Source organism: Seriola lalandi, unplaced genomic scaffold (assembly GCF_002814215.2).
Source record: "Seriola lalandi dorsalis isolate HSWRI2012SDOR001 ecotype SW California unplaced genomic scaffold, Sedor1 jcf7180002054630, whole genome shotgun sequence".
Taxonomy (NCBI): domain Eukaryota; kingdom Metazoa; phylum Chordata; class Actinopteri; order Carangiformes; family Carangidae; genus Seriola; species Seriola lalandi.
Window position 1 is genome coordinate 3,053,190 of NW_019525183.1, and position 144,179 is coordinate 3,197,368.

At 41.4% G+C, this 144,179-nt stretch overlaps 5 protein-coding genes across 9 annotated transcripts; 4 read left to right on the top strand and 1 right to left on the bottom strand.

The window, feature by feature from the left end:
- The first annotated feature begins 19,391 nt into the window (after positions 1-19,391).
- ccdc28a (coiled-coil domain containing 28A) lies at positions 19,392-22,867 on the top strand. The gene is made up of 6 exons (XM_023420343.2): positions 19,392-19,661; positions 19,908-20,092; positions 20,194-20,375; positions 20,566-20,720; positions 21,171-21,193; positions 21,375-22,867. Exons 2-6 carry the CDS (start codon positions 19,929-19,931, stop codon positions 21,427-21,429), a joined length of 579 nt encoding a protein of 192 aa, XP_023276111.1. The 5' UTR covers positions 19,392-19,661; positions 19,908-19,928; the 3' UTR covers positions 21,430-22,867.
- A 511-nt stretch (positions 22,868-23,378) lies between these two features.
- On the top strand, positions 23,379-33,283 carry ect2l (epithelial cell transforming 2 like). The gene is made up of 21 exons (XM_023420367.2): positions 23,379-23,731; positions 25,279-25,391; positions 25,569-25,731; positions 25,812-26,067; positions 26,166-26,352; positions 26,805-26,940; positions 27,134-27,299; positions 27,756-27,884; positions 28,019-28,111; positions 28,605-28,814; positions 28,939-29,042; positions 29,161-29,319; positions 29,396-29,482; positions 29,951-30,060; positions 30,174-30,321; positions 30,612-30,685; positions 30,787-30,943; positions 31,329-31,394; positions 31,496-31,584; positions 31,840-32,012; positions 32,166-33,283. The coding sequence occupies exons 1-21, from the start codon at positions 23,582-23,584 to the stop codon at positions 32,297-32,299; spliced, it is 2,904 nt and encodes a 967-aa protein (XP_023276135.1). The 5' UTR covers positions 23,379-23,581; the 3' UTR covers positions 32,300-33,283.
- Positions 33,284-33,443: 160 nt separating this feature from the next.
- On the bottom strand, positions 33,444-97,226 carry filip1l (filamin A interacting protein 1-like). Of its 2 annotated transcripts, none has more exons than XM_023420302.2 (6): positions 96,847-97,226; positions 74,566-74,887; positions 73,589-73,762; positions 73,306-73,484; positions 39,764-42,599; positions 33,444-34,425 (listed from the first exon to the last, which is right to left on the bottom strand). In XM_023420302.2, the coding sequence occupies exons 2-6, from the start codon at positions 74,875-74,877 to the stop codon at positions 34,210-34,212; spliced, it is 3,717 nt and encodes a 1,238-aa protein (XP_023276070.1). In that variant the 5' UTR covers positions 74,878-74,887; positions 96,847-97,226; the 3' UTR covers positions 33,444-34,209. The 2 variants fall into 2 exon arrangements, with proteins under 2 accessions (XP_023276070.1, XP_023276068.1); XM_023420300.2 differs by lacking the exon at positions 96,847-97,226 and adding an exon at positions 84,283-84,447.
- A 5,551-nt stretch (positions 97,227-102,777) lies between these two features.
- LOC111665264 (uncharacterized) lies at positions 102,778-106,394 on the top strand. Its single transcript, XM_023420195.2, has 8 exons — positions 102,778-103,432; positions 103,523-103,595; positions 103,843-103,967; positions 104,116-104,214; positions 104,854-105,038; positions 105,556-105,613; positions 105,702-105,764; positions 105,882-106,394. Exons 1-8 carry the CDS (start codon positions 103,268-103,270, stop codon positions 106,068-106,070), a joined length of 957 nt encoding a protein of 318 aa, XP_023275963.1. The 5' UTR covers positions 102,778-103,267; the 3' UTR covers positions 106,071-106,394.
- A 16,022-nt stretch (positions 106,395-122,416) lies between these two features.
- col8a1b (collagen, type VIII, alpha 1b) lies at positions 122,417-138,582 on the top strand. Of its 4 annotated transcripts, XM_023420319.2 has the most exons (4): positions 122,417-122,535; positions 133,544-133,701; positions 134,965-135,236; positions 135,649-138,582. In XM_023420319.2, the coding sequence occupies exons 3-4, from the start codon at positions 134,969-134,971 to the stop codon at positions 137,595-137,597; spliced, it is 2,217 nt and encodes a 738-aa protein (XP_023276087.1). In that variant the 5' UTR covers positions 122,417-122,535; positions 133,544-133,701; positions 134,965-134,968; the 3' UTR covers positions 137,598-138,582. The 4 variants fall into 4 exon arrangements, with proteins under 4 accessions (XP_023276087.1, XP_023276086.1, XP_087033840.1 ...); XM_023420318.2 differs by lacking the exon at positions 133,544-133,701 and having other exon boundaries at positions 122,425-122,535; XM_087177714.1 differs by lacking the exon at positions 122,417-122,535 and having other exon boundaries at positions 133,544-133,714.
- Positions 138,583-144,179: the final 5,597 nt, after the last annotated feature.

Sequence of the window (144,179 nt, forward strand, 5' to 3'; positions counted from 1 at the left end):
ATGTTTGTGTGTGTTTGCAAGGGGACGAGAAGTGCAATGTGAGGCCATGCAGGTAATCCTCATTACGATGGTGTGTGTGTGTGTGTGTGTGTGTGTGTGTGTGTGTGTGTGTGTGTGTGTGTGTGTGCGTGTTGATATGTGTGAGGTGAGGTGAGTATTTAAGAGAGCGCTAATTTCTCTCCGTACATCTGCCCGGCCTTGCACGCATTACACACTAAGATGCACTCGCTTAGGTTCTTGGAAACACACACACACATTTCTAAACACATGCTCGCTGGCATTTTGCATGAATTCACAGCTCATGCTTGCATTCCACTTAGAGAAATTAAACTCCTGTTTGCCTTAATCTTTGAACAGCACAAACTCATGCCAACAAACAGATATATATATATATAGAGAGAGATATATATATATATGCATATGCATATGCATATAAGTGGATGGATTTGATAGAAACTACCTTTATCATGCCCACATATTATATTTGATAATGGGGAAGTGCCTTCCCTTTACTTGTATTTCCTTCCATTCATTGTCGTTTGCTGAGAACAACCCCATAATCCAAAGATGAGCTTCTGCTCTATTCATATTCATATTTGTAATCTGAATTGAACTGATGTTGAAGTTTCCATAGAGAATGGTTGTAATGTTTTAAAATGAGCGGTTAGTGTGAGTCAGGTTAAATGTCAAATCGTTCAGCAGCTCTTTCTGTGTGAAGGGAAATCAGCACCATGGACAGATCCATAGGAGGGATGGAACAAATGACTAATTTTCAAAGAAGTCACAGGGAAGGATTTTAGCATCTTTCAGCTCATTGTTTTGTTTTTGCGACCAGCAACATTACGGTGTTGGTCCTCTCTCACCATGTCTTCAGCCTTTTCTCCAGCCACAGCAGGCAGCTGTTTTCAGAGAAAAAAAGGCTCTGATGAATCTACTGAACGCTACCTGCCCAGCACCAAACAGCAGACAGCCAAAGTCAGCGGCTAGCTGGTGAAGACTGGTTGCCAGAAACCCAACTCCAAATGAATGCTAATGTTTGTTAGTATCTGCTGGATATGTAAATTGGCAATTGTTTCTACAGCTTTTGCACTGTCCTCCAGTGTTCAAAAATAATTATTGCTGCTTTGACATTATAATCCGGACAACCAGATAGCTGAGTGTTTTGGTTGCATACGACATGGATGTAAATGCCCTGAGCAGCAAGTCCCTGGTTTGATTACCTACTGGCTGGACCATTTGCTGCATGTCATTCCCCTAATATGTTTACCCATATTTCCTCTCGCTATTAAATAAGCTTAAAAAAAGGAATCATATCACCTCTGTCAATAAAACCTGATTTAGATCCATCTTCAGGCTCCTATCCTATCAGAGTTACAGTCTACACATGTACTTAAGAGAGCATCGGTCTGTATATTTCAAATAAAGATATATTAGCCCAACAGCAGGACTCAAACACAAAACCTTGCCATGCCATGAGGGAGTTACCAGTTTCTGATATTTGTAAAAAAAAAAAAAAAAAAAAAAAAAAAAAAACCCTGAAAATGGAAACAAGAATGCTTCACGATAGCCAAAGTCTGTTGTTCCACTTATTTAAAGCTCATTTAAATCATGATGCACAGCATTTTTTAATATGTGACACAACCACCTCTGCGTTCATACAACTGTAATCACACATGACACCAACTTGACATTTTTCCCACCTGAACAAATAGTTCATGTCAATGTCATTGGTGGGTGCCAATAAATTATTAACATTTTGGGGCCTTGGTTTGATTTGAGCTCATTAAATACATTGTTGGTAACTAATTTGTAGTTGAGATTGAACAAAAACACTTGATTTGAGGCATTGACCAACAACACAACTGTTTTACCTTTTTCATGAGGGAACATGAGTGTAGCTGTTTGTCTTTAAGAACACAACAATAGAGGGCAATTGTTGCTACAGTAGTCCCAGTGAGACAAAATATGAAACAGAGGCAAATCAATGGCAAATAATGTCATCTTAGAAGGTCATACCTGGACCTTTTGGCTTTGTCAATACAACACACACACATGTGCACACACACTATAATTACAACAGCATCGTAAAATGCACACAAGCCCTCTGACATCTTTATAACATTTCTAATGACAAAAAGACACACACACACACACACACACACACACACCCACACACTAAATCTGCAATAATAAACTTACACACACTTGCACTTTGTCTCTCCGTGCCTCCCTCACGTGTAAACTCTGCAGGCTACTAAGCGGTATTAAACCTCCCTGCCTGGCCACGCTGTGATTTCCCTGACGCAAAGTGTCCCTCTCTCCTCCCTGCCCGGGGCGAGTGAAGGAGAAAATAAACAACTAAAGAGACAAACAGCGAGAGCCACTTAGAGCCACTTAAAGCCAAGGCTCCTTCCCACAGCGAAGCACTTCCCTAGGGCTACTGATCTGCCTGCCACGGTGGGAGATGAAGGGTAGAGAGAGAGAGAACTGGAGTCAGAGAAAGTTAAGTCAAGTCAAATTTTATTTATAAAGCACATTTAAAAACAACATCTGACCAAAGTTCTGTACAATCAAAATAGCAAAACCCATAAAACATCACAATAAGAACGAATGAAAGAAGAAGGAAGTGAGAGAGAGAGAGAGAGAGGAACGTGGAGAAGAGGTATTGAAATGTGAAGAAAAAGTTTCAGAGCAAGAGGAGACACAGGCAGGGATAGAGGGCTCAAAGAGGCAATCTGCCACGTTTGTTCTCCTCTGAACATTACCACACTGAGCCTCCCATAAGGAGAGCAGAGTCAGCCTCATGAGCAGTGGCAGTTACACGCGGAGAGGAGACATCGATCTGAATATAGCCCCACTGATGAGTTAAGACACATACTGCTCCCTGCTGTGGGCAGATGGCACAAGTGATGCGCCAAACCTTTTGTTTTATAGTCATCTCGAAGAATTTGATTTAAAAAAACAAACCCAAAGTAAATCAGCTTTTGGCTTTAAGCTGAAATATCCATTTTGAAGGTTTAATTTTATCTCAGCACAGGACCCAGCAGGCTCATCGATCCTGTGCCCATGAGTTATAAGTGTTTACTTACTTACTACTTTGGTTTTTTATGTCAATTTGCGACATCAAATTTAATTAAATACTACAGTACCGACAGACTTCCTTGGTTGTAGCAATCAAGAAGATGCCAGCCGGAGCAGTAAAATCCACATCACTGAGAACGGGAAGATGCATGTTGCTACATTACATGTGAACCAAAAGTTAGTTAAAAATCCCAGTTTTTAAGGTGATCAGTGAAGTTATCTTTAGCGTTTCTCACTAAAACGCATTGGTTGGATCCTTGAGATTTAACAAATATGTTGAATGAGTTTTCTTCTTTACAAAACATTTGCAAAGCTGATGTTTTAAATATATTAAATAATACTGTAAATTGTTCATCGATGTGAACTTGCACGCAAAACAGCCGCAAACCAACTGCTGATTGTGCACTATACAAACAAAACAGGTGCCACTTTTAAAGACTTAGATTAATAGTTTCGCCAGTGATCAAACACTACACTGGGTACCTTTAAGTACCTTTAATGTCACTATATTTGAAACCCATCTGGCTAGCATCAGGATGTAGTCAAAACCAAAACATATAGTACGATATTTGAGGAGATTTAGGAAATTTGTCTTGAATTATAGGTGTATTTATTGCACTCAACCCACCCATAAAGTGAATTTACAGAATGTGTCTAACTTGTTACTTCAAAATGCCATAAAAAAGGAAAATAAACAAGCTCGTGAGACATTTAGGGCGTTGAGTCACAGATATAATGTGACCCTTTCAATCAAAGGGTGTTTTACGTTGCTTCTCTTAACATCTCAGGATCTTAATGTGCTTTATTAGTCTCCTAACTGCTAGTAACCAGGGTTATTTTCTCCATCTTGGTCCCTTATCTCCTCTTTCCATGCCTCTTTCACTATCCTCTTGTTTTGTGCCTTTTCCTTCCTCCCCTCTCTCTGCACTCAACCTTGTTCCCTGCACTCAGCCTCCCCCCTGCTCCTTCTCTCTCCCTCTCCTTTTTGTCCCCCTGACTGCGAACCCAAAGGTCACCTCTCCCCTGAGAGCCCTGTTTACCTGAACCGCTCCCCTCTTTTTGACATTCACCTACTTGGAGATGGAAGGAGCACAAGTACAACCAAATTTAGCTTCACTTGGCTTGGAGGTCAGTTGCACTGCAAAACATTTACAAGCACAGAAAAATGAAATGTCAGTATTCTGCAGAAAGATTGGATCGGCCGCAAATGACAATTGCACAATGGGTCTTTAAAACCGTCCCATAATTGCTACTTCTTTTTTTTTTCTTCAGTAAACCACTATGTTTAAATATTAGCTGAAATGCAACAACTTCATCAAATTGTTGTCAAACAGCAGTCAGGAAATGCAAGAAACTGAGTGACATTTTTTTTTCCTTCAACTAATGAACTATGTGGACCCAAAACCAATGAGAAACGTGAAACACATTAAGACAACAAAAAGACCTTTATGCTTTGGGGAAAAAAATGAGTTAGTGTTTCAAATGCATTCACCACTGAATTGGTGCTGTATTTGCACATAAGGAATTACATTATGTGAGATATTGTTGCATGTGACGCTTTTAGCTCCTTGAAAGCCCTTTGCTCTGTTCACATCCAAAGAGCTTTGTGGTTTTAAGAGGCATGCCATGAAACACCAAGTGGCCACTTTAAAAAGGGTCGCCATGAACAAGAGCATACAGAGATACCTACTAGAATGACTTGTGTGTACACTATGTAGCTGCTCCTGTGTCCGCCACCATTTTATAAATGAAATGACACTTTAAAGATCTAACAAGAAGTGCTTTTTAGACAGGAAGGGGCTGGAAAAGTGGTTTTTATCCCTTTTTCTTTAAATACATAGCAGATGTACACACACATGTGCACAAGTTGATGCATTGAGCGTATGAAAAAGACCATATGATGTACTGTGACATAGATGTTGCGCTGCTCGTAAACATCATCATCACAAAACCATTCCTCTGTAATCATCTTTGAAGCTATTGTAACCTTGCAGTGTGTGTGATGTTAGCCTGTGTGCCTTCGCCATCACTTACACAGCTAACAGTGTGTGTTTATGTTGAGTGTTATGCATGCTGATGGTGACCCAGACCCCCACAGGGCCTCCCACCCCTCAGGCCCTCCCCTCCCAGGGTGACGGCAGCAGGATGGGGTCAAACAGACAAATCTACCCCCCTGCTCCATGGAGGCCTGCCCGTGGCCATTAGTATCCATTACCAGGAGGCATGGATACACCACAGCCTGTGGTGCCTGGTTTTCACGCACACACATACACACATACACACATACACCCACACACCCCCACACACACACACACACACACTCTTGGATGATCAGACTTGCAGAAAAGACTGAAGTTTACACACACAGTCCATAAAAGATTAGACTTTCAAGCATAAAAAGACATTAAAGCTCAAATGTATATAATTACAAGTGTGGCTACATAAGGTATGCAGGTAGTTAACCACTCGAACATTCATAAATATAGAAAACACATGCACACACATGTATGCATGGGTATGTAAAAATCCAAACACAGTCAAACACAGCTGACAGTGAATCAGGCCTCCAGCAGCTCGCGACAGAGGTCCTTACTTCAAATAGACATTCCCAGAGGGGATGACCTTCTGGGAGTCTGTGGGGTGTGTGCATGTGTGTGTGTCTATGGGGGTGTGTGGACATGAGGGCGATGAAGGTTTGAGTTCAGCACAGTACAGTGAGCTCCTCGTGACACGTCTCAGTCACGTACCAATGATGTACACACACCTCTCTACCAAACAGGTGTGAGCTAAATGGTTATGAATGGGCTGCTGGATGATCCAACACAAGCTTTTACGGCTGGTAATGTCATTTTAATAGAAACATCAGGAGCAGCAGGCCGACCCATCTGTCTGAGAGAGACATAGAAGAGATAGAGACAGAAAAAAAATGTGAAAGGGATCAAATGCCAGAAAAGAAATAGGAAAGGAATAAAGAAAGAGTCAGAGGGAAGAAGATTGAGTTATCACTGTCTCCTCGGTTGCTCTCCGTTCAGTTCTTGGCTCTTACAAACTGTGTGTGTGTGTGTGTGTGTGTGTGTGTGTGTGTGTGTGGTGTGTGTGTGTGTGTGTGTGTGTGTGTCTGTGTGTGTCTGTGTCTGTGTGTGTCTGTGTCTGTGTCTGTGTCTGGCATGTCAGCTGTGGCTGGCTAACAAGCTGCACCCTCAACAGCCTATTATCTAGAGCATGGCAACTGGCCCATACCTGCAAGGTGTGTGTGTGTGTGTGTGTGTGTGTGTGTGTTGGTGTGTGAGTGATTCAGAGCGTGGCAGCTGTGTCATACCTGCGAGCGTCTTCGGGGCGCTCTCCTCGTCTGTAATGGAGCAGAAGAGGGGGATTGTGGGAGAGATGAAGGACAAAACTGATATCTTCTGCCTCCCCCTCGTCTCTTTCTCCCCCTGTCTCCTTCCACCACGTGAGGAAGGGCGGCGTGGACGTTTTCTCTCTCCTCCTTGGAGGACAGAGAGGAGACAGGGTGCCAGAGGCCATATACCCACATTCAACACACCGCCACACATGCACCTGGACAACACACGTTCGGTTGCATGCAGATATGTTTGCATGAATTAATCCACCTGTGAAAGATGTTATCACCCACACCATCCTAACAAACTCTTGATGCTTTATCAAATAACATAAGCAAAACAATCAGTCGCCACTATGATTGGTGATATAGTCTACTGTATTCTGTAAACCTTATACTGTGAACTGAACAGATAGACACAACAACAAGCCGGTGAACATCCAATGAAATCTTAATGCTGTCTCCTTCACAGCCTTTTGAAATGATGCTTATATAATGTAGTTTTTACAGTTACGGGCACTACACTTACTCACGTAAGCCAACCAAGACTAAAATCTTAAGGTTTATAACTTAAAGTTAGAGAAAGATTCTGGTTGTACGTGGTAAATTAATTATTCTGATGGTATGGTAGTTCAGAATGGTTTAAGCAAAAAAAAGCCCAACAAACTCTGATATCATTTGTCCTTATTTCTAAGCAGACCCAATGACACAAGCATTACACTACAAACTACCAACATCGTGCCACATGTAGGTTCAAAGAACCTTGGAGTAAAGAAATTAGAGAAAGCAGTGATATAAAATTGTGACTCATTTGTGAAGCACTCGCACAAACATCGAGTCATTGAACCAGACATACTGTTGAAAAGAATCAAAGTATACAGCATCAAATAGGTTAGATCTGCTGCTGCTGCTGCTGCTGCTGCTGCTGCTGCTGCTGCTGCTGCTGGCAAAACAACTACCAAAGCATTCAGGTGCTGCTGCTGATGACAATGTGTGTAAATAGTAATTACAGTGGTGATTTTCAGAATAAAAACACCCAGGTAAAGACAGGTAGAGCCTCTCGCTGTTCAGCTGTGTTGGATTCATCTGCTCTTTCTCTGTCTCCATCCCTCCTTTTGCTTCCTCTCTTTTTTTTCTTCCCCTCTTCTCTCACCGTGACCAGAAGAAGTTCTTCTGCACTGGTGCCCCTCCATCCAACCTTCCAAGCAGAAAACCTGCACACACACACACACACACATACAGACGGACACTTCTCCCACCTACCCGCACACACCTCCAACACACGCACACACACACACACACACGCACACACACACACACACACACACCTACCTCCCTCCCCCACCACATGCATACACACTCACCACCGGCCACACCAGCAGAGGCCTTAGGGCTCAGCCATCTGCTGCCCACCCAGCCCATCTCCCCCCTCTGTAGTGCCCACCTTCCCAACATATGCAGCCCTTGCCCTGGGTAAGGTGGCAGGGGCACTGGCCCTGGCCCTGGCCAGGAGATAGGGGTGAAGGAGCACATATGTAGCCCAGACGGTGTGTGCGACAGAGAGGAGGGGGAGAAAAGGCACAGAGACAAATTAAGGATTAGATCACTCCCTCCTTGAATCGCTACATCTTTTTCTCGCACTGTCTCACCCATATGGCTTGTTTCTTACATGTTCACACCAGCTCAGTGACCACCAAGGTCGCACCCCGCAAAGGGCTACTGAGGCCTCAAGCAAGGCAGTGGAGAACAGAGCAAAGGGAGGGAGACATGGAGGGAATGAGAGGGGGAGGTGATGATGGTGGAGTTGGCATCATCACTGAGACACCTCCTATTTTTCGCATCCTTTTTTTCTATCCTTCACTTCCTCTCTCTATCTCTTCCCTCTGTTAAATCTTGCCTCAGGGCATTCTCTGCAACAAAAGGCAGGGAAAAAAACGAGTGTGGCACTTTCATCCTCCCATCATCCTTTCCATCCATCTACCCGACCCTCTGTCTCTTCTGGATAAGAGGTGTGTGTGTATGTGTGTGTGCGAAACAAGTAATATGACAGCAGCGGTGGACATTTTGTTTCAACGCTTACATTAATTTCATTGACTATTCCACAGTCTTCCATATTTCATGAGTGTTCTTTTGCATGCACAGGCGATGCACCACTCTCCAATTCTGTTTAGTCTTCCTATGCCTCTTTACACGTTCCAGGAAACCTGGCGTTCATGTCAGTATCAGGTTAGGTTAGAAAGCCAACAGGGAATTGGGCCAAGAACACTGGAAAGTTCACAAAATACAGTTGTGGTAACAGTTGTAGGTACTGGCAGTTTGTGCAGTTGTCCAACTAAGTTCGCAGGAAAAGTGCAGGAAAGACATTACTGGTGGCAGTGTTAATAGGAAAAACTGACTTATCTGACTTATTAGCACATGGAGGGCTGCCAAGCAAAAAAATTCCCTCATTATACCTTCGCCAAAACAAATTCAAATTCAAACTTGATGACAATTCCCATAATCCCCATATCACAGTAAATACAGGAGTGTGACTAATGCTGATAAAGTGTTTAAGGGCCTTCTTTCAAAACAGAAATCCTAATCTAATTTGAATTTATAGTATCGTATAGTATACGTATAGTATTATAGTAAAAGCTACCACTTGTATGTAACCTATAATACTATAATAATATCTACACAGTCTGAACACTGATTCATTGGAGGCAAAAAAATTATGCACTTTCTACCTCTGATGTAAATGTGTGAAGGACACAGGAGTTCTATGAGCTAAATACTAACATCAGCATGCCTTACAAAGTTTAATTTCTATGTCAGGTTGTATTCTCGTTATTGAATGACTAAAATCTATATTCTCTTTCTGTATGAGACGCTTTGTGTTTCTTTCATCTTCTATTTTTTTATCTGGCAGAAGATTAAGCTGTTTGGCATGTGTGTGTGTGTGTGTGTGTGTGTGTGTGTGTGTGTGTGTGTGTGTGTGTGAGGGAAAAAAAGTAAGCAGGAGATAATAAGTGTGTGTATGTGAGAGGGAATTTGTGTTTGTGTTTGTGTGTGTGTGTGTGTGTGTGTGTGTGTGTGTGTGTGCGTGCGTGCTGCGTCTGATGGATCAGTGATTAAATAAATCATGGTAACCTTTCCTGTAACCTTTCCCCCCCTCCCCAGCCCCCCGTCTGACCTTACAAGACCCACGTACATTAAAGACTCCTCTTTTCTCCTTCATCTCTCCCCTCTTCCTCACTCCCCTCTCCTTTTTCTTCATCTCTTTTACATAACTGTAATTCTCTCTCTCCTCCCTTTTCTTTTTTACTTCCTCCAACAGTGGCCAGTTATCATATTGCCTAACTCTATATTCCTTTCTCAGTAAAACTGGGGGGTTTTCAGTAATACTTGTCATACCACTTACAGCTAAAATTATGAGTCAAGAGGTGGCTAGACGGGTGAAAGTATTATTGCTACTCAACAAAATACTTCCTTGAGTCAATATATGACAGTAGCTACTGTACAAACCACTGGAGGAGTAACTTTAGTTTTTGTCACTAAAAATCTTCACCATTTTTCTTAGCATGCTATGTAGGAAGATCCCCTAAGTATTCATTGGTCAACCATTTCTCCACCTGGCGGGAAACAGCTGATTCAGAGGGCAGAAACAAGGCTAGGACCTCACATCCACGCCGACTTCTAAAGTTGAGCTGTACAGTTTATGCCTGACTTTGGAAATCTGCACTTGACAAAACACTTTCAACTCAAGGTCCTCTTACTGTCCTACATGTTCTCACTTCCTTGTTCCCTGGTTGCGTTTGTGTCAGACCAGAGAGAAGTCCCTGCTTTCCTTCCATCAGGCTGCCCTCTGAACCCCCTGAGCCTAAAAAAGGTTTGGCTGTTCCCTTCTTTTAGCATTAATCTGTGTGTGTGGTTGTCAATGTGTGCGTGTGATCTTTAAGATCCACAGGTTCAAACGACTACTCCCACCATGCCTTGCCACTGAACTCACCGAGAGGTCGCTGAGACACCACAATGTGCGCAAATGTGTGTGTACAGGCATGAGTGTATTTGTATGCGTGTGTGTGTGTGTGTGTGTGTGTGTGTGTGTGTGTGTGTGTGTGTGTGTGTGTGTGTGTGTGTGTGTGTGAGCTGACTCCCTGATCTCCCGCTCTAATACCCTGAGGACCTTTGGTTCCTTAACGATAGGTGGTCCTAAGCAACCAACCCACACACCCACATGCAAACACGTACACAGTACACACATGCACACACACATCTTCAGAGGATATCAAAGATTAGACTTCAATCATTCTCACCTCTTGAAGTCTTGAGGAACGAGCACCTCATGTGAAAGGTCAGCGCGCGCCTGGAGAGCGACGCCAAAATCAATATGCAATGATGAAGGTGATGACGTGGCTGAATAGCAGAGGGTAGAGGATGATGAAAACAAAGAGGCAGAGAATAACGATCAAAAAAGTAATAATAAGGAAACAAAAAGAGAACGAGTAATTTAACTTCCAAAACAGACTTTTGTCAAGAAATTGGTATCAAGTAAAAATGACCTCTAGTGGCAACAAGGAGGAACTGCAACAGTACATTCCCATCGCTTCAGTCCGTTTGCTTCTGGTGGCCGTAACCAACACAAAGTTAAAGTAACATGTTTACAGCATAGAAAAGTACTTAACTATTGTAGAGATCCATCTGAACATCTTTTAACATGTAAGATATCACGACAAAGAAATAGCTTTCAGTTGGGTGTGTGTCTCAAATTTGGGAGCAAAGACGTAGGCCAGGTTCAGTTCGGTTCAGTTTTAGGCCTGTTCTGAACTTTTTACACTTGAAGACATTTTGTTCTACAAGACAATACAAATCGTTCTTATTGTCTCGGTTTTCCTCAAGGCCGTGATAACTTTTTAATGTGCAGATGCAAGAATGAGTGATTTCTCTTCTGCTGGTTCGGTGCAGTTCAGTTGTGCTGAACTTTGCTTGGCCCGGAGTGCTGAGTAACTGATTGAGATAGGAACAGGGAGGCTTATCTCTGAACGCTTGGTGTTTGGATACGTATGATGTCAGACCAGTTCTCATAATGCTTTCTAGGCTGCGTGTACAGATAAGCTTTGGGATCTGGAGAAGGTAGAGACATATGCAGGTAGCAAACAAGACACAATTGAAATTGGAGCAAGAGAAAGGGCCTGTTTCTGTTTGTTTGTTCAAGTGTGCGTTAGTGTTCGTGCATGTGTGTGTGTGTGTGTGTGTGGTGTTCTTCTCTGCCGAGCTTACTTTAGCTCACCGTACTCCCTGAGCAGTGACCGGAGCAGTAAGCCCCCGTCCAAGCACTTGGAATCTGGAACGAGGCGTGAAGGAAGAAGAGGATGGATGGGAAAGAAAGAGAGCGATGCGATGGGGGAGAAAAAGGATGGAGCGCAAAGAAAGGGAGGACAGGAGAAGAGCGGAGGCAGAGACAGGCAGACAGAGCAGCAGCACATGGAACGGCACAAAACGGAAAGAACTGACGAACGAATGGAACCAAACGAAAGGAGGAGAAGTGTTGGATTGAGGGATGAGAGGGAAGGCGAGGCCACCTCTTCTTCTCCCTCTCCTCCTCTCGTCCCTCCTCTTCCCCCCGTGAGAATGCCGCGCATGTGTGTGTGTATGTGTGTGTGTGTATTTTCTTCCTCGTCAGATCTGCCGTGCTTTCATTCGCACACAAAGACGGGACGTAGACGTACCTGGCACAGGGGGACGTGAAGGAGCTGGCAGAGGTGTGTGTGTGTGAGTGTGTGTGTATGTGTGAGAGAGAGACGGATAAAAAGACACTGGCTCACCTGCCTGGCAGACAAGGATGGCCTATCTGTCTGAGATTTCCCACTTAACACTGACTAATGCACTTAACCCACTCGTAAGCAGCGTGCGCTCACCGTCTTCTTTCTTCCTCTCTCTTTCCCAGCCTCTTTCACACACTCATACATTATATACACACTGCTTGACATTGTTCTGTGAGTGTGGATATTTAATATTTCGATATTTCATGTAAGAATTATTGCATTTGAAAGATGAAGTGTAACTTCAAACCAACTTTGACCAACCATACTTGCTGCACTTGTGCACAAACAGTTTTCCTGTTTATTACTGAAATATGGGCGCTCAGTTTTGGTTTCATCATCCTTTAATCCTGTCAACCTGTAATGTAAAGAGTTTTATGGATTGTTATGTCAGTCCACCAAAAACTATTGGATGGATTGGTAAGACTTTTTTTTTTCTCATCTCATCTCAAGAGACTGAAGCTTACTGGCTGGTTTTTGACAATGAGTGCTTGTGCCTGTAGAGTTGCTGCAGTATTTTGAAGTGTTCTTCTTTAATAGTTCATTTGACTAGAAAAGGCACAAACATCACTATGGAGCGAATGATTGCAGCACATAGAGGGACAGTACTTTTTTCGTATTCGATTAAAAAAAACAGCAAAAAGTAAATGGATCATTTTTACTGGTTGAAATTTTTGTAATACAATTCATGTGTAGTTAATTTCCTTTCCTTTTTTTGTTGAGCAGTAGAGTTTAGCTTTGAAAAAATAAATTGGCTGAAAAGTCAAATTGCTGCCCAACAGCTGCAGCAGAATGAGTTTTGACGCCGGTGTGAAAATGTGTCCATGCTAAAGAAATTGGAGGGGTCTGCAATGCGACACAAACAAACAATAAACAAGGAAGCAAACAAATTGACACACACATGAATAAACACACACACACACACACACACACACACACACATACATACACACACACACACAGCAATCCTCTATGCTGCAATTAGCTTGTTTTAAAGGAAACAAATAACAGTAATTTCAACAGAACAGCATCCATAACAATTCACCCCTGGAGGGGATCAGCTATTTGAACATGCACGTACACACACACACACACACACACGCACGCACAGAAAGCAAAAAAGGAATACACAATACAAACGTGCCAAACATGCACACTCTCAAACATACACACTCAGATCGTTGGGTATGTGGAGGTAGTCATATTCAAATACAACAGACGGACTGACACAAAGGTGTACATACATACTAGTAACACACACACACACACACACACACACACACACACACCTCCATTAAGTGTACTTGAGAGCAGCAGAGAGGGTCAGCTCAGTGTCTGAGTTATTACGCTACTTTGTTCTGCCTCAGTGGGAAGGCTGCACCCTGCACACACACACACACACACACACACGCACACATACAAAAATTATTATTACCCATCAACACTCAAGGTGCAAATATAAAAGGGTCGGTTTGATAATGGATTAGGAGAGATGAATAAAAGAATAGGTAAAAAGATAGACGGATAAATGGAGAGAGAAAACGTCTGGTTTCTTTGCATGCGTGTACAAGTTTGCAGCTGACTGTGAGAACCAACCTCTGTCTCTCCCTCTTTATATCTCCCCACCTCTCCGTCCATCTATCCATCCCTTCCTCTCTGTCTGGGAGCACAACAATGGCATGAAACATCTGCGGCTACCAGGTAATTATGGCGGAGCCAAAACAGCGGGCAGTGCCGCACCGATGAGCTCCGGCACCCCGCAATTAGCCCTGCATCTCCATCTTCCCTCGCCCTGTTGCTCCCCCGATGACCAGCGTATTATCTCTCTGAAGAGACCCGGGAGACAGAGGAGAGTGCAGAGGGAAAATAGACAGATGAGTGATCTCAAAGGGAGATGAGTGGTGGGAGCTGAGGACATTGCCAAAACTGCCCATCTCAATATTTCATGATCTCTTTTTTTCAAGTCCTCATTTTGAATTTCTTTGAATAGTTTTTAACAGTAATTACATGGAAATTCATCTTTATTTTTACCACTCTCCAACCAACTTCACTCACAGATAAATACCTGAACGTCCTCTGGTGCACAGGAAGGGATGTTTTAGGTTTGTGCAGCAGGAACAGCGATGGCAATAATGCCTGGGCAGTGTCACATACAGAAACTCCCCTTTCAATTTAGGGGGGTGGAAATGTTATTTCACCTATTTGAAAGAAATGTTTCTAATCACGCAGTTGTTCCTGAGTAGAAACGGTTGTTTTTATTCAGCAGAGACCCTCAAAGTCCCCAAGGAAAGATCATATTCTTATAAGAACTCATCGAAAAAAAATATATTTGAGAGACAGTTTATTGTGCACTATAATTAAATCTGCTTTAATGAGCACAGCATTGAGAGACTTCTCTAATTATTGTATGAATTTAAATATTCAATTCTTTCAAAAGCATGGGGAGAACTTCAGATGGATTGTGTACATTTGTGCAGTTCGACCCTTCTTATTCTATTCTCTAGTCTTATTTGTAAGGAAAATTTAACTATTACATCTTTACCCTAAGCTCCATCTTTATACTAAGTACTCACACTCTTCTGACTGAAAGTAAAGTTTGGGGCTATAAAAAATAAAACAGATTTCATTTTTGACAAGTCAGACGCAGATCTCTGTCTCGTTGTATTTGATTGTATCATCTAAATTTATTCTTGTATCAGTTCCATATGAGATATCACTATCAGCATAAGAAGCTGTGGTAAATAAAGTTGTGATAGTAAGGAGGACAGGGAGTGAAGCAAGCTGGGCATTTTGAAGCTCAATAGTTTAGCAATTCAAATTCAAATCCCAGTTAATTTACTGTTTTCCAAACTTTTCCATGGGGGCAGCTTCCCTCGCCTTCTCACATTTACCATCCACTGTGTCTTCATTACGCGTGTTTGATTGGTAGGTGCATGACTGTTTGTGCGCACACACATTTACATGTGTCAGTGTGTGTCTGTGTTAGCTCTTCTCTGTTTGTGCAATTGTTTGCTTATGCATGTGCACCCCGAGAGCGTATGTGTGTTTCTGACTGTGGGTGCAATTTATGATGTGTACTTTTTTTCTCTTCCTAGTCCAGGAGTCCCCGTCAGGACCCCTAGGCGTCCCTGTGCCTGCCTGCCAAAAACGTCTGCATCTCCTGGACCCCCTCGAGGCAGGGGACAGCCAAATGTCACTTGGACCCTCTACAGAGTGGTGAGAGGAGGACAGGAAGAGGCGAATGGGAGAGGGGTGGTGGTGTTGGAGGAGGAAGGAGGAGAGGAGGGGGAGACGGGGAATTGAATGAGAGGGACACGAAAGTTAAAGAGGAGATACAAGGATATGTAGAGTGGTAGAGGAGTTTGAGACGACAGGTGGATAGAATGGGTGAGAAACTGAATCATATAGCAAATGTAGCATAATGTAACCCTAACTAATAACAGTGACTCAGTGATTACTTGGCAATAGCTAAGATACCTGTTACAACATACCTCACTCTTTGGCCCAAGCCTTGGAGCATAAGTTTACAGTGTTTATTTTAGTATTTTATTACAGTATTATTCATCCTCAACTCTTGAAACTTTCCTAGACCTTCTGGGTGGATCTTTGTTCCAGTATATTTACTCCTGCACAAGTAGAATTGGATAAAAGTGTTTGTTGACAATTTTCAAGAATCATATTGGTTGTCATTTTGGTGAACACATATATCTTTTACACTGCTGATGAGGAGTTTCCACAAGTTCTTAGATTGATTTCATTCCTCCCAGGCAACCAGCGGCTTTGGCAGCCTGTTACAGGCAAATACAGAATGAAAATGTAGAGACCTCAAAATTGTATGATACATTAATCATTATTGTTTGCAGCTCTTATTTTTTGCCAAAATAATATTATTGTTGCATAATTGCTAAGAAGGGGCAGCTTCTGAAGCCCTTTAGTCACTGTGCTCAAGGAAAGTCTAACATCTAAAGTAAAATGTGATAATTGGCTCCTAAACTAAATCAAGTAATATAATGGAATAAGCTACAAAATGAATGTGATTATCTTTATTTATTGCTTGTGTTCAGGCTTGATTTTCAGGCATTTCGAACATCAGAGTTTCCACGCACAGGTGAGAAATGTAAAGTTGAGTTTGTAGTGTTTTTTGATTAGGCAATATTGAAAATTGATCAGTAGTAATTCAAATAAGAATTTAGGATTTAGGCCCTTTTGCACTTTCTCACACTGATTGTTGTAGCTCTTAGCGGATGGTTTCCTTCATTTGTTCTTATTTGTTTCTTGTGTAAGGGAATTAAATGTTAAATGCGGTGTAACATTACATGCAGTAAACACTTTGCATTTAAATTACTTTCAGTAATGTTTCTATGGAAATCATCAACCATACAAAATAGAAAAACTGCCCTCTCACGTTGTTATAAATGTCTCTTTTCTTTTTTTTTTACCAATTACTTTCTGTTTCCATTTTTCTTTTGTTCACCTCCCCCATTCATCTCTGCCAGTCCCACCGTGTGTATAACCGTGCTGTATGTGAATGTGTGTGTATGTCCCTTGCTCCTTGTCCTTGCATGGAGGACAAAATGAAGACAAGGGCAAGACAAATAGAGCATTTATTCATACAGCAGATGAGAAAGATATATATCTAATCATTTTAATAGGAAACACTCAGTTCAAGTGTGTGTATGTTTGTGTGTAATGGGTACATGTGGTAGATGAAGGAACATGAAGGGATAAAAACATGTCTTATTCTGGGTCACAGCTGCTGAAATGAAAACACACACACACTTGTAACCTTCTGCTTAACCCTAATTCCCAATAGACCCGCACACACACACCCAGGGTCTGCTTTACAAGTCCCCCGAGTGTCCTGTCACACTGGGGGACACACAGTATCGAACAGGGATGTATGAATAGAGCGTCCTTCATATTTTATTCCTGATTGATACAAAATGAACATTTCTGCACTTATGGGTCAAGTCCACAGAGAGAGTGAAATAATAAGGTTATTTATTACGGAGAAAACATCAGCTTTTATTTATCTAAATTGAATTGTAAGGAGAGCTTTCTCATCAAATGCAGGCAAACCATTTTTATGTTTCTGTTTTATTTATTTAAATCACATTTAGTCCCAGATTGCAGTGTCTTCAGTCACTAAAGTATGTCTGTTAAAATGCTGGAATAATGCCACATTAGAAAGGCAGGTAACTTAGAATTAGCAGTAGGATGGGGTGTGTAATTAGACGAGTTGTCATTCGTTTACAGTCCAATGTATAATTCAGGCAGCCGTGCAGAGAAAAGAATGAACTGGCTTTAACTAGTAGCTAGCTCTCCAAACAGCACCTACACTGCAATTATGGATGAGAGATAGGTGTGTGTGTGTGTGTGTGTGTGTGTGTGTGTGTGTGTGTGTGTGTGTGTGTGTGTGTCTCTACGTACATCCACTAAGTTAATGGCTGTGTGGACGTGACAGTCTAAATGTGTTCATTTGTAACATTTTATCCTGGTTCACCTCACTCAGCCACTGTCATGCAGCAAACACACACACACACACACACACACACACACACACACACACACACACACACAAGCTCACAAAGCAGGAAAGAGGAGGTAGGAGAGATAAGACAAAGCAACATAGAGAGAAGTGAGAGAGCGAAAGTCAAAATTATCTGCCAGCATGAGTCCATTTTCCACAGCAGGTTGTTTCCCCAAAACTCTGGAACTTTTTCAAGAAATCAGAGATTTTTTTATCACCTTTTTGATTGTTCGTTGGTCACAGTCCTATTCTAAAAATAAAAATGAATGCCCTGTTTGAGCGGATGTTTGAGCTATTGCTGTGGAGCTGGAAGGACTGAGCCATGCTGAATGATAAAGATATAGATAAGTATTGGTAACCAGTTGTTTGAACCAAGTGATGGACTGATGAGTACCTTTTAATTATAATACAACAGTGATAAGCACTGATCCATTGAGCTGCATGACCTGAACCACCACGTTTTAAATTCTAACTTAACAGTAGTTCGTCTGTATGTGATGTTTTTTTTTTTATTGTCCTGTGTTGATAGAGAACTGATGGTCATTATTGAGAACTGTGTGGTTGGTGAGGATGTGTGTGATTTTGATTTGAATTTGAATTTGTTTGAGTTTGATCAGTTGGTTCATAGGTTTGGTATTTTTAAAAGGCAGTGCATTGAAATTGTAAAGAAGTGACATCAGGTTGGATTTCTGTATCAAATGTGGAGAAGTGTTTAGTGTTTTGCAATGAGCTTATAGTTGTGCAGATCTGGGCTGAGATTTTGAAACCTGAATCTCACAATCTGTCACAAACTGTGACGGGATCATCATTAGATGTTCGCTTATCTCCCCCTTGTGGTTATTTGCTGCCACTACATCTAAGTCATAGTTCAGTTTGGTTGATGTCAAAGAGAAATTTCCTCTGAAAAGTGTTACTCACGTCCAACATTTTTGAACAACAAATATCTACAGAGACAGTTGTCTCCAAAAAGCGGGAAAGTAGGAGTTGTAGAAATGCTGATGATGGCCTCAGTTGAATATTGTAGTAGATAGGTCATTGACACTGAATTAAGAGCTGACCCTGTATTTGTTTGAGATACTCTAGCCATTCATTTCTGTGTGCCAATAAAATCACAATTGGGTGCTTCACAAGAAAGAATTTCTTTCTGGAGGTAAAGAAAATACTTCGTAATAATATTTTGTACAACTAAAAACATAGAGCAATCAACAAATCTGATTATCCTTATAAGTAAAATAAGTATATATTAACATTTTATGATAATGAATTAAAAGTAAATATAAAAAATCATGAAAATCTTTGTTTTTTTTAAACCAAAACATTAGAAATAACGTGTCCTGTAAAAATGTGAGAAACGGAATCACTTAAAATGCTTTTAAGTATCATTTTTAAATGCTTCAAATGCCGAGGAAAATTCCTAAATATTAATCTTTGTTCAAAGTTATATTGTCTACAAGATATTAAGCCTTTTCGTCCTGGATAGATTCATAAAAACAGTAGGGTATGTAACGCAACCAGAACCAGGCATAGTTCCATTTCGTGTTGGTGAGACCTCAGGAGGACACTACGCAGAGCAGGTGAGAAACTTTCATTACGTAGCGGTAGACTTCAAGTATAGAATAAATACTCTATCTGCTATTCCAAGACTCGAAATTGTAGTAATGTAATTACGGTGTACAGTGATAAGACATACTGTATTGTAGTGTAGTTTAGAGGTGGATCTTTCGAAATTTGGAATTTGGCCCTGATCGGGTCAGTTGCGTCCCATCAAAACAGGAAGTTTTTAGAGTTTGCAGGCTATTTAGCTAGCTTGCGAGGTACATAAGGAAATCGTGATGGTTTAGCAAACGTTTTAATTGTGTGGACAACCTGTCAGTGTCACTGGAAGCAAAGGACCTACCCTGCTGCAATTGTGAGTAAATATGTTCATCGGCTTATGTTTTTGGTTCGTAACTTTTACGGGCACCTCTGAAATCTGAAGAGTAGCCGACCAGCTAGCCGCTGAGCTAACGTTAGCTTGGTCACGAAGGACATTAGCTAATTTCTGTCAGGATATTGTTTCTGCCGGATTAGCTACGGGGTTTGCCTCAGAGTTACATTGCTGACTGTTGTGCTTGGTGTCCGCCTTTCGTATTTCACTGTCTAACTTGCTAACCAGAGAGCACCGTAACATGAAGTTATGGAGGAGCGAAAGTTAAAGAGAAAGAGTCCCAGGACTTCCACCAACACAGCGGCTCCGACCGGGGGCTCTGGCCGAAAGAACAGTGCTTCCTCCGGGGGACGGCACGTCGGCCACAGTTACAATATGGGGACTCACTCCAGCCAAAAGAGCAAGAACAGGCGGTAGGAACTGTACAATCACGATTATTTCACTTATAATAGCTTTACAACATCATGTGCAATGTAATCGCTCATTTCTGTTTATGTTGTTTGTCTTTTATCAGAGGAATAAAGGATAAATCCAAGTATCAGGTGGGTCTGGGTGGTAAGGCGAATCAGAACCAGAGCCAGGCAGCACCTATCATCCAGCACTCCTTTTTGACCGATGTTTCAGATGTACAAGAGATGGAGAATGGCCTGCTTAGTCTCCTCAACGACTTCCACTCAGGGAAACTACAAGCATTTGGTAAAAAAATATATATGTTAACTGAGCCTGTAACATTTGATATATATGCCTATTAATGTCTGATTTTTAAACTAATCAATTTTTTGAAACATGTAGAAAAGATCGAGGTTGAGTGTAAAGACAAAAGAAAGGAAAAAATTGTAGGAAGTATAGAAGATGAAGCCAATTCTACATGTTCTCTTTGTGTCAGGCAATGAGTGCTCCATTGGCCAGATGGAGCATGTGAGAGAGATGCAGGAGAAGCTGGCCCGTTTGCACTTTGACCTCTATGGTGAGGTGGATGAAATGCCTGAGGACCAGAGGAAAATGGCCTGTGACACCAACATGGACAAGTTACTTCTTAATGTAAGACAGCAGTAGTATTTGTAAAATGCTCTGACTTTATCCATGTTGTATATTTACTGATGTTTGCGTAGTAGCAGTATTTCAAGATAACCAAATCTCATAGTGTATGGTATTTTATCAGTCAGGACCAGAAGTTTGCTGAATAACCCTACAGAACTACAGATCTGGAACAGTTAAGCTACAGAAATGTTTGTCGTACATCACATCAAGCTCAATACGTTGTATTATCCTGGATAAAGCTGTTCATCGATGGAGTGTAACTACTCAGGGTCTCAGCAAAGATTTACCTGCTGATTTCACTCACAAGTATTAAACTCTTTAAGAGTTTAGTTGGCTACTTGTTGCATATCTAACAGGATAAAGTCTAAAAACATCCTTTCAAGTGATCTAAGATTGCCACATAAAGTGCTAACATGTATAATAAGATCAAAATATTCTTTTTCTTCACAGCTTGAGGAGCTCAGTTCTTCTATGTATCCTTTGATATTTAACATTCGCCAGTCCCCAGGCTTCCTATCAGGCCTTAATTGCTTTTTAAAAACTTGAAAGTGCAAGTAAAACTTTTTTTCTTAAAGTTTCCTGTATGTCCATGGCTTATCTTGTTAAAAAACCTAAGATTTCTGCCTATGTTTTGCCTTGACTCTGCTTTTCCAGTCAGAAACTGAATCTAGCTGACACCCAAGAGATCCCGAGGACTGCCAGCATGTGATTTTCTCTTCGCTTTTTTTCTGAACCTCATCTGACCCACTATTTGTTTTATACAACCTCGAGAGGCCGCAACAGATAAGCTGGAGATTAAGAAAGCTCGTAAGCACTATTTCTCTTAAGTATTATGGCAGAAATGGCAACAAAGCTGTTCACCAGCGTTCCCTGTCTGTACAGGGGGATGGATGTATTGTAAAATCCCCTAATAAGGATGCGTCAACAGCCTTATTTTTCACTGCTCACAGTAAACCAGCAGCGAGTACTAAATTCAGTGGCTAATATGAAGTAGAAAATAGCTATAATCGTATCTTACTAAACAGAGAGATGAAAATAATCAAATTACTGAGCTATGATTGAATTTCACCACCTCCTCTATTAATTTAGATACAGTGTATTATATTTTCGCTTGTTGTCAGAGTTATATAGAGAGAGGTTTAAGATCTATGAGATCGTTAGCTACTGTCTTACCAACATTACAGTATATTTTACATATTGGCATTGGTACATCCCTATCATGGCCTGTTTAAAGTCAAGTTGTAGTCAGTTAAATCATTTTTCAAACAATCTAGATTTGTAATACATAACTATATAGACATATAGAACTTACCTGTAGTCCAACAGATGATGAATTCACAGGTCCTTGAAAGAATATCTTCAGTGTTTGTTTATGAACTGACTACAAACTTGCTCCTTTAGAAAGATTTATATAAACTCACTGTGTTGCACTTTTTCGTATCTATTGTCACAGGTCAATCAGTGTCCCAGAGCTAGACATATCAGAATATAGATACAGAAATATGTTTATACTTGTTTTTCAACGTAGAACTTTAAACACAAGCTTAGATCTTACCTGTGAGATGATAAAAACCTAAAAAGTATTTCCTGGTTTTATTGAATTATGGTTAAATTCATTAAATCAGCCAGAAATAACATTAAACACACAGTAGATTCTGACCATAGAAACTGAAATTAAAAAAAGAAGTAAGCAGCGACTCCAGTTTGTGATTTTGCATTTGATTTCTTGCTACATGTGAGTGGCCTGATATCACCTCCAACACATTGTTCAGTGTTGAATATATTTGCACATATCCATGCAACATGCAAAACACACTCATGATCACTGGTGTGTTGGTTTGACGCTGGAAAATATGGAATAACCCAAATGTTGACATCACAGCCATGCCTTAATTTTTAATTTAATCCTTTTTGGCCTTATTGTTTCTAACCTTTTCAGTGACTTTCATAGAACGCGTTGATTATATGTTGGGATTCTGTGTTTAAGATAATATAGTCATCTGATGTTGCTTTGGTTGTAAATCCTACTTTATTTTGTCACTTATTTTAACCAGTGTTGCTGGGGGATGTGGGATTATTTTGTGTTTTACTGTTTTAACTTTGGTGATTTTATTTTTATTGACTTGGTAATAAATGTGTTGTCTGACTCTGTTGACTACATTTTTATTATTTTTAAGAAAGGAAGAGTTATGTCTAAATATTGAAATTACCGTGAGAAAGTGTAGGAGAATATATATATTGTGTGTGTGTGTGTGTGTGTGTGTGTGTGTGTGTGTGTGTGTGTGCCCGTGTGTGTGTGACTTAGGTTTTTCTCCACCGGATGTGAAGTGATTGTGGGGGGTAGGGCTTAGGATTGGCTGACACTCCCACAAAAAATGTTATCCTGTATATGATCAATGTATCATTTAAAAATATGTATTAATTCATTAACTTCAATTAATTAATTAATTATTGACAGATGATTAACATTTGGCTGCTGAAGCGCTTGTCACATTCCATTATGGTCATGCTCATGTAAGTTATCCTTACCCATTACGTATTACAAATCAATATATTATAATTATAAAGTGAATTGACAAAAAGCATTAAAAGGGGCAGGGTAACATTTTGGACAACATAACTTGACAATATAATTGACTTGTTTATGATGACAACCTGCTGTTTGTTTAAACCATGTGAAGGAATGTGCTCATCCTTTTGTTGATGCGTCTCCAGGGTTACTGGAAGCAGAGCAGAGAGCAGAGCAGCACAGTGGCAGCCTGTCAGTAGGTATTTCCTTAGCAGAGCTCAATCTGGCATTAAATGATTTGAACAGAACTCTAGTCGTTATCTCGAAGTGAGTTTTCACCCCCTGTGAGCACATGGGGACGAACCTGAATTCAACTCCTCATTCGGTGAAGCAATGGCAGCTCAGCGGGACAGACTATGGGCCGCAGCAGGGTCACAGCCTGCGTTCCGAAACCCGCTTCAGCACCTGGACTCCGCTGAACAACAAGCAGAGCAACCTGCAGGTTAGAGGAACAAATGAAGTGGTGGGGGGACAGAGTAAACCTCGAGTTGTATTAGATTACTTTTTATTTATAGCCACCAGATGGCAGGAATGGCCAAATTATAACAGTAAGCCTCACACAGGAGAACACTTGTACTATATGTAAAGCCTAATAATATGCTGTGTTCGTGTTACAAATATCTCTAAAATGACATTATTGATGTTTGGTTAATTGGCTAATTTGGAACAGGTGCGCAAACTGGCTTAAAGTAGCTACCCCTTCTGCTTCCTGTCGAACTTAAGCCATTAGAGATACACCATAAGGTAAATGAATTAAATCAATTAAATATTTTATCACTTAAACAATATTGTACCATATAGGATCAAAAGAGAAAAGTTAACTAGCTCATGTTCAGGCTAAACAGTTGGAGTTGGAGCGATACAATATGGAGCTTATATATTGTTGGGTTGTCCTACTTCGTTTTTGGATGTCTCTGTCAATTTACCATTGGTCCCAAAGTTTAAGGAAAGGGACCCTGACATGTTCTTTTTTTTGTTTGGGCGTTTAGCAGAGCCAAGAAATGGGTCCGATGCTGAACACGCCCTTCTGCTTCAGTGTGCGGTTGCTGGCAAGGCCCAGGAGTTGTTTTCAGCCTCGAGTGTCGCTGATAGTGGTGGCTACCAGTTGGTTAAAGCTGCTGTACTTAAGGCGTATGAGTTGGTACCTGACGCATATTGTCAGAGGTTCAGATCTCTGAGGAAAGAGAAGCAATCCCACACTGAATTTGCTTACGATTTAGCCATTCATTTTAGCCGCTGGTGCGCTGCATCCCAGGTAAAAGACCTTGGAGGACCTGCAGGAACTTATCTTTCTGGAACAGTTTAAAAATACTTGCCCGGCCATGTTGTTACTTGCATAAATTAACAGAAATTAAGCAATGTTTCAGATGCTGCCAAATTAGCAGATGAGTTTTTCCTGACTCATGAGGTTTTTCTTTAGTGAGAACCATGGTCTTGGTGATGCTGGCTGTAGAGTGTTTTTTCGGGACTCACTCCAGTAAAGGTTTGACAGAACGGACAGAAAAGTCTTCAGTTAAAGCGGTCAGCGGTTTTCGTGGAAAATTGGACCCCAATCATGTGTGCAGCTACTGTTTTGCTAAGGAGCACTGGAGAAATGAGTGTCTGCTATTGAGGAAAAAAGACTGGGTGTTTACCACCAAAACCATCAGGGGCTGCTGCATCACTGCATGCAGAAGAGCCAGTGTCATTGCTGTGGTGCAGGCACACACACAAAACCTGCATCACAGTCCATAAGTAAAGTTCCTGTTGTGGAGACATAAACCTTACTAATGGCCCCATCAGACAAACATTTTTCAGCCATTATCACACCATTAGCCTTACGTTTTTGTTCTGGCGTTTTGCCATTCCCATGGTCTTCATCAGTGTTTTGGAAGCCAGTTTGTAGCTTTTGGCAAAGCAGGCAGACTCTTATGCAATGAGGTACAGCTTCCATATGTTGTTGACTGATCGTCTGAAGTTTGTTGGTGTCATGTTTCCATTTACTCCCAGTTATTTGAGGAGAGGATGAACCTGGTGCTCCACTGGTTTGATCTGTGGACTGACAAGCAGAGAAAACATCTGCTGCACTCTCTGCTCACACGCTGCACCGAGTCCCAGCTCAAGTAAGTGCAATCATACCCACTTTAATTTATGTGTGTTTATGATCATTACATGTTATTAATCTCCTACCACCCCTCAAACCTCTTTTTGTTGAGAATTTTCTCAGCTTGAAACAAAAGTTATTTAATTGAATTAGATTTACAGGCTTTAAAATGAAACTCCTCGGACAATCTGAACAGGTACTGTAGGGATTTGCTGATCGTGGCGGTTCCTGTGACTCAAGTGGACTTCACGGTGGTGCTGCCTCGGTTTCTGTCCCTGTATGTGATGTCATTCCTGTCCCCTCGTGATCTCTGCTCCGCTGCCCAAGTCAGTTGGCACTGGAGGGTCCTGGCCGAACAGGTGAGAAACCCACAAAAAGAGATATCTGAATTGATCAGGTCTTGATTAAAAGAATGAAACCCTCTTCTCCTTCTCTTCAGGACTGTATCTGGGCAGACCGATGTATTCGAAGAGGCTGGTTCCTTCCCTACACCCCTGGAGAAAACGAGTTTGGAGCGTGGAAGAACCACTATGTCTCCTGCGTCTCCACACTGGACTGGCTCACTCCCCGGGAGGCAGCAGAGCAGTACGGGACCCTCAACCACCAAAGTACAGGGATGACAGAAGAGGAGGAAGAGAAGAGGAAGGAGAGGAGGATCAGGCAGATGATCAGAGACAAACTTCAGGAGGAGAAGAGTAAGAGCGAAAGAAAAAAAATTTAAATAAAACAATAGCGTCTGCTCTCCCCATAGTGGCAAATAAGCTGAAGTAACTTACATCTGTGATATTTGTAGGACTATCTATGAGAACCAGGAGAGCATGGGGCTCCTGCATAAAGCAAGAACGAGTCAGAGGAGGAAGTAGCCAGACTGGGAGACCTAGATCTGTGACAACTGGGTCTTTCAGCCTTGGAAGTCTTAGCCTGGACGGGTGGAGCGCAGCTCAGAGCCTGGAGGGAGTCCGGGCCTCCAGTTCATTCAGGTGATCATCTACAACTGGTAGAGTGTTTTCAGATGCCATGATCTACCACTGTATAAGATTTTACAGTCTGTTTGAAACATCCTTTACTACAGTGCAGAAGCTCTCAGAATTATGTCAGAGGTCAAGAGCAAAATTGCCATTTAACCAGACATTTGCCGGAAGAAACGGGGCATTTTCAAACATGCATGATACTGTAAACCAATGACATCTGCTGTTTTATGGATCTTGAATGAGTTAAAAGAAGCAGACAGTCAAAACATATTGAAAGCATATGGTATAAGCCTGTATTTCCACTGCCTCTGTAAAATGTTGACCCCACCACTGAACAGCGACGGCCCATGCTTGAACTTATTTGCTCACCCTTGCTATAAACTTGGTCTGCGCGTCTCTGGGAAATGTCAAGCTCCACAAAACGTATTGTTGAAATCAAACTACGTATCCTCTTTTTTTAGTGAAAGAATGAACAAAGCCAGTGGAGCATTGTCCTGCTTCACCCACAGACCTGCTCCACAGCACGCAGTCTCACCCATCCGTCGCACCACTCCTGCCCTCTTATTGCTGATCTCTAACAGAGTTCCTGCTTATGAGGTAAGAGGAAAATATAGAAGTTCCATCAGTCAGTCCATTCCTCACACTCTTTTGTATGAGCTAGAAGTCAATAGAGAGGAAGGAAAGGGATGTAGAAAACGCTAAAAAAAAAAAAAAAAAAAAAAGCATTGGAAAGATAAAGAAATATTCCTCCCTGTCTGCTCCTTTCTCGTTCTCCCTATGCTCAATCCAGTTGGTGTTGGGCGGCGTGAAGGCAGGAGTGATTGTGGTTGTGTATGACCACAGAGGGACCCTCCCAGCTCTATTAACCCAGGTGGAGAGTGCTATTTCAGGGCAGGGAGCTCTGAGGCTGGGCTTGTTAGCTCCAGGAGGAACGGAGGAGATCCATCTGCTTCACAGTGAGAATTGATAATCCCGTGTATCTAAATGTGTGGAAACATTGCCAGGGTTAGTTCCAGTCCAACTGGAGCCTTCAGTGCTACAAGTTTATCTCTCAGGATACTGTGAAACACATCTGCTAAAACCATTTCATGGTTTATTGTTATTATGATACAACCTTTTTTTTAAGTCCATGGCTGTCCATGTCTTTTGTGTCCATGTTTACTGGAAATGAAGTACATTTGTTGTGTTGACATCAGCTCAACTGCTAACTAATAACAGGAAAACACACAAAACTGGTTATCTGTGGTCCGGGAAAATGCTTTGATCCCTTGGTTCAGGACATCCCATTCAAACGCGATTGGTTAAAGTTGAAAATACAGGCTCTTTCTGCAAAGTAGACCTTTTAGTGAACCTTATGTTCAGATTTTTTTTTCAGTTTACTAATCCTCTTCGTTTTACTTTTGACCCTTCAGGTAGCATCCTGTCAAATAGGACTTTACTGACCCCTGACCATAGAGAATTCTGGGAAAAACTGTGTGGCTGGGTGGCACCAACTGAGGATGACGGAGGGATTGACATCTTCTCCCCACTGGCTGCATCTGGTTGGTAGATGCTGAGACCCATACTTCTCTGTCGTCTGTATTTCTGTCACAGTTTCTGCTTCCGTGTCAGTAACTTCCATTCCCTGTCTCTCTATCCTTTCCTTGCTCTCTCTCACTTGCTCTCTCTCCCTTAGCGTCAGGAGTGGCTCTCATCCAGACTCTCTCTACTCTGACTGGTCTGGAGGTCTGGGCGCCGATGGGTCTTGTTACCGGAAGTTTTCAGAACAGTGAGTCTCCCTTGCACAAGACTTTAACTCAGATGTTAAACTTCAAATGAAAAATGTTTGTGAAGCTTAGTAATACGCTCTTTGTGACCTCAAAACTACCACTAACGCCTCCAAAAAATATCTAAACCAGCCGCCGCCTGATTCTTGGACCAGTGGGTTGTCTTCACTTTCTTGAAAATTTTATGGTCAGCATTTTTCTGTGAATCTTTAATGTATTTGCCGTCAGTAATTCCTTCTCTATGGTATAGTAATAGTATAATATTATAGTTATCAAAAATGTGCACACGAAACAAGAAAAATTTAATTTTTATTTATTTATTCTTTTGACAAAGCAGTTTTTCAACCCCTTAGCTGTTGTATTACATGGCCCTTGCTGTCACTATGGTAACCACTAGTGTTTCCAAATCATCCAGGCCTGTGTGGTTAAAGCCTCAAGAAACATGTTTTTGTTTTGTCTTTTTTTCCTTCTACACACCCTTTTGCCCTGTTCCAGTCCTGAGCGAGTGGTCTCACAGCAGTGTGTGTGGCAGCAGGCTATCAAACCAGCCTCCAGCAGGCCCAGCATTCCAGTATGTGTGTGAGAGTGTACTGAGGGGCTGGTGCAGAGAGGCCAAGTGGATGGAGGAGGCTCTGGGGGAGCTGAGGGGGTGCCCGGGGCCGCAGCTACAGCAGGCCAGCCTCCAGGCTAGGGGTCGAGCTCTGGGTGAGTCTCAGACACACGTAGATTGAAATACATGCACACACAGCTGGACCAATAGCAAGTTAAAACACGTGTGCATACTCTGTGTCCCGTAAACTTTCTGAAGAATCTGTGAATGTATTTATAGGTAATTTTCTGTGGGAGAAAATCTGCCTTGAGGAGCTTTCTCTGTCTAAAGATCTAAGTGAGGCTCTGACTGAGGGACTCACTGCTCTCACCAGACAGGAAGAGGTGGGAATGTCTGTAAAGGAGTTCTGTAATGCATACTTACCATAAAACCATAGCAAAAAACATTAACCTTAGATAGCAGCCTGTCAAGGTTTCTCATTCCTATTTTCTGCTTCGTTAGACCAGACCTTTGGAGTTTCTTTCTGTCTTCCTTACAAGATGGAGTGAAGAGAAGGAGGGAGAAGAGAATATAGGAGAGGACAAGTTGCTAACCAAAGGAGCAGATGATTTCTCGTTGGCACCACATAGCTCCAAGAGATTACTACCTGAGCCACCACAAGTGTGTGCACAAATCTGTCCATCTAGAGAAGGGTAAAGCAGCACACTTCATGTTTATAGCTTTGTTTTGTCTTTAGATGGTGTTAGACTGGAGAGGTGTAGTTGCCAGAGAGCTGCACCACAGCGAGTGTCTGTATCTGGGGAGACTGGGCGCTGTGCTGAAGGTATACCTCCCATTCTTTAAACTCGATCATTCATAAAACAAAAAGATGATTAAAGTTCCTTTCAATTTGGAAATGTAGTTGCTGAGAGGCCGTCATTTCAGGGACAGTCACACTTGACATGAAGTTTAATCAGACTTAGAGACAAGCTGAATGAGTATTAGGTAATGCTGTCCAGTCAAGCCCAGAAAACATGCTAATAATTGATAGAACTCACCAAACTATGGGGACTTCATTTCATACCTATTTAAACTAGGTGTCTTAAATATTGAATAAATCATGGTTGTGCAACTGCATGACCTGTTTTCTGCCCTCCCTTAATATTACAATCTGATTTGGGCAGGATAAGGTATCTTACAAAGCAATCACCCGCCCAGAAAGTGCTGTTTGTCCATTTTCCAGGTGGAGGTGTGAGAAGAAGAGAACAGTCAGTATTGGTTCATTGATACATGTCACTGCTCTGTGCTGCAGGTGTACCAGGAGCCACTCACAGCAGCTCTGAACTCCAACAGAGCCATTCTCAGCTATGCTGACACCCAGATTATCCTCAGCCCTGTCGCACAAATACTGGAGCTCAACAGGTACACACACACACACACACACACACACACACACAGATATGCGTATGGTACTGTCTTGTTTGCGTCCCTCTGTGTGGAATGACATGATTAGTGTATATGTGTGTTTCTTGCAGGGTGTTTCAGATCGATTTATGGGCAAGGCTGCAGCAGTGGGGTGCCGAGCAGTGCGTTGGAGAGGTGTTTGTAAAACTGTGCTCAAGTCTCAGAGTCTACACCAACTACTTTAACAACTACACCACTGCCCTGTGCACCATCGACAAGGTAAAGCAATGTGTTTGTTGCCATCGATTCATACCAGAGGCACCTCGAGCTAACTAGTTAAACTAGAACTAACAGATTTTGTTCAGCCCTTTGAAAGAGTCTCTGTCAGATCTCTGCACTGCTTTAATACTCAATCTGAATGATTGTTTATTATGATTTCATGAAAAGCCAGATTTTATTTAGACAGTTTCGTTTCGTATTGGATTTAAACAAATGATGGTGTGTGTGTGTGTGTGTGTGTGTGTGTGTGTGTGTGTGTGTGTGTGTGTGTGTGTGTGTGTGTGTCTCAGTGCAGGGAGACGAAACCTGCATTTCGGGCTTTCCTGAAGAGAGCAGACAGAACTCTTGCAACACACATGCTGAGGTAACAACACATATGTATATATGTTGTATAAGTTTCCTAAAAACACCATGTATTGATCAAACCACAGTGTAAAACACATCTGTATACATGTGTCTGTGAAGCCTACAGGAGCTGCTGCTGTGCCCAGTGTGGAGAATAGAGGAGTATGTGACTCTGCTTCAGGCTCTTTCTTTACACACAGATCCCGGGCACCCTGACCACACACACCTCTCCTCTGCCCTTACCACCATGCTACGCTACAGAGAATTCATACTAAAGGTATGACACCTGCACCTGTTATACAGATAGTGTACATGCTACTGTAGCAATAATTTCAAAATCCATCTGGGTCATTTTTAAAACAATAATGTTTTATCCGTATATCATTCTTTCAAATCATTCACTAAACTATGAAGCTATTAAAGCAAATATTTAAAATGTGGAGAAATAAAACTTCCACTGTCATTAAACAAAATCAAAAAGTTGTTATATCGTATTGTGTTTATACTCTGTAGAAGCCATGAGATTCTCTATTTGTGTTATGTCACAAACAAACATTACATAGCCGAGTTATTACTCTTATGTGTACACTGTAGTTTGTATTAAGTGTGCAAAACTATGCTCAGTGCAATAACTACACAGATATTTATTTTTTCTGTTTCAGTTGAAGCGTAACTCTGAGAGAGACAGACTGATGGAGGAAACACAGCAGATGATCCAAGGCTGTCCAGTAAAAACACAGCTCTCTATTTTATTTTCTTACACTCTCTCTTAAAACTCATACTATAAAACTAAAGTTGTATTATTTTGCTTTGACTGTGTCGTGTGTAGAACCTCAGTGAAGGAAACAGACAGCTGGTCATAACTCAGGATGTTGCTTTGCTCGGGAGTCCTGACGAACAGATTCCAGATTCTCTCAGGTAACAGCGCAAATTATTCCTGTGTTCCTGTTGATATTTCACTTAAATGTGTAATAAATCATTATTAATGAATATTTACCAACCTGTCTGACCACCCATCTGTACTTATAGTCACATGTCAAACTTGTGTTTTGCACTAAACTAAATAAAGTTTTTCTCATTTACTTAAGACTTAAAGAATAGTATCATTGCATTAGAAATTATTTCATTACATTCATCCTACGTTGACCCTGTTTGTTTGTGTGTGTGATTTAGGACCTATGAGCATGTATCTGATGTGGGCCTCTTCCTGTTTAATGACGCTTTGGTGCTGACACGGCGAAATGTGCATCACACACCTTTCACATTGGCTCACCGGAGCACACACACTTTCCTGGCCTCTGTGGCCCTCACCAGCCTGGCTGTCAGAGAGATCACACACACACGCTGTAAGTTTGGTCCCATTGAAAGATAACGATATAAAGATATCATGAATATTGCTACAATTTTGGTATTTTTCAGTAATTACCTGTATATGATCATATACCCTTCTTTGATGAATCAGGAAAGTCACAGTAATATTAATGTCTCTGTCTCCATAGATGTGTGTCATGCCTTTGTCCTGGAGGGTCCTTGTCGTTCCTGGGTCTGTGCCACAGAGAGAGGTGAGGAGAGAGATTACTTCCTGTCTGTGCTGCGCTCAGCCATCACCTCTGCTCTGACGGGACATCAGTGACGGGACATCAGTGACGGGACATCAGTGACGGCACGGTGACGATACACCAGCAAGACACCAGGAGGTTTGGACACCACTGTTAGTGTTTTCTTTAAGATTACAAAGATCAGGAAACCTCAAAAGACAATCTTTCCCATGCAGTGATATGATCTAAAGTCGTAGCACTCCTGCCACTGTTTAAATTCTCACTTTCACCTTTAAAGGATTTCCAGACATAATCCTCTAAGCAGAATAATTACTTTCATGAGTTAACAAAAGGGATAAAATATTTTTCGCGATATTTAAAAGTATTTGGAAATTCATACTACCCAATCCCACGTTTGTTTTTTGTTTTTTTAAGTCAAAGTATTGCAGTATGTGTCAACCAGTATTTTGGTAATCTATGAGTTTGGACACATGCATCTTCAGTTTCCTGATAGTGAATGTCTCACTAACTTAAAAACAGTGTTGACTTGCCGTCGGCTGAGCGCCCCGTCCACGGATGTAAAAAAAAACATTTTTATACAGTATATTTAGATTTAAACATAACACCTGAACAAAAAACTCTTGAGAAAACAGCAAAACAAACATTACAATACTTGGACAGTGGATAGTAGAAAGTAGTTTGTGTTGGCCAATCCTGTTTTGGCCTGTCTTGTCTTTTGTGTAAATTACCCGTGTTCTAAACACTCTTTGCATATCTGCTCTTCAATAGAATATTGTGGGTTTTTCTTCTGTTGTAATTTCCCCCCGTTAAAACCTGGTGCATTGTGGTCTGCGTTCATTCATTTGACATTGAACCAGTAACACTAGCTAGACAATCCTTGCATCACAAGTAGCATTTCTCTTTCACAATCATGCCTTTAAATGACAGCTCTATCATGTCACCTTCCAGAAACATAGTCTGAGACCTTTTGTTATTGTGTCTCATTGCACCACTTTTATTTCCAAAAATATGGACATATATTTCTAGTTGCCAGTGTTAATAAAGATAAACATAAGAGATATTTCTTGTCAACCTATATTTTAACTTGGCTTTCACTAAGTATGTATGTTTTTCTCATATATGCGGCTTCGTACAATATCTATGATCCATTGTGGTTTGTCACTTTGTCTGTTGCTCTGTTGTCAATAGTTCTCCATAATGAGTTCAGAGACATTTCCCTTTCTGAAGGTATAAAAAGTCTTTATTGATAACCAAAAATAACACAACAGTCACATTTGAGTTATTATCACTATCAAGGAGCTGCATTACAACACATCAGTTATACACGTATGTACATTATTGCCACTTATTTTAGAAATATTTTCATCTCCCATCCCTAGAAATGGATAAATGGCTGTTTCATTATCTGTATGTCACAACAGATAAAGTCATCAAAGATGAACACAAATACTCACAATACAAATAAAAATTCATTTTCTTTCAACAACATGACAATATTACTTAGTGTCCTAATATTACTCTTGAGTTTCATTTGTTTTTATCACAGTGACATCCTCACACAAAGCTGTGACTGTAAATAATTTACTCTCATTTGTTCAATGAATCTCCATTGGAACTACTTTCTAAACCTTTTTTGTTTTGTTTTTTTATAGCGTGTACACATTGAACATAATATTGACACAAAGAGATGCATTTTGCAGTTTTCAGAGCACCATGGACGAGGATCAGATGATAACGAAACAGTTTTTATCTTAAGATTAAAAAGAATAAAGCAGCACTGAGAATTTTAATTTTACGTTTTATTTTTCTTTCGCAGCTTTATGCAAAACAACACACTGAAAAAATCACTCATTGCAGATTTTTAGCAAACATGAGGATGTTTTTAGTGTAGGTGAAACATACTGTAAGCCAAAAGTAACCCAAAAGATAAAAAAAAAAATATCTTTTGACCAAAAGATAAAAAAAATGATAAGTATCACTGAAGTCACAGTCTGCGGTTTGCTAGATTTGGGTTGTTGTTGTGTGCTGCTGGCATGTGTGTGTGCTGCTCTTTCCCAGTGGGTACATGAGTCTGTGGCGGCTGACCCTTGTTCTGCTGTCCCGGGTTTGCTGCCGTGCTGTTTGTCCCTTTCTGGGAGCTGTAGCTTTTCGGTTTGGGGATTCTCGTAGGTCCCGGTCGTCGGAATGCTTCTAGAGGTATCTGTGAAAAACGCAGACAAACAATGAAGTTGACAAAGAGTAGTATTACTGTAGGTTTAGACACTGCACTGTGTCTTATGAGTTTTCAAAATAAAACAAAGAAAACAAAGAAGTGGGGAGAAAATGGGATGTACGGTCTGCAGGAGAAGGTTATATGCACTAAAGGAGGTTTGCAGTTCGGACCAGGTGATGATGATGGTTTTGACTTGCTCCACCAGCTGAATTGATTCCAGTTGCTCAGTGGAGATCTGATGCAGTACTGATTATGACCACTAGATGATATCAAATCATATTTTATGGACGACCACTGTGCCAGACTTTTGCTACATGACTGCTGCACTTTGGCTTTGTCCCTAAAAGAACTCTTTGTTAGAATAAAAAAAGATCTCATAATAACAAGATATGAAACAGTATAACTGTCTATATACAGTATTTTTCTTGCAAGTCTGTAATTGCCCTGTGAAATATTAAGATTGGATCTAATGTTCCCAGTGAATAGGGGGCTGTGGAAATGCATAACATCCATTCAAGAACGTTGCATATTATTACATGTTCAGTGTAATATGAAATACATTGTTAGGGTTTCAGTTCATGTGTCTTTTGTGCATCATTCAGTATGTGTGCTTTTCCTGAAGAAAAACTCAAATAAGTTGAAACGTGTAAAGCTGGAATAATTAACCAATGAGAAAACAATTGATCTGAAACTATTTTCGTGATCAACCAATCATAGAGGGAAAATATATATTTATATATTGTATAGTTTTGTTTCATTGTTCCCCTAATATAGCCCCATTGCATCCCAGTATTAAAAACAGTGTGACTATGTTGCTTAGAAACCAATGTTTGGCTCTTTTTGCAGCATAATACTACAAACAAGAAAAGGAATTATCTTGGGAAACATCACATTTCTCAGATTCTCAAACAACTCACTGCTCCGCTTACTGTGCAATCAGGTTTTAATCAGCGTGTTTACATGCACAGCAGCGTGCCAGCATACTGAGGTACATCACTTTTGGATTGGTGCTTGTACAGGAGAAAACATATCCTGTTTACAATTTCTCTGATAAGATGTTTCCACAGGTTTGAGAAACTCAATCAACATCTGGCACACCGAGCCATATACACTCCTCAGTCATTTGTAGTACATTTTGTTTACTCGCAAATTCATGAGCAAGATACAGTGAATTTTATAAACACCTCATACATTTACTTATACAAGCAATGTAAACCACATTTGCTGTCAGCATCTTCATCTTCTGGGATGTTGACCTTTCTAGAAAATGTTCTTCTGATTTCATGTTTTTAGATTGCATATGTGTCTCGATATGTCTAAATTAGCTTCATCAATCACACATTTAAGAATTTTAAGAATCTTCTGAGCATCCAGGCAAATGAGCAATCAGTGTCTGAGTCTCTCTGTGTGCTCCAGAGACTAAATGACTCTGACAATAGTCACCAGGCAGTTCATTTCTTCAAAGTTGTCAAAATATTTGGCACATTGTAACATTTTAATTTACATCTTCACTGCTTGGGTGTTCATTTTTCTCAGTGTTGACTTTTGGAAAAGGTCATTTCATTTTGCAAAATGAGCTGACAAGATGCCCTTGTACACTCCCCCAAATAATCAATTTGGATTATTTTCACTGCAGCATTTTAGAATTGGTGTTCATTAGAATCTCTCTCTTTGACAAAATGTGTCATTGATCTGGTCTAGATCTCTGCAGCTGAGTAAGTTCTGCGCATTTCCATATGTTTCATTACTTCACACCATTGACTTTATTCCCAAGCAACACACTGAGCACCAAACCTCTCGCTCTAACTTGAGAAAAGCACTTGGATATGTTCATGTGTGGCTTGAGGTTTTTGAGAATTAACAAAAATCTGCAGTGAACTATGTCCTTAAATATTCATACAGGGTATAAATTTCAGAATAAGTGGGGCCTATGCTTCAACAGAACTAATGGTCCAGAAAATCTGTACAGGCTCCACGTCATGGGAGTGTTGTTGATTTTACATGGAAAGACCTTAATGTGCGGCTTTGTTCTCTCATATATCAGCGGTGCAGCAGGAGTTCAACTAAGTACTTCCTCTGCCCAGCACTCTGCATTACCGGCGCGGCTGTTGCCAAGGCAACCAAACACGAAGTTTGTTTTGGTGCTTGTGCTGCAGTGGGAGAGAGGCTACTTTCACAGTGTCTACGCTCTCACACGCAGCACGAAGCCTTTTGTTTAGAGAATGTCCCCATACCACTGCTTATTCTCCTTCCCAGGTTTTATTGTGCCTGTCGGTCAAGGTGAGCGAATTCCTCTCTGATTATTATCATTGTGGGCTAAAATTGAGGAAATCCGCTTTCGCCTGCAGTGTGATACACACCTTGTCTTTCTGGCACTCAGTGTTGTAATTAGGCTTTCTTGGCTGCATTCAGATTCAGATCAGTTGCTGATTGTATAAAATTACATGAGTATGTTTATTGTTTTTTGATGGCTTATTTTCACCCCAATAATCTTGCTGCTAATCAGAAGTATCACGGCGTGTTTAGTGTGATTACAGCCTCAATGTCAGCCAACAAAAGCAAGCATCACTGCGGACTTTTGTATGAAAAACCCTTTGGCCTCCAGTGCGTCACTTGATACTCATTTTATCTGTCTGGCACGAATACCGTGCACAGATCTGTCTTCCCTGGCTGAGCCAGATGAGTACAGTTTATGAATCGACCAAGTCTAAAGTGAGTCAGGGGGTAATTGAGGTCGCAGACAGCAATCCCAGCTGCTGAATGCTTTCTCAAGTAGTGGTCTAATGAATAGCATCTTGTTTAGCCCCTGCATCATTTCATCACGCCCAGACTGCTTTGGATCCGGTTTCTCCAGCTGCGCTCCTTCCCACTCATTCAATTTAATGCTTGATTTAATCATCTCCTCATTGTCACACTGGGTTGTGTGTGTATGTGTGCATGTTTGGGTTGAGTTTGCCACTTTTTTGCAACAGTTGTCTTGTTCCATCTAAATGACATTGAGGATTTGGTTCTGTTCTATAGTAATTTTGGAGATCTCATAAGCTCTCAGCTCCGTCTACTACAAGCTTGTCTACTTTTTGTCCATTACAGAGTATTGCCTCATCTAATTCAAGCTCCTCTGATTTAGTTTTTTCCATGATTTTTGGAAAATGTAAGAGTTTATTAAATTAGGATGGACCTGGTTGGTAAGAAGAGGAGTGGTTCATCTCAAATCTGTCTTTTACCCTGGTGCACAAGAGATATTTTTTGTCAGCATGTCTTTGGACAGTTCTCCTCAAATGGGGCTGCTGCTTCTTCCATGGTGAACTGAGCTTGTGGGTTATTAGTGAACTATGCATTGTTAGCATTTTTACTTTATTGCCTCGAACCTGAGCTAAATATGCTTTCTGCATGACTATGAAGCAAAGAATACCAGGTCTTGTTGATATACTGTACCAGCAAAGCCTGCTGCCAGCATCTGTGAATACACACATGATCCCAAGATGTATACCTTATGTGCTTGCTCTATGTTTATTCTTCTTGAAACTCCTGCTTCAAATGTATGATTTCTTGTGTAAAGACATGCATGTGAAGTACCAGTACAGTATGTATTAAAAATTCTCTAGCTTCAAGCTACCATAGTTGATTAGTAGTTCATTAGCAACTCTTCTCTTTAAGTTGTTCTTTTACATTAGCTTTGTACTGAGACATAACATTAACATGAGGCATGTACCACAGCAGATAAAACCATCCCACATCCTCTCCACTGTATCCTCTCTTCCTCTCCCACATCACTTTTGTTCCTGTCTTAAAGTCTCCATCCGCTCATCATCTTGTTCTGTCAGTTCAGATCTAATTTAAACAAATCGCACGTATGCGGTAAAATTTCCACTGTGCACACATAAAACCACATGTAGAGGAATGCATATACATGGAGGAACATTCACAAGTTGTACTGGTGACTCATTTCAAAGGACATGAATCATTGGAGGAAGAAAAATAAAACGGACGTCTAAGGGTTTCTGCCCAATGAAACTAATTGAGTAAAGTAAAGACACCTCAACATGGGAGATGGGATGTATGCCCTTAATTAATAACCACTGTTGTTGAAGACCAGAGAGAGATCCATTTATCTTTTAGAAAACTTGTGAGTTTGAAATCTTGTAATGTAATCTAGTGAACACCCATTACACTGTCTGGTGCATTCGATCAAGAAGATAATTGAAAGTTTTAAATCTCTAACATTTTCATGGTCCACTGAAATGTAACCACTAACATATGAAAGTCCAGTCTGACAAGAGCAACTGTAGCTCTACAAAATCTAGTATCTTTTTAAATTCAAAATTCACCTCCCACTGCAGCCTTATGGAGCACCCCTCTAAGGTTTAAAGCAGAGTTTCCACTGTATCATTTAAGAGAACTCTCAAGTTCACATTACACTGTTTTTTATTCTCAGTCACTGGGTTTCTGTGCTCTGGTAAGAAGAAACTATGACATCAGCCTATGATTTTAACTCCAGCAAGCAAACACATGTGAGAATCCCAGTTTTTTTGTCTTGTAATCTGGTAAAGTATGAGCACAAAGGTTTTTCAGACAACTCTTCCACTTGGGTATTATTTAATTAGGTCTAACAAAGTGTTGACAGTTTTCATCTGAGAGAGTAAACTAATCTTTTGACTACATACTTAGTAACATAAACACATTGGATTGTAAGTGTTAAAAAGTTACTGTGCATGCACCAAAAAAATCAAATCAAACAACTGATTTCAATCTAATTGCATTTTCCTCAGAGTATTTTTAATTTTACACAATCAAAACATGCTGGATTTAGTGAATAAATGACATTGGCAAGCATGAATGACAAACTAAAAGATAACACTTCTTTTTGCACACTTTAATTCTCAGAAAATCAAACAACTTAATCTTAATGCACTATGTGTAATATGAAGTATAAAAACTGGTATGATACATCAGTGTGAATAGTCTGACTATATGGCAAATTTGCCATTGAGTACAATACAGTAAGTGCACATAAGTTAAAACCTGGTGTTATGTCGAATTAAATCAAAATTTCTAGTGCTTTCAAATGGTATTGTTTTCTCATGCAGGCAAACAATTGTTGAACTTAATCACACAGAACCAAGCAAACCAACCAAAATAAAAAGGAAAACATTCAAACACCAGTCTAAGCTCATAAATCAATTAAAACAGACATGTAAATGTATCATGGTATAGTGGTGGGGTATAAGGGTCTAAGCTTGTAATGGATCTCCTGGGCAGGATTCACTAGCAAAGGATGGGATGGAGGGTTTTGGGGGTTATCAGGTCAGTCGTAGGCATTACTTACTGTAATTTGTGATGGCCTTTGGATTGGGGTGGAGGTGGGCTTAATCATGATGCTACTTGTGATTTTGCTGTTGCCTTTGGCAGTAGGAGTACTGCAATTTGCAAGCACCTGAGTTCTTTGCTCCTGTAGTCCAGGTGTGTGGCATGGACTCAGCGTTTGTGATGGGGTGCTGATGCTCTGAATGAAGGGGCTGCCTAAGTGAATGTGGATTTTGTTGTCCTCTGTGGTGATGACGTTTGGTCCCGAGCTGTTAGACCTCTGGACCTGCCAGTTGCTCTGCCTTTCCGGGGTCACGCGGAAGACGGCATGCCCTCCAACAACCTCCACTGGCTCCGTAGAGAGGGAGCGGTCAGGGGTGCCAGTTGTGACTGACACAATTTGTATAGGGGACATGGCTCTGTCTGGTGTTACTGAGCCACAAGAGTCTGGGGTCATTGCTCTGGAGTATGTAGCCATAGTAAAAGGTGATAGGGCCCTATCTGGCGAACATGGCTCATCGGATATAGGGGAACCTTTAGATTTTGTTGTTGGGGAAATAGATTTTGCAGTAGGGGATATAGAAGCATTCTGGATGATGGTAATTCTCTGTTTGGGTGGACCCCCACTTGTGGGTATGACAGCAGTGCTGGTGAATGACTGGGTGTTTTCTGCGGTCGGGCTGGTGATTTCTAGCGTCGCTGTGTTGTGTCCGTGGTCAGGAGTTACTTTAATGTGCAGAGGCTGCCCAGGACTGTGGGTCAACACAACGTCTCCAGGCTGGACGTGGTTGCCATTCTGCCGTGGCTGCATTTTGCCATTCACCTGATGGGGAGTGTCTTTGTTTTTAAGGAACGGGACTCTTGCTCTTCTCATGTTGTTGTTTAGGTTATTTACATTATTGATGAGTGATGGGCTGCATTTGGTGAGTTGCAGCTCATTGCTGTAATTTGCATTTTCTTCAGGTTCACTCTCGTCATACAGCTTGCCGTTCACCACAGCACGTTCCAGCGGTGCCACTGCCTTGCAGTTGGGAGACATGAGGTCAAGTGGGTCTGTCTGAACTTCCTTGGTGGAAACATGAAGGTCTGAAAAGCGTCTTCCATTCATGCCAGGGCGAAGACTTTTGCTAAATCGTCTGTATCTTTCGAGCTCTCTAGTGAGTGTCTCCATTTCTCTGGCCAGTTCTTTGTTTCTGACCTCCTGCTGGGTCAGTTTTCTTTGCAGCGTGGAGTGGTCAGTTTTCATGCGGCAAATGGACTCCTCTGTTCCCATGTATTCATGAATCTTCTCTTTCAGAGCTGCTACCTCTCTGGTCAAATGACTAGACTTTGCCTCCTCCTCCTTCAAGCGCTTATAGAGAACATGCTCTTGGTTACACTCTTTCTTTTCAGCCAATTGGTACTTTGAAAGTTCTTTTCTGGATATTTCCAGCTCCTCCATCAAGGCTTTAGCTTTCTCTTGCTCATTAGTAAATCTTTTCTCCAGTGATTCAAACTCCTCTGTTTTTAATAAATCACCTTCAACCACCTTCATGTCCTTTAATTTGCGTCTGAGGCGTTCAACCTCCTGCGTCAAATCCTTTACTTTGTTGTCCTCTTGTTGGAAGCGGTTAGCAATAGGTGTTTTGATGTGCTCCTCTTTTGCTTTGTTCCTCAGGTGTTCCCTCTCTATGTTCTCTAGCGATTGCAGCCTTTTCTTCATCATATTGATCTTAGACTCCAAATCATTGCTCTTTTCCTCTTCAGCCCTTAACTTGGCCTTCAAGTCATCCCTCTCCTTTGTAGCACTGCACATTTTCTCCTCGAGCTCAGCCTTTGACCTCAGTGCTTTCTTGCTCTCCTCAATTAGTTTCTCAGTAACAGATGTAACTTTGTCCTGCTCAGCCTGAAGTTTGCCAGTGCTGTTCTGGACCTTGTTCTCCATTTGCTTTAGCTTCTCTGCCATTGCCTTCCTCTCATCCACCAGCATGACTGTCAGAGTCTTTAACTTGGTTAGATCTTCCTTCAGTGTCAGCTCTGTCTTTCCCAGTTGGGTTTCAGCGGCCTCCAATTCTTTGACCCTGACTTTCAAGACTTCCAGCTCACTGGTCAGAACCTTTGACACTGTCCTCTCCTTCTCTAGGTTACTTTTGAGTGAGCTGCATTCTTGTTTGCTCTTGCTGAATGCATCCTCTAATTTTTCTAAGTCCATAATTCTGTGGTTCAGTTTATCGACTTCAGCTTTCAGGCCTCGGCTTTGATTGGCCTCTTTCTCCAGCTTCTTGTTGAGGTCCCTGCAGTGGTCCTCCATTCTGATCAACTCTTCATCCTTTCCCTCCATTTCAAGTACCCTTTTCCGTAGCTCTTCAAGCTCAGACATGAGGCTAGAGTTTCCACACTCACCACGGCTAATTTTGTCCCTCAGCTCCTGCAGTTCTTCCTCGGCTCTGCGCAGGGTCTTGTTGGTCTCCTCTAGCTCATCAAGCTGCCTGCTGAGAGTCGACAGTTTCTGGCGCAGCTGCCTGCTTTGGGCATCCTCGCTGGTCAATTTGGCAGTCATGGTCTCTTGTTCTTGATGGTATCGACAAGCTTGGTCACGCAGCTCAGACTCCAGGCGAAAGACCTTTTGCTCCTCTTCCTGCAGACGAGCATTAGCTGAGCACAGCTCCTCCTGGGCTTGTGAAGCACTGGCACTCAGTTCTTGGACCTTGGCTGTTTGTTGATTCAGCTGCTCGGTGAGACGCTGCTGTTCATCCACAACCATCAACGCAAATGACTTGAGTTTTGTCAGCTCCTCCTTCAGACTTATGACCTTTTTATTGTTCTCTTCGTCTTTTCGTTCTTGGTACACCTTTTCCTGATCAATTAACAGCTTCAACCTGTAAAAAACAAAAACAAGGCACACATGATCTTCAAGATATCCAATTCAAAATTGAATAATTTACATGTAGAGAAAGTTTACGAGATATGCAAGATTTTCAGTCATTTTCCTACTACAGTTACACTTTCTTTATTTATGCTCATCAACAAATTCACTTCCCATTAAAATCATTGTGAACCTTCAAATGTCAGTTTGTTTTTTGGCTTATGTTATATATGAAAGGTGCTTGAGAAACTCTACACTCTACCCACTGTCATTCCCCATTGGGTCCATTCCAAGCAATGACACATCATAAACACTGTTATTTTCCCTGCGTTTTTCAGGAGGACTAAAGGTTTTATGTCATGGAAAATTTAACACATCATAAAAAATCATTACTTTAACTCTCTCAGGTTGGTAGTCTGAAATACCTGTGGTTCATTTTTTTTCGTTGCCTTGTTGCCAACTAATTCTCATATGGTTTGGAAACCTGAGTTACTGCTGTAAATATTCAGGCTTGAGTTTAACAATCAGGGAATTTCTAAAAGTTTCCATGGTATTCAAGGGTGTATCATAAGACCTGTTAAGTCCTCTGGGAAATTAGGGGAAAAGACTGACACACAGCCAAATGTTGACGTTGACCTCTGAAAATGATCTCTGCAGACAAGGTGTGACATACTATTAGCAAAATACCACGATGTTGCTGACCAGGATGAATTTTGTTGAAGTTATTGGTGTTTTATGCAGCATTCTTTCATCTAACATGTGCCCATCATAAACTGTGTATTTGAGTGGTTAGTGTGCTCATAGACTGCGCAAGTCAGAGGATAACTGAAGGGCAAAATCCTTTCAATGGATAAGAAGTAAAGTGAGCTGCGCAGAGTTTAAGTGATATGTATTCATTTTAGAGTGTAAGCAACATTTCTTGTCTGAACATTTAATAAAATTACTGTCAGAATTTATATATACATCCTACAAAAACCAATGGCAGTCTAAAGCATATTTAATATTTATATTTCACAACTAACTGTGTCTTATATTTGTATATACGTACGTTACCCAGATGTACTAAAATGATGTCAAGGTACATGACACGTGTGCCATTGGATGCAGTGCTTTAAGTACAGTGTGCAGCCGGGGTCAGTGCGTCTGGCATATACATACATTACCGGGCCAAAGTGTCTACACCCCCAAGGGAAGGGATGTTATGACTGCTGTGTGCGCAGCTGCCAGGCATTTCCACACAGATGGCCCACTGGCATGGAACAATCCTTTAATTAAGGGGTTCCTCTACTACCAACCCTCCTCCTCCCTACAAAAACCACCGCCACCTACCCTCCCCGTTTTTTCTTATACATTTAAAGGAATTCCCCCTGCTTCCAAAGGCAATTACAGCCCCACAGAGTTTATACAGAAATCCCCACACACACACAAACGCACACTCTCAGGGATCACTAATTCCACATGTACACTGGGGTTGTGGGCCATGATGTAAGCGTGGTAGGGTGGGACCCTTCTCAGCAGTAGAGTGTATGTCTTTTCTTTCTTCAGTAGCTGCTAATGGGTGGGAGCAGGTAAGGGGGGACACGTAACTGGATCCGTCTGTTGTACTTAGATCCAGACCATACAGCACTCAATAAAATATTGTTAGGAAATGCATAATAATTAAGAGTTCGTTATCAGTGTGGCTTGGTTGAATTAGGAGACGTCGGCGTTTATTGTTGAGGCCATGTTTGAAGAAGCAAATATACTATAATAACGAATTATCATGAATTTTGCTGTAAATTATGATAAAGTTTTTTTTTTTCCTGTAAACTGCTTCCTGATGAAAGGGAAAATGCATTTTTCATAATGATGCATCATCACCAGCTCTAACACTTACACCTTAATGCAAATATGATCCGATAATATGATATTTCTCATTCTGAAACGGGACCTTGTGCTTCATAAGTGCTTTTACATTTAGTAGTTTAAGTATATTTTGATGCTAATATTTATGTACTTAAAGTAAAAGATCTGAATACTTCGTCCACCACTTACATTTTGTATTAACAGGGCTGCTATTCCATCATTTTAGGCATAATGATTTTCAGCAGATACTGTAAACCAAACCTTAAACCACCAGAAACTACTGTAGACCCATTTTTATTTTAAGGTCTGTGAATATTCCAGGTGCTCAGACTGTTTTCTGCCTAGCTTTGTTGACTTACAGTTTGCCCTTGTTATATCCTGGCTCTTGAAATAGTTGATAACATATTTTAATTATCTTTTATACTTTTTAAAGGACTTTGTAAAGTGTAAGGACTGTCATTCAAGGAACAAACATGCCTGCCTTGTCTAGAAACATGCATGTATTGAAAAATGACGTTTTTTCTTTTAGTGGATTGTACATGTAGAAGCAGTGCGTTGTTAAGTGAAACAAGCAGACATCTCTCTTGCAAACTAGCCTGCCGCCTGTAATCACTGTTTATTCAATCTCTTATCTCACTCCCCACTGTTTTTCTTGTGATGTCATCAGCCAAAATAGAAAGAGAAAATGTACTTTGTTCCCTAGCAGCACTGGAAACTATGTCTATCACTCTGTCTTTAAATACTCCTGAGCTGGATACTGTATGTAAGCGCACTTTACATTAATAAAAGCAAGTCCTTTGAGAGGAAACTGCATGGCTTGTATGCAGTGAAATCACTTCTAGCCCACTGTGGGACTATTTTGTTCTATTCCCAGTGCACTTTGTGGCACATAAGGAAATGTTGATCCATATCTGTTCCTGAACTTTTTCTCATCAAGGACACACACATAGATGAGGGTATTTGGCCAACATAGCCACATCTGAGACCATTTTTGTTGTTAGATATAATTTAGAGCAGATTTGCAAGGCTCCATGTTTTATAGATGGGGGGACATTAGACGCAGGGACCTTTGGTGAAAAAGTACAATCCTGCAGCTGACCCTTAACTAATGTTGGAGACCAACCACACTTAATGAGTAGTAGTAGCTCAACTGACCAGCTTTCGCCATCTAATGTAAGTCAGTAGAAGCAGCTGCCTTAGGCATTTCAGGGAACACAAATAATACAGCTGATCCATATAGCACTTGTCCAGATTTCGTCGTTACAAAGCAGCCCTTTTATGGAGACATCCGCACAGCTTGAAAGAAGATTATTTTGGAGGAATAAATTGTGAAGTGCTGCATAAAGCTGGTGACATAACCGTTTCATGGTTATCAACATTACAAGGCACCTTACCACCCACTCTGCAGCCTGTCCAACTTTTGCAACAGGCACCAATGTCAGTCTTGTTACCCTGAAAACAGCTGCATGATCACCACTGCGGGTCGTTAATGTTTCATGGAAAAATGGGTTGCACAGAGTGATTTGGTGGGTTAGGGCGCTAAAGTGGCTATCTTAACTTTACAGGATTGTGTCTGGCTTTGTTGCAAATATATTTTTTTTATTTTTACATGAATGCCATTTAAAAAGAAAAGGAAACCTTCAAGGGAGTTACAACTAGCCACACCAGCACACATTACAGCTCTACAGAGGGCTTCCCTCTCTTTACGTGGCTCCTGAAGCTGGAAACTGTGGCTCACCCGCTGCTTAAAGCTGTGTTGCATGTTCCATATGTCACTGCTGCTGTGCCATTTCCTAACCACAAGTGGTTAGGTTATATATGTACGGACCCATGTGCATACACACATGACCACCACTGCTTTAACAGAGACTTGTAGATGGTGGGCTGAATGCCCTCCTGTGTGACAGAGTTTGAAGGGAGGACGGTGATTAATGCAGTGCATGGACTGTATTTTAAGTCCACACAGGCTAAGTGATTTGTCCCCGGAGTGCAATCAACATGTGTAAAATATGTAGCACTGATATTTATTAACTTCCTGGCTGTGGCAATATGGTTAATGGAGCAGTGTGTTACCAAGAGGCCTAGGTTTGACTGTTCTAAAACAATGTGGGTTTTTTATGTGGGAATAAATTGGACTATATTTCCAAAATCCTGAATATACATTATGGAAATGTTGCCACTTGAAACCTCCCATTCAGTATTTTAATACCACAGATAATTCAGTCCTTAAAACATAGCTGCTGTTTTATGCAATGAAGTTCTTGATATGACTCTTAATTTCAATGACATAATTAACTTCTGTGCCAGCAGCAATAATTTTATAAGAGTAAGAAGCATTAGCTTTATATCTCATATTTAAATAAGGTACTTTGTATTGATTACCAGTTTAACAGGAAAGAGAAGAACTAGAGTCATCTGACAATAATGATCCTTCAGATGTTCTTAATAGCTAAAAATACCTCTTGATTTTTATGCTAAGAAACTGATGGAATTCACATATACACATTTAACATACTATCTATACAGACTTTTTGCTCCTCTTTACACATAGGATACAATTATTCTTGCATGATAAATTTTTAGTATCTTGTGTGAAACTAAGTCACTATTTATGCACTATTATGACCTTGACAAATTCCTGTACAATTCTATTACATCGTACGTAATGGGACATGCTTAACATGTCTTTCCTCTGAGATTCAGATCTAAGCCTCATCACTGTTTAAATAGTTAATGTCTTTGGTCAAGTTTGCAATGGCAGACCAGTGTGTCTGACTTCTCCGTAAGCATGTTGGAATAGCTACTTCTTCAGTTTCTGAATGATGAATCAAAATGTGTTTCAGCATTTCTTTAGGAGTACGTAATATTTAATTAAATGAAAGTGAAATTAAAGTGAGTTACAGTCCCTTGCTTCGAGACATTAATGAAGTTCCCACCACAGTTTATATATATAATTAAATACATTTTAAAGAATTTAAAACTTGCTGACTTGGAAAAACATTATTCTCCTGAGTAATTTTAACATCTTAGACCAGTTGTAAGTAATTTGCAGTAAATACACAAAAAACAGAAACGCTGAAGAGAAGTGTCATTAAAAACACAGTATGACACTTGTTGGTTTCCAAGCCAATGAAGTGATCGGCAACTCTTATAAAAGTTTTGAAAGTTTTTCCCCGAAATGTAGAGTTTTGTAATAATGTTCAGTGTGCCTACCTGTGCCAGAGGCTTTCCCAGCTTCACTGCCATAAGCTCATTATCTTGCCGTACAACGCCCGACCCTCAACTCTTCCTCTGTGTGTGTGTCTCACTCTCTTAGTAGCTGTAATGTGGGCATTCCTGCAGTCAGACCAAACAATAAGGGATGTGCTCCCTGCCTATGGACCATTACATCATCAACATGTCCTTATATGGAGCTTTGCATTGCAGAGGCTTGCAAGAAGGGGGTGTGCTTGCTCGTTTGTGTGAGTGTGCGGTGTGTTCGTGTCTGAGTGTTTGAGCGAGTCTCCTGAAGTAACTGTTTAACTAAAGGATATGGCAGAGGAGAGGGAAAGGTTTTTGTTGACGTATGTAATGTGTGAAATATCTGCCCGGTCTGTCACTGCTCCGGAGGCAGGGAAGTAGGTGAGGAGAGACGGGGAGTTCAAGTTACAGTATTTCCTTCTGGCTCTTGTCAACTTAAGTCATTTATTCAGCCAAGGAGGGAGGAAAAAAGAATCGGCTTGCAAAGTTAATAAGAAATTCTTGGATGAGGATTTGTAATTGAGACCAATACTGAAGAACAAGACAAGGCATGTAACACATATCTTTGACGTGTGAAATGTATATTCCCGGCCCACACCTGAGAGATCCCCTGACATTTTGACAGTTTCACTGGTTTCAAATGGTTTGTTAGTAATATGTTGTTGCTGATTGAAATCACGGAGTGCCAATAGCTACTCGCTGCTGTGCCATTTATAGTTTCAGGAAGGAATGCTATATGAGAGTGGTGTCCATCACATCATGTGACTTGTTGCAAGAAAGCAAAAAAACATATTTCTCAAAATATGAACTATGTCTTTAATAATACCTCAACATGTGAGCAGCCCTTACATGTTGAAGCTTCGGTTGTAATGGAGCTAATTTTAACTAAACCAATTTGTGACAATGGGTCATATTTTATAAAATGATCTTTATCTGCTAACTAATAAATTATTAGAAATGTCAAACAATTACAGTGGAGTACAAAAGTACAAGTTTCCCTATGAAATGAAGTGGATTACAATAGTAAAAACTACACTAAACTGAACCTAAGTATGTTGTTACTTTCCACTACTATTATGCATCTTGCATTGAACACTGTGAGAATGTGTGAGGGGAGGGCTGGGTGAGTAAACATCTTACCTGTGGGTGTAAAAGTGGCTTTAAGCTAATGGCTCCACAAACAAAACAATGGATTATCATGTGGGAGTATAATCATTGTTAAAGCCAGCACACATTTCTCTTTATCAGTGGCACATTGTTCAGTTCACAATGCTTCTGTCTTAACTTTGATTATCAGATTTCTCTTACCTAACTCGTACATTTCTCCAACTACAGCTGGTGACTAATTCCATCGTTGAAAAGTCTCAACATCGTGCGTCATCAATTGTCATATGATGGCAGCAAATTTTATAGAGATTTTTCAGGGAGCTGTCAGTGTTTTTATTGTTGTGAAAGAAAAGTGCCCAGTTTATTCAAACAATGGGACTGGTGACACTGCACAGTGCACACACATATGGGCGAGTGACTTAAACACTTCCTGACAAATACGGCGCAAGAACAACACGACCTCATGTTTGTAAGGCAACAATCCATGACATACAAAAAGACTGCAAATTAGTCACATATACATATCAATGTATGAAAACACAAAGTGTATTCTGTCATTACCCGCTTGAGGCAGTACTTTATAGTTATAAGTGATCCCAGCAGTGTAAGGGAATAACAAGGGCAAGACTCTTCCTGTCTCCTGCCCGCTAAATAAAATATGTCATGGCTTCACAATGGCTGAGGTCACTGTTGCTAAATGTTACGAGCTTTACCAACCAAGGTAAGGAAAGCAGAGATTCCCTACATTAATCTAAAGCTAAACTCGGCAGGACTTTTCTGTCAAAACAAAAGCATGTCGTACATATTTGACCAACACGGGGATGCAGATTAAATCCACATAAGAGGTCAGTCAATGCACGTCATCCAATCTGACTTCATGACCCCGTGATGCACAATTACACGTTTCTGGTTGTCCCATTTGTACTGTCATTAATGTCTGGCTTTAAAGGGTGTAATTACATAACAGACGTACAATAATGATAGGAAACAAGGTTAGCGTGTTCAGATTGAGTCCACAAGCTTTTACCAACCAGCTTCACCAACTTCTGAGCAACATTTCAGTCCAGAAATGTGAAACGTATCATCTCCCATCTCCCATCTTTGACCAACAGCGTATTTCTAAGCAAAATTTAATCGGTTGTGTTCCCAAACTGCTGACGAATGCAACCGATGCCAGCATACACACTGCGACTCGCAGTCAGTTGGTTTTAGTGGCAGATGGAGCAGAGTTCGTGAATCGCAGCGGGAGCCAGACATGACTCGCAAATAAACCGAAAACATGTGTTCGGACGACTTATATACTAAAAGAAACTGTCATTGATCAGAGCGTTTTTAACCAATTGGTGGAGGCTGTTGTTGGAAGACAATGAATGAGTCTGTGTGAAAAAGTTTGGATGGCCAATCTGTGCTCGCAGGACTGATAGAAGCCAAAGATACCATTTGTTTTTGGTCAGGAACTCACCATGTTGCCCGTGTAAACTCACCAAGATTGATCTTGTTTGGGGAATAGAGCAAGTCTTATACTTGATATTGAATACACTGAACAGAGTGATGGGGTAGACTTTTCTTTAAGCGCCGTATGGTAATTGTCACATGTGTTGTTGACAGCTAAAGGCCGGAGGATCAGAGGCTGGAGGAGTTGGCAGCACAACCAGAATGGCATGGTTGAGCTTCCTGCTGAGACTGATGTCTCGACTCTGTCTCTCGCTCTCGCTCCTCAGAGAAACCAATTCCTGTGTCCACTTGACTTCTGCCAGAGACTTTTCCCTGAAACACTCAAAAGTCTTTTAAGTAGCACTGTAATGCTTTGCCACAAGGCTATGGGGACTTGGTGAACTGTAGTGCTCTTGGGTAAAGCAGGATTGATTGCAAAAAGTTTAAAACACACTTCACATTTCACAATCACAGTGTCATTCAGTGTCAAGGAGTCCAACAACTGCCCACTGAGCTCCAGCTATAAACTATGATGTATTTTAGTTTTGTGTTCTCTCCCTTTTTCCCTGCAACAAATTGTTTGTTCTTGGAACAAACAATTCGGTCATCCAAAATTAGATTCTATTTCTGGATCTGGACATATTCAGGGCTCTGAGTACTGTACACTTGAAACAGATGTTATGGATCAAACACAAGAGCAGGCCACACAAACATGTTTGCTGTGACAAGCCTCTGCCAAATGACAAATAGTGGGGAAATGAAGACATATTATGTAACCTCCATGGGATGACTATATCGCTGACAATACACTGAAGAATGTAGAGGTTTGGGATTTGGTTTGGATGAGCAACGTGTGCGGTTCGGAAAGGCAGTTGTTAAATCCTGAGGCACGGTCTTCCGGCATTTCAGCGTGTTCCTCAGAGCTGGAAATTCCAAAAGTACAAATGACAAAACATGAGCTACACAGATGAATGAATGAATGCACCTACTTTATGAGGCAGCAAACGATTTGTGATCGGAGAAACTAGTCCCGTTACAATTGTGAACTGTTCTCTCGGGCTTTGTTCAGACTAACATTGTAACTGAGTCAAAAAAAAAAGCTGCCTCAGGGCATCCTTGTGGCCTGGCGGTTAGGATGCCTACCTTATAATTGCAAAGTTTCCAGTTTGACTGGGGTCCTGTCATATGTGGTGTCTCATCGAACTCATAGATCCATAAATGTATTTCTAGTCACCTGTAAATGCTCATTTTCAACATTGCAGAGTTGCATTACATTTTTACACATATTATTTGGTTTGTGGTTGGACTGTTGCTCTTTTTGTTACACCATCTCATTGCACTTTTTCTGCAATGCTTAAAAATCACCCACCACCTAAGTTTCGCAACAGGAAATGCTCATTAACTTGCATTTTCTATTCCAGATTTTATGGAAAACTTCACATTGAAACTGGACTTTTCTGGATTGTATTTCGTCTTTTCGTCTTCTCACTAATCCCTGTAGCAGCACGTTCACACCAATACAAGGTCTTAATCCTCGCGTAAAGACTTGACTTCTACTGTTAAGGATATGTGAGTGAACACATGATATGGGATATCCCTGATTTCTGATACTTCCCACTACAGTACAGCTGTCATATGAGCACATTAAAGTGTTAAGAATGCGTCCAGGCAAAGACACATGTTAGAGTTTGTAGTTGTGTGTGTGTGTGTGTGTGTGCATGTGCGTGCTGGCTGGTACCTCATTTGAGGCATGAATCTTGAAAACCATTAATGTCCAAACCAGCTGGAAGCGAGAGACATCGCAGAGTGGAAGAAGTGTTGCTACCTGTGTGAGAGCTACAGGAGTGAATGCATGTCTGTGCCCAATAGCTAAATGTGTGAGTTAATGATCTGATCAACTGTCTGCAGGCTGCAGAACCAGACAGTCAGAGATGAAGACACACACTCACCCTCTGCAGAGTGTGATTTCTGTTGCACATCAGACAAACTGTCTCCCTGCATCCGCCACAGACGAGGCCCGGTCTTGCCCCCTTACACTCGGCACTGACACGCACATGCTTGTGCGATACGCACAGCCCAGGGGCTGATTACCTGACATACATGCATGACATCATCGCCTTGTAATCAAATCCATATGTCTCCTTCCCTCCTCTCCCTCTCCAAGTCTATCTCTTGCTCTGTCTCTCTTTTAATCCACTCGTGACTTTGTCTCCATGTTCCTCTTTCTGTTTGTTTTTCTTTTATCCCCTGTCCCCCTCTCATGTCTTTCTCTCTCTCCTTCAGTCTTTCTCTGTCTTTATCCACCACCTCTGTTTTTTTCTGTCCGTGTCTTGTTTCTGATCTCGGCCTGGGCCTCAGCATGAGCTCCGCTGTTAAAATGGAACATGATTTTGATTGCCAGGCTAAAAACTCTCATGTGGACATTTGCTGGCCTTTTATGGCCAAATTCAGATTTTATGGCCATTCTCTGGCTGAAGACCTTTTGCTTATTGTTGCAATGACATGTTGTAGAGTCCAAATAGTTGTAATTGCCTGTTAAAGGTGGACTTGACTCATCTGTGTTTGTGTTTTCCCTATTTAACTTACATTCTCTCATTTTCTTTTCCGTTCTTTATACAACTCAACCTTTTATTCTAGCTTTTGTCGTTTTAGTCAATGCACCCCATGTCACAAGGTGTGTGTACGTGCCCTTGACCTTTCACCCCCTCTCTCTGCCAGGCGTAACCTTGGAGTTTTGTAGCACTAAAAGCGTAAAATGTTTTTTATTGGGTTATTTTTCTTCTCCAGATTCTTCACTCGCAGTAGTTTTTAGATTTTCCTTCACTGAAATTTGATGCTAATGTTAAAAAGACTGTTATTTTCTGACTTAGAATATGACATATCAACTTTTCTCTTGAAATAGGTCAAACTTACGTTTTTCAGAGGAGATTTTACAGATCAGTCAACTACCATTATTAATATTTGACTACAAAAAGATGTTTCTTTTCTGTTGAGTCTCAGCGTCTGTACCTGTCTCCATTACTCACTTTTACTCTTACATAAGATTTCACAGTCTCATGAATCCTTAAGACACCCACAGATTTGTTCACTTTTTTCACTTACATCTCGAGATTTTTGTCTGTGTTCAGCTGTTTTCATGTAATTACAAAAAATATATATATGAAACCATTAACAACAGATGAGCGCAACCTTACTCATCCAAACTGTTTCGGCGTGGTAAAGGTACAGGACAGCTCATTTTTCTTAGTTCTTGAGAGAGTAATCTTTTGTTTTTTCTTCATCAGCTCCAGTGATAAGAACAAATAGTTGTCTGTACCCAACCGCATAACCAATGAAACACGTCATCCCGCCATAGAGTGATATAAGATTATGGGCGTGAATCAATCATGCGGCTTCAGATTGAAGGGCTGGACCAGGCAGACAAGCTGTAATTTACAGGCTCACAACAGCTATTGTCTAACAAAGAGTCACACTGGGAATGAGAAATTAAGAGAGGTGCGCAGAAGTATCAGGGTGTGTGTGTATGTGCGTGTGCAAAGTCGACAAAGCAGGCGTGTGTCTGCTGCCCACAATTGGTACAGCTGATAATCATTACCCCTCCAGCCCTGTGGACTTGGATTTAAATCGCAAACACTTAAGGAGGATGTTGCGATCACTGTTTGCACAAATGTGGTAGATTTCAAAGCCCCAAGGCCACACTTCAACCACCAGCCATTACATGTACTGTACGGCAAGAGCTTGGCACCAGCTGGCTTTACATAATGTATCGTAGACTTCAGACACAGAGGTGGTCACATGTGGTGAAGGACCATTTCAGAGCAGGAGCTTTAGAAAAACATGAAAATGCAGCGATCTCTTTGAGAAATTCCCTTCATATGCAACTAATGTACAGGAAATATAATGCTGACCAGCTTATGTTTTCTATTAACATAATGAGGAAATGTTGTTGATTAATGTATCTGGTCAGTTCATTAGTCCAGGTTAAGGTGAGGGAAGGAGCCTGGTCTGGTTTAATACAGAAAAATCTGCAGCGACGTGAGATTTGGCCTGTTTATTAACATTTAACTGAAATGACACGCTTTACTAACCTCTACCAAAGTGCTTTTGTTTGGTTCGAGTTTGTCACTGCAACATAAGTGAGAAAACAATTCATTACTGTATAAATGAAGTTTCTGGGAGACACGGTTGGAAAATAGAAATGAGCAACAACTGACGTGAAATTATCATCCCTGAGACACCTCATTCACTCCATCTGTCTCAGCAGCAGCTGTCATCAACACCACCACTATGTTCCAGATGTGTGTGTGTGTGTGTGTGTGTGTGTGTGTGTGTGTGTTGGCTCAAACTGTATATTATTTAACTCTATAAATTATATAAAATCGGATTGTTAGATATGTTGGATGAGTTTATGTTAGTGATCCTGGAACTGCCGATGTTGCGTTGGGTAACGTTTGCATAGACTGCCATTAGACTTCACACCCCACTCTAACAATGACAATAGCTACACAATAGAACACAGGATCTCGTAACGTCACTCAAAGTTCACTCAGGAAGAACGGAGGTGTACAAAAACACACTAATCTGTGCAGCTGTCAGGTGAGCAGGGTGGATCTTCCTCCAGAGACTCTTTGATGGTTTCCTGATGGATTAGTATTAATCTCAAGACAGTGGATGTGTACAAAAGCTGCTCTCTAATCAGATTTCAAGGAGCTGGAGATTTCTCAAACCATCACGTCCGAAGGCCTGAAATGCTCACTGCCATTTTTCCCGCCTGTGCGCTTATAGATCTTCCTGTTAATCTTTTTTTTTTTTTGAGCCATAAAAGCTGTAGTTTCACATCTCGTGATGCTCCTGCCTCTACATGGTTTTGCAAAGTGATTAATAAATAGGATGAAGCTGGCACTTCACTAAGCTCAACCGCCACCTAATCTCTTAATGTTTGCCTTCCCAGGGGCAACATCCACACCCCAGCCTCACCTCTGTCCTAATCAGCCCCTCAGCCTGCACCAAAACAAAGGGTGTATTTACACGGTTTAAGATAACTGCACTTCAAAGCTTTCAGTGCCGAGTCTGTGTTTAAGAAGGAGCGTACAATTCTAAGTGCTGGTTCAGCCTAGAAAAATTACAGTGTGACCACCAGCGTATGGAGCAGGGTTTTAAGGACACGCATGTAGCATCTCTCTGAGCTAATATAGTTTTGAGTTTAACCACCTACGCTTTCCAACACACATTTAGAGAACAGTTAGGACAAACAAACTTCTGTTAGACCTACAGCAAGAGAGGGAATTCTGCCATCAGCACTGTGTATCCAACTCCTACTTAGATATCCAGCTCATTTACTCATTCTCTGACTTATCTACAAACAATGTCCAGCATCTTTAAACACAGGAAATGAGTTTCTTAATCTGGTCATCCTTTCACAACTGCATTAATGGAAAAACTCCACTCCACTGATCGGGGTGTCATCACATTGCTATTTCAGCACTGGCCTGTTTAAGGGGACACATCCAAAGGCTGTGATGCATGAGGATCAGAGGAGGGTGTCAATGAGCTGCAGAGCAACAATTTAGGCAAAGAGGAGGTTTACGTAACAGACATGAAAACACACTTTTGGCATTTAGGTAGTAATCACCATCATGCCGTGTGTGAATTTCTATCTATGTAGGTGTTCAGCTGGCAGAACAGTGTTCTCCATCTTTATTGTTTGTATCCTGTTGTGCCACTGTTGCACGTGGCTAGCCGAGTTATTCAGACAAGATTGTCAATGATTTGTCATAAATCTGGAGTTTTGGGTTCTACAAAGCTGGTTTAAAACTCATCTGGAACTATTGTCAGAGCTGAGCAGAAATACGCTGCTGTGGTGTTGCACATAAATATGGTCATACACGATAAAAACATTAACATTAAAAGACTGTTGAACTGCCATCTTGGCATAAAACATTCTGCTGAAGGCAAAACCTCAACAGTTACTAGTTTCTGGTTCAGATGGAAATTTCCATCTCAAATGAATGCAGCATAAAATCACATTTGTGTCCTCATCTAATCCAAATAACTGTAACTCTACCGAGTACTCATGTCAATGTAATCAGTGTGTAAAGGAATGTGTGTTCCCTGTATCTATTTTTACTAATTCATGGCATAACTCATACATAGCTGGAGCTTTATGTATCTAAAACGAGAGGCTTTAGATTTTTCTATCTTCCTATCTCTTCTCTGTGTGTTTCTGTAATAACTTCTCCTCCTGATCCCTCTATCTTCCATCCACCATCTCTGTAAGTCCGTCTGTTCTTTCTCTCTCTGTTTGTGCCTCCACAGTCTCTCTCTGTAGATGACACACCCCTGTCAGAGCTCACCAGATGTCCTCATTCGTCATTTATCCGAACCCTTTCATAACGCTTTGGCTCTGTTCAGTACTATAGAAGAGCAGGACCTCAGATGACACATCATTTTTCAGGAATAATGGCTCACATGTGAGGGGATTAGCGTGATTAGAAGCAATGACAGGTGATCTGTTACATTAGAAATGTTATCAGACTACAACAAATAAAGACATACTGTAGGAGAGTGATGTATTACAATGTATGTATACAGAAAAATCCAGAAGGACGCCACGCTTTATTCATCAGATACCACCTTGATGAAAGAAAAATAGACAAAAATGTCATTGACAACAGTGCTAGTGTTGTTAAATGTGACCTTTCCAGTACTGTGACCGTTCAGCAACCACTGCCTATTGTAACAACTTCCTTTACATGTTTTATTAGAAGCCTTGTTCCTCCCTTTCTTTTCTTCTCTTTGTCTCTTTCTGTCCCTGTCCTTCCCTTTCTTGTCTTCCCCTCTCTCTCTCTTCCTCCTTTCTCTTCCTCTCCCTCATCTTATCTTCCTGCTCTTCTCTCACCATTTCCATCACAACCGGCCAGCTGCTTGCTCACCCTGGATCCTCCCACTCGCTGCTCACCTCTTTGTGTTCGAGAGGAATGTAAATGATAGTGATTCGGGATGTGGGGTGTGACGCTTGAATTTACTTTAGCGAGACAGAGCTGTGATGGACTGAGTCTGCGAGTGTGTGTCTGACTCTGCTCCCTGAGTGCTCAGACGGGATGAGACCCCGGCTGGGCGGCGGTTTTGGGATCCTGGACACAAGTTCTTTCTATTGTCTGCTCACTTCCTGTTCAAGCTTTCATTATAACAATTATTTGGCAACTGGCCTCAAATTGTCTCTGACTCTGAATTGAAGTGAGGAAAAGCAGATTGAGGCTCACAGCACTTACCTGCCACATCATCGCTTCAGTTTCTCATGGATTGTTGTATGTCATCCCCACATCTGTATTTGTCGATGCTACATTTTTATCCCTTAAAGGACATGTTTAACTTGGCAGTGTGTCATCCCATTGTCTCCTGTGTTATTTAGTCAATGCACAAAATGACTGCCATCGAGAGGAATGCATGTAATTTAGGTGATGCAAACATCTTGACTTTATCCCTTATAGATGATGTTTGAGGTTTAACATACAGCAAACTAAATAGCTACTTTCTATGCCGTGTATCTTTAATTGTAAATTCAATTTACAATTCAAATTCATTTACAGGTAATACATTGGATTTGAAATTACAGAAAAGTAACGTTTTATGGTAATCCGTGTTAACATTAGAAAGCCAGGCACATCATGCTGCAGTCATGTCATATAGGAATTACTATAATTATCTTTCCCACTTGTAAATAAATACAATTCACGTATCAGTAGTCATAGGCATTACTGATCTATAACGTGCTCCAGTCAGTAGCGCATCCCGAGAAGTTGATAGAGACTTGAAGCTTTACAAATGTGTTCCCAAATTGTTTTATCCTCTTTAAAAAATGTTTTAAAAAATACAAATTTGAGTTCGACAACAATGTACCTCAAGTGATTAACTGCAAAATATTGTGAAAATCTCAAAGGTTGGTGCTGTAAATTAGTAAGAGGCTCAGCATGGCAAATGGAGAAAATCTATCTCAGTATGTTTGTACTGAAGCCAGTAAACGGATATCTTTTCCAAATGTTCTTCCGGTCAGCTTTTCTCCTGCAGCCTGGATTAAACGGGTCAGATTTGCACACTTTCGTGGCTGTTTTAACCGTGACTTCTTGCCACGCCAGTCCATAAAATTTGAAACCTCTGAGGGAAGTGGAGAAAAAGGCGCATGTTAGGGACACCGTGGTACAGGGTATTGGTGGTGTTTTCAGGTCTCTTGGTTGCGTTAGGCTTCCCGTGGCAGAAATACTTATAATGTTGATGAAGTGCACCAGTGGGATACCTTAGTGCATGTGGAGGGGCTGCCTGAAAGGCTTGGATCAGCAGTGTTATTAATGAGAGGACTGAATGTTGGACATTAGCCCGCCTCTCTTCTGGGTGATGTCACCGTCTGGATAGACACGACTAGTCTCACCTCAGTGACTGAACACAACAGATGGCTCACATCTGGAGGGAATCCAGAGAGGAATTTTAGCACTGAGGGTTATGAGTTTTAGCTTTGTCCACTGACTTCCAGTGATGATGAGGATTGATGGTGATTTTCTTTTCTTTTAGTGCAATTAGCTCTGGCAGGGTGCCTAGTCTTGAGAGGTTTTACAAGATATTTAAAAAAAAATGTAAAAACATCTGTTGGCGTAGTTGCCTGGATCTTTACGTACACTTCTGTCTTCTTTTTTTCCCCCTGTGTTTTGAAACATTGACAGTGAGTTTAACAATTTCCAAAGAATACTTGTTTCCTGTTAATGTATACAGATTAATAAAAGCAAACGCAAACAGCTTTTATATCATCGTTACAACCTTTACTGGATGAAACAACACATAAATCACATGCACCCTGTTTCCTACATTTTTACTGGTGATTTTCTATTCAATTTGAAAGTTGCTCTCAGATTGGAATGTTTTGCAAATACTATGCAGGTCTAATTATTTTTCTGACAATGCAAAACTCCATTTCTTTATGCATGCATTTCTAATGCAACAGCAGTTTCAGACTGTTGGCCGCTCAGCAGTTCTGCTTAACTGGGACTAAGTTTTTTGTTTGATCCTTAAAATGCATTTGATTTTACCCTTCCTAGCAAGAGAAAGGCTTCCATTTAAAATGTAATATTAAAATTTGGATGCAGTGCAATCCCTGTGAAATGGCTCCAAGGGCAAAAGAATAGCTGCTAAATCAGATTTTTATGTTATTTTGGGTTGAGCGTAAGTCTGGCTGTAATATACGGCTTGTCGAAATGTGAGCTCATAATTTTCTTTGTTTGAAAAAAAAAAAAAAAAAAAAAAAAAGAGTGTGCCTTTGGAATGAGCTCATGCTATACTTACATTAAATTAGAGAGATTCAGGCATAGCATTTATTCTCTCTTGTGTTTGCTCTTTGTCCAAACCACAGATACCGTGCCTCCTCCTTGGCATGCTTAAACTGTAACTGGAAGAACCCTTCTTAAATTGTTGGATGCTTTTAAACAGATTATAGGTGATATAAGGGGAGACGGTTCACTGATATTCTCTGCTTTGGCACAGGGATTCTGTAAAACAAAATCTAAGTGTCTTTCTGTGGGACTCGGATAAGAACTTTTGTTAATACTCAGCTGACTGTACCAGAGAAACCAGAACACAAGTATGAAACATTTTATGTCACACTCAGCTCCTTGCTGGAGCCTCATATGGGTCTAGTGTCCAACCTTACTTGTCTCCTTGCTGACATGGATACTTCCTCTTCCTTCCACTTCACTAAGCCTTGAGAGGCTCCTGAAACTGGATAGACCCTTTAAACCATTTTTCCACCCTTTAGTCATACCACCCACCCACCCACCCTTCTCCACCTCTGTCACTGCCAGGAGGATTTGCTCAGTTTCGAGCCCAAAAACATTTGTCCTGAGATATCAGCCCCTGGACTTTGACAAAAGTGTGATTTCATCACTCTAATCTTTTATGGTGAAGCGCGCAGGCCATCTTAAATCCTGCTGCAGCCCCATCAAAATATTATCTCCCGGATGTCTTTATCCTTCAGTGTTACAAGGGTATCAAACTAACTGCCAGCCGTTTATGGCTCACCGGCTCCTCACCAGGTCAACACGACGTCAGGATAGGAGATTTTTGAGTAAAACTAAATTGACTGCATAATTTAATCTTGGAAAAATACAGTGTAATTGAGGTTTTGGGCTCACATCAAAAAGACTGTTTCACTCTGGAAACGACTTCTAGGAAAATTGCAGTTCAGAGTTTAGGGCGGAGGAAGGTGGATGTTGTTTGTTTTGCTGTTATGACACTACAGCTCAGACAGTGTATTCCACTACACACTTGGCGGCCCATGAATATAAATTATTAACCAAAGGAGCCATCAGGCTTTTTGTACTGGAGTATTAATTAGCTTGGCACTGGTCTCGTCTCCTGCCATAAAAAGACAGAATTTGGTTTTCTGTTAAGTCATGCATCTTATTGAGAGTTAAATTACATTTCTGCAGTGTTTTTGCAGAGACTTGGTGGGCTTGTAAAAGATTAAACTGTTGAACATTTCTTCCAAATTCTTTTCTAAAAAGATATTTCTCCGCACATTACTCACAGATACGTAATAATTAACTTTTATTAATTTCCTTGAAATATGTATGAAAACAGTAATTATTATTGTGGGGAAAGGTGTGTCGGAAAAGATAATGTTTACTCTCATATCTCAACCCTGAAACAGACCAGTGCCAGTTTTCCTCCGGTCTCATAACCCTGCAGGAAAACGTTCTCATCAATCATCTCCAGCACCTTGCGTCGGATCTGGGAGGAGGGAATTTAAAACCCAACCGTGGCTTCTATTTCTTGGTTTCATTAGAGCCCTGTCAAAGGCCAGGATGCAGTGGGACGGGGTGGTCCCTCTGACAGCTCTCTATTGTTCCCCGCCAAACAGTCAATCCCCAAAGTTTTAAATTTTGGTTTCCATATCACAGCTTGACACCCGACCACCTCAGTCTCGACATGTCCTTCTGGAGACCAAACTTTCAGCCTTGAGATTTTCTCCCACAATAACCACAAATTCACTTCTTATTTTCTTATACAGGGATCTGCAATGTATGAAACCCAACATCTTTAAATTCCTTTAAGTTGATAAATGTTCAAGATTGTAAGATTACTGAATACAAGAAAATCCAACTCCCTCCGCCGTAAAGGAAGAGCTGTAGTCACAAGTAGCAAGTAACCAAAAACATTAGCTTTGTTTTTTGGTCTCTGTCTGACCATGTTCGTCAAGGAAAAGTAAATTGAACCCTGTTCCTTATAAACATCTGTAATTAGAAGTTACCACCTCCAAATTAGTTGCTTCCTAACACCCTGAGAAAGTTACAAGAGCTATTTTCAATTTTACACAAATCTCATAAAATCCCGACAGTGGCTGCAGACACAAGGACTCGAGAAGGAGGATTTGTTTGATGGATGACAAAATATTTACCTGACATATCTAGTTTCTTATACTTGTCAGCTACTTCTACGGAGAAAACTCTGCTTGGTCTGCAGCCTTTTGTGACACACGCCTCATAGTTTTTCTGATTATACCTTGTGTCAAAGCCACAATACAAAGGGAGAGTTCAACATTTTGGACAATTTCCTTGCTGAAATTCTTTTCATAAAAATACCAATAAATTAACAGTATATATGATAAATAGAAATGAATAGAAGTTTGAGTGCAGATTTGACTTAGTGGTGTAAAGTGAAAGCAACAACTGTGGTATAAATCACTAACCCTGCTACCGCTTGACAGGATGCTGTTATTTGCTGCTCTGTTTCCGCAGCATGGTGTCCCTCATCAAGATGAGTGACACTGCACGCCACTGACATTCGAACTTCTCCAAATGAGATGGAGGAGTTTTAGACAAACATTTGTATACTGTAAGAGAATGGGGAAATAAAAGATAACCGAAATTGCCAAATGCGGTCCCACAGGAGGAGTTTGGTTTCCTAAGGCCTGGCTAAACTGGCTCTTCCTCCCACGAGCTGAAACAGGATATGAGATCATGGGATGTGTTGACAAGAACATCCTCAGTAGACTCATCTCCAATCGTTTTGGCAATTACCACAACTTTTTTTTTTTTCTTCAGTTTTTAACTTTACTCTAGCTAATTCTTACTCCTACACTATATCTAAAGTAATGATGAAGGCATGCTGTAGTGTGGCATTTAGGTGTAGTGCGCTTCATTTTGCCTTTAAAGTGATATCAATGACCAGTTATCAGCAAAAATAATAGTTCTGCTTTCAGTGTGTGCCAGACCAATGTCAAATACTAACCCTTAGTGTTTATTAGCAGTATATTAGCAAGGAATATTTGTTTCTAACGCACTGTCATGTGGTGCCAGAGAACACATTAACACATGTTAATTAACATATTTGTCAACAGTTATAACTTCTCATTTGAAGCATGTGTAACTGCTGTATAGAGTTAAAGAATGACAAACAATATAACAACAATTATGAAGTATATTTGTTTACTATATTTATTAATTAAAGATGTATCATAAGTTCAATAAATCTTGAACTATTTCTGTTATTCATAAATGCTTCTTTACTCTTCCTGCCAACTCTCAACCTCTATACAGTGGACCTGGAGTTATTAGTCAGTCATTTTCTTTCTCATTTTGTAGTTTTTAAACTTGCCTGTGAACGATTTGCACAAACATGTTATCAGTTAAATGTTTAGTAGCTCACTATAAGGTTTTCTTAGTGTGTACTGTATATCATTAAATATTATTATAGCTATATTATATGATATGTTATCATTCATGACCGAGTTATGGATGCTTCAGCGGAGAAGTTATAGTGTTGACATAATTAACTCTTATATATGGTCCATGTTCTGTACCTGCTTACGTCTACAATATAGTGTGCTACTGCCTATATGCAAGATTGGGGCTGATACAGAAACATCATATCTTACATTTCCATCATGTTAATGATCCACCACAGAACAGCAGTAACCTTGTCTTTGCTAAAAACAAAACAAAGTGGCGTGCAGAAGAGCCACGCTGTTTCACTTTCCCTGTTTGCACAATACATCATGGGCACGTCCACAGAGCCCATTCACCACAATGAGACATTAGAGTTGGCAGATCCAGGCAGGCGCTTTCCTCCCTCCATATTTCACTCACTATCTCGACTGTGACTTGGCCGGCGGCACGGGCACAGGCTCATTGTTTAGACACCGCAGCTGCCAGCTATGAGGACGTAATGTGCGAGTTTCTCGCTGTCGCTTCCTTCCAGTCTGACAGGACGGGAGCGAGAAATGGCTTCCCTTCGCCATGTTCTGCCAAGCTGTAACTCAAGAAGGTGTCTGCTAGAACAAATGTGAGAAGAAGGTAAATCGGAGAGACTAGCCCTTGCTGGTGGGTTAATGTATCCTCTACAGTGTCAAGTTTGCATGTATTTCTTTGGATTTTCTCTGTTGCCTGAAGCAATTTGAGTGTCGCCATCATTCGCTGTCTCCAGCGCCGGCAGAGGCCATGCACGGTTCACAGCAAGCGTAGAAATGTCATGCTAACTCTACATTAGTTGCATTTTTCCCGCTTGACCCCCGCCCTCCGCCCTTGGTGCTATTTCCTTTCACAAATAGAAGATTAGCTCATACATCACTCCCACAGATTCCCAGTCACCATAATCATTTGTCAAGCTCTGTTCAGTTGACCATTCAATTGTTCCTGCTCTGTTCCGCTTTTTTTTTTTTTAACCCTCTTAGACATTTACAAATAGGTTGTCAGACTGCTCTAATAACACTGCTGCCCAGTATATTTTACTGGAAACCCTATATTTCATATTTGGGTTCCATCTAACCGTTACAAAACACTACGTCACCCACTGCTTAATTTTATGCCACTAATGGTGCCAGTTTTCTCACAACTTGATTGAAGAACAAACTTTGCATCGCCGCCATTAAGTCTGTTAACCTTGTCCAACCCCATACATAAACCCTTAGGTATTCACTGTCAGGCTTTTACCCCTCTAAAGGAAAAATACACTCTAAAATTAAATAGTCTCATAAATAGGGATTAGAAAAACAACTTTTTTTTTTTACAGTTTATTTGCAGAAATTGATCCTTAGTTTGTAAAGAAACAGACTTATTTTTAGACTTATTTGACTTTTTCAAAAGTTGTCTTACAAAATCATCGATAAGACTGAAATAGAAAAGATAGATATTTCTGTTTCACATACAAAACAGCAACTATATCGTCAGTTAAGCAGCTCTAAAGAAGTTACACAATTCACTACCTGAACTACAGAAATGGCTTACCACTTGTAATTTCTATTTTTGGGTTGATTCTTCTCCTTTTATAGAAAGTCTAAAAAAGGTTGGAAAAGTACAAGCAATAGAGTCTTACGTCCTTGTGGTTGGTGAGGTCTAATCGCTGCATTCTGTCAGGGAGATGTAATCACATTACGCCATGCAGTGACGACTCTCTGGGCCTAATTACCACCCTGTTTACAGATGTAGTGGAGCAATATTTTGACAGTCTCGCACACACTCTAAGGTGAGAGTGTACACATGAAAATACGCTTTTGTGTGTGACGGGTGTCTGTTTTTTGTTACTGGCTTCTGTCTCCTAACACTATAGACGGGTACCTGCACATCTGCGCTGCGGAGCTGGTCACAGCATCTGGAGGAAAATGTGTTGATGCACCTTGTGTCTACGCTTTCAAAGATAACCTTCATCTTTTGACTGAGATAAAACAAAAGCAAACACTGACAGTTCGCTAATCAGGAAGCATGACCAGGAATTGCTTCGTTCACCCAGCACTGTGTAAACTAGGACAAAACAAGCCACTTGATAGCTTGTTCGTTATAGTTATATCAGAAGGAAACGCTTTGCTCAAGGGCACACCAGTCCACGTCCGCTGCTGAGCCTTTTTTTCCCGGCCAGAACACGGATCCACAACGCAAACCTACAGCATGAGCTCACTTCTTTCACCTTTCACCAAATGGCGCCTTCACTTATTTTCAGAATCTCAGAAGAATCAAGCGGCATTAACCTCTCTGATCATACACATTCTGTGTTTTTACACTTCAGTGTAACTCCATGCAGGGCAGAGTTGAGAAAACATGAAGGCCCTGTCAGTTTTCTCCACATTAATTGAGACAAAATAAGGAAAATGCAGGGTCTGCTTTACTTTAAAGTATAATAAAAAAGCCCTACACGCCACAAATAAATCTCATTTGCAAGTTTTATTATCAGCAAATAATTCTTCACTCTTAAAATTGATCTTCGACTGAGCAAAACATTATTATCCAAATAAATCACTCTACGGAAAAAGTCAGTATGCTGCAGTTTACAGATAAAGTTGTGCAACTCAACAGCTTTTAAGGTTAAGTGAAAGCAAAGGAGGGTATGTTCCCTTGTCTTAATACCATCAACCTCGTTACAGTAGATTCAGACAAATGAGCCTAAGGTTGAGGAGACTGTGGAGCAATCTGTTCATTATCTGGCCAAAACAAAAAAAGGGAGTTTTGGCTGACCAGCCCAAATTAGGTCAGTAGCCGCTCAGATTTTCCTACGATGTGGGAGTGATAGTGACGAGCATCTAGATACACAAACGAAGGTGGTGTGTCAAGCAGGAAAACAAATGCAGCAGGGTATTGACTCGCCTCTATTTTTTAGTTTCTCATCCATATTTGTCTATCGTAACTTAACATACCCTAAAACTTATTTTTTGACTCCTTGTGATGTCAGGTTGAAGCTGTTTTACATCACATGGCTGTGTCTGATCACAAGATATTTTTAAATGACAGGCAACATCAGAGATTCAGTTCTTCATAAGGAAATAAAATTTATTTTGTGAATGTTATATAATTATATATTTTAATCATGGATTTTTATTACTGATGCAATAATGTGCAAGTAGAATTGTAATGTTGTGGCTGGTTGAGATGGAGATATTTATTTATATAATATTACATGGAAGTAGCCTACTCAAACCTATAAGTAAGTAGTGGAGTAAATGCTCTTAGTTACTTTCCACCACTGAGTACTGATTAGAATAATTCATATCCTCTTTTATGACTTAGAAATTAGGACTAAATGATACGAAGCTCTTGGAACCCAATGTTATGAACTCATAAAGGCCAAACATGACACCAAGACATCAGCAACCATCACATTAATCGTTGTACTGCAGTGTCTTCTCAGTCTTCTTTCCTTCTGTATTGCTCTTCTCTGTCTGGATTTAATTCATCCATAAATTCAGTATTTAGTTGTAGATTTGTCGCCCAAACTAGGAGACATCCCATAAAGTTTAACCAAGCGAAGTGCTGAGAACTCTCAAGCTTAACCCATTAGCTCTTGATTTTCGAGGAAATGAAGCCCAGCAATGTGGTGACGTATTTGGAGACGAGGCAGAATGTGTTTTGAAAGACAGCAAAGAGGTGGCTGCGTGTCATATGTGTGTTTAGAGGGTGTCGCTGAATGTGTCGTATTTGTGTGATTCCTGACCTCAACATGGGGGCTCACTGGTGGGGCTTCAAAGAGTACAACTGCAAATATTTGACTAACGTCATATACTGTCCAGTAGTCAGTTTGAGGAATAGCTTTCCCTCCCTTAAAAGGAAATGTTTGACACGGAGCTTCAAAAAACATTCTACAGATGTGTTCTTCCCAGTACCAGCATATCATAAACAAGATGCTTTTTTTCCAGAAGGTCTAGAATATGTCATAGTTTAAAGCTGACCAGATAACTTCTGTTATCGCATATCTCATGTTCTCATTTATCACATCAAAAGCTCCATCTGGCTTTGAACAGGAATGTGTAATATGCACGAGGCTGAAACATTTTTGGGATGAACACAGGTGTCCTCGGAGTCAGGAAAGACGTAACAACCTCCGCTAAGAGCTCAGCCATCACATGTCAGCTACAGTTGATGAATGAGACAGATTTCAGTTGTAGGAGTACTGATAGTATCTTAACAACGCATAGGTGCAGACAGATCCTGCTCATGCATGCAGTGGAATATGTGTATATACAGCGCAGCAGCTGCTTGAAAACTTCCTAGAACATGCAGTCATTTGTACCAAGCACTGTCTAACTAATTTTTTTTTTTTTTTTTTTTTCCTGCAAAGTTCACAGCCTGCCTCTCAGGTGAACTTGCAGAGGCAGGAACAGTGATCATTAATAACCCAAAAATCCCAGATCGTAAAAAAAAAATCAAAACTGCTGTGTTCTGTTTCAAAGAACAGGGCAGGTCTGGATAATAAGGATCTCAGCGATGATGAGGGCACCGCTGAAGAATGTTCTCGATCAGATCCACATGAGTGATGTCACCACCGCTGCAGTTAAGTCAACCAGATGGCATGAACATATACTGCGCGTCCTGCAAATCATTAAAAGCAGGAGGAAGGTCATGTGGTGTCACGTTTGCAGCTACTGTGCTTTTTATCTGTATTAAAAAGCTCAGCTTACAGTGATTATCACTTACTGTGCCAGGAAAATACATCAACACACTGTTACACACGCACACTTTTTGCTTATTGTCTGCGAGCTGTTTTCCCCTCACACAGCTTTGTTTCCATTGCAAACTCACAACAGTTGAACTTCCTCGTAAAGGCCTACATGCGTTGTGCAAGAATAGTGACTAATAGAATACAGAATTATCAGTTTCATTGGAAGTGCACACGTGTAAATAGTGTGAGTCAGGATCATTTCTGCAGTACTGTTTATTACCCAGTTTCAGATCGAGCAGTGAATACAAAATGTCCAAATCTGCCCTAACTACCACTTTGGTACAGGTTGCTCAGTGTTTGATTTTTGCTGAAACAGTTGTAGCCATTTTGGCTTATGGACTATAACTGGACTAATGCTTCATTCTTTATGTTGATAGCAATAGCAATATTTGAGTTTAAAAAATCCTGCAAAGATATCCCAGCTAATATTTACATTTTTCCCGAAAAGATAAACAAAGTACCACAAATATATCTTTGGCATTTTTGTACTTCAGTTCATTGATATTTATGGATCAACATATACTGATACCAACCAATCCGGCGAGAAGAGATTTTTCTTCTCATTTGAAAGACTTTAAGGCGTGAATCGGTGAAATGATCAAATGTTTCACAAGAATAAAGCAAAAGTTACAGAAAAGTCAAAGAAAAATAAACATCATCTGGTGTAAGTTGCAGTTTGTGTTGTTTTAAGCGAGCCTGTATAACAGGCTCTCCAAATCAGAGTTTTGTATTAAGACGGACTTGAAAATGAAATGTGAACCTGTATGTTTTAGTCAGTGGTCATAACTATCTAATTCAGAGCACTTTTCACCTTTAGTAATGCGGTTTTTCTCTTTATGATTTTGCGGCAGCGTTTGTGATGAGTATCTGCCAAATTAAACTCTGGCACCAGGTACGTACGCTTGATCACCCACAAAAAGAAACATTAGAATATTAAAAACATAATGAAAAACCCAACTAAACAGCAGCAAGTGAGAATTTCATCCAACAAAAACCTGGACTCTGTAACACTAGACATTTTGCCTTTCTTTTCCCTTTGGTATAAAGTGATCCCAGACCAGCTGGCTTGGTAAACATGACATTACGTCATAAGAGTCCTAGGTATTCAGAAGGTTGTGTTTCAGGCTGGTTTCTGTCATCTGGAGATGTCAGCATGTGAAGTCGCCTGGTGTAGCTTTAAATGGTAAACATAGACGGATGAATTGTAAGGTTTGACTTGTGGTTCGTATTTGCATACTGGGTTCAGTGCATCATATATTCTAACAGTATGTTCCAAATGTGAGCTCGGATTTAGGTTTGTTTTTTTTTTTACGCTATGCATGAAACCAAAGGATACAGATGGCCATAAAATTCGCTCCCTGCCCTTCAGTTCCTTACAAAACAACAAAGGCAGGGAAAAGGCCTGCCGTGGCGTGGCCGTATGCAGTGTGTGTGTGTGTGTGTGTGTGTGTGTGTGTGTGTGTGTGTGTGTGTATCTGTGAGCTGAAGTCATGTTTAAAGTAACATCTGTTGATGGTTAGGATGCCGCTCTCGCTCTCACACCCCTGCTGCTCCTGCAGTACCCGGCGCGCAATGAGGTCATCACTCACGGACGGCTGCTCGATCGACAATTAATCAGAGGGGAGCCAGGTTCATCCCCAACCCCCTGCCCATGCTTTTTAGGACTTCCAGGGAGGAGGTCAGTCAGCAGTCAGAGGCTTCCTGCTACAAAAAAAGATCAAAATAATAAAAAGCAGCAGGAGATGAGGACTTTATAAACGTGTAGCGCAGGAGTGTGTGTGCATTGAGAGAGAGAAACTGGCGTTGCGCGTTATAGTATGCAATCACTACTTGCTGCTTTCCAGGGCCCAGTAAATGGAAATGATTACATTCAGCTAACATGCATCACACAACAACGGATTAACGAGAGTCAGGCCTGGTTGCAACGTGGTGCCTCTCTTACCGTACATGTGAAGCCGCTCTCAAAACACAGAGAGCTGTTTCAGCTCTCCTCAAACAAGTGATAAGTGGCTTTTCTCTTAGAAGTCGAAACTTTTTGGAGTTTGCCGTTTTTCTAGCCCTCTGTAATAATGTTTTGGAAACAGTGCAGAACAGAACGGAAGCTGCTGAACAAACTCTGGGTTTTGTTCTTGGGCAAAGGACTAAAATGTCGTTTACTCAAGCTCCTCAGGGATTCTCTGTTTCTCCCTGCTTGAGGCAGTCTCGATGACACGTCTACCTCAACATCTTTAGACGGTCAGTGGACTGTTATATGACAGAAATATATCTTCTCTGTCTCTTGTTAAAACTTTCCTGTGATCAGCACCGGATGTTTTAACAGTACAGAGTACATCCCCACTTTTATTGACTGCTGGATAACTCTGGTTTATTTGAGTCTATCAGTACTTTACTCACAACAGTGTTGGTTGAGACCTGGGAACAAAATCCTCCTAGCAGCACAACTAAATAAAAATCTAAATAATTAACACCTTAACTTGCACAGTTTGTATGTTAAGTGTTAAAACTTAACACAGACTATGTGTTATTTTTGGCCGGGTGCAGTGAGTTCCTGAAGTGTCAGCTGGTTCCTGACAACCTCACAGGAAGCCACTGCATCCAGCCAAGAAATAGTCCCACACATAATCTATAGACCAATCAGCTTGCCTGACACTCAGGTCTGTACAAGATGTTGCTGTTGACAAAGTTATAATAGATATCCAGCAAAAACTACTTTTACATGATCTTTACAACCAGGGTGTGACACTTATTGTTCAGTTTAAGATATGGACACTGTGTTGTTCCTCATCTATGAACCCAAAAGGAGCTGAGCCCGCACATGTACATTTACAGCAGCTCCATATAGTATAACTCATAATTATCTGTGTGGTGTCACTGAAAAATATAATGTCTCATATGAGGATTCTCTGGACAAACAACTCAGGGAGGGAATGAGGTAAGAGGACACCTCCGAACACACACGTTTACCTAATAACTTCACACTCGCTCACATCCACGACTGTAACAGAGCTCTCAGCTACATAAACAAGGCTGCGTCCAGCCACTGAGGACAGATGACAACAGCAGATGTTGAACACCACCCCACACATTTTTACTCGCTGCTATGTACACGCACTGACGCTGAAGTCCACCGGCGAAACCAAGACTGAAAAAATACACCCTCATCAACTATTTCCATGGTAATCTGGCATCTCGTTGAACATGCAGTGTGATTGATGCTTCTCAGAGCCATTGGGCTAGTTTTTTTTTTTTTTTTTTTGTTCTCCTCTCAGTCGTATAAATCTTTGGCCTTTTCTCACGCGGTAATTAGCTCGACCCTGGACGTAGGCCTATTTTTCATGGCAGCCTGTTCTTCCTGACATGCTCGGTGACAAAGCGCAGACCGTCGTCACACAGGCCTCTGGTCCAACTCAAACACTCTGCTACGGCTAAAGTGCTATGATGTGATTGTCCCAAATAGGTCAGGGGGCCGACCTCCAGCTGTGTGTCCTTTTTATGAAATTAATTGCTGAGGGTGCACGTGTGTGTGTGTGTGTGTGTGTGTGTGTGTGTGTTTTTATGGACGTGAGTGTCTGTGTGTGTTGTAGTTGAGTTCCTGGGTTAGTGCACATACCCTCTGGGTGTGTGAGTGTGTGATATGTGATATTGCTGAGGAAACAGTAAACAGAGCACTGCCCAGTAATGCTCTCTATGTGACATTTACAGAAGAAATCAGTGGGCCTCTGTCTCGGCTGGCAATGTTAAACAGCACTTCCAAATAATTCAACACAGGTTCATCTCGCATTACAGCGTTTTATGGATCACGGTTTCAACATTAGGGGCGTTAAGACGTCTGCAACATGCCTGTACAGTAATCTAAAATGGTTGTAATGTCTCATAATCCGGCACATTTACAGTATAATGCCTCATAACATGACACAGATGGAATTACAGCTGTGATGAGATGTGTGTGCAATTTGCTGCATGAAGAGACGCAGCAGGCTTTAGTCTGTTATCAGGGCTCCTAAATGAATCATGCATGGTTATATTTCATAGTACGTGATAGTATAAGTGTTCAGGATTCCTGTTGTAGTACAGAAAGGGGGCCACAGCCATGCGCAGCAATGCTTTGAGCTAAATGCTATACAGTAAATGTTGCTAGCATGGCTAAAAAGCAGTTTGTGGTCTTAGGTCAGTGGACAGGACAGAGTAATGAAAAGTGCAAGCAGTTCAAAATTCAAGCAGTGGTAATAAATTTTTATGAATATGGACATTTCAGAGAATTACCACGTAATAGCACATTATGAAACACCTGATCATCAAGTGTCCTTCATTATTAGCTGCTGCCTCTGACTTTCACTGGCACTGAAATGCAGACTTATTGTAGCTATATGATAGTTTTCCAGGGATATGGTTTTTCACTTCAAATATCCGCAGTGCTACCATAAAGCAGAGCTGTAAATGTAAAGCTTACTTGTGTATTTAAGCTCAGACCTAAATTATCTGTCGACAAAGTCTTGCCTCCGACTCTCGGTCACTGGATCATCTCCAGAAAAAACTCTTGGGTTGCTCCAGGTTTGTGCAGAGTGGTTCAATAAAGGGTGATAATAAAAGTAAAGGACCTACTCTCGGTCATGGGAAAAACAATAATGGAATTCCTTAGGGTGGATTTTCCCACGTAATCCTGATGAACACTTTGATTTAATGCTAACATTACATAGGTTTATTAAGACACGTAGAAGCTGGCAGCGCTGGGTGGCAGAGTTGGCCCGTTCTTTTACTAGCTGACAAACTACTCTTGAGCAAGGCACTCAAGTCTCAGCATTATTCCGTGGCCACTATTCTTATCCTGCACAACACAAGGTCATGGGAAAAGAGAAAAATTTGATCGCACTACTTCCACTCCGTCTGCTGACATGGCTCAAGAGGCCCTCTAACTCTGAAGAACATGCTGACATTGACTCATAAAGACACCCCCACCGCAGGGACAGTGAGGCAATTAGAGATGACAGATCGTGCTAAAATAAGAAAGCTGCATCAGCTGTCATTTTTGGGTTCAGTTTGATACTGTACTTAGCGGCTGAATTCATGTGTGGACTTTAAAGCGTGCGGTGTTGTCACTTGAATGTCACTTGACGTAGTTGTGCTTTTACTGTTCTGCCTCTCGGCTCTTAATGGAGCATGCAGTGCACGTCACTGTGGTTGGTCTGTTGTAGTTCTGTTACTTTTACTATTTACGTCTGATGCAAAAGCTGTTTGGGTTAGGAGGCAAATACAGCTTTGAAAAACTGGAATCAACAGCCTAATACTCATTGACACCCTAATTTCCAGAGCTCATTGACTCTGTCTTATAAGCAACAGGATGTTGGCAGATGCAATTTTCTTTTAATGTAGCAGAAGGGCATCCAAAATTAGCATTTAAATTAGACATTAGAGTCTAGAAAGTGTCAGTTCTCCCCTCCAACCAAAATGAGATTTTCCATAATTGCTTTCAAATCATATGTCACCAATTCTCTCCCAGGAACCAACACAAATACATTTACACACCGCAGGGCTGAAGTAACGATTGTGATTATGTTTTTTCTTGTAATGGAAGCCTGGCATCTTTCCTCAGTGACCGCCTGAGCTCTCGTGTTCACACATACACTGACCTCTCGCGCTCCTGCTCCAGCAGGTTGGTGAACTCGTCGCTTTTCTTCATGAACTCTCCGTGGTTCCTCTTCTCGTCCTCCAGCTTGTACAGGGCCTGTTTGTGCGACTGTTCCACCATCAACAGCTGCTCCAGCATCCGCCGGTGTGTCTCCCTCTGCTTCTCCACTAACTTATCCAGCTGTGGATGGAGGACAGAGAAACCAAACCCTCTGTCACATTTGGACTGCTGTGTTAGTCAGTCACATGCATTGAGGGTATTTTAGGCTAAAGGTTTGGCGTTACCTCGACCATGGGCTTCTCATAAATGTCCTCCTGGAGGTCGTCAGACTTGCCCTGGATGGTGTCTCTCTGCAGAGCCTGTAGGACCTTCTGTGGTGTGACAAAACCATATTTGGCCTCCAGCAGGGCCAGGTCGATTTTCTCTGCCCTCAGCACGGTGATCACCTCATCTCTGGCCTGCAGTATGAGAGAGAGAATTTAGTTAGACTCAAATTTGTGAACTGTAAATTGTCAGTTTGAAAACCTCCACTGGGTTGAAAAATAGATCCAGGTGGCAGCAAGTAATTCTCTCCATCAGACTTCTTTACATACTATCAAGATTTGCCTCAGGAAGGTGCAATTTTCTTTTTATTCACTTCACCATTTATTACTGTGCAGAAGTGGCTCTCAACCAGGGGTATGTGCTCCCAAGGAGGTACTTCTGCAAATCCAAAGGTATGACCAAATCTACTGCAAAAAAGACAGAGTGATGGAAAACTATCGAACAGTTTATTGAAGATATCCCATTTGAGTAAGGGGCAAATTGAGGGGCTGTTGGGAACCATCGTTTTAAAGTTTGAGACACTTTCTTAATTTAATTTCTCTTCTGTAGCTTGGTATATTATCTGCAAAAGAACAAAGTTCAGTGCTATGGAATAGATACTTCCGTCTATGCTCTGTTGTTTCCTTGTCCTCTATCTAGCCCCTCTAACTTCAGCAGTAAGGCCTTGTTGCCTTTGCCCTTGTTGATATCATACAACACTGCCAGGGGATTCCTGGATCCAGAATCACAGGAAGTCTCCTCAGCTGTTAGCTGTCCATTAACACATTTTAGTCCATCTTGAGTGCCCACTGTCGACTGAGTCACCGTGTCTGACTCTATGTCCGACTGGGGTCGGTGCCATGTCTGCAGGCCTGTCTGCTGCTCTACTGGCTCAATGTTCCCAGGGCTAAGTCCAAGTTTGCTCATGCTTTTGCGCCATCGCTACAGTTTAGATTACCTGCAGCTCTCCCTCCAGCAAGCTCAGTAGAAAGACGAGGTCATCTCGGGAAAGGTCCCTGCCCTTCTCCCGCCGACCGCCCTTTGTAGCACCACTGGCGCTACCACTCCCACTGGCACCGGTGCCGTTCTTGGCCGTCTTGTTATTCCTCTGAATAGTGCCGGTGTCATCCGGCGGCTCACGGTGTCGGCTGCGGCGCTCGGCCCTTCCTGAGGGCTCCTCTCGCTCTGCAGATCGCTTGCGTGTGTCGGCCTGCTGCTGCACTGGCTTGGCCTTGGTTATGTCCTCCAGACTGTTGCTGCGGGATCGCATGTTCTTCTACCTGTTGAATGAACGGAAGATGAGAGGATAAGGATGTTTGTTTTTTTTCAAATCCTGCTCGCAGATATGCACCATGTGTCTTGCGTGTGTGTCTATCTAAGTGTCTTTGTGTTTCTTGCATTATTTATCTTTGCATTAAGTCCCAAAGAAACAGCGAGCAGAATCCATAATGTGCCACATTTGAATCCATGACCTTGACTTTGAAGGACGTAGAAAACAAAACATTCCAATGCTTTTAAACTGTCATATGCAATCAATCTGGGAGGTTTAGTGCATTCCAGGACTCACTTTGTGACTGATGAAATGTTTTAATTTACATTTTCTGGCCAGAGGATTTGTGCATTAGTGTGAATGGATGCCACTTTCACTCATTGATGCTCTACATATCACAGACTGCCTTTAAACAAACCCTAAACATAAATAAGAAAACACTGCACCAAACAACAGGCACAAGAAACGGTACAGGACCACTAGCAGTAGAAATGTTTGAGTCTGGGCTTTCCCGTCATCGTCCTTGGACAGTGTTCACGTCTAAACATAATTTGTGTTTATTGCATGTCAGACTGTACAGATATAACCTGTTCTGTCATCATACTGTAAGTAGGCCATAAACTAGACCTGCGTCCTACATGCAGTTCCACATTTGTCATCTATGCAGCTCAGCAGCATGTCGTCATTGCCTTCCGTATTATTATTAGTCACTCAGCGGAATAGAGTCATCATCACCACATCGTACCACCGGCCACAGAGCTCGATTATGCCACAAATTTTTGGAACTTTAGTCCTGTCGCAATGAATTACCCAAAGCTGTCGGCCGTCATTCATGGCTGATGAATTTCCCCGCAACGTGAATTTTTGTTTTTTGTTTTTTTTCTAGAAATAGGCAGCCAAATCAGTCTGCCAGAGGATTTAGGCACTGGAGCGCTGTGGTCTGCTTGTGTACCTACTTTGTCTGTTTTACAGATGTTGATAGGTGGTCTGGTGTGTTTGGGCCTGGAGAGTGATCGGAAAAAGGGGTAACAGATGACTTAGTGAGCTATGAATAAAAAGCATCATGGCTACCTACCAAGGTCTGTTTGGAGTATACAGTGCGTCTTTGTAACATCTGGCTTATGAATGGGCCATTCAGTAACTCACTGACGGCGATTAATCAATTTATGATAAATAGATGAATGTCGTAAGCTGCAAAACTCACAAGGCAAAAGAAATGTAAGCTCTTCTGCCAAGTAATTTATTACCTTTTCAGCATTATGTTCAGCTAAAGTAAATATATAAAGGCAAACCAGAGCTGAAACAAAAGCATGCTGGGACTCATTTCAGAGTGTTTGATGTAAGAGAGAATAATCTGCCCAAAGGCATTACATCATCATCTATCCAGCTTGACTCACATCAAAACGTCTCCAACTAATTGAGCTTGAGAGTTGCTGTTCCAGCTAAAGACGGTATTTCACAACAGTGTACTTCACTTTTATTTTTGTCATTTGTAACTGCGCAACACGAAATAATGACGTCAACTTTAACAATGTATGCCTGACAATAAATGATGAAATTTTCGAACCTCCCGGTCGCTCGGAAATGGGTGATTGTTTTATCTGCGCTTGGGTAGTGCATCCATACGGACCACAGAGAAATTTTGAGTTGTTTACAGAGCAACTGATTAACTGATATTTGCTTGTATGAAAAGGAGGATTAGCAAAACACAGGATAATGGATAAAGGATCTTATAATAACTGAAACTGCTGATCAACTTAAGAATTTGTAAAATATCTTTAACAAGATCATTGTTAAGAGTTTCACTGCAAGATAGATCTGTTTTCAGTTTATATCCAGATTTACTTTTCCATGTGCCATCAAACTTCATTCCAACTACTTTACGACTGCTACCGAATTATTTATTCATGATACAATATAGTTCTACTCTGCAATTTTTCACAAACTTTTTACTTCACCCTCTTGGCAGTTATTGAGCAGATTAAGATTTTACACACAAAATAACATGCAATAAAAATAAAAACAAAAAACAAATCATATTTATAAATGAAACTACCCAACAGATTACAATGTAGTTCAAATTTAGCTCAACCTTCACCAGCTACCGCACGAAACCTCTGCTTACGTCGATGCATCAGTAATAAGGGATGTTTCTCCTGAATACCTGCAGTGCAAACTTTTCATTTTAATACCTTGTTTGTTGCTTGTAATACATCTTTTATTTATTTGTCTGTTCAATAAAACAAGGGAAACAAGGTTAGAATAGTAAAATAATATTTGTCACTGAGACAGAAATGAAAATCGCACAACACCGATTGAACTTGCCTGAGACGGCCTAATTGGAGCTTAGAAACAATGTGTTCGACACTCCTGCGATGTGTGTCCAGCCTCTGTGTGAGGCCCTCTGACAGTTTATGAGTAAGAAAGATGGCTGGGTGATTGCATTGTGCACACTCTAGGCAAGGCGCCACATGATTCAGAGCTGAGGTAATTCCCTGCAGTCTAAGACAGACTCCACATCGACTTACTCAGAGATCTGGGCTACAGGCGATAGACAGAACTGCTCAAAATGTGTGTGTGTGTGTGTAAGTGTGTGTGTGTGTTGGTACAGATTGAAGCAATGTGCACGACTGTCTGTACAGTATGTAAAAGACACAGTACAGTTTGTGTTTGTAATCTTACCCAGAGCATAATTAGAACCTTTCTAATGAGGAGCTGTTGTAGATACACAATCAACTCTGATTATACTCAGCTATTAGTCTCTTCAGCACAACTGCGGCCTTGTTAAATTTACAAAACAGATGATGCAACAAACACACAGATGCTCACACCAACACAGTGCATAACAACTGTGGGGATACAGGTTTGAGCTGAGATTGTGCAACAAATCCAAGGGTCACAGACATGTAACGCAGCCCCGCTGGGATTCCTACATGTGCAAGTATCACGTATCTGCAAAATCTCCAAGATGGATCAGAAATATATCACATAGTTCATAAAAAGGTTCACTGAGGGGACGGGAAAATAGCTTCACATTGGATCTGATGTATCTCCAAATCAGTCCCTTACTGTCCTGGTGGGAGTTGAATAAATGAGTTTTGAGATCAGTGTTGTATCTCTGGTGAGTGATGGTCCCGATTTTTGTGAACTGCGCTATTGGTTACTGGAAACTTGGAACAAACGCAGTCAAAATTGGAAACACCGGAATGGTGAGCGAAAGTCCAAAAGAGCTGTCCAAAACTGTGCTGATTTGTGTTCACAGACTGATGTGAAAATAATCTGTTGAACTGTAGTTACACTGCTCAAAACACCTTTCTTTCATTATACAAATACTGATTCCATTCAGGGATTTGTCCATAGAAGATTTGAATGAGATCAGCGCTGCCTAAAATACACTTAATGTACTGAAATTGTTAGATGAACATAATCAGCTCTCACAGATTTATATCCAAAATAAACTTTTTAAATGTGAGAAAAAAAAACAAACTTGATTTTGATGATGTAGACCTCAGCTGATTCACCTACAGTAGATAGGATAAAACCAGAGTTAATCCCAATGTTACGATTCAAATCCCATCACCTGCTGTCAGTTTTACAGCAACACAACGCAAATCTAAACAAACACAGGCCATAAATAAAGTTTGGCAGCAGTGCCAAATGAAAGTGTAAAAAGAGGCTGTTTTTGGAAATTTCCTTTCGGCCGCCCTTCACTGGAGGAGGCGAAAAACACTGGCTCTTAAAATGCTCATATAAGCTGTGTACGCACATATTTTCTCCATGACTGTGTTGTGTTGTCCGCATCGTCGGCCTGGAGAAGGTGTGAAGGCAAAACTGCCAAAACGCAAAGTTAATTGGCCACCATCTGTGACGTGAGACCTCGAATAACCCTGTCAGCCATTTTTATCAGATTAAGTCGATGGATATTTGAATAGATGCAGGTAAAGAAGTCTTTTAAAACCAGGTGAGCAGATATAAACAGCAATATTTCAAATGAAGTCCAGTCGTAATGAAGTACAGTTATCGTGTTCGTACCTGTGCTTCTAAGGCAATAACGCGTCACGATTTCCATCTGCTAAAGTAGTAATTGACAATAACGGCATGATTAAACGGGTGTGTGACATGTGTTAAACTGCCCAGAGATGACTTATCCATGCTTCGTCCTCTTACTAATCCCATCCAGTCAGTGTCAGGCGTTTTTGTCAGAGGAGCTTGAATAAAGTCCAATAATTTTTCATTTTGTGAGCAGGATCTGTGCCAGAAGGTGATGTTATGATTAACAGGTGCTCAGATCTTACGCAATAGACTTGGCTGCTTGGTTTGCTTTTGGCAATAAAGGCACCACTGAATAGAATCATTTCAGCACAAGCACGATTATACGCAGAGGGAGAATTAATGAATTTATTTTTATTTTTTTGTTAGGAGTCTCTATGACTTTTCATGTCAGGTATGCGAACAGTTAGATATGGATATATAACATAGTAGCTTCTCTAGAGGATCAGGTTTGTACCAAGTGGACACACAACGATACTCATGCTGCCAGAGCAACATTTGTTTTTCCACCAGAAAAGATTTGAAAAGAGTGTAACATGCTGATCTCATGGTATACCATGTTTACCACTATGTTTTGTTAGCATGTTAACAGATGCTAATTAGCTCTAAGCACAAAGAACAGCGGAGGCTGATGCCTAGTTTGGGTGTATTGAGAGAGTTGGTTACAGCACCACCATGCTTGCTATTTTGTAGCAATCCATCCACTAGACGTTGAGACATTTCACTTAAAACCACAAACACCAACATCATGGTGGCACTCGAGGAACTTTCAGATTAGTCCTTAGTACACCATGGATATCTGAACAAATAATAGTAGTATATAGGAGGTGAAAAATTTGAGCACCATTGCCACACTGCTAGCACGGCTCAAGATTAGCAATATTAATAAAAAAAGTTTGCTTATTCATTCATAATTTCTCGTTCCTTTTTTTTTTTCCTCCTTTCCTGTGGTCCTTCCATTACCTTGTGCTCTCATTAAGCAGCGAGGACAATGTCCGAAGCCAAAAGCAAAGCTGTTACTGGAAACAGTTGGCAGTTTGGACAAGTCTAGCCGGGACCACCAACTAGCTACCAGGTCAAAAGGCTTATTCATTCAAAGAGTTTTTATGCAATGACTCTGTAAGCCAGTCAGCCAGCCAGTCACTAACTCATAAACCCCATAAAGTCCGTGTATAATGGCCATCGAGTAATTTTATCACATATCTGAACGCTTTAGAAAACGATTAAGCTTATTATTTTGGAGCTTTATGATTGTGAATCTTTTCTATGACTATTGGGACTCGCAATCTAAACTAGCAGTACCCCCTGCCACACACACACACACACACACACACACACACACACACACACACACACACACATAAGAGCCTTTTCCCAGATGTTTCCTAAACTCTGTCAATATACCTTGAAGTACATGTTTACCAGGACATCAGGATCTTTTAAAATGAACTCTTAATGTCTCTGAGAGCTAAAAAAAAAAAAGGGCTTTTTAGTGATGACTTCACTTTTCATGTGAGCTGGAAGTAATGCAGAGGGAGGGCCGTTAAACTCAAGAGGGTGAAAGGTGAGGAAACAGGTGTGCTACAAAAACTATACCCCTTCACTCTTTTCTCGCTCACACACGCACACGCACGTGCACAAACGGCAGCCTGTGTGGACAATTGGCATGCGAGCAGTAATGCACAGACACGCACAGAACATATGCATGCATGTACACACCCACCGCTGCACAGGCACACACAAATCACAGAGTAAATTCCTGCAGCCTGACATCACGCCGCTGTCAGCGTGATGGAGGAGAGGAGAAATGCAGATCAAAAGAGATCAGAGAAAGGGAAGAGAGGGGAGGGAAAGATGTAGGAGCAGCAGTATGTTCTTTGGAGGATCTGCTGGTAGTCCGCAGCTTGGTGTACACACGAAATCATCACTTACTGTAAGTTTTAAGTATGGACTTTCATGTATGAGTTTGCAGACAGCTCCATTTCTCTGCCTTTTAAAAATCCCACTGGATAAACTCAGACATGCATGATGCATACAAGCCTTTTTTTCCTGATGAGCAGAGACAGAATGGTCACTTGTAGTGTTATTCCTATTCTTTTCGCACCTTTAAACCGGCATTGATAAAATTACTCTGTCTGATTTATGTAATTTTCCTTTTGCATCTGTATAAATGGTTACAGTTAGCATCCTAGCATTAGCAATAGTCTGATAAGAGAAATGATGGTTGGTGGATTTCTTTTGGCATTTTGTGCCTGAAATTAAGAACTAATGTGACATTTTGGTTTATTTGCCCTCTTGTTGAAAGGTATATGAGAATATTGGTACCACTGTTGATCTTATCTAGCTCTCAGCAAAATAAGTGAATATCCCAAAATATCAAACTATTATGGAGCTGGTACTTTGTGAAGTGGGTTGGCAGGAAATCTGTCACAACATCAGATTTTAAACTAAGATTCCAGAATTGTTTTGCTGCTGTGGTCTTTTTAAATTTTGTGAATTGTTCTACAGGAGCAGCCTTCCTCTCTCCATAACCCACACAGTCTGTGGCCCATGAAAAATTGATCACGTGGAGGGGGGAGCTGGTTTCCCTCGAGAGCAGGGTATGACAAATCAGGTTTAAAATGCTCATTTTCATCTCAGCGTGTATTGACTCGGAGCAACACTGAAGAGTCATGTATCATTATCAGAGGTGACTGTGTACAGTAGTAGGTGAGCTTCCGAAGCTGTGGTGAAGTAAAATCAGATCAGATGTTGCTCGTTTTTCACGCCGTTAAAAGCCCTGGTCAGCTGTGATGAATGTGAGGTCACATCCAGGTACGAGATTGTGTAATCAGATATCTGTTTTTACACGCATTGTAAGCTAATGTGCAGTTTACTCTATTTATTTGCACTGTCCTTTGCAGTAAATGTGCCACACATGCGTGCATATTGCATTAGTTATTCATGAAATCAATTATTCATCCATCATTATTTACACATTCCTGCCGATTAACGTCACAAGATCTTAATTTTCATCCACGCACATCCATAATTATGTGTAAGCGTGTATGCAAGACCATGAACTGAAAGAGCAAAAAAAATAAATAAAAAGACAGAAGTAAAAGCAAGTGAAATTTAATGTCAGTGATGATTAAACTACAAACTTCCAGAGCCAGAGGAGGTCAGAAAGCCCTGAGATTCAAAATCACCACTTTTCCTTTTGGCTCAGTGGGAGGTTCAAATTTATTTGGCAGGGCAGAGTGAAAACATCTTGAAATAAGCTTGATAAGAATATATACGAGTTCATGTGCTAGATTTTCTAGTTGTCATAGTGTGGGAGTTATTACAGTTATATACTGTAGAATTAACTGTGCTTTAGCTTTCAGAACCCATTAAGAAAACGGTGCCTAGATGTTTTAATAATATGCAGACAGATAAACTGTGCTTCTATGGTTTCCGTAGATATGTGCCTCTAGAGAGCACAAGGACAGTTTTAGATGAATACTTTTGAAAAAAAGTGTAGGTCCTCTTGAGAATGGTTTTTTCCATTGTAAAATGTAAATATAGTTGTAGTGTTTTTACTTGTATTGTTGCTCTTAAAGTGTTATTAACCAGTGTTAAATGCATCAGGAGAGCTAACAGCACCCAAAAAAATCACTGTCAGAGAGCAGCACGCTGTGCCGGAGGGGTTTCCGTCATCGAGCCAAAAAAACGAGTGAAATGTTTGCAAACAGTGCGGGTGTTGCCGCAGCAACAGGTAGCGATCAGCATTCAGGCCTCAAGGTCGAATGAGGTGCCATAAAACTGTCGGAGATGTTTCCTGCAAGCGTTAGCGCTGCTGGACTGCAAAGCAACAAGAGAAGCGGTTTGGGAATTCCTCTGCACTGAAGTCGTCCACAGCTCGAGTCAATCCTGCAAAACGGCCGAGGAGGAAGTCCCCGGAGACGATCAGGCAGACAAACAGAGATGTGTCAGCTCACATATAGGCACGCTGTTATTTAAAGCTGTAGGATATATGACAGTGAGTGGCTGCTACAGGGCTTATAGCTGTTAAAATGCCTGTCTGGTGAAAAAGAACACTGCTGCACATTTTTTACATCAAGGCCTCCTCTCTGCTAGATGATGCAATCCCAGGAAATCTTTGGACTGGCCAGAAACTGTAACAGTGTCAGCTTCGCACATTTCCCCTGCAAGCATGTCTCACAGACAGGGATCATTTTCAGTAACAGTATGGTTCCACTTCTAAATCTGATTATATGGAATAAGCTCATCACTTGGGGAGGGACAAACTTCCAATGATAATAAATCTCAGCGGCGTCTTCTGGAGGCAGAAAACACTGAATTTACCCATCCATGCAAGCAGTTGCCCTAAAATACTGTACTGTGCATTTCAGGGGGGATATCTGGTGTTTAGTTCTCACTTGCCATCAGTTCTAACAGGACCAATGAAAGTTTACTGCTACAGAAATGGCGTGTCTACACAATGAGCATTGGAGGAGCATGTGTTTTTCACCAGGGGGCGCCATCTTGCCATCAAAATTTGATCTTCAAAAGCCTCTGAAGTCAGCAGAGGTTTCTATGTGCGAATCTCAGTAAAACAACGAAAATATAATACATGTGAAGTGGCAGCAATAAAGGAAAAAAGACTTAATAATCTGAAGCAATTTAACTTTATTTACTTAATATTATATCTTATGTACTTTCTTTACTTGTTATTTTGAGCTATATAAATTAAACTGGTGTGATTTGAGATTAACCTTTTTACAGAGTGTGAACGACAGGCAATGAAACAAGGACTAGTGCATGAATACACAAACTTCCTCAGGATAAGAGGATATCAAACCTTGTGAGAAACAAAAGAAACGCTCATACAATCTGAGCCAAAACAAACTAATGAATCTGTTTATGATCCCTGATCTCATCAAGGTAACGTGACATGAAGTTGCTGACTTTAAGTACAATGTAGGTGATTTGTCCTCTGGGAAAAGGGAAGACAGAACATGGACTGGGACTTTACATTTGAGTTTTCAGTCTGGGAGAAAGGCCAAGTCTGATGCTGAACCATGAAATGTGGCCAAGCATACATGCACTTAGACTTACTTGTTGCATGAATGTGTAAATAAACACAAACACACACACACACACACACACACACACACACACACACACACACACACACACACACACACAGAGTCTGGTTGTTTTTCTGCACCAGTGTTGCCATGAGAATGTCTTTCTCGTGATCTCATGGCTGGCTCCAAATTTTGTATTTGACTGTGTGTGTGTGTGTGCGTGTGTGCACTTCTGTGCATGGGCATGTATAATATCTTTAACTGAGTAGGTCTTCACTGTGTATGAGATTTTTTTTTGTCCTACCTCGTGCCAAGGTCTTCCATTTAAAGTTGGTCAAAGTGATGAAAACAAAAACAGACAGAAGTACAGAAGTTCAGTGACCTCTCAACCAGAGCCGAGACCAGATGAGTTTTTAATGGGAGCAGTCATGCTGTTTTGATTCAAGCAGCAGCGCAACAGAACATGACGCACATGAAGTGAACCTCTTTCGCTCACTGTTGCTCTTTAGAGCCACAAAACTTGACTCTATGTTTAGCTCGGCCTCGATACATGTTCTAAACACGCCCAATATATTTAATATCCTGTATTGGCTTTCATGTCTTGGCAGGTGCTCCATGCTCAGTGTCATCAGACTGTAACCTTGTCTGTTTTGGAGCAGGTGATTATGAGAAAGAGAAGCCTGAGGACTAATGGGGTTTGAGTCGGTCTGTAGCTGCTGGGTGGTAATAATATCACCCCACTGCATGTCACACTGAACAAATCAGAAGTGAAGGGTCATCCAGTTCAGTGGCGGGCTGGCTGGTGGGTTTCAGACAGTGGCATGACTTGGCAAGGCTCGATACTATACTTTGAAGCTGCGCTAATCAATATTGTGTCATGTGTAATGTGAAAAAGGTGTTGAAGTGACAAACTGACAGAGACTTATCACCTGACTCTGCGCTTTGCTTCAGCTGTGCGGGGCTTTTTAGCACCTTTCAGCTCATTGTTTTGGTTTTACAGCCCACTAGCCTGGTAAGGCCCAGTCAGCGAGCTCATGCTTATTTGCTCTCGCAGATGGGTCAGCCCCCCTCCCATTCAGACAGATTTCCGATCACAACCATTTATATAAAGTCGGGTGTGGTTAATATGATGACTGACAGAGGAGCTGCCACTGACGTAGAGACCTGTTGATGTGTTGATTCTGCTATCGTGACAGTAGTATGTTCCCCCTTAAAGAAGAGCAAACAGCTGTAATTATAGGGTTTGTTTATAAGAAAAATGTGTTTGCTGTACTACCAGCAGGATTTAGTAAAAGTTTAGAAAGGTAGCTCTGCATTACGGTACACGTTTCATTGCTCTGATTAGTTATAGGTCTATCCAACTGTGTCCAGAGGCATTTTGGTCTCCAGCTGTTGAGAACGCCCCTTTTTAAATTGCAAATGAACTGAGATCCTTGAGACCCATTCGCAAATACAAAATACTTGACGTGTACATTTTTAGATTAATGGACCTTATGGAGGAAAAACTCTTGCATGCAAAACGTTTTTTTTCTGTCTTTACTATTTACCAGTTATATTGCATCTGACACTTCTTATGTTTTCACTACTAAAGTATCCCTTATGTAATATCCAGTGTCAGTGATCAGATTATATAACTTAGGTGACGTATCAAATGAAAATAACAAATTTTTTTGAACCTAAACCTGTGACGTGGCAGATAGGGGACAAGAGGAGCAGAAAATAAATTGTACCTTCTACACTGGTGACATGAAAAGCTCTGCAATCAGATAAAATGGAGCAACACGTAAAACAAATTATTCACATCACAACTGTGCAAAAGCTTCCAGCTGCTAAATTTGTTCCCTGTGAAGTTGAATTGTTCGAGCATGCCCCTGGTTTGCTGTTCAGTGATAGAAAGTGGTTTAATTTATGTTTGGACCACTTTCACCTTTAAATTTCAACAGATCGCATCCCCTCAATTAACAGCCGTCTTCCTGAATTTCTCTCGGCTAAGCAACATTTTAAAAGCATCCAGATCTCTTTCCCAATTTTAAAATCTGATCCTCTGTTCCTTCACCCGCTCCACGGCCTCTAAAGGGTCCTGTGTGCCCAGCATGACAGAGCAGACCCAGACGGATCCGATGGTAGTAAGGTGCGAATAGCTGAAATGATCTGTCACCACAAGGGCCACCAGGGACGAAGACAAATCACCTACAAGCCCCAACATCCTGACACTGTGATCCTCTCTGCTTTATCGCAGACACATACACACAGATAAACACACGCAGTTTCAGACAAAACCTGCTGAATCCCCCCTATCAGATCAAAATAATGTTTAGTTGTGGGTGAGTAACAGCAATATGAAGCCCTAAAACTTTGCTTTTTCAACAATGGTGTCACACTCATGGAAACACACTATCAGCTATTCATAGGAAGTGACACTTTCAGAACTATTACAAGCTACTTAAGTTGGACATGCTGGATTTTGAGGCATTTTTGCCAATAATGTAAATCATCTAGGTGCTTTACTGCAGGAATATTGAGCAGAAGAATTGATCTGGTGTTGATTCCAGGAGGTTTGGGGCTGATTACCAAAATATACTACTTTTGTTACTTTTCTATTTTTGTATTTTTACCAGTATCAGTACCACTTTTATACTGTTGTATTATACAGTATTTCATTTCTGTTTTGTTTTCTAGTTTCAAAGCAGGTATTTTGTCTATTTTTGAAATTTTGATTATATTTTCCCCCATTACCAAAAGGCAATTAAATCTTAAATTATTCTCGTTAACACATAAACAAGACTCTTACCAGATTAAACACATTGGACAGATATTTAATTTTTAACACAAGTACCTCCATTATTTTTTACTTTAGTATATGGCAGTGTTTTTAAAAGCTGGTATCTTCATTGGGACCCTTTGTTCTGTTCAGCCAGCAGAGGGCAGCGCTTTTTTATTTTTGGGAGTGGCGTTTTGGAGCTTTAAGAATGATGTGCAGTTTTATCAGTAATGTCTATGTTATTTTTTCCTGAATTGCAGGCACACCACATACACCTGTATTGTATAGTAAATTGGGAACCTAGAAATAAATAAACTAACATTTCCCACAGTTTTCTTCCAAAGTTGGACACTAATTTGCCATTCGCTTGTTTTGATACATTCGTCACATAGTCGGGGGCTTAGTTTTGCTGCTGTGCTTTTGTTTTATGTTTTCTTAATTACTTGAGTAATTTCTTTCTGTTATGGGAATGTGATGCGGGTGTGTTTTGCTCTTTACTGTATGTTAAATGCATCATTGTATCTGTGGCCTGCAGACAGCTTGTGTTGTAAATAACTATAAGGAACTGGATGTTTATGTCGTGTTTTTAGATCATCTTACTGTCGCAATTGAAAGAGAGCAATGGCTTTTTAATCAGTAACATAACTGCCACCAGGAATAATTTATCTGAATAATTACCTTGCGTGGCGTTTTGCTCGGATGAAAACATGCACATCCCTCTCATTTCATGCAGCAGACCCCACTGCTTTAAAGTAATGTGGACCCAAGATTTTGTGGTTTAGCCCCAGGACAGAGGACTGACAGCAGATTAGAGAGTCAAAGGGTTCATCAGCTGGTCAGCAAGCTGTCACTTTGTCTGTAGTAATTGCTTCTTTAGCTTTATGAGAAGTCATTTAAACGTGTTCATTTGTCTCACCACCTTTAGAAATTATTATATTTGAGTGTCTGTTCAGCTTTAATCTCTGGCCTTTCACTAATTGCAAAGCCACTCAAGCATTGACATAGATTACTAGCAATTATCTGGTCTCCCTCATTCAGTTTTCTATTATATTTTGTAAAAATAAAACCGAATGATGTGTAAGGTAAAAGAGCCTCTAGCTGAAAAACCAGGGATGGGGAAAGAAAAAAAAGAAAAAGAAACAAATAAACAACAAACCCCTCAAAAAAATGAAAAAAAATAGTCATCAGCAGGCACTCATTCATTCACCAGTACACTCCCAGTCTGTCCATCCATCTGTGTAGTGACAGAGGATTGACAGTAGAAGATTACTGGGTCATAGCATCCATCAGCTGGTCCACATGCTGTCACTTTGCCCTCAGCGCATACACACATACTGCCTCTTACTGAAAGATTAACTCTGTTGAACAGGTTGCCTTTTGAGTGTCAGTCAACCTACTACTGATTCATGTATTAGCTCAAAGCGTGTAATTCTATAGATAACATGAATTCAAGAATATAATCTGATTACTGTCTTTTATAGAATATAACCTTTTACATTTTACAGTGCTATAAAATGTTGCTTTTATTTTATATCATTGGAAGCTGAATATTTTGTTACTTTGGGCTGTTGAAAAAAAACTAAAGACCAATCAACCAATTAGTTAACAAACTAATTAAGAGAAAAGTACATTTATTGATAATTACAATAATTGTTAGTGGCAGCCCTGTTCGCATGCCAACATGCTAAACCAAGATGTAAACATTATACCTGCTGAGCAGCATGTTAGCATTGTCATTGTGAGCATGTAGGCATACATTTAAACCAGTAATAATATTTTTATGTACATCACATTTTGTGCCTGAGCTTGAGTTCAGATGATCACTGACGGTCACTCTCAGAGGCATGTGAGATCCTCAGAAGCAAAAAATATCAAGTCATAAATGAGGCAGAAATATTTTTGATATTCCTCATTATCTCCAGAGCTAATGACTTGTATGCCCTCCTTTTTTTTGCCTGTAATCCAAACTGTCCAGCAGTCGACACACCCCCGGGCTAAAATTAGAGGTCACCCAATCCCCTGCACCGTAGAAGTAAGGAGAAGGCAAAAACTGCCGAGTTGTGCTGGACCACATCCTGCTGAGGAACTGCACTGTTGTCTGCTGCATTCACCCTTCAGCGGGCCAAGGTTTCATTTATCAGGTGCTCCAGGTACTTTCCACAGTCAGCAGTGAAGCCTTGTAATTGAGATGCTGCATATTTTTCCTGTATTCCAAAATGAAGTACTTAAATAAACTTAAATGGGGGGAATTCAAAGCTGTCAGTTTAACAGTAGTTATGTGAGCACAGTGTTCAGAAGAGGCCTGAGTCTCTTCGCCTGCAGCCACGAACACATTTACGTCTTGAGAAAATGTGTCGTGCACATAATGTATGTGTATGAATTGTGTATTTTGTAGTCACATCTTTATGCATGTGCCTCTTTTGAATATCCCTGGATGACGTTTTTGTCTTTAAACTTTTGTTGTTCGTTGTATCATGTCTGAACAGATGATTTGCTCCCCTGGTCTATTTATTCTATTGTTTCATACATATTATACTTTGTAGTATAATATGCTTAATTTTGTAAGTGCAGACTCATCTTTGGTTCCTTTCATCCTTCCATCGGTTCCCCAGCAACCTCCTCGATAAGCTGTCCAATGAGTCACACCTTGGGCTATTTACAAGTCAAATGTCTCAGCTGTAATTACAGCATCGACTTTATGTCAGCGTATTGAGTCCCATTGTCTCCAGGACGATGCAAATCAATTAAGTGGGCTGTCTCTGATTTACAAACAAACAGGTAGATGTGGCATTTGTGCATCCACAAAGTCCTCAAGCATCTTCTTGGCATACGATGAAGATCTTATCTAGCAGCATATGAATTTCTCTAGAGGAAGTGTGGTGATTTCAATATTACCAACATAGGTCAGGGATTTTAACCCCCCACCCCACTGATAATGATAGCTCCAGTTTCCTGCTTCATCAGCTCATGACACCTGAAGCGGTAGGGATGGATTTCAATGACTTGGTAGATCGAGTCCTCACAAGCTCACCAATGTCATCTTACAGGTGATTTTGGTTGGGATATTAACTGGCATTCAGAAAGGAACATTTAAGTAGTTGGAAATGTGTTGAAAATTAAATCACTCTTAAATAATTGAGTTATTTATTTCATAATTCTATCATAGAACCAGCTCATATAATTTGCCAATGGCTGCAATGCATCAACTTACTGGGGGTCACTTTTTATCAGCCATCTCCTCCTGTAATATTAGTAAATCTGGTTTTAGACTGAAGCCTAATAGTAGAAAGAATTCCTGAATGAGTAGGACTATCAACTATTAACAAAGCATTGCCCTGGTACATTGTCTATAGCATAAGATAGAGTTTATCCCAAAGTAACCCCAACATGTGAAAGTCGAGGATAAAACTGCAGTTCTCTGGCTCTTTCTCTAGCTTTCTTAATATTCAGTTGCTGTGCTGCTTCCAAGCAGCAAACCAGCTTTTCTCAGTGAGCTGAGTCATGTTTTCGTTTTGAAAACATCAGTGTCCTGCGATTCTGTATTCTGGCTGAGTATCGGTGCATTGTTTTGTACCAAGTTAAAGCATGAGTCATTGCTGCAGAGTGTACGTCAACATCCTTCAAGTCAGCTACTTCACAATTATTGCAATTTTGCCAAGTGTTTTTGCACAGTAGAGAACAGTCGTGTTAGTCTTTGTATGTAGATTACGTAACGTATTGCGCATAAACGTCTCTGCAAACCCCCGAGTTAGGTAGAAAGAAAACAGCTAAAGAGATGATTGTTTTGAAATGAAAAGATGAGCTGCCCAAAGCCACAGTTCCTCCTTCACAACTTGGACACCAAACTCTGAGGCACTATTGTGGCTCTGGCCCACTGCACTGCTCATGAGTCATCCTTGCAGATGGGTGTAACGTGCCCCCCATCAACCTCATCGACACTATGGGACACCGTGGCCCTCGTCCCACACTGACACTGCAGCAGTGCTGCCAAACACACACTGTACAAATCATGCCCATTTAAGACAAACCTGAGTGGTGTCGTCCAGGCTAAAGTGAGTAAGTTAAGTAAGTAAGTTCACAGGGTGTGGCAGTGACATTTTTCGCCTCTGTAACACTCTTGTCCTGTCCTCTCCTCTGTCAGCATGCCTCACTTCTCTTAAATAAGAGGCAGCAGGGAAAATGTTAGTGGGTCATCAGAAAATAGCCCGATAATTGACCCTGTCATTTAGCAAATGCAAGAGTACCAGAGCCATGTTAAGCCCTCTGATGTCATTCGAGTCCATTTCTATAGCAACAGCAAACAGAGAGGGGAAACAATGGAGGCTTTAGCTCAAAGAGGAGTGTTTGCAGCGGGGTTCCTTGGTGTGTGTGTGTGTTTTTTTTTTTTCCCCGCGGTGCATATTTAGCACCAGGCTGCCACCTGTGTCGCTTTATCCAATCATGTTACATATGCCGAGAATTTCACAGCCAAAGCCGAGTCCCTGGTGGGAATATAATGCAGAAATAGCGGTGAGAAGTGAGATGGTACAGAGCTCTGTAAAGATTTTGTTTACGTAACGTATGGCTACAAAGCAAGCTAAACTAAGCTAAGCTAAACTGTACCCATGAAGAACAAGCTACTCTTTGCTTGGTTTCAAATTTAGCTTGTAGTATTAATATCTAGTGCAGTAGGAAGATAATAATAACATGCGACCTGTTGATACTTTACATTCTAACATTGTTACGTTAGATGACTTTACCCCTCATCGGAGATTTTGCCAACAGCTCCACAGAATTACATGATAATCTGTCTGACAGCGGCGTCGGACATCATCATCCACATGAGTTTCTGCTGCATGATGGAAACCGTTGACGCTGTCAAACAGCTCGCAGTGGAAACTTAGTTCAGTGGACCCTTGTTGTATATTTAACATAGAACATAGGCACTAAATAAAGTAAAGGTGATGACGCACCGACAAATCCAAGCAATGTAGATGACCAACAGTAATAGCATCAGGAAGTGAAAAAGACAGCCAGGGTTAAAAATCTATTCTGGTGGTAAATGTTTCTGATGGCCAGTTGTTTCTTTATAATTTGAGTTTCAGTGAGTCAGTCAGGTGCCATGCTGTGTTTCCAAAAGGTTTTTTGATGAGTAATATTGCAGTATGGACTGTTTTCCTTCCCATTAACTGTGAGTGTGATTGATTCTTTGTTGGAGGATTCAGTTTTGGAGACGCAAAGTATCATGTTATTGTCTCACCAGGACCTTGAGTTAGCAGTCTTAGATTGGCTTTTCCAAATATTAAAACCGCTGCTCTTATTTTCATGAGATTTTCAAGAAACTCGTTAAGTAAGTCTGACCTTCAAAGGCAGATCATACTTGCTTATAAGGCATCATCGTTTCCTGTCATTACAGCCGTGGCCGTCACAGACATGACGCAGGCTTGCACCATCTTCTTTCTAGTTGTGATGCAGAACAGTCTCACGAGGATCACAAAACCCTTTTTATTTGTTCTGCTTCTGATATTTTCCCTCTGGCTCTCCCTTTTTTTTTGTTTTTCTTTCACAGTGTGTAATGTGTCGTGTGGGGAATGACAAGAGTAAATCCAGAACCTCATTTCACACGTTAAAAAATTGATGCGAGAAGAACTGATTCTCCAAATTTACAAAAACGTTTCTCAGCTAAAAAACAATTTGGTTGTCCAACAAAGTTATTAAAATATGCAATGGATAAAAGTAAACTTCAAAGCTAGTGCATCTTTGTACCTTTTGCATTTTCACACATAAAATCAGAGCCTCCAGCTGTCAGCCCCCTGCTGGGGGTTTTTAATGCAGCGCAGGCAGCCATCCATCACTAATGCTTCATGGTGTACTGATGCACCACAAGCATTACTCACTTTTACACTTCCACAGAGATGAGCAGCGACTGTGTCTGCTGCAGCAAATCACACTAACCGCTCGGCCCAGCACAGGCTTAAAGTTATAGATGTGAATTATTCATGCACCTGAAGTCGAGTTGTTTCTGGAGTGATACACCAGGAGAAAAGGCTCTGCTGAAGTGAGGTGTCACTAGTGAAATGCAACAGAACAATAATGTGTGTTTTATCAAATGACACATTAAAGTGTAACATCCTGAGGAAACAGGTTGAGCTGACACTGATTTTTTTTGAAAACTATCCCTTTCTACACTTCAAAATAAAAGTGCTATTAGTCGTTCTTCCCAATATAGACGTTCCCCTTTTTATATCATCTGTCCCTGAGCCGCCTCTGTTTGTACGTCTTCAATTGCTCAAATGGGAACAGCTTCTGCGAAAGCACCATCCAGCTGATCTTTCAGTGCCCACCCCCCTGTACAAACTGATCTCAGCTGATTTATTTTGACTTCACTTGACAGCAGCAGGCTGCAGGTCAGGCTGTGAGGGATAGAGACTCATGTTGGACAACATTGGTGTTTCTCTCTTGGTATATATAGTGCTCTTTTCCCAGAGCCCTGAGCGGTTGGTATTCTGTGAGAGAAACAGGATCCCCGCGATTTAAACAAGTCACTGTTCCTGTAGCCAAACACCATGTGGCACCTCCATCCCCGCTCTTCTTGTACTGTTCGACCCCACTTCAGCCACTCACTGCTTCGACGCTACAACCGAACTAATCTACACTAAACTCAACTGAGCAAGCGAATCTTTTGGTCCGCTTGAAACATTTTGTCCGACCATGTCTGCAGGCAAAAGTGTTTCCTAAGCTGTTTCCTCAAAGGCATTCATACAGTCCACAGGCACTTTGTTTGAAGTGTAGGGAACCCTCGAGGTACCAAGTGGATTTTTTGACCACAGAGAAATATTCTTACAAGTGTGAACCACAATTCACGTCTGGGCTTCATGCTATTCAGCTGACTGACAGTTGGTGATTGTAGCAAGGCAAGAATGGCAGTGAATAAGATGATTGCTGGGAACCAAGTATGGATATAAAGAATGCATGATTTATTTAAACCTCAAGGACACACATAACAGAATAGATCTGAGGTTCAAAATCTTAACTGTAGATGTGAAGACAGTACAAACGTGCGTCATTCCTCCGGATTTAAACTAAATCAAGCCGGCGGCATCTGCATGATGATGTTTTTATTTGAAACTAAACAGCTTCACAAGTAAAAGTTATTCGGATTTAGTTTTTTGTAAATGAGCATTTAATAATATATAGTAGATAGTAAAAGTATTTGTCGACAAATGAAGTTACCGGTATATCTTTTTAAATATATATCATGTGTAGTGTTGGTTATATATTCAGTGGAGTTTGCAGCAGGTAAATTACAGTCTCTGCTACATGTCCTTGAAATTCCTCATCTCTTCCTTTTCTACAAATTAATTTTAAAGTTCAACTTAATACTTTCAATCATAAAATAACATTAGCTCCAGATAATTTAATGATTGCCAAATGGAAATGAGAGTATCTATTTTAAATGAACAATTTAGAATATGATGCAATTCATTACTCTGGTCGCAGCTCACACAGCTGATGTCATCCACTCAGGGAGAGACGGCTCAGGAATTCTGATTCCCTTGAACCAAGTTGCTTTACTTTATTGATTGCGTGACTTTTCTCTTGGCATCAGTGTTTTCAGGGTCCTGCTCAAGGACACTTCAGCCGGCCTTTTGTAGTCTCTTCATATTATGTGACTGGGTGCTGTGTAAAGATATGATGGGAGTATGAGAACAATAAGCTCTGTTAATCCAACCTTGAAGTATCAAAAATCAGTCAGTGTTTTATTTTCTAGGAAACTGCTTGAAACTTAGTCAAAATCCAGGAGGATGAAAAAAGAATTAAGGTCAAACCGCACGAGTCTTTGATCTGATTTTAAGGGCTAATCAAGAAGAGATTTGCTTCAACTCTTTCACACTCGCACTCTCATCCTGGCGTGGAATACACCACCAAGCTCTCCCCATTGATGATGAATTAAACGCCTTCAATAAAGCCTCCAAGTCGGGCCGTCTAATCCCACCTACAGCTGGTGAAGCTCAAGGTGCAAGGAGGGTTGCCTTCATGCGTGTCTTGTTTAATGATCTCTGCCCCTCTACCCTCAAACTGTCAATCATCCTGAAAGAGAAGGCGCGGCAAGGTGCTCCGCTGCAGAGAAAAGCTAAATATTATTAAGATATCATCATTTGCTGTAGTGCAGTGTGAAGTGTCTAACAGTGATGCGTCGACACAGATTGCATACTATTTGTCTTGAGTTGTTACTAGTTCAGTCAAAGAGTGTTTAAGGATTGCGTGCATCAGTGATCAAGATGTGATAAATGTTTATGTGGCTTCTCATTTTCTAGAAATCATATGAGCTTCATCTAGAACTGGATTAATCGTTTGCAAAGATTAGAAATGCATTCCCATCACATTTTACATTCATTGCCGCGAGCAACACATCTCATGAAACGGTCAAACTCCACGTCAACTCTCATGACCCTACAATCACCATTCAGCCTAAACTTGCTGATCAATCTGTTGGCCCGTCACCTCCTTGTTGTGTTACAGCAGATTAGCAGAGCCAGAAGGCCGTGGCTCTCCGTCCCGCTATCGTACGTGCTTAAACAGATTAACCTGTTACTTCTAGTCGCATGCCAAATCCCAAGCTGCATCTGGAGCGTGCTGGGGTGTCCTTCTGTCAGCCCAAATATTTACTCACAGGAGGGAGGTTTGTGGGAGTCTTAGGGGAAATGTTTCAACACCTGTTGATTTGTCTATTTAATGTCAGAAAAAAGACCAACTACTTCCCGAAGCCCAAGGTGACCTCTTCAGAATGCTTCTTTCTCTAAAAAGCAGCCCAAAATCTATGCTATAGCTATAAATGCAACCATAAGCTTTTATTCATAACCATAATGCATGCTGATGAGAGCCACGCTAATCCTCTTCTTGGTAACATCTTCCTTTTACTCTACTGTCCACACCATACCAACACGTCATCAAACTATAGATGCCAGCACAGGACATCCTGTCTGAGCACGAGATAATAGCTCTGGCATTTTTTTAAACCAGAGTGGAAAATAATAATAATAAGAAGAAGAATGTGTGTGTCTGAGTTAACAGCAGCTCAAGTGAAAATGCTTTATTGGCCTGACATTTGACTGTTGTCTCCCTCTGCCACTCCTCTCAGTATGTTTCCAAACTGAGACATGAGTGCAGGCCTGGTAATTCGACCCCCTCTCCTCCCTCAACCGTCCACCCTGCACTTAGATACTGTATGACACTGTTGAGGGTTCTCATGGACACGCTGCCCTTTAGAAATTCCCCGGCTGCAACCAGCGCGACCCATCAGGTAACGCCAGCGTGCGCTCGAGATAGTATCACCGCACAGGAGCGGATGAATTATCACCGCGGCTTTGATGTGGTGGGCAAATTGACAACGGGGCGCCTCACCACCTCCGGGGCGATATCGTGTTTTGCCCTCATCAGCAAATTGAATTGTAAAGCGTAGGTGATTTACTGCAAATAAAGGACAATTAAATCTCTATCACTGCAATCAAAATCAAATAGTTTAGATCTTTTGTCTCTTGGCCAAATGAATTCAATCCAATTAGATTAAATGAAGATCGGCAGACATCCCCTGACCCCCCAAGAGCCTCCGGTCGTCTCTCTCCTCTGCCCTCTAATCCCTATATCTGTCTGATTAGCAACAATCTTGCAGAAAAGCTGCCACAATGCAGATTAGGTCCCACTCTCAAAGTGTTCACTCAAGTTAGACATTTTCTGTGCATCTGTGATCTAAGCTTTTGTACATAACAATTAGCTGTATCTTTGCAGTATAATGAAAACTTTTTCATGAAATGCATTATTAATTAATAGCAGTATTCAAAACATTTATGATACCAGGCTACACAGCAGTGATTATTTTAAAAGAAATATTCCAAATCCATTGCATATATCATTTTGCATTTGCCAGGGATTTCACTATTATTCGATTTCTACATTGATCAGGAAATTGAGAGCCCCCGCACATTGGCATGCAACCCCTGCATTGACATATTTGCGAAGAGATGAATATTGTGTCAGTCAGGGTTTAAGCGCACACATGCCCTGACACACACTCACACACACACACACACACACACACAGCCCGTTCAAGCCAAGCTCCAGTCTTACCTCTCGCAGCGAAGCTTTAGCCCACTGTGCTGTTGTGCCTCTGCAGTGCCACTGGCTGTGCCTTCAGCCTGCCGGCTCAGATGAAGCGTTATCCTCAGTGTGAATTTTGCGCTCTGCTCTCCTTCCCGACAGTGAGTGTCCCTTTTCTCTCCTCCGTCGCGTCCTCAGCTGGCCTTGTACAATCCAGGTGGTCTGATAGGTGGAAGAGGAGAAGAGGAAGAGGAGCCTCTCCTGACAGACTGAGGGGAGCTGCTGCTGCTGTGTATGTATGTGTGTGTGTGTGTGTGTGTGTGTGTGTGTGTGTGTGTGTGTGTGTGAGATGATGTCTGTGGCTGGGGATTGTGAAGACAGACGGTGTGTGTGTGTGTGTGTGTGTGTGCGTGCGTGTGTGTGTGTGTGAGAGAGGGAGAGAGAGCAGAGGGGGAGACACAGGATCTGCCATGCAGATATCAGCCCTGTTGCAGTTAAATTTAAACCACCCTCCCTTCTGACACCTTGAGCCACGGCTGCCCTCCCTCTCCAGCATGCATGCACACACACATACACCCACGCGCGCACACACACACACACACACACACACACACACACACACACACACACACACACGGCTCTGACGGTACCATATGGCCCTTGACAGAAGACTGAGCCCTTGGGAGTCTGTGACTGTCCCTGACGAGAGAAAGAGTAAGGGGTGGGGGTGTCACATAACATGCTATATCTGAAACACAAATGTATCTGATGCGTGTGATTGCCTACGTGATGCATCATGATCATGTTCTGTCGTTTTGGATCATTCTTGATATTAAAAGAGCACACGCATTTTACTCATATCATGCAGTAGTACTGTCCAAGCCCTGTTGACTTACAGTGATGTTTAAAATCGGTGGTGTTCCCCTTTAACAAAGCCCCCTCAGGTGATTTTTTTTTTTTTCACCTTGGAGTGGGGAGAGGTTGCACCAAAAATAAATACCTGACACTTTAAGTGCCAACCGCTCCGCTGGTTTAAAAACTGGGTTACTTTCTGATGCAGTCTGAGGCAGGAGGGTCACAGACAGTTGAGTCACAGCAGTCCCTCGCCAGACGTCAGAGCAGTAATAGAATTATGGCCATTGTTCGGCTTTAGATGGCACACAGAGCTGAATTAAACTGCTTTTAAATTAATTGGTTTTCCATTCAGCGTCTGCTTCTTTCTGAACAAGAAAATTAGAAAAAAGGTAACTGAATAAGGATTGACCTGTGGATATGTGTGAATGTGTGTTTATGTGTGTGTGTGCGTGTGTGTGTGTGTGTGTGTGTGTGTGTGTGTGTGTGTGTGTGTGTGTGTGTGTGTGTGTATTGGTGGGTGGGTGCGTGACCTGAATTGCGTAAAGACTCAGCCAGAGTCCTCCAGCTGTCAGTGGTTCCTCTCCTTTGACACGCTGCCATAAATTTCCCAGGCAAATCTCTTTTCTTTCACCTTTATTTACCCAGGTGTGTGTGTGAGTGTGTGTGTGTGTGAGTGTGAGTGTGTGTGTGTGGGGGGGGGGGGCTAAGAGTCTATGCTGAGTGCTTTACAATTACTCTTTTATACGCTATAAACTCCCTCCATACCATTTTTCACCTGATGCATTGGTGAGAGTTGTTGGAGAAAAGAAAGTTGAGTTCATACTGTTTTTTGTTTTGTTTTTTTTACTTATTCTGTCTGGATTTTCCCAGCATATTCAAGCAGTGAAGCCACCAAATTCTTGAGCCGTAAGCTCACTTTTGACTTTTCATTTCAACCCCACAGTACAGCTCTGGTCACCGCATTTGCACGTTCGTTTGAACAAATGCGTACATGTATTAATAGAACATCTTCAAATGTCTTCCTTTGTTTTTAAATTAAATTAGTCCACCACTCAAAGATATTCAGTTTACTTTCATATATGACAAAAGAGAATTTGATTAGGAAAGTAGCTGCTAATTAATTTTTTGTCCAACTTCTCTGTTCGTCGACTAGCAGTTGCAGTTGTCTGCAGGTCTCGGCCCTTTTCCCATCAGTTCTAACAGTTTCTAATCCCTCTGGATTACCCATGTGCTAACATCAGTTTACATTTAAGGCGTGTAGATGAAATGTGCAGTGAGTGCAGAACAGTAGATGGGTACGGGAAATGTTTCCCAGCTCTTAGTTGAGTAGAAGGGGGAGGTGGGGTTATGATTCAGTGAGGAGAAAATGATGTGAGATACTTCTAAATAAACATGGGGTTTTCAGCCTACAGTGGAAGACGGGAAGTGACTCAGCTGTTCTGGCTGCAGCCTTTTGAAATTGGGCACACACCTACACAAAAATCTGCCTCACTGTTAAAAAAACATATTGGATATGATTGTCATGAGCTCAAATAGACGGCTGAAACCGCGATTCAGAGAGTATCATTGTATCAGCAAATGAAAGCAGCAAATGGTATATGAAGTTTTGCAAAGCTGCCTGCTCTTGTGTATGTGTTGTCCTCCTACTGTGGTTATAGTCTATGCTGCTCCTGCTGCAGATCTATTACAGCTACCAGTGATCATGAGCCTTGTACAGTGCAATGTCAAGTACATTCTGGATTTAATGTCTAGTTTAGCACTCGCCCACCGCATTAAGAGAGGATTCTGGTAAAGATAAAAGTTATTCAAGCCCTCAAGAGAGCTCCCAAGGTAAAGCACTGCTGATTTTTATGGAGCTTTTAAGATGAGAAAATGGCCACAGGAAAAGAAAGTGTTCTTCAAACCCTGAATAAAGAGGATTTGGTAAAGTGCTACTGATTATATTGTGAATGGATGGTATCTATGGATGATCTGCTCTGTGATTTTCATTCCTCACCAAATGAATCAAGGCAATACAGAAATATTTGTCTTCCACTGTGTTACTGACATTGTATTTTGACAATAAGTGGTCTAACACAGCCAAAATCAAACTATATGATGAATATATAAATTCATGCACATATTGAATTAGTGCAGATCCCTATGAGCTCCTCAGTGTTTTGATTCTCTACACACTTTTGGCACAGGCCTCTCCACTAGCGGATACAGTTTACAGCTTGGGAATGCTAAATGTTATGCTGATATATTTCATTTGGCAGCTCTGTCAAGCATTTTAAAAGCCATGTGAAGTAATGTAAGTAATGTATGTAATGAACCTGCATGCATGTGTGGTGAAATTTCATATGTTAGGCAGTCAAAAATACATTCACTACTACTCAAAAGCAGATGAACAAACCCGAGCTCATAGACTTTACGTGCAGGAACTTTTGTGTGGAAACGAATTTGCGGTTTTAAATGCAAAAATCTACCATTCAAATACTAGCAGAAGTATGTGCATATAAACCAGACTGAGACCTGAGATTAGGGAAATGATTGAGGGCACGTTATTGGAAATGTAAGCGCACACACACATGCAGGAGACACACCTTATAGTCATGTCCATGCATTTTATAGTGCAAGTCCCAGGCTGGTCCCAGGCATGCAGTAACTTTACACTGGTCACTAATCACAAACATCACAAAATTAACCTCAGTGACAGCTCTGAGAGCGGCACGACAGAAAGTGCACGCCTAGAAGTTTCCAACTAGCCATCTCTCATCACTCGCAGATGATTGTGAGAGTGCGTGTGTGTGTGTTTATGATTTTGACATGTAAATTACACGTGTGTGTGGCCATATGTGTGCATGCTGAGTATCCTGTTACTTTACTCTCATTCTATTCATCCACCACCATTTTCAGTCATCTACTTTGTTTACTTTGAGGGTCTTTTATTAAAAAATAATTATAAGAAAAGATGATAACATATGTACAACTAACAAAAATGAATCAAAGTTAAGAAGCTGTGCACATCATACTTTACTCTGGACCATTATATATCATTTTCCCAGTCGTCTTCATCGGCTGAGGAAAATTTGTGATAGTGTGAGTTTACTCACCGTTTTCATCCTCATCCCTCCACTCTGCACAGTAAATATACACACTTGCAGTAAATGTATATGCGTTGCCTGTGGCAGCATTATTATCCAATGTAACTACAAAGCTTTTGAATGGAAACTTTCACATACAGTCGACCTCTGCTTCTTTGCAGCGATTTATTTTAAGTTTGGACAGAAATCTTTGCTCCTTTCAATTTAATTACTGGAATATTTTACCTCCTCAGGTTTCTAAAACTAAGAAGAAGAAAAAAAACAGTGGTGAGGCATCACAGACACACATCGCTTTGTTTGTTTTCAGGGATCACAAGCCAGAAAGGTTGGGAACCACTCATCTGAACACTCCTCAAATTTCATAGATCAATCTGATTTTGTATTTGATGACACTCGGTCGTCAGTTGGATTTCTTAAATCCTAAATCGTGTTGTGAAAACTAAAAACCTTCAGTCAAATCATCTACGTTATTATAAAGACACTGAAGCTGATTTTCATTAGCAACATGTGTCACAATTTGCTCCATCAGTGAACCAAGACTCAGACACAAACACTTTCAACAGTCTCATGCTGTCTTTCCACACCACACTGCAGTGAATTACATCATTTCTGTTGTTTCTTGGGGGTTAAAGAAAAAAAAAAAAACTCTCCATCCTCCTCTATCTTATTTTCTGTCCCTCAGTCAGTCAGAGCACCTGTGCCTGTCCAGTCCTCCCTTTATCTTACATCCACAGCCACCAGGGAGCTGTTTTATCAGTCCCTTTACGACCTGCCTGCTTGGCCTGTTCAATACGCTACATGTCGGAGCAGCTGTAAATGGCCTTTCAGGACACTTCAATCGGCACCGGAGAGCTTTTACAGGGTCACAGTGGCCAGCGTGGATTTGTTTTATGTCACCGCATGTGTGTGCAGGCTTTTAGAGAGAGTATGTGATGGTCTGAAGGATGTGTGAGAGGATTTAGATGTAAATGGAAGTTTGGTAGAACCAGTCTCCTGGAAATTACATTTGTGTATTGCGAAATTCTTTTCCCAAAGAGGTCGTGATGTAAAAAATAATCACTGGCTGGATTAACTTCAGGTAACTTTTTTGGATGAATGAATCCTGCATTCAATCTTACAAGAATATGAGTGATTTTAAGGTTACCCAGAGCACTTTAAAACAGACATTTTACTTCTTCTGGAGGGAAACTGCTGTAAAGTCTTCAGAAAAGTAACAGTGGATTCTCTGTTTAATATTTCCTCCCACTGAAATAACAGATACACAGCAAACAGAGATCCTTACACCGCAGAGGAATTGTCGGTATGAAGAAGATGAGCAAAGTAATTTTGAATTTGATTTTTATTGAGGAATGATTTGTTAGCTGCAATGTAAAACCATGCAAATACTTTCCACTCCTCTTTGCCAAGACAGTGTCATAAAGCACCGATTTATCTTACACACTCTCTGACCCTCTTCCTCCTTCCTCTCTGCCTCGGCATTATGGGAGCGGGCAGTTTAAAAACAGAGGTATTTACGACTCAGCGCTCTCCTCCTGGAGTTCCTGGAGCTCCACAAAACATGTGGGACTGGCAGTATGACACCGCCAGTTTAAAGATAGACAGGGTTTTGGTTGGCTATCTGGCTATTTTGTATCAGGATCCATCTGTCTGCCTGCACACCTGCCTATCTCTGTGTCGGACACATGCGGTTAAAGCAGGTCTGAACAGTGTATGAGAGAACTGGGACGGTGAAACTGTTACCGGTGTATCTGTGTCTGGCTGTTTTAATGTGATTCCTTTTGCAGTCTTTTGGATCCTTTACCTTTACTTAATTTATACTTGGTAGTTTAATCTGTTAAGATAAAGTTTTAAGATACTAATATTTTACAAGAGATCATATTTTGTTCACGTAAAATCTAAATCTGCAGGTTAACCAGTAATTATAGCTCTCAAGTCTGTCACATAATGGTGAAGTAAAATATCTACCGCTACAATACACTAAAGTATTATTATTATTATTATTATATGTAATTTAAGTGCAAGTATAAATTGTACGTGAGTAAATATACTTGAGTCAAATTCCACCACTGCCCTTTATGTATTTTTGTTCATCTAAAAATACATTATTAAAATGTATTAGAGTAAAATGTATTAGTAGTAGCAGTCTCGTAGTATAATTAGTATAAGAGGAGCAGCATTAGTCACTAAGTTTCAGCTGTTTAAATGATGCTAAAGTTTGACTGCCTTTGGTGGCCTTATATAAAATGAGCTGTGTGTTATCTCAAGTTAAAAAACTGCTTTCATCCATTTTGACCTTTGCTTCAAAACTAAAAGAACATGTCGCCATCTACTGGTCAAAAGGAGTAATCGCCTGACTTTAAGCCACAGGTGCGCACGTGATGAAGCAGTGATTAAAACACAGCCACTCCACCTGTTGAAATGAAAGGGACTGTGGAGAAAACAAACAGCAGAGCCCTACACGTACAGCACCTGCAGCGTTTTGCTTTTTTGAAGTCGAGACAAGCTCCGACATGTCAGCCAGAGATTATGAAATTCTGAACAGCGGCACTCTTGGAAGGAATTGCATCCCAACAGGCCAACAGCTTCCAAGGACTCCCCTGTCAGATGTAAAGAGACGCCTGGATCTTGATGAAGATTCAGACGAGAGTCTTGTGGAACCACAGGAGAACACGGCGGTACTTGCAGAGATTGTCCATTATTTCACCGCCACTCTTTAACTGTATTTAACTTGAATGGAATTAAATCTGTTATCCTCTTATCAGCAGACAGGCGCCAGAGATCAATACAACAACGACTTGAGCAGGACGTTTGATGTCAGCACTCCTGAGAAAAGAACAGGTACAAAAATATTGATCTAAAGAAAATAGTCTGCTCCCTTTAGTTGCCTTGTTGGTTGTGCTGCTTTTAAGCCTCCTCGCAAATCACATAGGGACAGAAACGTTCTTGAAAACATACATTTTGGGTTCAGTGTTGAAATATTTCAGTGTTGGTTGTATGATGTGAAAGCTTGTAAAGCACCACTTTTACTTCCAAGGTTGTTTTCCTGCACATAATGTTTTTTTCCTCTCTCTCCTTGTTTGTTCAGAAAGTACTTGGGAAACTGGTTACCTAAACTCCATGCTGAAAGGGATGAAGGGGTATCAGCTGACAGCAGGTGACTTGGAGTTTATTGTGAAGATGAAAAAAGAGGAGAACCTTAAAAAACTGGAGGTAATTCTGTCCTTCTCACTGCATGCTGCTTGATTAGTCATGTTCCTCAGTTGCACTGTGATTGCGATCATTTGTGTACAGGTTTTTTTTGTTTTTTTACTGAGATGTCAGTTTGCTGATGAAATGTGGATATTGTGACTGCCCTCAGGGAGAGCTGGAAGAGGTGCGGAGGTCATTGCAAAAGGAAACGATGGACTTTGAGCAGGCGTGTGCTTCCAGGGACATGGCACAGGCTGATCTCAACAAGGTGAGCCTCTTTTTGAATCACAATAAACAGGAAAGTTGATGAGAAGATCACAAAACTCATGCAAGTTACCCTTTTTATCTTGTGAAATCCTCGTCTTCAAAACGTCAACTATTCAGTAAGAAATCAAGCATATTTTTTCACTGCAAGTTTAGCAATAAAAAACCTTAACTCGAGGCTTCAAAGGCAGTTGTATAGCTACTAGGGCACATCTGACCTTTTTACCACCATAATAACTTTCTCTCAATGTTCAAGCCTGTGTCTGTTACAGGCATTTTTACTAGTATTTTATACTGCCTCTAAAATGGCATTATTTTCCCCTGGAAGGTCAACAAAGTTATAAATGTGAAGCTGAAGATGATGGATCCTTTGCGATCATTCCTCTGGCATTTACAGTCTGTTAGATAACGCTCAGTGGAAATTCACAAAAAACCAGAGAGGCGATAACGTCCAACAAAGGTTAAGAGGTAGATTGGATCCACAACTTCAAACACAAGCCCACTGAGCCTGCAGAATGACCGGTTTCTCAAACATAGCACATACCAATAAAAGTGTGCAGGTTCCTTACATGTGAAATATAGTTGGAAAGAAAACAAAAATTCATCCTGCTGATCCTGATGCATCTGTTGTTGTGTCCGTCAGCTCCCATCCTGCGAAGAGCTCACGGAGTGCGCACAGGCGGTCCTCGAAATGACATCGCCATCGGCCGAGTTCACGGACCCGGATGCCAAGGCTCTCCTGGCCATGGTGACGGAAGAACAAGTCCAGAGAGCCGTGGATGAGAGGAGGACCGAACTCAGTCAGATGGAGAAGAAGCTGGCAAAGAAGTAATGAATAGCTTGCATAGGTGAAGCAGTGTGTGCCACATTTTGAGTCACTGAAGTTAGCCAGTGTTGCATTTGATCAAACATCATGCCAGTGTTTACACAGGTAGTAGACTATTCACTTTGTTTTGCTATCACACAAACATGTGCTTTTAGTCTACTGTAGATATTCCTGTAAAGACGGTGCTATGCTGAGTTCTTTTTTTAGTTTTATACCTTGAATAAGAAGGTGTGTAGTCCTCTATTTCAGTGCATTCACGTGCTGGTGGGAGAAGCTCAAACACACAACGCTTGACAGCTAAAGAGGCCCCAGAACTTCACACTGTCCCCTTCACAACACTCATTGCTTATTGATTGGCTCCAGGATTCCACTTTTCCATCAGCTGCAGGTGTTCAATAGCTTTACTACTGTGACAATTGTCCAGCTGCACTGTAGGTATTTATTTTTAACATCCATGGAAAATTCAGGACCAAATACTAACATGGATTCTTTAAAAAATACAAAAACCATCTGCGATAGAAGGAAGAATGCGACTAAAGAGAGACGGCAGCTTGAAAAACAAATTGCCACCGAACAGGTAAGAGCGGCTCCAATTTGCTAAATATTTAATTAAATTTAAATAATTTTTGACTTTTTTTTTTTTAATTTTTTTTATTTGCTTTCAGCTGAAGATACAGATATTAATGTTCCAGTTATCTGACCTGAAGTCTGAACTTGCACAAGAAGAGGTGAGAATCTGATCTGTTGTACCCACTGATTTTTGGTCTTCACTCTTGCAAAACATTGTCCTGAGGGAAGAAAAAAAGATGCATCTGGTACTCTAACTAAGCAGTATGTTTCCACAGGAAGCCTATGAAGCTGTTGAGGTGCAGATCAAGACCAAAGAAGTGAAACACAGAGGAAAGGGGAGAAAAGGAAAACATACAGAGGAACCCCAAGATGCAACAAACCACCCTGTGGCCCCGGCTGGTGCTGGAGAGGAGGCACGAAACGTTGGTCTGAGAAGATCCAAGAGGATAGCAAGCAGGAGTTGAAGGTTTTTCTTCTTTTTTTTTCCCAGACTAAAATATCTCAATGTTGGATGGACTGCCATGAAATTTCAGACAGATATCAATGGTTTCCATTGATATCTGTGGAATCCGAATCCTTCGGTGATCCTGACGACCCTGGCACCACCATGACATTTGCACCTGTGGTTGGTCCTTTGCTTTTCATCCATCATCAGGTCAAATTTTGACTCGTTCAGTATTTTGCTTCATGACCTTGAGATTTTGGAAATGTTGTATATAGTTTTGTCTAATTGTAAGGATCTCTCTGCCTTTTTATTTTTGTACAAGAAATAAACTTTCACAACAGTAGATGGGTCTTTGTGTTCACCGGTGTGAAACGTATGCTAAACTGTGTACCACAAAGTAAAAATATGGTTTATGAATGACGTTACAGCAGTCATGAGGAATTATGCTTAAGTAACATTAAAAAAAAATATATATATGTCCCAGTTTATGAAGAGAGGTCAAAGGTCAGTCAGCTACAGAGCAGCAGCATAAGAACTGACTTGAGGATGAATGTTTCTTCCAGGACACCACAGAAGGGTGAAAACTTGTCAGCACAAGGGCCTGAAGCCCAAACCATCATGACAAACTGAATTACATGTGATGCGTTTTAATTTGTGTTTCAAAGGGAAGTCACTTCCTCCATTCTATTTTTACAAATCAGCCCCTGGAGCCCATGTTACTCGTGTTTTTTTTTTTGTTTTTTTTTCTGTGTCTATAGATTAGTAATCCAAATCTAATCATAGATCAGCATGCGGTGATGCAGAGAATATTTTTGAGTATGTGAGTTTATGAGACGTTTCCGAAACTAAACCCAGTTTCTCTCAGAGCCAGCAGACGTTTTATCACACCTCATCTCTCTCGTTCACTGTCACAATTGGAAATGAGTCTCGAGCGTCGTAATTTCCCTCTAGTAATTCTTGGACAGCCCAGTGGCAATTTGGGTGTAACGTTGTTAATCTTACATTAACTATCAATCGGTCTGAGAGGGGAAGAAACCGAACACACCATGTTCGCCGTCCAAGTCTGTAGTGGGAAAAAATTGTGCTGACAGAAGGAATGTTTCGAGGCACCTTCTTAGGTTACAAATGAAGTTTGAACTGACGGTCATATTTGTCTGTCATTTGCCAGGATTTGATCCACAAACGTCTGCAGTTATGAAAGCTGGAGTAACGTCTAACTTCACAGCAGAAGTTCTGTTATATTTTTCCACCTTGATCCTTGACTTTTCCTGCAATCTGGGAGGCTCATTTTCAGTCTGTGTAATCCCCAGAACCTGACTAGAGATTGCCCTTCTTTCCCTCACAACTATGCGTACACACAGATATTTGTCTGATGGTCAAGCACAACGACCCGGCCAAGACCAAAGTAATACAAGCACGGGGTGGGAATCATGGATCCATATCCTGCTATTAAGTTTAATAGTCTAATATCAATGAAGCCACTTTACCTCTCCAAAAAAATGTATCATGAATGGGCAATGGGCTCAGTTTTGGCTACAGAGAGTTAATCTTTTCTTTTCTTTTTCTTTTTTTTTTCTGTTATTCCTGCCTTATTTCTGTTTCCTTCTCCGTGGCTCCAAGTCCTTCTGCTTGTGTTTGCCAAACCTGGAACCCTGAACTACTTTTCAGAATCGAGGCATGGGAACGTTACCTCAAGTACGTCAATTTCAGAAATCAGATCTTGTTTACGGACGGGGTCCAGGCAGACAGCCGGGACCTGGCCCAAGGAATTGTGGGTCATGGATTATATACAAATTGCTCACATCTTTTGCCTTGTGGCTGGATATACTTCCCTTTGTATTTAGGCACTTACGAAGTGACCACTTAATATTTTTCCTTTTTACAGAATAGGCATACACAGCAGCTATTGTATCAGTGGCATCATATCATTGTGTAGTTTTTGTATATAAAGTGCTTGCAAGTGTATAATAATGCCCTATAAGTAACTATATATGACTAAAACTGCTGGGTTTCCATAGGAATGCTCACATTTAACTGTGTATTGATAACTGCTACATTTGCAGCATGCTACATAATCAATTTACCTATTACTCTTTATTTGCATGCATTTATATTAAGCCACCACCAGGGGGCAGTGCTACAAATGTTAACCTTCCACAGCATATCTTTTCAGTCCTTTCTAAATATATAGATTTTTACATATTGTAACAGCTGATGACGTGAATCAGATGACAAGGTGAAGTGAGGATATCGGTGCCTTTTGGCTTTTTAACACCTTTAAATCAAGCCAACATAAATATAAAAGCATGTGTATATCATCATCATCATCATCATGTAATATCTAAAATGTAGTTTTTGGTTTGAAGGCATACTGTAGTATAAGTATTTAAGCAAATTTAATGCAAAATACCTCTACTCACTACTGTCTCACTACTTTCTGACTTTTTAATTGAGAAAATAACCAACAGATTAATCCATAATGAAAATAATCATTAGTTTCAGCCCGATATGAAATATTTTAGAATTAAATCATAATTTCATAATTCTATTGTAATTTCAGTGGATAGAAATGACACAGGTACATCTTATGGCCTCGGGGCAAAAGAAACCAGAGTGAGTTAGTGAAGAATGATCCATATTTTCTATTTATAGTGGTGCACACAGCATTTTAGGTGGAATAGGGGCAGTTGTGGAAGAAGCACTCTGATGAAGTAAAAGCAGGAATGCCACAGTGTAGAAATACTGTACATGAAGATGCAAATGTTATAATAGAGGAATAACATCTGTTAAAGCACTAGTGATGAGGGTAAAGAGCACAACAGCAGACTGTCTTTGGTGTGACAAAGTTATTTAGTGTCAGACTCCTTGCGTGCCGTTGCGGACCATCTGTCGTCCCCTGTAACATTTCTCTGTTTAGCTTGGACACCGAAACAAGACGGTCCCCACTCCCCTGCCAAGGAAAACCCTGTAAAAGAACATTAGTTAGAGGGCGGGCTCAGACCGGAGGAGGTGAGGCCTGTGACACACGTATGAGCCGCCGCGCCAAGTCTAGCGAAGGCTGGAACACGTTCGCACTCAGTGAATGCATCCAAATCTGAGTGTGGAGGCAAAGTGTGAATCCTGCTGCTCAGGTCTTACGCCAGTTCCACTTAAATCCCAAACCGAGAGAGCACTTCTCAAGAGGCTGCGTCTCCGTGATGTGGTTTGAGATGACCGCAGACACCAAAGAGCTTCGGCTGAATCATCGGAGGAAAGGGTCTGAGATAATGTGGATGCTTTGGAAAAATGCTGGCAAGAGTAGAAAGCAATAACTATATCTAAATTCATGAATAATTTGGAGCTGCAAAAGTAAGAGTAGTGAGAGCAGAAATGGCAAAGCAGTCGTTACTGAACTCATTTGTTTTGTTCTGTTGCACAGCATCCACCAGGAAAGGAGAACAGGAAGGAAGCTGCTCGGGAACCAAAATGAAAAATAAATGCCATTAGACTAAACATTTGGACAATGCCTGCATACGCACAGGCAATTTCTGGATAGTGAGCGTATAAGGAGAGCAATCTTCAGCATAGTCCAAGTCCCCAAACCCTCTCGTCAAACAAGCATCCGCCCACAATGACTCCCTGCTGACCTCTCTCGACGAGGGTGAAAAGAGAAGCTCTCCACGGGGAGCATTATTATCACATTACAGGAATAATCCACCACAGAATTTCACCATCAGTTTATAATAGGAAGTAGAGCAGTGAAGTGTGCAGGCATGAACACGGTGTTGTCAGGCAAATATTGGAGGTAACAAGGTGTATGTTTTTCATCAAAACCACTTTGAAAAAACCCAGGCTCTTATTCCTATAAGTATAAACTGTTTCTGAAAACTTCCATCCAAATATCCATTGATTTTATAAAATGAATCTTAAAGAATCTTAAAACTATAATTACATCTTTTGGAAAATGTGCTTATTTTCTTTCTTGTAGAGCTAAACCATAATGAAATTATACTCACAAGGATGATATAGAGCTACATATATAAGTGCATATGTACGCAAACATACAGTAATATGTACAATGTGTTCAATATAACTAAAGAAGATATAGCATGTTCATTAGCGAGCTTTAGAGACGTGGTAGGCAGATTTATTTACCTTCACACAGAGTCAGGCTAACAGTTTCCCCCTATTTCCAGTCTTTATGCTAAGCTAAGCTAAACTTCCCACTGCTGGCTGTGGTTGCGTATTTACTTACAGATATGAAACGCTACCAGTCTTCTCGTGTAACTGTATTTTCCAAAATGGCGGAACTAGGTAAGAGACGTGTACGATGATGCTGACCTTTCACGTCTTTCATTTAAATGCCAACATTTTTGTTCGGTCGGCCCGAATGAGGCACATACTTTACCCTGACAGACATTAAAATATTCACTAGATTTCCCAGCATTTTTTTTTTTTTTTTGAACAGCTCATGTGAAAAATGCTATAAATACCAGTAGCCCAAAAAAGGAGGCAAACTGCCTCCACACACCTGTAGTCAATTAGTCCCTCTGCCTGCTCTATCTCATGTAACAGACTCGAGTTCACTTCAATCATTTGAGCGTGAATTCTCGCACGCAGGATTACTCGAATCTACTGTACAAGGCAACCCATGCCAGACGTGTTACACAGTGTGTGCTTCATTGTGTGTGTCCCGCGTTACACACTATCATGTCTATATGTTTGTTCAGATGTTGCAGTTTACTTTTACTAAGGAAAAGAGCTGTATCAAATTTCAGATTCTCATTAAGATTTTGCATGTCAGCCCCTTCTCTTCCCAAGAATACAACCTGCGTGATTATAATATGGTGTTTAAATTCATTTCTAATGACTTTGACTTGACAAGATATATTTTAGGCGTAGCTGTTGACAGATATTTCATATTTTGAATACTGATTTTGTGTTTTTTACAAAGTTGATTTGTTTAAGTACTTGTTTGGTGGCGCCTCTACTTCAGAAACATTGAAAAGATTTATTTTATAAAATCATTTATAGATGACACACCCCGGTGACGGCAAGTCTTGAGCAGACATTACCTTATTTTGAGGGATCATAAGGCAAAAGGTTACTGGATACAAAGTCCAAACTTGTGACTTGTTGGATTTATCAGCTGTAAACTTTAACAAACAGTCGTCATAAATTTGGAAGCAACAACTTTTTCTCAATCAACACAGTCTGTGTGTAATCCCCCTGCAAGTGGCTGGACTCAGCCAATAAAAACTAGTCCTCCTGGCAAATCTAGAGAGAGCGCGCTCGGTCCGTCAAAGCTGGACAAACAGGGCCCTGAACCGAGCCGCTGAGGAGGCCCAGACCCACTGCAAAGACCAACAGTAGCCTTCTGCCTTTCATTTTCCTTTTCTGGTCTGGCTATGTTTTTATTATTATTCTGTCTCTGTTTTGACTCTGTCTTTCTCCCTCTCTCTCACTCTCTTTCTCCATCCTCATCTTTCAAACGACATATGTCTTTCAGACTTCCTGCGAAGCTGCCAGAATCCTCCCGACATCAACATGATGCGAGGCAGGTCGAGATGAATTCATCAACACTGTAGCATTGAGTCGCGAGACCTAATGGAGTTGATAAAGTCTCCCGGAGATGGCTGACATCAGCTGTTTCCATCTCTGGAAGTCATTTTGCTGGATAATAAAAAACAGCAACAGGTCAGTGTAACCTTTCCTGTGTAACATACCGTAGATCTGTAAGTGAGCAGTTGAAAAAGCAACATAGTGAGTGTGACGAGCTGGCGAAAGCGTCACAGTCGGGCAGTTTGAGTTTCTGCCCCCAAACAAACAACCGACCTGTCTGCGGTTAGGCTCCAACAATGGAAGTGAAGCGTAGGCCTGAATGAAGATAGGAGAGAGGACAGTATCCTTCAGAGTCTAGACCCTGGTGGTGGTGGAGTGGAGCCAGCAGGTGGTTGATTGAAACTTTGTGTCGCCTGGACACTCTGGAGGTCAAGGTGGTGATGTGGGGGAGGTGGGTTGCACGATAGTAAGTCTTTAAAGAATGTATTTGATTTAATTTATCTTACTAATATAAGTAGGCAGGGCATGACAGACAGGAAGGATTACAGCATGTGTTGATGACTAATTTAGACACATCTCCCTGCTTGTTACTTATAGGCTTCATTCTCAAGGGCCATCCCACAACCGAACCCCTTCACTCAGGCATCAGTGTCTCAGCCTGTGTGGTAAAGGAGGGCTAGGGTCAGTTTACGCTGCTCCTCAGAGGAATGCTGGGAATTGTTTGCACTGTCTGCTTCAACTTCTGCTGCTTCTGGCCTGGCTCAGTTTTGCTGTTTCTGGATGCACACACACACAGGCACGCACACACACAGACACACACGCACACGCACACGCACACATACATGAACTCAACTCAAAATGGCTTTGGTGTTATGGCTGCAGCCTGTTTGTCTGAACGGTGTCTGAGAAACTTTGGATAGACGTCGAGTTGTGTGTATGTGTGTGAATGTCTCAGTATAAACCCGTAATAGACAGAATCTGGGATCAACGTTCAGTTTCTGATGCTGGCGAACGCGGCGTCCTGGTCTGGTCGGCGAGGCGTAAAAGTGAGCCTGTTTTGAAGATATTAATGCAAATATTTTGCCAAGTGCAGAAATAAAACAGGGCTTTGTGGCTTTATCTGACACACAAGCAGGAAGGAATTCAGCTGTTTTTTTTTTTTGGCCTCAATCACATGCACAAAAAAGTATTTTCTGTATTTCTCACTTGACAAATGCTCCTGAAAACACATGACAAGACTCTCTAATGATACTTTCAACTGTTTCACAACATGGGTCTGAAATACCTGTGGTCTGGTGCTCTTCATAGTTCAAAGCCTGTAATGTGTGCTGCAAATTACCCATCACCCACCCACTACAGTATGCCCTAAATAATAGGTGGGGAAAAAAGAAATCCATCATTCATGTGAAAATTATCTTTGAATTAGTCTGGACAGCTCTGACAGTCGTGTTTCATGGAAAAGAGGCATGAGTTTGACTCCTTGTCCAGTTTTTCAAGCTGTGATATTTCATACCTTCATCTCCAGACACATGAATGTCAGACCGCTGCCAGTCCTGACTCCAGAGGAATAACATGAGCTTAATCACATTAGAAAATGAAAGGAAGTGTGCGCACACCAAAATATTTCGACTATTAAAGTACTGCAGTTGTACTGTCCTCTATGTGTCGTTCTAGAGGACATCTAGAATCGACATTGTTGTTTTTATTTGGAGGACTTTGCAGTGATTCCAATGAAATATATATATATATTTACAGTGGTTTAAAATTTACTGTGTCCAACTGCTGATTCGAACAAGACTTTCCTCAGACTTGCGGCTTCATTGGGGTACGGAGGGTCGACTTAGACATCAAACTACATCATTCAGTCAGTAAAAAATACCTCGCATGCTTCCAACATAGCCTACCTTTTGGCAGGTATGTTAGATGCAGGTATTTCAAACACAACCCAGAATATCTTAGACAAGAAAAAGCAAGTTTCAAACAAGGCTGTTCAGTCTTTTACATAATAGTAAAACACAATTATTTTCATATTTAACATAGTTTTACGTAAGTGTTTTGGCTAAGACATAAAGGCAGGATATGAAAGAAACACAAGGCAGAATAAAAAGCTTATAAACATATATAAGTTTTAAAAAGAGTAAAGCAAAATGAAATAGATGATAAGAATAAGCTAAAGCATAAACAGCAGAACAAAACTAACAGTGGAGTGCATTTACCTTTACCCTGGATGTACAGACTTTACCACGTTGTTAGTCTTATTTTTAGCCATATTTTAGGTTATTAAAGTGTGAGAACGGAGAGTTGTACACCACTTGTATGGTGTTCAAAGCCAATATTTATTCGATCCCCTGGACATGATGAGTTCTTGTTGCGGCCTAATTCCTGAATCCACACTGCGCTGTACCCGCTCTGTTACTACTCCCAAAGGAACTGCTGTTAAACTCATGTTTATGTTCTGTTTCATGCCGTCTGGATCCTTTTATAATTGCATTGCAAAAGAAATACTGGTATGAGGGTGAAAGAGTCACATCTTTGTGTTGAAACCTTTTGGTCTCTTGCTTATTTATTTTTCAAAAAGTTTAAATCAGTTTCAGTTTAAATCTCTTTGCTCCATTTAACAACAGATACAATAGGTAAATTTAAAATATTAGTACATTTCACATTTTAATCCAAGTGATTTATATACAATAACTATGCAAATTAAATAGTCTGCAGGGTTTTGCATATCAGGATCATTAAGGTGCAGACTTAGCATTGAAAGATAGTCATTTACCATTGTAGAGATTTAAAGGAGCTATTTGTATGTCTAGCCAACATTAGTATTACTTACCAGCCTAGAAGAAATATTACTGTCGCTTCCAGTCTGCCCTGAAGAAGCTGCTACTTGTGCTACGTTGGCTATGTAGCAATAGCAAAACTATGTTAAAAGTTACAACTCCACCATGGACCACTGTTAATAAAAGTTCAAATTCAGTTCTGACACTGAGAAATAGCTTTATTAGAATGGAAATTATGTTCCGTTCAGTTATGTGTCACTTCAACAAGTTTCACTTCTGAGCAAACTCAAACATTTGCCCCAAACCCAGCGAGCCCAGACTTTGGCCAGACTGCAGTCGAGATAAATAGACAATGACTCAGCGGCTTTTCAAGCTGTGAGCGAGCTCTTTTTTGGATCCACCTAAAATTGATTAATTTACTTCCCCACCATCAAGCACGGGGGGTTTCCAGTCCACACATATCTGGCCTCCGTTCCAAGGGCAGCAGAGGAATGAAACGCAAGCCAAAGCCTTTGGCTCAAACATGCAGCCAAATAAATAAAACATTTGAGAGGGAGTTGCTCCTAAAGCTGCGGTGTTCTCTCGTATACGTGCAGTAATCTTGACGGACAGAGATTACCTCCATGTCCAAGGCCGATGGAGTGCGCTCAGAGTCAGATGACAACATAGTTGACATAATGTGGATAAAAGTGGAGAAAGTGCTATAACTCTGTGCATATGGCATGGAAAAGATGCTAGAGTTTTGGCTCCAGTATAGACATTATTAGAGACCATAAATTCCAAAATGTTAAAGAGAGGAAATCATCAAGTCCAAACTGATTTAAAGGCTCTGATAAAATGAGATATTTAGTCTTTAATCTGTTATTAATTCTTGGGACTCAAAAAAAATAATAGGCTGTCCTTATCTTGCATATAGAAAAGTAAAAAAGAAAACAAAAAAAAACAGTAATATGGACTTTTAATTGCACTATAATGTCCAATACAAATACATTATTGGCTAATGTTCAAAATGAGATGCGTAGTCTTCCAGTAAGTACTTTCTTTTCTTTAAGTCTGCATATGAGTAATACTAAAACTGACCAATTTTTCCGGTGCTTTTAATCTAATTACCGTCTAGCCCAGTCAAATTTCTCTATAAAATGTTCTCGGCAGGCAGGTGTGTTCAGGTACGTGTGTTTGTGTGCGCACGGACATGGGCGCACCAGGCGGCAGCCAGGCAGCGTGGAGGAGTTGGTGACTGACAGGCTGCAGAGAAGTAGAAAAAGTAAATAGTTATGGATCATATTCACCATTTTCATAATGTAATTATTCTATTCGTGTTAGTAACTCATTACATGCCTTCCCTGAAGCACAGACACAAAAGCTCTATTGATGGAGAGCTTTTGACACACCTGAATTAACTGTGTGGGTGCTTTCTCTTTTTAGACAAAAAGAAATTTAAGTGGAACTCAATCAATTATCCGCATCACTTTCCTCATTCCATAGAGCTTGAGCCCTCAGCCTGTGGAAACAGTTGTATAATGTCTTCTGTGGCTCTGGAGGAGCTTTGTCACATCTGAGATGGTTATTTTTACTGAAAGTATGTGTTACAAACTGTATGTAGTTTGTTAGGCATTTACAGGCAGCGAGGTTAAAACGAATGCGTTGACAATATAGTTCTACGTCCGTTAAATGTGGGTTTAATCAACCTGAATCACAGACCTCTCAGGCACCATCCTATTTGGCACCAAGTCAGATATATTGGAGTTTCCAGAAACATCCAAGTTTCCCAGTCATAACCACGACTTGGACGTTGCCGTGACCACCACTGCACTTACAAGTCAGAAACTGATAATTGCGGCCAATTCCCATATGCAGTATAACAACAGATGTTATCAGGTGGAATTCTGGGAAAAATAGCATCTAGTGTTTTTGGAGCTTGAGCCACATTAGTGACTAAAAGTCAAGATACGTCGGCCTCTGATGCACTGATTTTGACCTTTTTTAATTTGTCTCCCATCTTTATGGAGCAGTGGTAGGAAATCGTTGAAGTATCCTTTTCAAGAAAAAAAAAAAAGACATAGACACAACTCTATGACATAAATGTTGTGGTCTAGTCTGCATTCCTGTTTTGCTGCTGTACATTATATCCATTTTTCTCTTTATTTCCACTCATAATGGGCCTTTCATAATGGGCTGCATTCTGGGAAATGTAGGAAATCAATAATAATACTTAGTAATTAGTCAGGGAAAGTTGGAGAAAGGTGGGTGTGCCACCAAAAGTTAATAACAACTCATCTGGAAACATTTTGCATCCCAAACTGATCATATCTAGTAGTGTAGCCGTATGTAAAATTACACTGAAATACTCCCAGAACCAAATTACTTCAGCCAGCAAGTTGGTGTAAAATCATTAAGTTTTCCTGGTCTGCTCAACCCAGACGATTGCATCATAGAAAGGAAAACATTAAAACAGGAAGGGATCTACAGCGTAGCTGCCATCCACAGCGGTATCCATACACATTCCACATATTTCCAGTGCAGTGACACAGATGAAGCTAGAAAGGAGGTATAACATATGAAGACTTACAGCACAGAGTGAGGGTGGTGTGCACCCATACAACCCCACTATTTCTGCCTTCACTACAAGCTTAATGAGCAGAGGAAACGTTGGCAAAGGCGGTTTGCACCTAATGATCCTTTTCCTGTGATATCACATGGAACTGGCGTGTTTTGTTTTGCTCTGTAATTGGCCTGACTTCACCAAAGGAAAATACACAGTGACGAAACGAATACACAGTATTTTGTTGTATCTCCGATGCTAAGTGGCACCACCAGTATTATGTCTGCGCAAGCTGTCCCGCCTGGTATGCTACGGTGAATGGCTCACTCACTGTGAGATGTTAATGACAATATTTGACTTTCACTGCAGTTTAGATCTTTCAAGGCATATAGGTTTGGTGTTCGTAAGGGCTCTTTATTATTTCAAAAACCTTACCCCGCACCACTGTACGTTCAAGCGTCCCTGCTATATTTCGTATTTTGTTTCCAAATCCAGCGGAGGAATGCAGCTTAAATTCAGATCAAATGACTCTGAACCGCTGGTCTTGTGTAGATACAATGAGGTGTTTTGGATTGGAATTCTGGAATTGACCTTTTTCACGTCTGATGTTTTTGTCTGATGTTTGCATGAAGCAGTGAATCTTATGTCACACTGACAACAATTTGCTGTTTGGCTAGGCTAGGCAAGTTAAAGTCCAAGAAAGAAATTTGAATATTACAAGCACATGTGTGGCAGATTTCTCGTATGTTCTTGTAAATTTTCTCAGGGCAGCAAGACAGCACAACAGATGTGTGACACTGTGTTTAGACAATGTGACAATGTTGTGCCGACGTGACAATGCTATAATCGATATTTTTATACGGCTCAAATGACTGCCTAGTGCGAATTGCTCGTAGCGATAAACCCACATGGAACTATAAACCGATTTTGCCGTTCTCCTCTGCTCTACAAGCAACTTTGACCTCGCCAGATTGACACTCGGCAGCAGTAGGTACGCCTCCCAATGGGACATAAAAATTTGAGGACATGACGGGATTAAAACTTGGAACGTGTATTTTTCATTTCATGGGGCTTTAAGCGTTTTAATCGGAGAAGTTTTGTGCTATTCAGCCAGTTAAGATGTCTTGAAGACTGACTCCACCACTATCAGTCAGAGGGCTAAATGATTTTCTTTAAAAAGTCTGGTGTCTGGCTTTGATGAAGACAATCCGTCATCTCCAGAACTTTTTGTATCCGGTTGCTCTGCGCTCGTTGTCCTCCTGCCAAATTCTCAAACCGTCCACCAAAGACGGAGAGGAACATTTCACGTCGCACCCCCGGCTCAAAGCGGCCTCTGAGACGACCGGATTAACAGCCAGACAGAAGAATTCAGAGGTGGTCATGAGAGAGCAAACAGCGCGTCACCACATTAAGTAACTGCTTCCAGCAGTGGGCTTGCTTGTTTCACTGTGAGGAAGTACTGCAGACCGTGCTGACTGATGTATAACGTTAACCTGATAGCACATGTATGTTGTGACCGGGAACGTATGCATAGTTCTGCCTCATTGCATTGGGACCATTAGCCTTCTTGCCCCACAGCTGTAACCGGTATTTAGTTTGCATCAGTTCATGTAATGACATCATGTAACTATAGTCATCTGTTGATGACTGAAGTCTCGTTGAGCCAAAATCTTAAAAGTCTTCGCCACAAATGACGAAAAGCAGATCCAGAATGTCAGACGGAGCTCTGTTAGCCGTTTACGAATTAGCGCACGTACACGTGCAATCACATTAAACCTGGGAGGCGTTTTTACCAAGAAAATGTGTGGTAGGAAAATTTAAAGGTGTCATATATCCACAATGGCCACTTTCCAAAAAGAGGTGACAAAAGGAAATCCTTTCATATAAGTTTGATGTATGAACATTTGAAAAATCTCATGCTGGCAAAACAGGAAATCCACTGAGAGCTCATAAATCTCTCCACACAGCTTAAGAGTTAGTCGTAGTAGAGGGCCTGTATGACGGACGAGGACTCAGAGGTACAGTATAGATACGATTTTGCTGCAAAGTTTCTCAGATCTACCTCTGACCGTTTGGCACACCAGGGATATTCATTGCCTGTAGCATATTAGCGAGCGACACAATGAGGTTCACCACTTTAAAACATTCATAAATGGAGTAATGTTTCTTTTGTGATGACTAACAGATGTTTCTAAACTAAAATGATCAGTTTTTTTGTTGTCTGTCCAAGGCTTTCAGAATTTGTATTTCTGACAGAATGTACGAAAAAGTACATGTGTATAAAGACACACACACACACACACACACACACACACACACATATACTATATGTACCAAAAACGCAACAAAAGAAAAACCCTCTTCCTCATTTTTCTTTTGACATGTATTTGCCAAGTCAGTGGTCTCGTTCAACACAACCCCACACAACAGGTCATTGGCTCCAGTCTGAATTCTTACTTTCTTTCTTTTTTTTTCTTTTTTTACTTCTGTTCCATTTATAATGAAATGTCAGCACCTAAATTTTATCCACAGCCTATAAGCACAGAACTTTAATGGACAAGCTTTAACATTTTTCACAGTTGATCCCATTTTCCTATCCTGAGTGGTAAATGCTCAATTATTTCCTGAGCACTCTCTCCACCAAGGGAAGTTCTGCATTTTTCTGCGTCGTTACGTGACTTTATGAGATGCAGATACAGACGGGTCCCGTGGACGGCCAAAGTTGACAGCTGTGGGTCTGCTAAATGGAAAAAAAGTCAGCTGATGCGTACAGAAGCTGAGAGGTCTCGAATCCGTGGTGACAGAACTGAAGCCAGGGTACACTGTCGAATATTCTCCTCCTGTTTTCGAGCGGGTCTTGTCTTTCTTTTACCTTCATTCTTTCTTTGGGTAATACCCACTAAGCAAACAAACTGTCTTATATGATAAATACAGTTGTTAATGTCCCATGTGTGAAAGAAATTACTGACCCTGGCATATGTATTTACTTTGGAAGCCTTTGAGGCAGCCAAAGCAGAGTAGGATTAAATTTAATTAGTTTGGGCAACTGTACTCAAAATATCATGCGTGCATAGTTTTACATTTACATGTCTGTTCAGATACAACTGCAGCATTTTCCTTTGAGGGTTGAGAGACCTGATTAAAACACTATTATCAAGCTAATATCATTTATTTTCAAAATTTCAAAATCTAAAATCGATTGAAAATATTGTGAATTTTGTCTTCGCTGACACGACACCAATAGTATATACCGTGCGATGCTGACCGAACGCTACGAATGCCATAACAAAAGTATGTAGACCTTTGAGTCGGGACTATATAAACACACTAACCATTTAAATGTCAAGAATATGCCTCCGTGTTTAAGCTTTGAGAATCACAACAATAAAACCAATCAATCCTAAAGTAGTCAAAGATAAATGAGTCCCCTGACTTTAAGAGTGTAAGAGCGAGGTGCCAGGAAAAGAAATTTAAAACGGTTTTCCAATGTCCACGTCACTTCATGTTAGTGCAGTGTTGGTTTTGGAGCATAACATGTTTGCGGTTCTTGCCAAACGGCGGACGAAGTCTGTGCCTACCGACAAATTATATTGACGGTGACTGGATTAATCGCATTTCTCTCAATCACACGGAAGCCATTCATAGCCGCTGCCACATTAGGAAAAGCTTTGAGCTGTTTGACAGGGCACGCTTTTAGTTTGGAGAGTGAGATCCGTGGATAAAGTCAATTTTTTTATACCGAAACTTCAGTCTCGGTTATTAATCTCACTTGACAGAAACTAAGGACTAAATGCAAAACACAAACTAAACCAACGCTATCGTTAGTGCGTCCACCTGTTATCATTACAAATGACTATGAGCTGCCAATCCCAAGATGAAAATGAGCTCATTGAGGAACAGGAAACAGCTTAGCGTTAGCGCCAAGGTTGTCTGTGCTGTTCATGTTGCTGCAGTAACTTGGCCTTGAAATCTAACAGGTTAATAACTACATGACATCAGGTATGAGGTCAGTGTTTCCATGCAGCTGACTGCTTGTTGTTCCGTCCGGTGTATTGTTCTGCTCTTTCTGCTCTCCGGACTTCACGATGAACAGTCACAAATGAAAAATAGGTTCCTCCATTACAAAAAACAATAGTACAGTCTTTAGGTTACTGAAGCAATGTTTTTTTCTGTCCAAATGGGGGGGGGGGGGGGGGACCGAAATGTTTTCTTTCTAAGCGATCACTGCACGAGGAGAACACGTTAAAGACCTAAAATAGCGACACAAACAAAAACACAAAGAATAAATCCTCAAATGTGAACCAGCTGTTCGGAGTGTGAATGTTCTCCCCTCTTCTCTTCCTCTGGTTGTTTCTTCAGCGCAGTGAAGAATTTGGACACGAGTGAAATATTTTTGACATTTTATACCAAGAACTCAGTCACGTGGGAGTGCAGGCCCGAGCAGCCTTAATGCTTAGTTTAGCCCTCCCATTTATTATCCCCATCTTCATTTTCTTCGGAGGACAATGGATTCAAACAAGTAACTGTTTGAGTGTGGAGTCTTAAGCTTTATATATTTGTAATACATCTCCCGCCAATAACTGAGATAGAAAGGTTAGCTGTAGGAATGGCAATACCGGTCACTCCACTTTGGTCCGGAGTGAAATATCTCCAATGGATTGCCGTTAATTTTGGGGCCCCCTTATTTTTTCCTTTTGCACCATCATCCGATCAAAATGTGAATTTGTCTTACTTTTTCATTTATCTAATACTTGCAAAACTAACGGCATTAGTGTCAGTTATACTTTGGGTTTCCTGCTAATTTGCAGTTGTTAGCATGCTAACATGCTAAACCAAGATGGTGAACATGGTAAACATTACACCTGCTAGACATGAGCATGTTAGCATTGTCATTGTGAGTATGATAGCATGCTGAGGTTAGGATTTAGCTTGAAGTGCTGCTGCGCTGAAGTACAGCCTCACAGAGGCAGCAGCACGGCTGCAGACTCCTAGTTTCTTTTACACCAGTTGATGGATCAAATGCTCGAATGTGGTGAAAGAACAATTCTTATACTAAGTAAATGTGAGGAGTAACAAAGTCCATTGTTTTGTCCGTGTCGGTTTAAAAGTCCCCCCCCAAAAAAAAAGGACATTGTGGTGAGATTTGCTTTGTCAACTACCGTGTGAGTACTGTTGTAGTCACAAAAACCCCTCCTCTCAGCTCAATCTTGACCTCAGCCAGCGCTTGCTAACCAAAGTGAGGCCATGCCCTTAAATCTTTCTGCATGCAAAGAATGCACTAAGACGTCCAAGTCAAACGAGAATCTTCCTCCTTGTGATATATAGTTGCGCAGCTGATTGGGTTTTCTCTTTTCCCTCAGTTTGCTTCTGTATATAATAACCTCTAATGCTGCAAACATGTAGTCCCAGCAGTGGTTTCTCTCTCTCTCACAGACCCTGTTTTCCTCCCTCCCTCTCTCACATACATGGACAGATCTAGTGCTTCTCTTCTCTCTCAGCTCGAGCAGCTCCACCCACCTGCAGATAAAAGCCAAACCCTCACCAGGGCTGCTGTTCAGCGTCTGTCCCAGACTCCTCAAAACCTTGTGATACTTCCACTCTGCAGCAGCAGCACGCACATAAAGGTAAGGGATGCATCACCACCGGCACCGCGGGATCGGATGACGTTTCGGTCGGCGCGGCTGCCGTGTTTAGGTTTTTCGGTGCAGAAATAGCATTCGGCGAGTAATCCTAGAGCATGACACAGCTTATAGTTTGTGTTTTTCATGCATTGTTGTCTGATTGCAATGTCTTGCCTGAATCATTTCCCCCTGTTCTCTTGGCAAACTTGACACATTTCCTGTGTGAATTTGTGGAACAATACATGAGATTTGAGATTGCATGTGATTCACAGAAGTAGGACCAAAGAAAGGAACATGGAAATAGAGAGGCAGAGCAAAAAAAAAAAAAATTATTTTCTCAACTTCCAAAATGTTTCATAAGACATCCTATTTCACAGAGCTCACTGCTGTGAGCCTCTGCTGACAGAAGTCTTTGCAGATAATGTCTGACAGTTTTCCAAATGCAAAGAAAATCCAAAAGAGACACCTGGGAAGAATAACTCTGTCTTAAACTTGTTAAAATAAATGCATAGTGCAGCATCTTGACAGGATTTAGCATCAGTTAATGGAATGTCTTGACATTTCAGAAATGTTAGTTGCATATCTTTCAACAAAGAAAAAAAAAACGTAGGCACTTTTTCTTCCAGTGTTTGAGCAAGAACAGGATTCACTGTTGAGATTATTGTAGTTTTAACTATCCCACATAAATAAGAGGAAAAGAGGATTAGAGACAATTTTTGAAAGAGGCTTTCTGGCAGCACATTGGCTCTGAGAAATGAGTCAGAGATGGAAAGTTTGGGCTTCAGGAAATCTTTCAGGCAACTTAATTCAACTCATCTTCAACCTAAAACACGCAGACGTGACAGTTTTCAGTCTGATTTTTGCCTCTCTAACCTCTTAACGTAAGTTAATCACAGAGTATCTGAGTCTGCACCTGCCAGGAAACAGTCAGGAATCCCTGCTTCACACCAACTGCGGATTTATCACAATGTTAAACATGTCCAAGGCTCGACTGTTGTTTCTTCAGAACCTTTTTTCCGCTGCAAGTGAGTGGAAACGTGTCATAACAGCCGCTATAACTCGCATGTAGAAGTAGGTTGCAATAGCATGAAAGCAGATATGTTTTTTGTGCGAGTAGAAGATGTGGAAAAGAAGTTTCAGATACCAGAAAGGTCAGTTTTTATGGAGCTGAGAGGAACTTTGTTAGATCTTCTGTCAGCATTTGCAGCTGTTTCTAACTTCCAGCTCTTGATTTAAAGTGATCATGTTTTTCCTTTCTCAGAGAGAAAACTCTTAATTAGGGGAAAATGTGGTTAAAGGAGCTCACGCACTTGAGGTTAAACAAGTCGTACAATTAACTCGCTGAAAGTTTTTGATTACCGTAACACTTGTAAGGGCTGTTGGCATCAGCAAAACGGTTGTTATGGATTTTTGTCATCCAGCGCTAAGCAGCAGCGCCGCGGAAACGCACATAACACTGTTATGCAGATGCGAGAAGGTCGAGAAAGATCAAATCGGGAGAATGCAGAGCTTCAGGATCCTTCACTTGACGTATACCCGCTCGCGTCGGAAGAGGTGATGAACTATCATCTATAGCGGCACCACGTCTGGGCCTACCATCAGACCTCCCAAGATGCATTCATGCATTTTTGGGGGTGTTTGTTTTGTTTTTCTGGGGCTGTGTTTTTTTCCATATGAGAAAGAGGAGGAAAAAGTATTTCTCCCCGCTTCAGCAAACAGTTAGTTTATAGTTATTTGGATCTTGAAATGATACATTTTGGGAAACTGAATATAATATTGTCCATTCACCGTTTATGAGGCCGAACTACATATCCAAATCGTCAGCTTGAAGTTACCTAAAGATTTATAGTTGTAGGTCTGGAAATAAATCTATTTGAAAGAGGTCCTCCAAAAATACAATTGTGTTGTTTTTTGAGGTTTGAGTGTGTCCAAAGGCCTGAGGCTAGCTGGATCTTCTCATGTGAACTCCTGAGTTTTGGCCCCAGATAAGCTCCACCACTCCAAGTCCTTACAAAATTCTGCTGTGCAGTCAGAGAAAAACGTTTTACATGTGCTTCAAAACCATCAGCTGGTCGCAAATTTACTGTCGCTTTAAAATACTGAACAGTGATCACAATAAACTCTCTCTTCAAGGCGAATAAAAGAACTCGCGCAGTCAGCAGAATATCACTACAACTCTTTTGTAACGGTATCGAGGCTGTCGGTTATTTATTCAGAGTATGTCATTATTATAACCCAGAACAATTTGCTTTACCAGTTTTTTTCCACTGAGCTGAGACACTGCTGAAAAATGCTAACGCCAAGCCAAGGTTTGTATCACTTTTTAAAGGAATAATTTGACATTTTTTCAAAATACGCTCGTTCACATTCCTTCAGAGTTAGGTGAGAGGATCGATACCAGAGCCGGTTAGCTTAGCATAGCACAAAGACTGGAAACTGGGGAGAAGCACCTAGTCTGACTCTGTCCACATTTTACAAAGCTAGAGGCATGAGAGAGGTATTGACCCTGTCATTTAATCCTCAGCAAGAAAGCGAACGAGCATATTACCCAGTCAATTCAAAGCTAAGGGAGCTCGCTTGTTGGATTTATAACACTATGGTTGCAGTTATTTCTTTGTTTCTGAGAAATGTGATAATTTCCTTTTTGTTTAGCTTTTTTTTTTTTATAGATGAATGACTTACTTTTAGGGCGTCGGATCATAAAGTTTCTTAAGCTTGGCTTTTGTTGTTGTTGAGATGCTGAAACTTGTTTGCTTTGAGCAGAAGATGCAGAAGCAAACCTGTGTCGAAGCTTCCGAGTTTGACACCGATCCGTCAGCAGGCTGCGACTTCATATATCTGTTACCCTGTTAATGTCCCTCGACAATATTTTCTGTCTCCGTCTCGCACTCATACTCCTTCACAGTTCTCACCTACCGAACAGGAAGCGTTTATGTAGCTCGGAGAGAATGCGTCTCTCGATCCTGCAGCTGCAGCCTCTGCGATTTGAGGCCATGTGTGTGCTACCGTGCAGAACCGTCCCAAAATATGAAACTTTAAACTTTTGTGGTAATTTTGCATTGTTAACAAAAAAAGCACTCTGCAAGCAATTAATCTCTCATAGTGATCCATTTCACCCTCTGTGTGTGCAGCCAGTGGTAGTTTAGTTTAAATACACCATCCTGGAATTACAACTTAAAATTTTGCAGATTTATTGCAAAGTGTCTCTTATCTAAACTCCTAAGTAGACAGAGTTGTAGTCCTTATTATCCCTCGTAAATACTCCAGTGCAAAAACATCTGGACAGTAGGAAAAGGGAGGATCATATTTTTTCTCTGAGTGGCATATTTTACAGTGCGACTGTGTAACACATTAAGCTTTGCAGGACTGTCGTCATATATATCGCTGTCACCGGTCAGAGGATCTATACGCGTTGCAGTAAGCCCTAAATGATCGCGGGCCATTTTATGATCTCAATAAATTGAAATGGGTGCAAAAAAGTAGAAAGTTTAACAAACGCTGAAGACTGAAAACCATAATGACTCATCACTTGAAGGAGAGCTGCAGTTGTAATTGTCAGCAATAAACCCAGAGAAACCTTCTCTCAAAACAGCATATAATCACCACCTAGTCATCTTTAAATATTACACTGCTCCCACGCACGTTTAGATTGTAAAAACATTCATCTTAGGATGTCGGAAGTCTTCCGAGGTATTCACGGTCAATTTGCGACTGAGCCTTTTTGGCAGTTTATGCCTTTATCGGAATAATCGGCAGTGCCGGAAAGAGTATTCAAGTAGAAGTACCAGTGCAACAATCTTAAAATACCAAAATGACAGGTTAAAGTCCTGTATCCAAAACGCTACTTAAATTATCATTAAATATATTTGACAGTAAAAGTACTTGATCTGCAAAAAAATGGCCCCTGATGCACCAGAGCGTAAGCAGCATTTTACTGCTGTAGCAGGTCGAGGCGGAGCCTGGTTTAGACAGGAAGTTTGTGTTTCAATAAAAACAAAACGTAACAAGACGGAACAGAAACACATTTAATCAATAAATCATGACGATTTGTGTACATGTGTTAAACATGCACAGAGGGGACTGAAAATGGCGGCAGACAAAAACATCAGATCTGTGTAGACTGATCAGAAGCCCGTTGTCTTTCTCTCCACATTTTCCACATCGCACACCATCGTTTCATGTTTGACCGACGCCCTTTTAATCACGCCATCTCGTCGCGCCCTCTTATTTCGCGGTGGTTTTAATGTCACGGACTGGAGAATCTAGGCTTATCGCCTAATATTTGAATAACATAACATTGGAAATGTGACAATGGGCCCCAACTAAACAATACTTCTTTGTATAAGGTGTCACAAGCAAAGAGGTAAGGTACAATACGCAAGTAAACAGGCTTAGTTATTTTCCACCACCGTTCATCGGAAAAGCTCGGAAACAGGAAGGGAGACAACATGTGGCCTCTTCAACAGTGTAGGCTGATTTACACAGTACACAAAATATATTTATGCAGCTGCAAACCGCAGAATTCCACACGGGAGTCTGTGGTTTAAGCATAGTATAAGTGATCAGATCTGAATATTTGCCTATAAAATATAAAAATGTGGCAAAACAGCACGAAGTTCAGGCGAGCACTTGGAAAAGTTTGAAAAACCTCACAAGTGTTTCTTTCCCGCCGCACGAGATAGCGGAGCATGTCGTGTAAAAAGGCTCTCATCAGAGTAAATAGTTTCAGATTCAAAAATATATTCTTCCCATCTTTGTTTCCTATTGATTGTTTTTCTCTGAACATGTGAGCTATGTAAAAATTTGAAGCGCTTCCCTAGCTCTGAGTTGCTATTAAGTTCCGTCCACTGACACCAGATACTGTGTTTTGACAGAACTCAAAGCTAATAGGAAAATAATTCTCCACCCACTCCGATCATTGGCTGAAACGAAAATTGCGGGCAGGCATTCGGTGACCGGCGGTTCCCAGAATCGTAGGAGAGGGGAAATCTGTGGATGAGATGGGTGAAGCGGTAGGGCAGACTGGGTGGATGTGTGTAAATGCAAGGGAGGCGTAGGTGCAATTATGTGCATGTCGGTATGCTTTTGCCAAAGGTTTGGAGGAGCAGTGAGCAAACACTACGGCCGCCATTTTGAAAGTCATCCGGATGCTACTTCCCTTTATGGTCACTTGGTTATTTGGAACATGAGTTTAAAATGTTACCACCTTAAAGTGCGGGTTTTCAACCCGCCTAAAGGTCAGCTAACCTGTTGTCTGCCTCGTCGAATTCGAGGCGGTAGACGTCTGCGAAGGCGACTCCGGCCTTCGTTCCGCAAAGAGATCGAGTAGGTGTGAAGGAATGCTGAAAAAGAGCAAAATAGGTCGGAGAAGAACCGGAGCGGGCGGAACATTTTGCCTCAGTTTTCAACATACTGTGAGGAAATCTCAATGTTTTCTCTTCCCATCGAGATAAGCCGGATCGCGGGGGAAAATGAAAATGTTTCTCGACGATCGAGCCGGGATAAATCACCTGCTCGGAGACAGAAGGGCAGTGATTTCAGAAAAGAAAAACAGATTCAGGTCCAGGATATGCTCAAGTAATGCAGCATTGAGAGAGAGAAACTTGTTGCTCTGCAGACTGTAGATGGAAAATAAAAGATGTGATGCACAAAACCAATATCCAGTATTAATTACAGAAAAAACAAAAATAAATGTGATTATACAAAAGTGTGTATATCAACCAGCAAGCAGACTTTTCTTACCACTGGAAGCACATTTAGTTCTCCACCCACGTTGTGGAAAACACCAGTCAACAAGATTGATACAAGTATAGGTAGGATAGAAACGGAGTTTGGCGCCCTCTACCGAACCGCCGGCCACACTACTTGCTTGGATTGCACTGTAATTGTTCATTTCTTTCTCTATAATTTGCCAGCGGAATGTGAATGTGTACGTTTTGAAGTTATTGTAGGTAAAAAGGTGATTATTTCCCATCAACTGTAGCTTTGAAATATCCATATATCTCAGACCGTTACTTGACATTTTATACTGCATCTTTTCCCTCCCATCCCTTTATCTGAAAGTAACCTGTTTAAATTGCTTGCTTTGTTTAATTCTTGTAAATGATATAGCCTGAAATATTTACCATGCAAAGGGAAGCAGCAAATCTTGACGTCAAAAGCTGGGAATGGGAAATTTATGGCAGTTTTTCTGGAAAAAAAATGATAGAAACCATTAATCACGGTCTGTTTTCTGTCGGTAAATTAATCAACTAATCGTTTCAGCTCCGGACAGCGGTGTTTTTTTGGTTTTAGGTGTCTCTTGTGACTTTTGCCTGCAGAAACTGATTGAGCGCCCATGGCCGGCCAAGAGAATCACTGTAGAGATGTTTTTCTTATAAAGGCTAGATAATACACAGCAACAGCTCTCATACACATGCATGCAAACAGACACAGACACACACACACAGACACACAGGTGCATTCCCCAGATGTTGTCTTGGAGCTTCAGCTACTTCTGTCAGCTGTTCGTTGCATTCCTGTGTGTGTGTGTGTGTGTGTGTGTGTGTGTGTGTGTGTGTGTTGAAGTGTGTCATAGGCCAAGATACTGAACCCCAAGCTGCAATGAGTGTAGGAAGAAGTCAATTTAAACAAAAGCACATGCCAAATTCATCTATTGTAATATTTGCATATAATACAAAACAGAAAAAGGTTTTTTTTTTTCTATAGCAAAAACAGAATTGCGTTTATCACTTTATGTACTGGGATCCTAAATAGTTTTTTCCCTGAGCAGATTTGTTTTTAAACATTCACCGCATAGATGAGAGGAACCTACGCCGCTCAATAACCAACAGTCACTCGGTTTCGATAGTAATGTCTTTATTTTGGTTCGGTGACAGTTTCTCTTTAGCCCGGTCCCGCGGCACTGTTTGCCGCCTGCTCTCATTGGAAGAGAAAGACCCTCTGCGATCTGTTTAAAACACAAAAGCCAGGCCTGACCACAAGCAATTAAGACTGGCACCCGTATCTGTAAGCAATGACACGCCTCTGTTCCTCATCATTTGTTTATCGAGCGGTAGAGTCCCCCATCTGGAATCAGTCAGGAGAGGAACACAGAGGAGAAATGGAAATTTGATTATTTTCAAAGCCAAGCTGGAGGTGATAAAAGACTTGTGGCTCATCACCAAGCGGGGCCGGCCGCGGTCGTAAGTGTCGGCAAAGCAATCTTTGTCGCACGGGATTGTCATCAGGCGAGAGGGGTACGGAGGTGTCTGAAGAGTTTTCATCCAAGCGGAGTTCACGTACGAGATGAAAAGACTTGGGGGGGAAAAAATAAAAAATAAGAAAGAAGGTCGTTTGAAAAACGGATCCTTTGTTGTCGAGACGCAGATTTGTATTCCGGAGCCGTCCGTCTACACATATACAGCGGGATAGTTTTTGTTCCTTTGGTAACATGATGCAACAATAACACAACAGCTACAGAACGTGTGAATATAAAACAAGTACAACACAGTGCAACACTAGTCTGTAAGCAGTTGAAACGTAGATCTATGTCCTGTTAAAAACCAGCCCCCCATGACGTTTAGTCTTACATATAAACTATACATTGTAGAGTTTTTAAATGTTTCTGTGAATCAAAATTAATGTGAAAAGGCCAAATTTTATACAATTCTTTCTTATATCGTAACAGGCCTTTAAATGTCAAATTTCAAATTTCTGAATAGCAGTGCGTTTCCTAGCTGCCAGTAACGTGAGCTCAAGATATATTTTATAACGTGAACCCCCACCGTCTCGTCTAGTCCCTGTACACTGTAGTTTGTGACATGTGTGCTTTTGCTCAGATGGTTCAGCTGTAATTCCCCACTAAGCTCACTGACTGGGAGGTGTTGGGTTCTTCATGTATCAAAGACACCAAACAAAAACAGTGAAGAAGGCAACTCGAGTAACTCACATCACCCTTTTTCTCACCACTCAGAAATCAAGTGTCCGAAATCTTAAAAGCTTCTCTAGATAAATGAACGTAAATTATTTGATCTGATCCAAACACTCTCTACAGAGCAGTTATCTGTCCCTGGAATGTCTCCTTTGAGTTATACAAGAGTTATCCAATCACGTTTCCCCCAACTGAGGGAAAGGGTTTGCAGTTTTTAGGCTTCAGTTTCTGTTGGAATTCTGTTACCTTTAGACTGTGAGGCGAGCTGCGTTTCCACCACTGAGGAGGTGTTTTCACTTTTCAAACCAGACAGACACAATGCCGTTAAGGATGCTCTATATTCCCTCCGCAGAGGGGGAGGAAGACGGGAGGTGAGCTCACAGAGGTCGATCGGGCCGAGATCGGACAGATCGTGTCGAAAGTCGAACCGTCCGGGACGATAAGCGGACTTTAAGATTTACAGTACTTGGTATCGAAAAGACAAATTGTCTTTACTTTTTCTATTTTAGATTTAGGGGGATTTTTGTCCGGGACGCGAGAAAGAAAAATAGTCCTAAGCAGATGTTTTGTAACTGGAAATGGCGCCGTGTTCTCCCTCTCCAAAAAGTCAAAGCGGCACATATCTGATTTTATTCTTTTACGAGTAAAACAAGTAACCGGTGAGAAATTACACAGCCTCTGATATTTTCAGGTCTCACATTCAGTAAAAAAACAACAAAACAAAAACAAAAACAAGGAGGAATCACTTTGCGACTTTGGTCAGACGAGTCACGCAAATATGAAATTTCAAGTCATCGTGATACACCATCCGGTCTCCAAGACCGTGTGAATCCGTACACTTCAGGTTTAGTCCCTTGACGATATCCCAGACTAAACTCTCGGGTCGTCGCGTGAACTCTCCAGTGCAAATTCCGGTTAGAGTTATTTTGTCAGAAACATTGGCTGCACCGTGAAAAATCTGATACTACAAGGAATTTCAGCTCCACAGGGCTTTTGCTTTAAATAGCTCCATAAATCTTTGTTTGCTGATTGATAAGAGAGAATTGAAAGCTTATGGTTGTGCTGGAAAAAAATAATTCTGGGAAATAACCTGTTAAAGCAGAGGGCGGAACCATTTTCTTTTTCGAGTAATGAAAAATTCTCAGTTGCCCCCAGAACCCCCGTTCAAATGAAAAATGAATACAATCATTAAAACAAGTTCCTTAAGAAAAAACGTAAGAGATAAAACAAACTGCAGCTGATCTTCATATACAGCACAACAACACAAGGCGATCGAATAAACGGTTCCCTCATCTAAACTATCCATATAGAAAGATAGATATGAATGTCTGACCAGAGCACTACAGCAAGCAGATTTTGGTGGAGAAGCACTTCAGTGTGTTCACTGTGAATTGATGTATTTCTGCCCCGTGCGTCTCTAAGACATTCAGTCACCACAGATGAAACTCTGCCAAAAACCGCTTCCAGCCCCCGAAACAAGCTCTGTTACTCACACGGCTCGTCCCGTCATCGGGATAGGATGTGTTTTCGTCCGCCTCGCCTCCGAAAGCCACGAAGAGTGACGTATCCTTGGAGGTCGGAGGGAACATGTGTTTCAAAGCAGCTGCCCGTCCTCTTTGTTTTGCCGACTGTTTTACGGAGGTCGTCCGGTTTCCTCGCCAAGCATATGTTCCTTTTTTGTCTGCAGAGAATAGTTTGCTTTGTACGAGCGCAAAGGGCTTTGAGTACAGAGACGGTCAGTTTAACATCCCCATGTGTGACATCATGTTTAATTTAGAAGATCAACACTTGAGCATCAATCCCTCGCCGGCTCTCTATCTGAAAAAAGATGTTTAACAAACGATCGGTTTGCGGCACTCGGGTTCTGGGAAACATTTCAAAAAGTCTGGTCACGATATCAGTATGTGGCACTGAAACTCAGTCGCTGCGGTTTTTCAACCGCGGTGAAGCAAACAATGCTCGTATCGCCGTTTAGATACACGCTAAACCAGCTAAATATCACAGATCGGGCACGACCATTCAGATGTCTACGCGCGCCGCTGCCGGCCTAAGCTTCTCAAGATACTTGATAAGCATCTTTATTCAGTTTTATTGTTATTTATAGAACAAAACCAAAACTACAAAGCGCTTCTCACAATCAACAAAATAAAAGAATCAAAGAGGAAAATGTTTGTTTTAGGAAAAGGTTTAAAGCCCCCGAACACAGACTCCGGGCTTCTGGAACGGATTAAAACGGATTCTCAAACTATACACAGGCATTTATTAAGAGCCAGACCACAAAGAACCTTAAATGTAATCAAAAATCAAAAAGTAATCAGAAATGTCTTCAAATCAATCCTCGAACATACCGGGGGCCAGCGTAAGGAGGCCATACCTCTCGGTTCTGGTTAAAAGCCTGGCAGTTGAGTTCTGTGCAATCAAAAGTGTTTTTAAAATTGTAAGTTTTTCTTCAATGATGAAAACATAATTGAGGAGTACGCTGCAGAAAACAAAAAATTTCTTAGAGCAGGCTTCATCAATTGTGATTAACACAGGAATTTACGGTTGTAGTTTTAAGATTAGAAGCCAGCTACACAAAACGTACGTACTCGCTATTTGCGGTCTCATAGCTGCGCAGGCTCTACGGTCTCTGTCCCCGGTGCTGGATCTATACGTCGTAAAGATCATCTTTAGCTTTAGGAGGCCTCCAAATAACGGTGGATTAAAAGCGATCATTTAGTCCTTCATATGAAGATTTGTTTATGGCATCGGATTACAGTTTTTGTTGTTTTTCAGAAGATTTGCGGAAACAGATATATAGAACCTTTATAATTAGAGAAAAACATTCTTTGCCCGAGGTTTCGGTATCGTCTGCACTTACAAAGCCCACGTGATGTTTCATGTCGATATCTATCTCTCAGGCAGGCTGCAAAAATCCATTTCTGTAATTTTACAGTTGTGTTACATTTATTTTTAATAGCTCCTGTCCCTACATTCCTCAAGGAAAGGGGTGTGTCTCAGCATAACGGTATCTGTATGGCAGCTTAGCGTTACAAACCCCAGGCCTCCGCAAAAGGTCACCACCCGACATCATTGAACCTGACATTCATATTTTCGCAGGGCTCAGCAGCAGCTAACACCCGGCTGGAATCCCGCGCATGGCCACCGTCCCACTCATGCCTTGAAAAAGACTCAAAGAAGCGACCCGAAGCCAGGGGAGAAACCGGACGAAGGAGGCGCGGGCCAAAGAGGGGGCGACGACCTTCGGTTTGAGAGGAGTAAGGGCGGGAGGTCAATACAAATGAAACGAAATCAATTTATTTGAAACCGTTTAGCTAAACATGTGTCGCTCGATGCTGTGAAGCCAAATACTGTGTGTAACTGCAATCAGTAAAGTACAGTTATTGTTAATAGGCTTAAATGGATTTGATTGGAGTTGCAGCAAACTCTCTCTTGTATTGTTAATATCAAATTCATATATAACATGGCCAGAGATTTAGAAATTCTTAGATTAATAGTCTAAATTTCCACCTTCCCTTGTCTGAGGTTTTCTTCCTTGCCGCATAGTGCGATCGTAGTACCCGTGTGCAGATCAACTGCGAGGAATATCATCTCCAGCCTGACACTACTAAGATTGCTTTTTTAAATAATTGCCTGGAAAAATGTCTCATTTCCATCGTTTCAGCTCTCCAAAAACTTTGATCTCGTCGGTTGTTTCGGGACACACAAATACCACAGAGGTGGAAAACATACATTCACCCATCACTATTTATTTTCACGCTGTGCTGCTGGCAGCACTTACACAATCTCTTTAGCACAGACACGTTTAAAGGATTAGGGATGATGTCAGAAACTGACCGCGTCCCCCGCGAGGCCTCTTAACGAGGATATATGTTTTAGCAATGTATGCGATATAATTCACGTCAAGGATATGAGACTCTGAGGCTTTTACACGTCTGTAAACACAGGGAAGGAGAGGATTTTTGTTACTTTTTCAGTTTGACCACAGCGGGTTTCAGAAGTCCCGGAGGGTCAGCTTCAGAAACCGTTTCTTCAGAGCACAAACTAATACGAACGCCGTTTGTCCAGCCGGCTCGGGCTCGGGGACTACAGTTTTATAGCAGAAAGACTTTGTGAAGCTTGAAAGACGCAGGCACACACATATGTTATGATAAAAGTCCTTATTACACAAAATGTGAATGTTATCCATCCATTATGTTAATGTTAGAATGGATTTTCTTCTGGATCTACATGAAATGCACATAGCCAGAGGGGGAATTTTGTACTTTTAACTCTATTGAATTCCTTTGATAACTTCTGGCACCGGTTACTTTACGGATTCAGATTAATAATACAAAATATAATCAACAAACACATTTTCACAAGATACGGAGCAGTACGTGAAGTAGCTCCAATTGCTTTTACCTTAAACGTGAAATATGTTTTTTTGAATTCCAATACTGGGATACTTGCACTTGGATGGAAAATAAATTCTTATCTGCTTATCACATTTATAGTTTTTGTTTTCTTCTCTCTTGCAGAAAAATGGCGGCCGTACCCCTCCAGTCTTTGTCTCTACTCGTCACAGCGTTCCAGCTGTGTTTATTACGCCCGGCCCACGGCGGGGCGTATTACGGACACAAGCAGCCGCCTCAACAGCACCAGCCCCTGCCACAATACAATGACGGGTATCCTCAGCAACAGTTTTTGGGTAACGAGATGCCACTTATGCCATTAGTGCCTCAGTATGGAAAAGAGCTTCCACAGCTGCCTTTGCAAATGGGCAAAGAGAGGCCACTGACTGAGGGCAAGGGTGAGCTCAACTAGTTACACGAAAATGGAGTTAATGTCGGTTTAATAAAAAGACAATCCTAATTATAATAATATAAAAAGATGAAAACTCACATTTATATTAATCCAGGTTAAAATAGAATAAAGACTATAAAACACTAATTTATATTGTTTCAAGTTTCACATTAGCATCGGCTAACCTTAAATTAAGCCGAACCCGAGATAGTATAGTAAGCAACGTAGTCGCATGATTTAAAAAAAGCGCCTCAAAATTGCATTATTCAGTTTTAATTCACTCTGTTATAAGAAACGATTACTACAAACATTTGACATTTTCTTCAACGTTTTAAATAAACAGACGTCTGGATCAGTGCGGATGGATTTAGCGGGTCGATATTCACGTCCGTCTACCAAATGTTTTCTCTTTTTCTCAGGTCAAACATTTCCCAGAGGGGCTAAAGGCCCACCTCCCCCCGGCCCAGGCGGAGAGGGTCTCAGAGAGGGACCGCAAGGAATTCAAGGCCCCCCAGGAATAACGGGACCGCCGGGACCGCAAGGCCCCCCGGGACTCCCGGGCCAGGGAATGCCAGGGTCGCCGGGAAAGCCGGGACCTCCCGGTCCTCAAGGTTACCCGGGGATAGGAAAACCCGGCATGCCGGGATTGCCGGGAAAACCCGGAGGACCCGGATTACCGGGAGCGAAAGGCGACCTAGGTCCCAACGGCGGCGAAGGACCGACCGGACTCCCCGGGCCGGCGGGACTCCCGGGTCCCCCCGGCCTCCCCGGGATTTCGAAATCGGGAGGCCAGGGGCTGCCGGGACAGCCGGGTCCTCTAGGGGAGCCCGGTCAAAAAGGTCCACCCGGGATACCCGGTCCCCCGGGCCCCAGGGGAGACAAAGGACTCGGTCTACCCGGTTTGCCGGGTTTGAAAGGGCCCGGCGGACCGCCGGGTCCGCCCGGAAACGCGGGCATGCCCGGCATCGGTACGCCCGGCCTCAACGGTCTCCCCGGGCAACCGGGGATACCGGGAAAGTCCGGTCCTCCCGGAGAGCCGGGACCGGCGGGCTCACCCGGCGACAGAGGTCATCCGGGACCGCCGGGCCCGCCGGGAATGGGAAAACCAGGGAAAGACGGTTTTAGAGGACAACCCGGGCTCTCGGGAGGGAAAGGGGAACCGGGCCCTCCCGGTTTGCCGGGGGGTCCGGGATCGCCGGGCTACGGTAAACCGGGCTTTCCGGGACCTAAAGGTCACAAGGGACACACCGGTCTTCCCGGACCTCCGGGCTCTAAAGGCGATAGAGGTCACGGAGGTCTCCCGGGCGTCATCGGTCCCACCGGTCCCAGCGGCAGGCCCGGCCCGCCGGGTCCGATAGGACCTCCCGGCAGTCTGGGCTTCCCGGGGCAAAAGGGAGAGTACGGCGCCGGAGGACCGAAAGGAAATCCCGGAATAAAGGGCGAATTAGGGCCTCCGGGTCTTCCGGGACTGCCGGGTAGGTCGGGAGAGGGCGGGCAACCCGGACAGAGGGGTTTACAAGGGCCCATCGGACCGAAAGGAGAAGCCGGCGTCAGGGGTATATCCGGTCCCCCCGGCGCGGCGGGATTACCCGGACCGAGAGGAGAGGGGGGACAACCCGGAGAGACGGGCCACCAGGGGCCGCAAGGGATCCCGGGGCTCACGGGACCGGGGGGGCCGATCGGACCTCCCGGGCTACCGGGACAAAAAGGCGAGACAGGCCCGCCCGGCAAACCCGGCTATCCCGGCGACGGAAAGCCGGGACCCCCCGGTCACGTCGGCCTTCAAGGTAATCCCGGCCCCGGCGGCCCGTCCGGACTTCCGGGGCAACCGGGACAACCCGGACCTCCCGGTCCTCCGGGACTACCCGCCGTATCTCCCGACCTCGGACAGATCCTCCCCGTGACCGGCCCGTACGGCGGCCAAAAGCAAGGCTACAGGAAGAACGGAGGTGAGATTAGCGGAAACGGTCCGGAGATGCCCGCGTTCACGGCTAAGCTCACGAATCCGTTCCCTCCCGTGGGTTCTCCGGTAGTCTTTGACAAACTCCTGCACAACGGCAATCAAGATTACAATCCCCAAACCGGCGTTTTCACCTGTAGCGTACCGGGAGTCTACTACTTTTCTTACCACGTCCACTGCAAAGGAGGTAACGTGTGGGTGGCACTGATGAAGAACAACGAGCCAGCGATGTACACTTACGACGAGTACAAAAAGGGCTTGCTGGATCAGGCTTCGGGGAGCGCCGTACTCCCGTTACGACAAGGAGACACCGTGCACATACAGCTGCCGTCGGACCAGGCCGCGGGACTTTACGCCGGTCAATACGTGCACTCTGTGTTTGCCGGATACTTATTGTACCCGATGTGAGAAGCGCGTATATACACGGGAGAGGATAACGGCGCATCGACGGTAAATCTTATATTTGGGCTCAAAGGTACAATATATAGGTCAAGCGAAACGGTTCAGAAACAGCGACATACTTTATCAAATCTTCACATCCGTATTGACGCGCAGCGTCGGAGTCTCGGAAAGAGCGGTTACAAAATAACGAGGGCGCCGCGTATAGAACGATAAACCGATATCTCAGTCGCGATAATTCTCGTACGTTTACATTGCGCATTTATTCTTATATCCATACGTACACAGTATATCATTGTTTGTGACTTGCCTGGAATAATTCCTGGAACATTGAGGCTTTCTGTTGCAGAATTATATTCACTTTTCACTCATTTTTTTTAACGGCTTTACAGTTATAAACTGAAGATCGGGCACATAAGATCATATCGGTTTCATCGTACAACGCGTTTACTCAAAGTTACGGTAACGTACAGTCGGGTTATGTATTTTGGGCCATCGCGCAGTGTTTAAGTTATTGTCTTTTTACCTTATTTGGAAAATGCAGCTTTTTAATACAAGAAATAGCAGTCCAGAACAGAACAGAAGAAGTACTTTTTCCCACAATTTGGCAGACTATCTTTTGATTCTTTCCTTTTGACTATTTGATGTCATGGATTTGTTTTGTCAGTTTGTCAATATTTTCTGTAATTTATTTGTTTGACTACTGATTACTCGGGATCGTTGCGTTTTTTTTTAAACGGCGGGAATTATTCCAAAATGCAGAACACAGCATACAGGTTCTGTGGCAAAAAAGAAGACAAATATTCAACAATGTTTATACACCCATCCGTGTCAGTATTTACAGTTTTTATATTTAGTTTAGGTGTCGAAACTGTAGATGAAATATTTTTGAACTTTGGACAACGGTGCATAAGCAAATAGAAAATTGTGCCTAAATATGTGAATTTTGGTCTGTGTTGCTTTTACTGGTGAATTTGAATAAATAAATAAATAACAGTTGTCTTGACTGGATTTTCATTGTCTCGACTTACTTTTACTAGTTACTGCGTACAGTATATAATATATTACTCTTTAACGATTCGATTGCAGCAATTTGTTTTTCTTTGACTAAAGTATACAAAAACAAAGTGTATAGTCACTGAATAATTGGACTCGTCGGGTCTGAGCTCTACCTCACGATCCGGACACCGAATACGTCGGATTTCGGTCGTTTATCAATTTATCGGTTATCATAAATGAAGAAAATATTAATATTAAATAATAACTTTAAAATGAATTAAAGTTCACGGGGTACCAGCCTAAACTAATAGGCAAAATAGCCAATATGGTTTTAGTCTCAATTTATTACCTGGAACTCTGATTAACCGTTAGCTTACTAACTATAACCAAATTACCATATCAACAGTAAGTTAAAGTCGAAGGATTGGAATTCTACCAAGTAGAGGTTGGCAATATTCATGCTTGTGCGACATTAAACACACTAGTAGTTATACTTGAAGGCATTTATTTACAATGGAGCAGAGTAAACAAAGAAACTACTCAAAATGGCCGCTGAAACCACCTAGTGTGTGTGTGAGGGAAGGTGTGAGTTTCTTTGTTAGCCTAGCTCATGTAATCTAAAGGTACCGGGTTGGGGGGGGGGGGTTAGCTTCATGCAGGTTCTAGAACTGAGACGTACTACTATGCGTGTGAACATACGAGTACCCGATTAACTGTACGACTGACCACAACCTAAGCAAACATTACAACAACAAGACATCAATCAACAAGTACATTAACAAAGTTAAGACTTCTGCTGCTTAGCTAAGCTGTGCTGTGCTATGCTGTGCTGGGAAAGGTTAGGCCCAGTCAGTTAAGGTTACTCAGTCCTTGGAACAAGCAAAGAGGTCCTTTCCAGTGTTGGTGTGAAGTCCAGTGAGTTGGGAGGTTTCCCGGTGGAGTAAAGTCCTGTCTGGCTGCGTCGCTTTGCGGTCGTCCCCTTTGTTCTCCTCACAGAGCCGACACAACGTAACCGGACAGCGGGTTATTCAATTGCAGTTGACGCTTCTGCTCGGGAATCGGAAGGGACACTCTTACCTAAGGTCGCAACCTAATTTAGCCTTCTTATTTTACCGCGGCTGTTGTCTCGATTAAAACTCAACGTGTTCCGCTTTCAGATATTCACCACGGCCTCCGGAGAAGGTCCGAGATCGGCGGGCGCAGACTTTCAGCCCCGGGAGCGGGTCGCTTCACACTACCGGACGAGGTAGGTAGCAGAGCGTGCGTAAACAACATGTGACCGTGTAAAGAGCGTGAAACATAGTAAACAATGAAGCTGTCAATGTGGGACCCAATTCCGTAGACTACAAAGAGAGGCGTTTGCGGCGATTTCTAGGCCTAACCGATGTTAACGAGTTCAACGGCGCAAATATCGCCATCTGACATGGCGTCAAATGGTTTCGCTCAGCGGTAGGTTTTCCAAAAATTCATATCTGAGTTAGCTAACATCTTGTGAGCATTTACTGATGAACTGTGAGCTTGTTCCCCCCCTTGCGGTATCTGGACATTTCAATTAGAGAAACAAACACAAACACAAATACAGTTAGATAGGAACGCAGCAGGTGTGCAGGCGAGTTACTACGGTTACGGTGACGCTCGAAGCTTGGCCAAGGAGAAAAGAATTAGGAAAAAGAACCAGCAATACGGTCTTCTTCCCGTGCATGATTTTATCTCAAATTTGAAGCAGGACACCCTGAGGATAGTCTTTATACACTACATAATAGGGCAAATATCTAAGATAAGAGGGATGTGTGAATGGGTTCATTAGCCATAAACAAGAAAACATGACTATATGCGCCTAAGTGCTGATTCTTAGAACACCCAGCCACTTGTTAGTGAACATCCAAGGTCTGAGTGTGTGTGTGCGCCTGTGCGTGCGAGGGGCTTGAGTGAGCGAGCGAGTGCTCTTATTTTCTACTTAGCTCTTCTGAGTGTTTAAAAGACCCGAGAGTCGCAGCAGACGTGTGGTTTTCCGGGAGTTTGTCGCAGATGTGTGGAGCATAAAAACCGAATGCCGCTTCTCTGTGTTTAGTTTTTACACCGGGGTCAGAAAGCAGACCTGTCCCAGATGACCCGATCGGTCTAGGCGGTGTCAGTGCATTTGTTTATTTGCAACAAGAGTCCTCCGCTCAAAGTTTTCTGTCAAAACCATTATTTATTTATTTATTTGCTATTAAAGAATCAAAATCAGCATGTACATGGATGTCCTCCGATCTGAAAACCACAGTCTGCAAGCAGTTAGCTGTGGCCTACGTCCCAGAGAAGAGCGTCTATCTTAGCAGTTACACAGAGTTTTGTATATATTCCTGTAACTATCTGATTGGTGAAAAAGCCGGGGAGAGGCTGCGGTTTAGACTCAGCTCTCCCTTTGTCGGTGCACAGGCCGGTCCCAGCCTCTTGGCACAGTGCCTCCTTCTTCTGATGTGACCGCACCTGGAGAAAAACATACTCTCCCTCCCTCACGCGAAAAGATGATTTCTTGTGACCGAGAGACGGAAAAGCGTACAAATCAGACCGACGAGTTAACGCTTCAGTTTGGCTGATTTATTTGCGCACAACTTGATCAGGGCATGGTAATTAGTGCCACGGGTGCTCAGCTCCGAGGCACTCCTCTACAGCTAGAATAGCATCTATTAATATTCTCTTTCGGGTTTATTATTCTTCCGCCAAATTTCGGCGCGTAACTCGTCCCGCAGCTTTGAGAAAACCCCGGTAATATATACATCAAAACGTGCGTCTTGAAAATTCCAATTATTCCCAAAGTTATTCCCAAAAAACTGGGAATAAATAATGCACTAGGAATGCATTGGAAAAAATTGCACCTTTTTTCTGAGTCACCCAGCTCTCTCATACCTGCACGTAGAAATGTGATTCAAACTATAAAACGGAGGAAGACTTCTGCAGGAACTGTTTTTACATAACATGTAAACTTTTCAAACTGTGAGCACTCAAAGGAGGAGCGCAAATCACTTTTTCTTCAAAGTTAGAGTGAAAGCGTCAGTTGGCTAGAGTGCGTGAAGCAGTAAAAAATAACCTTTATTTTTATTTTTAACTCGAGCTCGCGGCCAAACCGTAAAAAGGAGACAAATAATTCTTTCCGAAAATGTAGACATAGTTGTTGGGATTCATAAAATGGAACTTTGACAGGCAGGGTCTGCACAAAATTTAAACGGGGGTGCCGAGTCCGGCAGCGATACCTGTCTCACTCTCATCGACACCTAATGTAATCGTCTTTTTTTTTCAAAAGAATCTCACTGTCTTCGCACTGAGCTTACTCACTCATTTTAAGGAATATCTGAATAAAATAGAGACTGTAGAAACTTCTGGCTTCAGCATCTGGCACGGTCTTGTCAGTTTTTGAAAAGACGTAACGGTTTTCTCATAATTTGCAGTTATTTGAAGCCAATAGAAGCCAAATTCTGGGCAGATTTTCACATTGCCACGGCAACGGCAGCTCCTGACCCGTGTGCGTGCGTGCGTGCGTGCGCCTAGCAACCAGATAACCAACTCTCCAAGCTCCGCTAGCTTTACGTTAGCCGCACGTTAGGTCTTAAATTACATTTAGTCAGGTCTTAAATATGTAAGTCCATTTACCGCTTCCTTCGTTGCTTTTTTTTTTGTTTTGTTAAAAGAGTGAATGAAGTTGTGACGGTCTCCGCTGAGACAGAGGAGAGGAGAAGCCACTAGCCCTCTCTCGCTGTCATTTGTAGTCGCGTTGCTCTCCTCCCCAGTAATGTTAAATTTAGCACAGAAAAAAACATAATAGTGGTAATTTAAATAGCGGTTCATGGGATTTATTAACCCTCAGGGGTCCCCCTGTCCTTTTTTGGACATTTTCTTCACTTTTCTTTTTTGATTTGCTGATCATTTTGGCTGTGTTACAGCTGAAGGTATGGATTTCTGCAAGAAAGTGTCTTTTTTGACATATTTTTAAAATCTAATGTCACTTACTGTTACAGGTCTATTATACACTGGTAACACATTTTGTACCCTCTGGGGTTCCTCGCGTCCAAAAAAGGACACACAAAGAAAATGCCATAAAATCATCATATATCAATATTTTTTTCTGCTTTTTTTTGCATACATCTCTTAAGCCACTTCAATTCTGCTCAAACCTACGAAATGTTGATTAGTTTTCAGGATTTTAACCCTTTAAATGCCAGTTTGAAGACATGTCGCCTCTTGTTTTATTAAAAACAACAACACAGAATATGAGATATTTCCCACATAATACATGGTGGAGGGATGTGACATTGTTTTATATCAGAGTCTTTTATATCAAGACATTTCTCAAAACCAGACTATGATCAGGGTGACTTTTGAACACTGGAAATAAATCATGTACTCATCCCGGCAGTAGCCCCCGTGGCACTCAAAATTTCCCTGGAATTTTGTGCAAGTTTATAGATAAGCTGTAGAATTAAACTGTTCAAAAGTTCCATGGAAAATGACTCTCTTCTCCCAGTTGAAACATGGGAGGAAATAGGCGATGCCCCCGGGGGATAAAACAGTCGTGATCGATTCACACGTTGCTAGAAGCGAGAGAAGGCTAGGACCAGGAAAAACCGTGCAGAAAACTACAAGCTGAGAACTTTGCTCAGAGCCCAGCTCTGTAGCTATGTAAACTCTTAGCCATTTCTGCACTTTATCATTTCTCCGCCACCTATATTCTGGTTTCTGCATTTAATACAAGCCTGTGCTGCGGTGACTGGAAATGTTGCACTTAGCTCAAAATAATTAGCGTTAACATGCCTCCCTTCTCCGCAGCTACCGCAAACCTCTGCACAACATTGCAGGGCTGGAAGCCAAAATTCACCAGTTACAAAAGAACATGGAAGCCAATGGGCTTATGTGGGAACAACACCCCCCCCCCCCCAAACCCTCTTACAGCAAAGCCTAAAAGTAAATAATTTACCAGTAAAACAGGAGTACAAGTAACAGGCAGATGGAAAAGGTAAAAGGCTACAGGGAAAACCGACGCCTGGGCCTAAGACTCTGATTTTGGGTCCCGGCAGGATTTCCAAAAACTGGCCCGCAAAGTTCTCAGCTTGTAGTTTTCTGCACGGTTTTTCCTGGTCCTAGCCTTCTCTCGCTTCTAGCAACGTGTGAATCGATCACGACTGTTTTATCCCCCGGGGGCATCGACTATTTTCTCCCATGTTTCAACTGGGAGAAGAGAGTCATTTTCCATGGAATGAGAATGAGTACATGATTTATTTCCAGTGTTCAAAAGTATGCCTTGATCATATTCTGGTTTTGAGAAATGTCTTGATATAAAAGACTCTGATATAAAACAATGTCACATCCCTCCACCATGTAATATGTGGGAAATATCTCATATTCTGTGTTGTTGTTTTTAATAAAACAAGAGGCGACATGTCTTCAAACTGGCATTTAAAGGGTTAAAATCCTGAAAACTAATAAACATTTCGTAGGTTTGAGCAGAATTGAAGTGGCTTAAGAGATGTATGCAAAAAAAAAGCAGAAAAAAATATTGATATATGATGATTTTATAGCATTTTCTTTGTGTGTCCTTTTTGGACGCGAGGAACC

What these genes read in the sequence shown, in the direction of transcription:
- ccdc28a (XM_023420343.2), top strand. Translation starts at nt 19,929, where the DNA reads ATGGAGGAGCGAAAGTTAAAGAGAAAGAGTCCCAGGACTTCCACCAAC. An exon ending in CAAAAGAGCAAGAACAGGCG is followed by an intron (nt 20,093 to 20,193) that starts GTAGGAACTGTA and finishes GTCTTTTATCAG; the next exon opens with AGGAATAAAGGATAAATCCA. An exon ending in GAGGAGCTCAGTTCTTCTAT is followed by an intron (nt 21,194 to 21,374) that starts GTATCCTTTGAT and finishes CTGCTTTTCCAG; the next exon opens with TCAGAAACTGAATCTAGCTG.
- ect2l (XM_023420367.2), top strand. Translation starts at nt 23,582, where the DNA reads ATGGGGACGAACCTGAATTCAACTCCTCATTCGGTGAAGCAATGGCAG. An exon ending in CGGGCCTCCAGTTCATTCAG is followed by an intron (nt 26,353 to 26,804) that starts GTGATCATCTAC and finishes CTCTTTTTTTAG; the next exon opens with TGAAAGAATGAACAAAGCCA. An exon ending in GGCTAGGGGTCGAGCTCTGG is followed by an intron (nt 28,815 to 28,938) that starts GTGAGTCTCAGA and finishes ATGTATTTATAG; the next exon opens with GTAATTTTCTGTGGGAGAAA.
- filip1l (XM_023420302.2), bottom strand. Translation starts at nt 74,877, where the DNA reads ATGCGATCCCGCAGCAACAGTCTGGAGGACATAACCAAGGCCAAGCCA. An exon ending in TGCTGGAGGGAGAGCTGCAG is followed by an intron (nt 73,763 to 74,565) that starts GTAATCTAAACT and finishes CTCATACTGCAG; the next exon opens with GCCAGAGATGAGGTGATCAC. An exon ending in CTGGAGCAGGAGCGCGAGAG is followed by an intron (nt 42,600 to 73,305) that starts GTCAGTGTATGT and finishes TGTTTTTTACAG; the next exon opens with GTTGAAGCTGTTAATTGATC.
- LOC111665264 (XM_023420195.2), top strand. Translation starts at nt 103,268, where the DNA reads ATGTCAGCCAGAGATTATGAAATTCTGAACAGCGGCACTCTTGGAAGG. An exon ending in CACAGGCTGATCTCAACAAG is followed by an intron (nt 104,215 to 104,853) that starts GTGAGCCTCTTT and finishes TGTGTCCGTCAG; the next exon opens with CTCCCATCCTGCGAAGAGCT. An exon ending in GAGAAGAAGCTGGCAAAGAA is followed by an intron (nt 105,039 to 105,555) that starts GTAATGAATAGC and finishes CATCTGCGATAG; the next exon opens with AAGGAAGAATGCGACTAAAG.
- col8a1b (XM_023420319.2), top strand. Translation starts at nt 134,969, where the DNA reads ATGGCGGCCGTACCCCTCCAGTCTTTGTCTCTACTCGTCACAGCGTTC. An exon ending in GCCACTGACTGAGGGCAAGG is followed by an intron (nt 135,237 to 135,648) that starts GTGAGCTCAACT and finishes TCTTTTTCTCAG; the next exon opens with GTCAAACATTTCCCAGAGGG.